General features: G+C 48.1%; 4 protein-coding genes across 6 annotated transcripts in view; 3 read left to right on the forward strand and 1 right to left on the reverse strand.

Annotated features, from left to right (window-relative positions):
- Positions 1-1,244: 1,244 nt before the first annotated feature.
- Positions 1,245-42,310, forward strand: SMARCAL1 (SNF2 related chromatin remodeling annealing helicase 1). Of its 3 annotated transcripts, none has more exons than XM_084892505.1 (18): positions 1,245-1,322; positions 2,334-2,370; positions 2,773-3,620; positions 4,351-4,401; positions 4,724-4,930; positions 6,195-6,245; positions 10,727-10,913; positions 12,634-12,784; positions 14,249-14,407; positions 17,185-17,250; positions 23,275-23,415; positions 26,481-26,699; positions 33,852-33,922; positions 37,431-37,533; positions 38,282-38,464; positions 39,509-39,609; positions 40,430-40,526; positions 41,840-42,310. In XM_084892505.1, exons 3-18 carry the CDS (start codon positions 2,831-2,833, stop codon positions 42,077-42,079), a joined length of 2,817 nt encoding a protein of 938 aa, XP_084748631.1. In that variant the 5' UTR covers positions 1,245-1,322; positions 2,334-2,370; positions 2,773-2,830; the 3' UTR covers positions 42,080-42,310. The 3 variants fall into 3 exon arrangements, with proteins under 3 accessions (XP_084748631.1, XP_084748632.1, XP_084748633.1); XM_084892506.1 differs by having other exon boundaries at positions 1,256-1,384; XM_084892507.1 differs by lacking the exon at positions 1,245-1,322 and adding an exon at positions 1,655-1,938.
- A 4,855-nt stretch (positions 42,311-47,165) lies between these two features.
- Positions 47,166-50,027, forward strand: RPL37A (ribosomal protein L37a). The gene is made up of 4 exons (XM_084892513.1): positions 47,166-47,289; positions 47,982-48,110; positions 48,635-48,717; positions 49,903-50,027. The coding sequence occupies exons 1-4, from the start codon at positions 47,287-47,289 to the stop codon at positions 49,964-49,966; spliced, it is 279 nt and encodes a 92-aa protein (XP_084748639.1). The 5' UTR covers positions 47,166-47,286; the 3' UTR covers positions 49,967-50,027.
- A 70,084-nt stretch (positions 50,028-120,111) lies between these two features.
- IGFBP2 (insulin like growth factor binding protein 2) lies at positions 120,112-135,837 on the forward strand. Its single transcript, XM_084892511.1, has 4 exons — positions 120,112-120,600; positions 133,761-133,960; positions 134,710-134,850; positions 135,388-135,837. The coding sequence occupies exons 1-4, from the start codon at positions 120,228-120,230 to the stop codon at positions 135,520-135,522; spliced, it is 849 nt and encodes a 282-aa protein (XP_084748637.1). The 5' UTR covers positions 120,112-120,227; the 3' UTR covers positions 135,523-135,837.
- Positions 135,838-140,919: 5,082 nt separating this feature from the next.
- IGFBP5 (insulin like growth factor binding protein 5) overlaps positions 140,920-141,875 on the reverse strand; it is a 20,477-nt gene continuing 19,521 nt past the window's right edge. Inside the window, exon 4 of the mRNA XM_084892512.1 lies at positions 140,920-141,875. This exon is cut by the window's right edge and continues 3,691 nt beyond it. The gene's annotated coding sequence lies outside the window, so the exon portion shown is untranslated.

Consider the following 141,875-nt stretch of genomic DNA (forward strand, 5'->3'; position numbering starts at 1 on the left):
TGGAATAACAGTCACTGTGTTTATGTGGCCAATAAAAGGGGCAGAACTGGGATTTGAACGTTTCTAATAGTAAATGTCACTCAAGTCCAGCAAGACAGACCAATAGCTTTGTCATTTAAAAAAAACCAAAACAACTTATTTACTGTTTCAAAATTCACACAAGGTGTATATGATTATTACAAGAAAATTAAAGACTTCAGAAAAATGTAAATTAAAACATAGAAGAGTGTATCTCATCCTACTTCGGGGTCCTGAAGTGTTTGGTGAAGTTTTTAATTTATTTTTTTCTATGAGTTTCCATGTATTCATAGATTAAAAAAAATTTTTTAATGGCTCAAACTACATACATTGCTGTGCTTTGCTTTTTCTTAAAAATAGGTCTTGGCCACTTTCCAAAATTCTGAAGTAGAGATCTACCTCTTTGTTTTAAGATGAGCCATATTTGAAAACAGAATAGCATCACTCATGTGTGTATTGACAGAATACTGTATTTGCTACCAATGTGTAAAGTGGAGTTGATTGTGTTGTGTAAGGGAAAGGGTGCTGGTGCTGAGAAATGGAGTAAACTGACGCTGATAGCGTCAGCTGACCAATTTTCCCTCAAAAGTGGGGGTGTCAGTCAGGACCACAAATAGCCTTAAAAAACCTCTGAAAAAGTTATTGAATAGCTGCCTCAGATTTCCCACCTGTAAAATGGGAATACAAATAATATATGTTCCATACGGGTAGGATGAGAATTAAAAAGTTCACATGAACTGTTCAGCACAATGCCTCATGATGACGACAGTGATGACGATGATGACAACGATGGTGATGCTAATTTCCCAGCGAAGATGGAACCGTGAGCGGGGCTTTGGTTGAAAGGTGATCAATGCCAGGAAGAATGAATGCTCCAGGGGATACTTTTTATTAAGAGCTTCCAAATAGTTCCGCCTGGGATGCCCTCTGGAGGCCACTCTGGGGGGGGGGGGGGGGGGGGGGGGGCGAGGACTACAACTCCCAGGGTGCACCACTTCAGCGCCGCCTCGCCCACGAGCCTGCGTCTCCTCGGGTCCCCTGCCCAAACTACAAATCCCAGAAGACCCTGCGGCACGGCTCCGGCCCCTGGGTTCGCCACGCCCACTTTGGAAGCGTAAGTGCGCCCGTGCTGCCCGCTGGGAAATGTGGCAAACACCCTGCCCGCGCCAGGCCCGGCGCTGCCATCGGCGCGCGGGCGGGCAGCGCGGATGCCGCTCCCCAGCCGTCCGCTCGGCGGCGCCGTCAGGCTCGGGAGGCCGGGTGCGCGGGAGGCGGCCGTGCTCCGGGCCTCGCCGGGCTGGAAGGTAGACGGGGAGGCGGGCGAGACCAAGTGCCAGCCCGGAGCGGGGAGGGGGCCGCGGGGAGGGTGAGTCCAAGCGGCGGTGGTAGGGGTGGGCATGGGGCGTGGTCTCCGCTAACGGGCCGGCGGGAAGCGCTCCCCGAAAGTGAGAATTTCAGAGGTCCCCTCCGGGAGAGGAGGGGGCGTCCGGTATAGTTGGATGATGGCTTATGATCCCCATGGCCTGGCCTTCCCTGGTCGGCACCCCGGGCCGCGGGCGCGGGGAGTGCGGGTGCCGGAGGCCCCGGGGGAAAGTTGGGATGTTGTTGGGAAGTTCCCCAGGGCTCCTGAGGCTCCAGCTCTGTCCCGGAAGGGAGCCTTCCCCAGCCCCTTCCTGACTCTGGGCGATGGGGGTGGACGGTCTCTGGGGAGGGCTGGGGTCCTGAGCCACGGGCACCCCAGCAGGAAGGAAACCTTTTAACCTCGGAGGCCTAAACAGTGCTGCCCCCTGTGTCATTATAAGCATCACATCCTGTTACATGGGGTGGGGGCTGTTGAGTCTGAACCAATCCAGAGAGATGGGCGTCCAGCTCTCTGGCTGTAGAATGCTGTAAAAGTGGCTCTGCTCACAGGAAAATGATGTAAGTTAATTAAAAAAAAAAATAAGGTACAAAACAGTGTATATATTGTCCCTATAATCATGTGTCTATGGCAATAGATAGGAAAAGAATCAGAACTATGCTGTACTTCACACTCTGAAGAGTGGTTATTGGAGGGTGGTGACACTGCAGATTAATTTTACTTTCTGCATCTTGAGTCTGTACAATGAGCACGCACTACTTTTTATTCCCCCTTATTTTCCCAAAAAAGGTACCGGCTTGCTCCAAGGGGGTGCATTTGGGAAGGCAGACACTGCTCCGTGGCTTGCATCTGTCGGGGCCGTGCAGGCTGACTTGCCAAGAAGGATAAGAGAATTGAACTGGCGGGGTGAATGTAGTGTGCAGTCTATGCGAGGCTAATGCTCTTCTTCTTCTAGGTTGGAAAGAGTCTGTGTTGGCACGTCTCACACCATGGTATGTGGTTGTCTTGATCTCTGTCTGTCTGATCCACTATCCTTCCTGGTTTGAAATGGTCTTCTCATCATCTGGTGGATTTGGTTTGCACCGCCTAACTTCCTTGGGATCTGATACCTCAGTTGGCCAGGGGATGAGAGAGAGAAAAATATTGCATCTGGAATGCCTCGTCAGCTTTGGATTTGACCTTCTTTTTCCTCTTTTGTCAGGGTGTTGTACTAGCCTATGCTCCCTAGTATTTCTGTGTGTGTATGTCAGAGGGGAAGGGGTAATTATAAAAGAAACTTTAATATACCCACTGTTGTGCTTCTTGTGCATTTCCTGGAACAAAAGCTTGTTAAACTCAAGGTAGGCACATGATAAATATATACATCTCATGTTTCAAATTTTTTCTTCCCCCAGCTTTTACCACATGTCTGATTAAAGATTGACGTTCCCGCATAAGCATTTTGCTATTAAAATGTCCTTGCCTCTCACAGAGGAGCAAAGGAAAAAGATTGAAGAGAATCGACAGAAGGCTCTGGCCCGCAGAGCCGAGAAACTAGCAGGACAGCGGCAGAGTGCGGGACCGGGCTCCTCCATTGCGGCCCTTCCTCCCCAGGCCAAGCAGGGTCCTCACAGTCTCCCCGGAGGTTCTTCTAAGCCAGCGAGCCATGGCGTCGTTTTCAAGCAACAGAGAACCAGTGGTTCATCTCACAATCCGCACAATGTTCAGCCCGGCACTCTGGAGCAGGCCAAGGGGACATGGAAGAGGCCAGAAGAGGCCACAGCCTGCCCACACCACAGCCCACCAGATCGAGTGACTCTCACCGGGATCTCCCCTCCCCTGGCACAAAGTCCTCCAGAGGTTTCCGACCAGCAGCTCTTGGGTCAAGGTCATCCTCAGGTTTCCCACGGGACCAAATCCACACCCTTTGCTAACACGACTCATGAGCCTTTGGCCAACGCCAAGAGTTCCCAGGATGCGCCAGCTTCTTCCTCCGGACAGCTCCCCGGGGAAGCCCACTTAGAGGCCAGGGCGGCCAGACCCTCCACCTCGGGGCAGAACATCTCTGACGTCCTCTGTGGCCCCGGGAGTGTGGTGCCCAGGACCGAAGGGAGACCCCCACCGACGCTGGGGGCCTCGCCTCACACAGCAGTGAGCTCCCGGGAGGGAGTGTGTGTGAGGGACGGAGACCGTTTCCAGGTGAAGATTGGCTACAACGCAGAGCTCATTGCTGTGTTCAAGCGTCTGCCCAGCAGGAATTTTGGTAATGCGTCTTCATTCAGTCTAGTGTTTCAGATGTGTTTTTTTTTTTTTTCTTTTTTCTATTTCTAGAATCCCTTTTAATCTAGCAGTTTCTCATAAATATGAAGAGGGTGCATTGGCACATTCTGTCTAACCAGTTGTTAACATTTTTCTATTTTAGTCCGTGATTTCTTTTGTCATAGACGGTCCTTCAAGCAGCTGCCAAAATTAGTGGCTGCCACGCGGCCATAAGGAGGATGCATGCGTGTTTACTGAGAGGCCAGCTCCTCTGCCAGGTGCTTCTGATGCCCTGTAGCTCTTACGCCTTTTTAGTTTTTTGGGATAACTAGATGTTATTTTGGAGGAGATGGGACTGGCTCAGCACGGTCAAGTTACATGCTCAGGTTGGCTAGCTCTCCCTTGCCTCAGTGCACGTCCCTTCTCATACCTGAGCTTTGCTGGTCTACACAGGGTCCCACCTCTGCCCTCAGCCGTCTGAGGTGAGGCCCATAACATGTCAGAGCCTGGCTTAAATTTTTTGATATTGAATATTAAGCATTATTCTTATTTATATTTCCTATCCATCCTGTACAAGGATTTTGTAAATCAGTGGGGGCTTGTTTAGCCAACTTTTTAAATTTAGCATTCATTCATTCATTCATTGAACAAGCTTTTATTGAGTGTCCAAGTACAGATTATAACAAGTCATCAACCTCACCGTGGACAGACCAAGTGTTTGTGTTTCCTTTTAGATCCTGACACCAAGCTGTGGAACTTCAGCATGTCCGACTACAGCACCCTGAGTAAGTAGGTGTGTGGTCACCCTCGTGCAGGGCACACTGGCATGGAGAAGTTTCTCTGGAGGAGCAGGTGTAGTCTGGCTGGTGGTTCGGAAGGCTTCCAGGCTCTTCTTCCTTCTCCAATTTGAAAACTTAAGGAGCAGAAGAGTAATGTTCCATAAATAGTGAATTTTCCAAAGCCTCAATTAAAGCATGCTTGCAAAGCTTCCCAATCCAGCAGTGCTTGCCATGTGTAATTCCCTGTGACCTTTGCCTGCCTGAGTGTCCAGGGGCCGTGTCCAAGTCATCCACCTTGTCACATCTGTTCTCCTCTTCTCCTTCGCAGTGAAAGCGGCCCAGCGCCTCCACACGGTCACCCTGCGGCCTCTGGAAGGGGCCAGCAGCATGGCGCAGACCGGCTTGCCTTCGGCTCCCTCTCTCACCTTTGTCAAAGGGCAGTGCATGCTCATCTCCCGGGCCCGCTTTGAAGCAGACATTGGTTATTCACAAGAACTGATTGCACTGTTTAAACAGATGGATTCTAGAAATTACGGCAAGTAATTGGCCCCTGCCTGCCTGCTTCCCAGGGTGGGTAGTGGTCTGTGGTCTCAGAGTAGTGAACACTCAAAAATGGCTTTCTTGTAGAGCCTTCCCGATCTGCGCCTCTTGTAGAGAGGCGATGCCTGCATTGTTCAGATAGTGAACAGTTGGCCTGTTTTGTCCGCAGAGGCCTCCCAAAGAGAGAACCCCTCCAAGCCCCCAATTTCCCCCAGTCGCTTGGTCAGTGTTTTCTTGGTAGAAGCAGATAAATTCCTGCTTCAGCCATTTAAACCTACCTGTTTAGATTTCGTAGCAGAGCTAGAAAAACAGATGGTTGTCATAAAAGTAAATGTCTTTCTGTTGACCAAGACCATAGTTCTCAAACTTGAGCATCACCAGAACCACCTGGAGGGCCTGGTAAGCCCAGACTGCCGGGCCCAGCCCCCAGAGTCAGTGTGGATGCCTACTTCCCAACCAGAGACACTGAGTTCACTGGTTTGAGGTGGGGCACTAACAGTTTTAAAAATCTCCAGGGGGGTCTAATAATCAGCCAGGATTGACAACCACAGGCCCAAACCAAACAATTTTGCTTTATTTTTGTGAGGTTCTTCCAAAGCTGACCCATCTGAGTAAAGGGCAGAAATCAGCTTCAGAATTCTGAACTCCTGGAGTTCATACTTAACGTGGGCCATGTGGTTTTATAAAATGGTGTGGCTCATATGGATTAACTAGAGGCCTGGTGCACAGATTTGTGCACTGGTGGGGATCCCTTGGCATGGCCTGCAGGGATTGGGCCAAAACTGACAGTGCAACACCGCCTGCTGCTCCTGCCTGTTGCTCCCACTCATCCCGGCCCCCCTGCGCCTGCCACAGGCTCGCACCCAGTCAGTCCCGATCAGGAGAGGCTCACACTGCTGCAGCCACACTCCCCAGCCATCAGCCCTGCGTCTGGCTCCATTCAGCAAGCTGAGCTGGGCTCTGGCTGTGGAAGCACACTGACCACCAAGGGGCAGCTCCTGTGTTGAGCGTTTGTCAAACAGACCTTTGGTCAACTGGTCGCTTAGCGTTTTATATATATAGATATTCACATTCTTGAAATGGTTTAGCCTTTCCCTGGGCAAGTTGAAAGCAGGGTCTTAAAACCTCTTGCCTTTGAGACATCATGGTCACCACACCATGTGAACTCTCTGGAGGTTTAGGAAACCAGAGACTGAGTGTGAGGATGCAGCAGAGGCAGGCTGGCACATTTGCTTATTTTGTTTCTTCTCTCGTTGCAGATGTCAAGACCAGGAAGTGGAACTTTCTCTTGGAAGAGCACAATAAACTAAGTGAGATGCCCACCTTGCCTGTTTTATATCATGCTGTGGTTAAGCTTTAATTACCTGCCTTAAATTGCTTTAAGAGATCCTCCTCCTTCCCCCGTGATGACTGCGCATGCTGTGTACGGGACCAGGGAAGGTGGGGATGTTCTCAGGCAGCCCAGCCCCATGAGAGAGTGGCTTTACAACAGCCCAACGAGCAGGGGCCTCTGCCTCCATCAGTGAGGCGGTGCTGGTTCTGGGCCAGGAAACCTCCCTCCGCCCATCAGGAAGTGTGGGGGGCAGCGGTGTGCGAGGGTCGCCTCGCTTAGATGGAAGTTGCTTTGGACGCCCTCTGAGGACAGGCTCTCAGATTCCTTCTAGAACCAGATGACTGAGGAAGGTGGGAGGGTCTCAGCAATACGGGGCTCCAGGAGGGCTGAGGTCTGCCAGGGTGTGGCCTGGGCCAGGGCGCACAGCTTTAATGAGCACTTGGGAGATGGACCCAGATGATTGAGGAAGGTGGGAGGGTCTCAGCAATACGGGGCTCCAGGAGGGCTGAGGTCTGCCAGGGGTGTGGCCTGGGCCAGGGCGCACAGCTTTAATGAGCACTTGGGAGATGGACCGAAGGCAGGGATGTGGGTACAGATGTAACTACAGGAAGGAGAAGCCAGTTTGGACTTAACATTTTTCTTCTCTGCCTGCTTGGGGAGGGGGAGAGGGGGGATAATGCAATATGTCTGAGGAAGGGGGCCATGGTCTTTTCTCAGCCTGTCCTGAATGGTAGCCTAACACCCATCTGCCATGCTGTCACAGCTCCACATTCCTCCTGTTTGACCCCGATGACCTGTGGGCCTCCCAGCCAGTACTGGTCAGGCCGGGGAGGCTGGGACAACGGCCCTCTTGCCCATCCAGCTGGGGCTCGAACTAAGGAAATCTGGTTTCTTTCTCTGTCTCCTCCGTATGTGACTTACTGAGGGACATCAGGCGGGGTATTGGACATTCTGGGTCCCATTTGTCCTTTTAGTTTAAAAAAAAAAAAAAGTGTGTGTGTGGGGGGGGTTTTAATGCATACCTACCCTTCTGCCAGAAATTAAATATAAGAGAAGGGCTTTGATCCTTGAGGAAAGGCTTGTGGCAAACTCAAGGCTAAGTTTGAATATGATGAGGTACTTAGTATCAGGGAACACTGGCTGAAGCAGAAAGGATCTGAGACCCCATGGCTGCTGTGTCTGAAGCTTGTGATTCAGGGCGAACTCTGCCAAAGCCAAATTTTTGGTGAGCAATAAGAGTGATTTTTTCCCTCTCATCCCTTTGTCTTTCAACCACAGAAAGACAGAAATGTGTTAGCTATAAAGGCTTGACTTTCATGGAAGGATAAAAAGCAGGATACTTAGAGCATTCGCAGGTGAATGTAACATTGAGAACCACAACTCTAGACTCACAATATAATATAATGGTTCCACATAGTCTTTAGAATATCTGATGAAATAACAATTCTTCATCCAGAAAAACACACACAATGGCCAGACATACAGTTTGTGTTTGTCATCAGTAATCCCTTTGATCTGAGTTAAGAATTCTGGATTCGGAGTTCACGTTACTTTTTTCCATGCTGCTGGTCATTCCAATGTCTTGTGGAAGCTAAGACTGATTCTCTCCATTTCATAGATTGGAAAGAGCTTAGGCCCAGAGACAGGAAACGTTGTTTTCCCTTTGGGGAGCACTGCAGGTCATGATAAACTCAGACTCAGACTAAACTTTGAGATCTTGAGTCTGTACCATGACCTGGATGGAAATTCGGAAGCCAGCCCCACGCACTGCGAGGCTGAGGGGATGGCCCTGCAGTGTCGCAGGTCCCGGTGAGCTCTGGTTCCATCACTCTCAGGCAGGACACCTGTGGCTGGTGCCTCTGTGGCACTTAGATGACTGACCCTGAGTTAGTGAGCACGTGCATGGAAAACCAATTAAAAATGGCAGTAGGCCTTTGAGTAGTTGAATGCTCGTTGATGACCCCGTGATAATTATTCTCTCTAGATTAGGTGACTAAGCTTTCCTCTCTCTTTTCTAAGAGACTTGAGGCCTTTGCCCACAGTGAAATTGGCCTAAGGCCCTTTGTTTCCCCAGCTGGCACAGTCCAGAAGGACTCTGCATCCCCTCAGCGATCCTGTCTTGTCAGCTGCTATTTGAAAGCATTCCCATCTCTCTGCTGTGTGGCTCAGTGGTGTCTGCCAAAGCGCTTTCACAGAAATGACTTCTCGATGGCTTCTGAAGCCAGGCACGCTCCTGCCGCCTCCCAGCACAGGACGGGACACAGCCACCGGCGACAGTGCGCGGGGCGTTCTCAGGAACACACCCCGGCGGCCCCGGCGGCAGCACGGGGGATTGGAGACAGTGGCTGGTAGGAAGCAGAGCGGAGTTTTTTTCCTCTTGAGTGGCTGAAAGAACGTAACGCTTAACAAAGCGCCGTATTTCACAGCGGCCGGATCATCAGCCGTGTCTCGGTTTCCGTCAGGTGTCTGAGTTCTGAAGGTCACTGGGATTGTAATGAAAATGGTTTTTGAAAGTACGTGGAGCGCTCCGTCTCCTGATGTGTGGCGAAATCAGCATGCTCAGATTTAATTTGGAGGCTTAGAATGTACTTCTGCATCAAGACGGACAGCCTCTATGATGAAGCCGCCAGCCGTACCTAATTTCCCGTCCTGGTGATTCTGTTCTGCCAGCCGTTCCCAGAAACAACTGGTACATATATTTAGTGAAGGACGGAATGAATTTCAATGTATTGAAAATACAAAGCTATTTAAGGCAGTGGGGTGGCTCCGTCCTCCAAATTCACATCGATATTTGCAATTGTAAGCCAATTGGTTGTGTGGCAAAACACCTCGTAATAATTTGTGACAATATTAAGGAAAAGCATGACCATATGGAATAGAGAACCAGCAGCCTTAGGATTTCAGACGATATTGGGTAGAAATGAAACATGCCCAGTTTCTCGTTATGGGTTCCTGAGCACAGTAAGCCCCTTGGTTCTATGTGACTCTCCCAGGGTGCCCCTGGAAAGGAAAAGGGTACAGAGCAAATGAGGCCCTGTGAGCAGTGGGCACTCTTCTAACCGGGTTTTCCAAAGGACAGCGCTGAAAGGGAGGAACGTTAGAAAGCTACAGCCCAGAGGACGGCGGGCTGTGATGGGTGTGTTAATGATTCTTCTGCCATTAGCGATCTCTAAGTCTGTCATTTTTTCCCTCTAACTTGGATTTTTAATCTTCCCCTGCCTATTCCCCCCAAATTGTATGTTTCATTTGTATCCTGGTTTATTCTTTTTCCTTTTCTCTGTTGAAGAAAATTTTCCACTCTTAGTTTTAAAATCAGGTGAGGCTTAAATTCTTTCAAAGAGTAAGATCAGTGAAATTAATTTGCTACCATTTTCGTATAGATCTCAGGTAATTTATTTTTCCCACTTGGGTTAATGGATTTTGACTAGAAAAAGAGATTTTTTTTTTTTTTTGTATGGAGGTCTGGTTCCTCACACTTGAAAATAGAGACCCCTAAAGATGAACTGTAATGGGACATCAGACTGAACTTACCAGGGTTGGTAAATGCTCTTTTGCAAAGGGCCGGAGGAAATATTTTAGGCTTTGTGGGCCATTCGGTATTTGTCCCAACTGCACAACTCCGTAGCATGAAAGCAGCCGTGATAATCCATAAACAAACTGGCACAACTGTGTCCAGTAAACCTTCATTTACAGAAACAGGCCGATCTGGCCCACGGGCCTTTGCTTGCTAGCACCTGCTTTGGAGGCTGGGTAGGGAGCTACCGGCTGCCTCAGGACGAATGGGTTTTCTGGCTGCCTCATCACCGAGATCTACTATACAACTTAGCTCTCCAGGGGAGGTCATTCTCTTGCTGAAAGGGTCAAGAGTGTGCAGGGCCACATGCATTGTTCTCAGTGGACTTGGCCCTTTGTTGTTGTTTGGAAGTAAGCACCATCTTACTGTCTTTCTCAGAAATGCCTAGCATCTTCTCTGTGTGGAGCTCAGTGCTTCCTTGCCTGTTGACAGCAGGTAACTTAGAGTTCTCTGGCTTCTCAGATGTCGGAACCAAAATAAACATGAGGAGAATGGAAAGGAGACAAGATTTTTTCATTTTAATTCTTGCTTTTTCTAGGCTGATTTTTTTCCTTATTTGAATGGGAATACTAAGACATTTTTTTCACATTATTTTAGGTTAAAAAAAAAGATCAGTCACAAAATCACTTTGTATTACTTTCTAGTGTTTGTGTAGTATAGAAAATCAATTTTGTGTGACCGATTGCCCTCCTATTTGCAGAAATTAAGAACTAGAGAGGGAAGACTTGTTCTCTAGCACGCGTCTGTCAGCTCTGATGTTCTGTCCGGTTGATTTTTTAAGTTGGCATGCAGCAGAATTCCAGCCATTGAGCTTTGTGTTTCGTAACCTCTGGATCGCTTGGACATAACACCCCCATTCATACGCCTCTCTCCTTCCCTTCTAGTTGAAAGGGTGCGCTGCCTCCCGCAAGTGCAGCTGAATCCGCTGCCCAAGACCCTCACCCTGGCCTTTGCTGCTCAGCTGGAGAAGACATCTCTTCGTCCCACCGTGGACGTCCCTGAGGCCGACCTCTCTGGAGTGGACCCCAAGCTCGTGTCCAGTCTGCTGCCCTTCCAGAGAACTGGAGTCAAGTAGGTGCCTGGTCTGCCTCTTGCTCCCTTTCCCTCGCGTTTCATCCCTCCCCACCAGCTGTGTCCAGATGCTCCTTCTTTGGTGAATGCTCATCTTTCACAGACACCTGGGAGCCATTGGGCATTGAACAGCCAGGTGTGCTGGTACCAGAGCCTCAGTGTAACCACTGATTTCACATTCTGTGAGTGAGCAGGGCTCTGCGTTTCAGGTGTGCAGAAAGCTACTCACACTCGTTGAAGAAAGGGATCTCTCAGTGCATGTAATAGAAAACCCAGAATCTAAAAGGATCTCTTCAGACCCTGTCTCTCTCTCAGCTCTGCTTTCCTCTTAGTTGGCTTTATTCTCAGCCTGATGCTACTCAGGTGTGGCAGCTGGGGCTGCCAGGGACTTCCAGCTCACATCCATCAGCCCAGCATCCCAAAGCAGCCGCTGATTAAAAGAGATTACGTTCTCTCTTTACTGTGTGAGAAGGAAAGAAAAAGTTAGTCATCTTGCTTATCACCAGGTTTCTGAGCAGATGATAGTTTTTCAGAATCATCTGAACGGGGACGGGTGTGTGGAGCAGGAGACCAGACAGCTGGCACTCGGGATCCCCTCAGCGTTTCACTGAGTCATCAGAGGACTCGAGCGAGTCATTCTTACGATTGTGCCTTTTTGTCAAATAGTAGCTATAAGCGAACATGCCTCTGATCCTGTTTTAAGTGCTTTACTTATTAACTTCATGAATCCTCGAAGCAGTCTCTGGGTAGAACCTGTCGTTACTCCCATCTATGGCTGAGGCACCAGGAGGCTAGATAACTTTCCTCTGAGTGGTGGAATGGGGATTCCAGCCCGGCAAATTGGGCTCCAAAAGAGTGGACTTCAGCCGGGACCGGTTTGGCTCAATGGATAGAGCATCGGCTTGGGGACTGAAAGGTCCCTGGTTCGATTCCGGTCAAGGGCATGTACCTTGGTTGCGGGCATATCCCCAGTAGGGGGTGTGCAAGAGGCAGCTGATCGATGACTCTCTCTCATTGATGTTTCTCACTCTCTATCTCTCTCCCTTTCTCTCTGTACAAAACCAATAAAATATATTTAAAAAAAAAAAAAAAAAAAAAAAAGAGTGGACTTCACCCTTATTTACAAACCGTTAGCAAGAGTTGATGCACAGGAAGGCTTGGGGCCTGGAGGCTGCTGACTAGTGAGCATCTTTGCTGAGGCTGCTGTTCCCTGTTAAACTCCCTGTTCCACCCTGTCCTCTGGCTGCCCTCCTCTGCAGCATGTTGTCTTTGCTGGTTCCTTCCCTTTGCCCTTTGCACACAGCATCCTCTGATCTTCATCTCTAAGTTCTCCCCTCCGCTCTAGGCAGATCTCTTGTGTGAACAAGGGTACCCCGCCCAGCCCCTTATTAGAGACCGTTTTCCACTGTCCTTCACACCCTCGGCCTTGCCTACGTGGGCTGAGGGTGACTGCAGACTCTATGACCTGATTATCTTACAGGCTTCTCCCTACCTGTGACCACCATTTCACATCTTCCCCCGTTTGAGTCCTTCTTAAATTATAATTCTGCTCCACGATTATTCCCTCTTTGGGGAGCAGATCTCTTCTCGTGAGCAGGCCCATGCTGACTGCGCACAGCCTACACCGAGCCATGCACACGTGTCACTTTACGTGGTGGCAGGTACACTCGTGCCCCTGGGGAACAGGTTGTGTTACTGTCCTCACCTTGTCTGCTTCCAGCTTTGCCATCGCCAAAGGAGGCCGCCTGCTGCTTGCCGACGACATGGGCCTGGGGAAGACCATCCAGGCCATCTGCATCGCCGCCTTCTACCGGAAGGAGTGGCCGCTCCTGGTGGTGGTGCCCTCCTCCGTGCGCTTCACCTGGGAGCAGGTCTGTGCTCGTTGTGTTCGGCGTTTAACAAAGACGCTTTTCTTCGGGGTTAGAGGAATCAGGTAGCAGCTTGGGGACAGGGCCTGGGATCTCTGAAGTCCTGCTTCAGCTGCAGGCAGAATGGAGAGGAGATGCCCCCTGAGCCTGGCTCATGGGCTCCAAAGTAGATCTCGTTCTACCTTCAGGGAAGGAAGCCACAGAGCTCAGACTCACCTCCTTCTGTTGGCAGACACTTGCTGTTAGCAGCACCTTTCGTCTGTACTGCACTTAACGTTCAAAATGTTATTCTTCCTTTAGTTCCCATAATCCCACAATAGCCATGTGCAGCAGGTGCAAGAGCTATTAGCCCATTGACAGATGAGAACCCTGACCTCAGAGAGGGTAAGCGCCACACTCCCTGCTGACGCGGAGCCGTGCAGAGCCGGACTTCCTGGCTCAGGGCTTCTGCTCTCTGTGGCAAGGGGTGAGGGCAGGAAGTTCCCTGTCCACCAGGTACTACCTTTATGGCTAAAAAATCTGACATGAACTTAGCGTTATCATCAGTCAGCCTTGAGCTTCGTCTGCCTTACATCCGGGGATCAGAGTGGTTCTGTGACATGAATAAAAATCCAGATAAGCCAGCTTGATAAAGAAGGAAGCCCCATGCCTTATGCTGCCTGTGGCGTCTGGCGGCTTCGTCACACCTTGGCTTCATCCTAAGCCCCAGGAGCTGCCGTGGGGAAAGACGGCTCCGCCTGCAGCTGCTCAGCCTGGTGCCCAGAGGTGCCCAACAAAACTCTAACATGGTGCCTTGACACAGTCCCACATTCTTTTCCTGTCTGGTCTGAATTCTGTCAGAACCTCCAGAAACTCAACGCATGTATTTTGTGTGTGAGATTCTCACGGCACCCTCAGAAATTGTAGGGAAGGCTCAGGTGCTCAGATGAGGCTGGGGAAAAACCGGCACTCCCTGTATCAGAATCACGTCAGCCCAGGCATGGCAGAGAGCACCCGACACCGCCACGGAGGCACTGGGTGGCCTCTGCTGACCCTAGGCACTGGCTTTGGCTCGAGATGGCAACATTTCCGGAGAGAGAGGCGGTTTGTAGAAAATACCACCATTAGTGCCTTCAGTGTACCAAGCTTTGCCGAAAATTCCTCTTAGAAGAGGCACGTTCTTCTCTGCAGAAACTTGCCGTCTAGTTAGGGGGTCACAGAAGTGAAGTTCGCAGACTCCACAGAGTAGCTGCTTGACTAGCTACGCAGGAAGGAAGTGTTCTGCTAGGGAGAGCGAGGGGAATGAGTGGGTGAGAGGAAGACGGAGATGGTAGCCATTTGGGGGACGGTTACAGCCACTGCGGGAGGACGCGGAGGGGCCGTGCCATTGGTCCACAGCAAGAGTGCGGTGGTGGGTCGGCTGTGGTCACAGCCGGTAGCTGCCGGCCAGGTCGTCATTTTGGGTTTCTTCTCTGCTGTCATCCCCAGGCCTTCCTTCAGTGGCTGCCGTCTCTGAAGCCAGAGCAAATCAATGTTGTGGTGACCGGCAAGGACCGCCTGACAACTGGTTTGGTCAACATTGTCAGTTTTGACCTCCTGAGCAAGTTGGAAAAGCAGCTGAAAACCCCCTTCAAAGTTGTCATCATTGTAAGTGACTGGGAAAAGCCTTTAAGTACTTGATCTCAGTGGAAACTTTCTTCTTTCATACCTGTACTCTCATGAGTCCGACTCCATCCCTAGGAGAACAGAAATCATGGTCTCATTTTGTGGTGAACCATCATTTCATTTCTCTCAGTTAGCAGTTCTCAGCCCTGACTACGTATTATTGTAGAATTCCAGGGGGTCTTTTTGAAAAATGCTATTTACTGTGTCTGCACTGGGTTCCAAGCCCGTCTCTCCCCATGTGAGGTCGGCTGTGGAGGCCTGTGTGTGGACTCTGGCCTGCCTAAGTCCAGATGCGACGGCATGCCTCTCAGGGACTGGCTTTCCTTTTGGTCTCTAGAGAGACTTGGTCCATGCCCCCTGTCAGCACTCACTGGATGCCGTGGCTCAGGAAAAACAAGTTTTGGGGGGTGTGCAGCTTCCTGTGCCCCCGCTCCCACTTCAGGAACCACTAACCGGCATTCAAAGGCAGAGCCTGTGGTGGGTGATTTCCAGTGGACGTTTACCCTCCGTGTTCCTGTTGGTGAAACAGCGAAACCCAGTGCCTCCAGAAGATATGCAAGGTTCTTTTTTACTCAGATGTGTGAATTTTAAAAGCTAGTGGTGTTTTCCTTCTCTTAAAAATAGAACTCTCTCCTGATTGTGGCTTCTCAATCAGGATTAGAGTGCGTGTGTCATGTAGAAGGAGAGGAAGGAAAGAGTTTTCGGAGGCCCAGGAAGTGGGGTCTGGGTCGCACAGGTAAACAAGGGACCTGCACTTTGAGCAGCAGGGACTCCGTGCTTCGGACACGGGGCTGGCTGCTGTGGGTTGGGAAGCACATTCACCCGTGTGTTCATCCCACTAGCAGTTGTGCACCAGCTTCGAGCCCCACACTGCGCTGTGCACTAGGACAGTCCAGGAGGACAGACGGACACATGCACGGGTCATTAGAATACATCTTAGTGCTTTCATAGGCTTGTGAACCAAGTACTGTGGCAATCAGAGAAGGATCTGTTATTATAATTTTGACATGAGAATCATACTGTGTTGATAGCTTAAGCAAACTTAAATGTTCATATTTTTATAAGCTAAAAAGATAACAAATCTTTGGGGGATTCATTTCTGGTTTTGCACAAATTCAAGTGTGGTGAAAAAAACTGTCAGCAGTCATGTGAAATACAAACATTGAAAGAAGTACCCCAGGATGATGGTGATGCTTCTACAATGTGTAGGAAGACCAAAGCCGCCATTCTCATGTGTGTTCCTCTATCAGGTACTTGATGTATAATCGCTGATCTTACAATGGCCCCTGGGCAGAGACTGTCCCATTTCTCAGCTGATGAAAACTGACAGTGAGAGAGGTTACATAATTTGCCCGGAGGCACGAAGCTGGCAAAGTGGAGTCACTGATCACAGCTGGATTGCGTCTGGCTGCAGAATTCCTGTGTTTCTGTTTCTGACTCAACACTTAATCAGCCATGTGATTTTTAGCAAAGGACTTACCACCATGGATGGTTTTTAGGGTGAAACAGTGAATTAAGATCCCTATCCTCCTCCTACCCCAGAGGAATGTTGAAGGAGGGAATAAAGTGACGGTCCTGAGATGTCACTTTTATATATAAAGGAGGAGCCACTCCTTGTGGTTAGTTATAACAGTGGTTCGTTGTTACCCAGTGATAAAAGGGTCCATTTCCTTCCATATCTCTGGACTTTTTGCTACTTTCTCTATAAAACCCTTTTTCTTGGCTATCAGTATGGGCTTATCCTCACACAGGAGTACAAACGTTATACCCCAGGTTTGTGGGAATAGATGCAGTGACATTTGGAGATTCATCTCACATTCCCATATATTGGTGTTTTTGAGCTCATTTTTTTGGTTTATCTTAGCTGAAATAGAACTGAGGGATGGGTCTTACATGTCATTGTTAGAGCTAAGATCTTCCTGGTAGCCGCTGCTTGCTTATTAAGTGGCAGGACTGTTCTAAAGACTCTATGTGTCTTAGCTTGTTTAAGACAACCCAGTTCATTGGGTGCTGGTATTATACCCATTTTACAGATGGAGAAACTGGCACTGTAGAGAGGTCAAATAGTTGCTCAGAGTCACATAGCAAGTAATTTGACTGTGACCAAAATAGAAAAACTTTCCCCAGATACTAAGAATGTGTTAGTTCTTCATTGAGCTTTAGAAAACATGATCTTTTTTAGTTTGCTTATGCACAGAATGCAGAGCTATAAATAACCAGGCTCCATGTTCTTCTAAGACTGGCAGGAATCCTATCTTCCTCCTTAGTCCAAGTTCCCACAGTACTTTGTCACGCCTGACTCAGTGACCACACTCATAATATCATCTGATCAGTAGTCAGTGTAGCTGACATCCTGCCAGCCGCTAGGGGGCGAGGCCTGGGCCCCACTGTTGGGCACATAGTGAGTCTGCAGGGCACCCAGTGGGTCTTAAGCACATTTTGCTTTAGTGCCAGGCAGATGTTTGGTGTGTGTCTTACAGAGAAGAAGCCACCTTTCGGCTGTTTGTTCAACGCAGCCTGTGAGGCGGATAGGACAGAAGAGTCACTAACTCCTCCGTATAGGTGGAAAACTCTCAAAGACAGAAAGCGACTTGCCCACCATGTGGTGGAGCAACTTTCCCAGGCCCACAGCTGCCTGAATGAGAAAGGGCTGAGGGAAGAGTCCTCAACATGACACTTGCTAGGGTCAAGCTTAACCTGGGCTGTTTCCTTCTCCACAGGATGTGACCTTGTTCACCTGTGTGACTGTTTCTTTTCAGGATGAGTCTCACTTCCTCAAGAACATGAAGACGGCCCGCTGTCGCGCGGCTATGCCCCTCCTCAAGGTGAGTCCTGCCGAGAGTGGACTAGAGTCTGAGCCCACTCGGCCTGGAGATCCCGTTGTGGTGTGCTCTGGCTGGCAAAGGGTCCAAGGAGAGCAGGGGCTGCAGGGTGGGGACGGTGGGCCATGGATGAGGCTTAGGGCATCTCTGCTCGAGGCTGTGGTGCTCGATTCCACTTCCTTCCTACCGTCCTGCTAAAGAACCTGTGGTCGGTGCCGTGGTCTGGGCCACTTAGAGAAGAAGACCTGCTGATGGTCAGGACTGCACTGCAGAGCCTCCGGGGCTCCTGGGCAGTGCAGAGGGGGCATCCCCAGCAGCGTGTCCTGGGCAGCTCAGCGGAGACTGCCTGTCTTCTGAGTGGCTGTGGGGCAGAGCTCTCGGTACTTTGAACCGAGGGAGATGAGTTATGCAGACAGGCCAGTGGGTACCAGCAAGAAGCGCAGGCAAAGCTGGACATGCCCTGTAAGCCGATGCCCTTTTCTCAGGCTGCCCTAAGCACTCTGTTAACAAGGGAGGGTCAGCATCCACATCCCTTTCTGGGGTGGTCTGCGCTTGCGCCTGAGCGCTTTGGCTGGTTGAGTCCTGGCTGTGAGCAGGTGTGTGTGTGTGTATGTGCACTTCAGCGTAGCTTCAGATCTTCATGTGAAATTATTCTGACGAGCAGTGTGAGCGCCCTGACTCATCCCACACACTTCTGTGCCCAGGTTTTGTGTCCCGACAGAGGGAAGGCTCCTCAAAATTTCCTTCCATCTCTTTGCAGTGAGCTTTTTCCTAATATTGGGAGGAAGTAGTGCAGGTGGAAAAGTAGCTGTTTCTCATACCAAGGCAGAGATCTCAGAGGGGATGTCGGGGAAGTCCACTGCTGTTTGTGTAGATTGGGAAAACAGGAGCGTGTGTTTAACAGACTATTTCACCAGCTTTTGTTGCTTAAAAGAAGCTTCGAGTTATACTGAAACCAGGGAAAGCTAGTTTGTCAAATGTTGGGGGAGCTTAGTAGCATTTGAAAAATAACTTAATTCTTCCACCTCCCCACAAAACACACACAAGTGTCTAGTCATTTCAAGTTTTGTTTTAGGAGTAGCAAGTTATATGATAATTACCAAGTAATTTGCTACATTTTCCAAAGGAGGATTATGTCATTTGCTCCAACTTAAAAATAAAAGTCCTTTACTTAAAAACCTTGATCCTATGCTCATAGTACCCATAAATATGAGAGCCACTGTGGACACACTTAAGTGAAATGTCTTTCCCGTACTGCTGACCCTTGTTTCCTTTTGAAAAATGTTAATAGACCTCAGTACTGTGGTTCCAATATCACAGCCATAACTAAAATTAAATCTGTACCCCGGATTGTTTAGACAAAAACTGCACATGGATAGATTATATCATTAACGGTATAATGGGAAAGCTTCTTAGCGACTGTCTTGTTAGTATTTCATTGCCTGGTCAGGCACTCTTGGCCACACACTGGGCCCCGTACTGCGTCTGAAGTATGTGTTTCTGAGCCAGACCTCTTAAAGCTGCATTTACATCTTTAAAGTGACATATTCAAAGCAGATCTTTTAACTGTTAACTAGTATATATTACTCTGCATTTGCTGTAGAACTTGGATGAATTAATGGTAAAATAGGAGCCACGGGTCCAGTCTGCTGCTTATGAAGGTGTGTGAAAGCCACTCTCTTCCGTAACATTGACTTCACACGATGCTGGCCTGCTGTCAGGATTGGGCGGAGAGGGGAGAGGCAGTTTGTGTTATCCTGTTAACCAAACCTTTCTCTCTCTGCCATATTTTCATCTAGGTTGGAATTTCTCAATCTTGGCACTACTGACTCTTTGGGCTAGGTAATTCTTTGTTGTGCAGAGCTGTCCTGTGCATTGAGGGATGTGTAGCAGCATCCTACCCTTTACCACTGAATGCCACTTGTGCCCCCATGTTGGGACAGCCAGAATTGTCTCCAGATGTTGCCAAACATCCCCTTGGTGGCAAATCACTTCTTCCCAACTCGGTTGAGAACCACTGATCTAGATACTCTAAGGAAGTGACTGAATATTTTTGGAACAAGGAGAGTGTTAGGAAGAAGTAAAATGTGCCTTGGAAAAGCCATATAGAAAGGGGTGAAGGCAGTCAGTTATGTGGTAGAGGAGCAATTAGACTTTTGGGGATGATCTCTTTGTAGTGCATATAGATGTCAAATTATCAAGTTGTACACCTAAAACTTTCTAAGGACCTAATTTAGGAGGACCTGACTAAATACCACTTGACCCTCTAACGCATGCATCTCTTAGCACTATATTCTGGTAACATATTTCAAGACTTAATAGTTCAAGATGTTTCAGCAAATGTGCATGAAGGGGTGATGAGTTTATATCATACAGTCTGTGAAGTAGCCGGGCCAGATGGTATCGAGAAAAAGCTGGTTTGTAAATGACAACAGCAGGCTCAGGTTGTAAAAAACTGTGTCACTGTCCCCCAGGAAGTGTGATTCTGTTCTCCACGGCACTATTTGCCTGGGCTACTGAGCAGGGTTCTATTTTTATATATAAACTAGAGGCCCAGATCCCTTGACCTGGCCTGTGGGGATTTGGCCAAAACCGGCTCTCTGACATCCCTTGAGGAGTCCCGAATTACGAGAGGGCAGTTCTCTGGTGATGCACCTCAGAATCAGGCGCCCTCCTTTCTGGTTCTGGGTGTGTCACCTGAGAATTACAGCTGCCAAGTCACCGCAGCTCTGCAGCTCCTGCGTTGAGTGTCTGCCCCCTAGTGGTCATAGCTACCAATCAAATGGTCAACCAGTCGCTTAGGCTTTTATACATAGAGACTAGAGGCCCAGTGCATGAAATTCATGCACAGGCAAGGTCCTTGGGCCTGGTCAGTGATCAGGGCCAATTGGGGCCTTTCGGCTGCCAGCCGGGGCTCCCCCTCCCTGGCTGCTTGCTACCAGCTGGGGCCTTCCTTTGTTCCACTCTGCCCCCTGATTGTCAGCGCACATAGTAGCAAGCAAACTCCCAGTCTCACAGTTGAACTTCCAAGGGGGTACTTTGCATATTAGCTTTTTATATATATATATATATAGATGTGGTAGGCAAGATAAAGCTATAAAGAACATTTTAATAATCATCTTTAAACCCTCCAACAGTGAAAACCGTTATGAACAGTTTGTTTATTTTTCTAGGTCATAGGGCAAGGACATACTTTTAGTGGCTTGTGAGCATTAGTGCCATAGACACTCTTCATAATTTAACCCTTAGTGTTGGACATTGTGATGCTATTATAAATAGTTCTGCAAATGCACATCATCTATATATTCGTAGCTTTAATACTTTAAGACAAATTCCCCTACACAGAATTGCTGGCTCATAATTTTACCTTTCGGTAGATGCCCCTGAGGTCCAGGCTGACCAGGCATAACCGTCTCCACTCCCACTCAGCCCGAATCGCAGGGTCTTTTTTACTACTGACTCCAGCACTGAAGGTGTCTTAGCAGTATCTTCTCTTTTTGAGCAGTGAGGTGTGTTTGGGTTTTCTTTAGCAGAGTGTTATTTACATTGCTTTGTATTGTTGTAAAAGTATTATAACATTGTTAACAGCATCCAATAATCCTTTTTTAGAGGGAGAAAGACCCTCAGAGTCCCACCATCCTTTCCTAATAAATAATAGTTTCTCTTTTGTGTGAGTACAGTCTACTTCTACTTGTATGACCTTAAAACAACTAAAGCTCTTTTCTCTACAATGGAACATTCTCCTTGCTCATTAAAAAAAAAATCTGGGTGTAGGTTATCTGCTTCGAGTTGCTTCTTTGGATTCTCCTTCGTAAATTATATCGATATATTCCTATTTGTCCTGCTATTCACCTGCAGGGCTGCCCCGTCTCAAGACCCACGAGGAAACTAAACCTGATCTTTAGGTCGTCTGACAGTGTGTGCTTATGTGAATCCCATAATTTCTATCAGAGCAAATATATAAATTATTTTTTATATTGTTCCTGTGTAGGTTTCGTGGGTGTTACTTTCTTTCATTAGAGGAGTGAATTATAAAGTGTTCAATTTAGTGTTGATTTATGAGTTTTGTGCATTTATATTTTCCTAGAATGCAAGTTCTCAGAGGTGGAGGGTGACACATGAATCATGGCGGCTGGGCACAGTTGAAGGCACTCTGGGTGACAGCGGTGACAGTGCGAACAAGTTGGGGCTGAGCAGGGAGCAGGCTAAGCCATTTCATAACAGATGCGACTCCGTTATGGTTTCTATTCAAAGCTCGTTTCTGTTTCCAAAATGCTGCCTCTGCTTCCTAACACCCGCAAACATCCATTAGCAACGGTTCCGTTGCCCCTGGACTGGGCAGTGTATGGGGGAAGCGAGTCAGTGTTGATCTGTTCTGTAAATACCGGGTGGAGGACCCTGGAGGGGATTTCCACCCTGAGCTGAGAGCTGCTGCCCAGGCTCCATCCCCGGCCACAGCAGAAGCAGTGACCTGGGGAACAGGTTCAGCTGATGGGCTGATTTTCTCTTATTGATAAGACTTTTCATTTTCCCGGGTTCATTAAAATGATGTTGAACTAAGGCAAGCAGTGCTGCAGACGCCATTCGAGAAGCTCATTGTTATTTTAATGAGTCTGCATTAAATGCGCAGGAAATTAGAGGTCCTGGATAATTGAACTGTGGAAAATTATAGCTGGAGAGGCTCACAGCTCTCCTGTCATAATGGAATTCCATAGAGGTGGCTGCTGAGAGGGCAAAGGTGCATCCTGAGAATTGTATATGCTGTATATTTATAAGGATCATTCTCTTCCCTCGGTTGCACCTTTATTTATTTATTTTTAGGAGGCAAGTGTATTCATTTGAAAACCTAATTTCCTCCCTGGGTGACTTATCGCACACAGTTGCCTTATACTCTTTCCACTACTGAGGTTTCGGTGGTTAACAAGCTGTTTCTGGACAACCGAGCTCCACAGTAGGGTCCCTTCCCAGAGCTGAAATGAATTTTACCTCCCGTAATCTTTGGTGATTACTTGTTCTAATACAATGGAACGCGCTTTTTTTTCTTTTCTTTCTTTCTCACCCTCTTTTCCATCTTAATAATAAGAGGTGGGATGTTTGGGTCTAATCCCCTTGGACCAGGTTGGTGTCAGGGTAGTGAGAAACCTGAAGTTCATCAATCAACTGTGTATTCCCCCTCTGCCCTCTGGTGAGCGGTGGCAGACCCGGACTGGGGAAGGTAAATGGCCCCGGGTCCCACCTTTAAGGTCCTCAGTTCCTGCAGCTTCGGTCAGGGACTCCAGCTCAGAGTACTGTGCTGCTGAGTTAGGGAGGGCCTTTTTTCCCCTCCAAAGAAATCAAATCATGGCTTACACACTTCGTCCTTGGAGTGAGGTAGGGCTGGTGTCGTTATCTACTCCCAGGTTCAACATGGATGTCAGGGCCCTGGTGCAGTGCAGGCCTGCGGCTGTCCCCTGCTGCTGCTGCCTCTCCCAGTGCAGGGCTCTTTGGGCTTACTCCACGGTCCCCAGGGCACCAAACAGCCTCCTTCTGAATAGTTTTCAACGTACGGTGAACGTTTGTTAGCTACTTACTCTGTGCCGGGCATGTGCTGCAGAAATGAAGGAGCACAGCCTAGCCCTTGCTGTCAGAAAGCTTGAGGCTAGTGAGGGAGACAGAAGATACAGAATTCGACGTCACATGCTAAGTGGCAACGTGGAGATGGCAGAGGGTGCTACAAAGGCTGCTTAGGAGATGACATCCAGCTGCTTACCCAGGCCATGCCCTGAGGCTCCGGGCACACATGTGCTCTGTTCCTCTCATCACAGTGCCTTCACTTAGAGACCTCAGAGCAAGGCTGGTCGTTACAGTCTGTGGAATCTGGACCCACCTTAGGTCTGCGATGATCAGACTTGAGAACCCCAGCAGTCAGGGTGCCCGAAGTGGAAGACGTTTGTGCTGGCTTCTGGGCATTGTGCTGTCCCCGGGCTCTTACCTCACTGGGGCATTTGGGAAATTCTATTCTCATCACCTTGTCTGTTGGTTTCCTAGATGGCCAAGCGCGTGATCTTACTGTCGGGCACACCGGCCATGTCTCGGCCTGCGGAGCTGTACACGCAGATCATCGCCGTCAAGCCCACGTTCTTCCCTCAGTTCCACGCCTTCGGACTGCGCTACTGTGATGCCAAGCGGGTACCTACTCTCCCCTTCCTCACAGCCCCCATCTGTCACCTGATTCTGACCCCTACCTTTCTGTTTCTTCTCTTTGGCCATGGTATGGTCAGAAGAGCACCGACAGAGAGCTGAATTAAGATTTTAGCTCTGCCCTGCCCCTAATTCTGGCCCAGGAGTGTCCTTGGAGTAAGATGAGAACAATCCCTCCTACTTTTAATGCTTATGGTGGTTCTAGCTTAGTGTTTTCCAACAGGGACCATGGCTAGCGCGTAGGTGCATGGAGCTCAGAACTAGCAGCTCCTGCCGGAGAGAATGGCTCCGAAGCGAGCTGGGGGTGGGCCGAGGTGGGACAGAGGGAAGACCAGATGAGGCTGGTGAAGGTCACTCAGCATGGGGAGGAGTATGAAAAGCCCTCTGAAAAGGTGAACACATGTGCAGGGAAGGCAGAGGAGGCCTTTGGGCAGGTGGCATGGGAGCAAGACCCCGTGCCTCAGGCGGGCTCTCAGTAGACCCTGCGCCTCCACGGGGAGCACTGCCTCTGGCCTGACACTCAGGAGCTGCTCCGTGCAGCCCCGTCCTCCAGAGTGGCAGAGGGAGCCTGTAACCACAGCAATCTTTGCAAGGAAAATCTCATTTTCTAGAACTCAGTTTTTTCGCGTGGTTTTTTTTTTTTTTTTTTTTTTTTTTTTTTTTAGTGAAAAAAAAAAAGTATATTTAATAACATGGGGAAATACAAGAGTGAAAAAAATAGGAATCAAAATGTTCCCTCCCTTCTGTCCTACCTTCCTCACTAACTCCCTTCCTCTCTCTCTCCCCTTTATTCTTTCATATCTGACTGGAAGATAATGTACACCAACATGATTATTTTTACAAGCAGAGAAAATCAACATTTTAAAAATGTTTAAATTACATTATTCACAAGTCCCAGATTCCTCCAGCTGCGCCATTGCGTTCTTTCGTGGTCATTAACCTGATCGAGCCGCTGAGCGTGGGACACTGTCCTCCTCACAGGCTCCTCTGCGTCTCTCCAGAAGCCCCAATTCAGAACGCCGACTCCTTGTTTCCAGTCCGTCTGCTGTGACTTTGTAAACTTTGAGCCACACCCTGAGCTTCATCTGCCTCTTTCTTGTGGGCAGTGGCCCTGCCATAGACTGGCTGGACTCCAAAACCTTATTAATCAGACCTTAAAGATTCCCACTTTGTGATCCAGTCACAAATATACCCAGCCACTGTCTGCATCAAAGACGCTGCCTGGAGAACTGGCTGGGGCTCACTCATTGCCTGTTGCCCGTGCCATTCCTGGGGGAGGAGCCTTGCCCTGCAAGTTCATGATGGAAATCAGACTGCCGGCCTTATTGTTAAATACTTTTTTAAAGAAAATAAAACTTTTCAAGTACTTTAAAAATATCCACTTACATTCAAACTAAGTATTTATAATTAAATTGTAGTGCTTTGTAAAGTTAGTTGCAAACTATTTTTAGCCTGCTACTGAGACAGGAAATTTCTGTTATTAAACATACTTCTTTAACACTTTAATACATTTGTGATGCATTCTTCCCTAGAATCAATCCAGATTGTATATACTTCTCGTGTTTCCTCAAAACCCTTCATGTGTGATTTGTACCTTAGTCCTCTTTGCAAATAATCCACTTTCTGAAAAGGATCTTCTTCTCTTTCTTGACTGTCTGGGCCATGGGATACAGTTCAGCCAGTGACTGAAGGGGCTGAAGATGGAAATCATTGCCTTTACTCCCCAAGCTGTGTCCTCCTGTGTCCCTAGTCTCCTCCCTCTGCAGTTTCTCGTGCCATCCTCAAACTCGCCCTTTCCCTCCGTGCTGCTGCTTCCTGACACACCCAATAGGACAGTCAGGGGCAGTACCTTCCTCATCTCTCTGTTCTTTCTCCCACCTAGCCTGGGGCCTGGGGCCTGGGGCCTGTACATTTTCAGTAAAAGCTTGTTGGATTGTGATTATTCCGAAGTCCAGTTTAAAATCTTTGGTATGGGTTTTAACCTGCAAGATGAAGAGCCGATAATATTAGAACTTAGGAGCATGATATCCAGATTACTTATATCCTCTTGTTCCCAGCATGATTTTTATTCTGTGCAGCCGGTAGCCCGGGGCTCCCATTTTGTGTGTGTGGCCAGCTTCTCGCATTAATAGAAGCCACTGAAGAGAGTGCCCCATGCCCAGCTCATTTTCAACCCCACAGCGTGAAGACATTGTCTGACCTTCCAGTGGATTTCAGAGTATTTTTTTTTTTTAAATAAGCAATTTTTTATTATTTTATTTCTCTACCTTTGACTTTCTCTTTGTAGTCTCAATTCTGCAAAGGTTTCTTGGATACCTACCATGTCTCCACAATTATAATTGGCCCAAATTAAGGAAGCAGACACCCCAGCTCCCTGACTGTTAGTCAGTCCTGTTTCCAGAAAGATTGCTAGTGAAAGATGGGGTTATTTTAACTGTAACATCTCTAGCAGTGCCCCCCCACCCCCACCCTCCTATGAAATGAGGGAGCCAGGTTTATGCAGGACTCCTCTGGTTTCAGCCAGCTGGGCAAAAAATCTGTGTTCCGGCTCCTCCCCTCAACCCTGCCACCAGCATCACTGCCGCTGTGTTTATGACATTGCTCTTGAATGTGTTGGTGTGACCATGCTGAGAACAACAGGTGTTTACATCCCTGTAAATCTCACCCAATAAGATCGCCGACATTAGGTGTTAGGTTGTACAATGGACCCTGCAGGATGAGCCCCAGGAATGTTATTTCTGTATTTGGTGTACAGGAAAGTGTGACAAGGGTCTTGTTTGTTTTTAAATGTAATGGACGCCAAACCGCTGACACCTTGCATTTGCTGCTAGGAAGCAAATTAGTGCCAGATTGTAGAACGCCATGACAGGTGATTTCTGTCTGCCCCATTCTTGGCTCCCCTTTCCCTCTTCCTTCCTGTTTCTCACATGGTGTTGTATTCATCCTGTAAAGCCACTTGACGTTCGCTGCACAAAGCCGGGGAAGAGGAGGTTGTGAGAGGCGGGGACAGCCCCATCCTGGGCCCTGGGTCTCACATTGTGTCTCCTCCACAGCACGCCTGGGGCTGGGATTACTCCGGCTCCTCCAACCTGGGGGAGCTGAAGCTGCTGCTGGAGGAGGCGGTCATGCTGCGGCGCCTCAAGTCCGACGTGCTCGCCCAGCTCCCGGCCAAGCAGCGCAAGATGGTGGTGGTGGCCCCGGGCCGGCTCAGCGCCAAGGCCAGAGCGTCCCTGGACGCCGCAGCCAAGGAGATGACCACCAAGGACAAGTCTGTGAGTCTGGGCTGGAGACCAGGATGGGGAAGCTGTGTTCACAGGTGTTTCTTCCCGTGGGGGTTCTGTGGAGGTCACCCCGAGCTCTCCGAACCACCTCTCCGGCGCCCTCCCTGGGCAACGACAGTGCCTGCTTCACTTCTCAGCCGGACTAGTCTACTTTGCAAATCTTTTAATTTGCAGGTTTATGCTTGTGGAGATCACTGTTGATGGGTGGTCATCGGGGCAATCTGCAGGATGATGATATGTATTTTGAATCTCTCAGAGAAAGTCAGAATTTATGCTTAGTGTATTTTGAGATTGCCTCAGTATGGGCACAACTACTAGAATTAGTTCTATGTGTATTTGATATACATATTAACCCTCTAACCATCCCATGTCATTTGCTTTATTTTTTTAAAATTTCTATATTGATTAAGGTATCACATTTGTCCTCAACCCCCCATTCCAATCCCCCACCCCTCCCCACTCATGCCCCCACCTCCCTATTGTCCTTGACCACTGGTTAGGCTCATATGTGTGCACATAAGTCTTTGGTTGATCTCTCCCTTTTATCCCCGCCCTCCGTTTGAGGTCCAACAGTCTGACCCATGGCTCCCTATCTCTGGGTCTGTTCTTGTTCATCAGTCTATGTTGTTCACCATTTCCCCTAGATGAGTGAGATCATGTCCTACTGGAAATACACTTATAAGAATCAAAAATGAGACAAACAATAATCGTTTTTGCTGAAAGGCATATGAATATGCTGTAGTCATTTGCTTTAGTCATAGAATTTGCTCTAACAAATTAATGGTTATTTAACAAAATCGAGTTTTCAAACCTTTTCAGTCCTTTGTCTCCTTATTACAGTCATTTATGGTTGGCAGGACCCTCATTTTACAGACAGGGAAACTGAGGCTCATAAAGGCTATGGTTTGCCTAAGAGACTGCTGTGCAGCAGAGCTGAGGCTGTATCCAAGCCTGTTACCCTTCTATTTTAGGGCTGTTTCCACTATGGTGGTTTTATCATTTCAAAGCTTCCATTTCATATCTGTTGTTAGTGTCTTACTATGCTAAGTACCACAAGATAACCCACACCAGCTCTATTTCTGACTTTGTGGGATGAAACCTAGCAATTTTCATTGCCAAGAAAATGACATTGGCATTTTTGACATTATCATAAAGCATTATCTGGGCCTGGTATTACCCTGCATGAGGAGACTTAGATCTAGATGAGCGCTCAGTCTTCTGGAAGATTACAAAACAGATAAGAATGATGGGACAGAATGTGTGGTGTGTGTGTTTTGTTAATGTCATTTTACCATGTGATTGAGCAGACTAACTGGTAAGAAACAGAGGAGGCTGGTGGGTGTGGCTCTGTTGGCTAAGCTTTGTCCCATACACAGAGAAGTCACTGGTTTGATTCCTGGTCAGTGCACATGGACAGGTTTTGGGCTCAGTCTACAATAGAAATAGTGCAGGAGGCAGCCAATTGATGTTTCTCTCCCTTTCCCTTCCTCTCCCTAAAATCAATAAAAACATATTTTTTAAAAAGGCAATATTAAAAAAAGAAACATAAGGTAGGCTAGAGGATACATGGATCAATTATCAAGCTGTATTAATTTTTGCCATATTACGTATAGTTATCTGGATGGCCTAGAGTTTTCAGAGTTCACAAGTTGATGTGGATGTACAGACCGATGGTTCTGAAGTTGTATTTCAGTGAAACCACAAGTAGAACCAGAGCAGTCTGTTGCTAAAATCAGTCTTGGTGATCTTTTCTGGTTTCTACAAATGAAAATTCAATGAATGGAAACGTTTTCTCAATTTTAAGGTTTTTCTTATAACTGTCTTAAACCATTAAGGCCTAACTTCTGTCTACTGTGAACTCTGCCAGATAGAAAGTCATTGAGTAAGTATAGCAAATAGAACATGAACGGAAAAAATGCAGAAGTGTGATAATTTTAGATGCGAATTTGTCAAATGCGATGTTTTAGTTCCTTGCGTGTGTGATGGGAATAAGTCCGTCTGCATTCCATGGGCTTTCCTGGAGAACACCCTTGCCTGCACCTGGTCCACCTTCTGAACCAGGTTGAGAGCCAACATAAACAACTGCAAAGGCAGCCAGTGGGCCTTAGAACTGAGGATGAAAGTCCCATTAACTGGCCAAGAGGCAGCTATACATTGTGCCGTGTGGCCAACAAGAAAGAGGGGTGTGGGAATTCTGTACTTAGTGCAGCAAGGTTTGAAAGCATTTTTTTTTTAAACTTTCCACCACCTTGCATCATTCCTCAGGTTAGGTGAGTGCTCTACCAGTGGTTTCACATGTAACCTGAGAGTTTGATTTCCTGAGTTTGCAGGCTGTGCTGTGAAATTCATTAGGCTGAGCCCTGAGAATCAAGAATGTTGGGTGTTTTATAACTCTGGTAGCTGTGCAAGTCCCTCAGATTATTTGGCATATTTTGATGTTTTTCTTACCTAAAAAAGGAAGCCCATGGCCTGCCTCATGGGCTTGGTGCTGGAAAAATGTATCAGGAGAATGCCGACTGCTCAGAATCCCACCTGTAGGGTAATTATCATCCTGCTTCTTCAGCATCCCAGAGTCTTAATGGTGTTTTGCAGATTATGAAAATGAAGACTAATTTGCGGTGTAATTCTTAAATAATCCAGCAGAGAAAGAGCCCGCAGCTCTCCCCAGGCCCATGCTTGAGAGTTGCTGTCTGCCTCCATGGGGTCCTAGGAAAATGAAGAGTTTGTCCCTGAAAGAGAAATTGAGTTGATGCAGATTACCTTCATTGTGATGCTGAAACCAGATACTACATTCTCTCCGATAATAAGTCCTTGAAAGTGTGGTTCTCCTTTGTGTTCTTGAATGTAAATTCATTCTTATAGTGGAAAATCCACGGAGAAAACAAGTTTCTGAGCATTGCGGATTGGACCATCAAAACCTTTCCTCTCTAAGGCCACCGATTTGGCACTACCCTAACCTAACTCAGAAGGGGAGCCAGTGTCAGCTGGGGGTTGGACTAGATGGCCGTGGACACCCTTCCACACCTTGACCAGCCATGAAATCCTGATCCAGAGAGTTCAATGGGGATCATGCTTTCTTGGTTTTGGTCAAATAAGGAGGCCCTGTGGATCTATAGGAAGTCCCGCCCTCTAACACCCTGTGGATCTATAGGAAGTCCCCCTCTCTAACACCCTGTGGATCTATAGGAAGTCCCGCCCTCTAACACCCTCTCCCTCCCATTATTATAGTTACTCTTTAGGCCCAGGTTTCCCTGCAGTTTTGTTCAATTTCATGGCTCCAGCAAAGCACAGCTGACCCGTCAAGAAGCGGGTTTTCCTTTGTTTCCTCACACCTTCCCATCTGGAGGAAGACATTTTTTAAAAAGCTTTAAGTCACGGAAGCCAAGGTGAAACAGCCAATTTATTAAATGTAATGTGAGCTAAAGCCTTTTCTCATTTTCAGCTGAAATGATAGCTGTTCTCCACCGGCTAAGAAAAGCCGGCTCTAATCATCTTTTGTCTAAAGCCAGTTTTTGATCAGCAAGACCAGGAACAGAAACACGGAGCCAGTCCGCGTAGACTTCCTGGTGACAGCATCCGTTCACCTTCCGCTGCTTGACAGTCTGTTCCGATTTCCAACATAGAAAAAGAAATTGGAAACCCCAGTGGGTCTAATTTAATAAAAGTCCAGCGGACAGGGACAAAAAAATGCAGGTAATTTAAAATTTCCTGGCCCATGGCTAGCAAAAGAAATGATATCATTAATGGACTAGTATTCCGTCTACCCAGTTTGGGGGAGTTCTTTTTTAAAGATGAAACTATTGATTTCTCCCACATTTAAATTTTAATAGATGCCTATTATATAAAATCTGAAAAATAAAGTACTTAAATAAGTAATATTTATTAAACATGTTTTATAATTACACTATAAGATTGATTCACTCATCTCTTATATCACCTAATTTCAGCATTTATTATTATTTGTATTTTTTAATGTATGTATCTGTTGCTTTAAAATACATATTATTTATATATACATTTATACTAATAAAAGGGTAATATGCTAATTAGACCAGATTGACTGGATGTCCAGTGTCCTTCCAGACAAAGCCATGGTCGGGGGGGGGCCAAGGCAGAGGCAGTTAGGGGCAATCAATCCGGCAGAGGAGAGCAGTTTGAGGTGAGATCAGGTTGGCAAGCAGTTAGGGGGTGAGATCAGGCCAGCGTGGGGGAGCAAGTAGTTAGGTGAGAAATCAGGTGGCAGGCAGAGGTGGTTAGGGGCTATCAGGCCGGCAGGCAGGGGTGGTTTGGGGTGATCAGGTAGGCAAGCAGAGTGGTAAGGGGTGATCAGGCAGGCAGGCAGGCAAGTGGTTAGGAGCCAGCGGTCCTGGATTGCAAGAAGTGCAGGCTGGGCTAAGGGACCCCTCCCGCGCCCCCCCCCTCCCCCCACACACACACACAAATTTCATGCACCGGGCCTCTACCTCTAGTTTATATATAAATATCCATATAACTAAAAAAAAAAAAAAAAAAAAATACTTATATGTGTGTCATAAGCATATATACACTGCTTATGACACACATATAACTTATGTATGTCATAAGCAGTGTATATATATTTAAAGCAGAATTGGAATCATGTAAACATACATTAAGGTTCCAAAACCATATCATGAATACTTTTCCATGTTGTTAAATGTTCTTTTAAAACAGGGGTGGGGAATATCTAACCCAAGGGCCAAATAAGGCCCGAGAAATCATTTTGTCTGGCCCTGCCAACGCATTAGGAGTGAGTTAATTAAATGTTTGACCAAATACAGCAGGCTAATTTTTAAGTTGATAATTTTGTATGGCCCATGAATGATGTTATAAATATCCAAATAGCCCTTGGCTGAAAAAAAGATTCCCCACCACTGTTTTTAAAACATAATATTTAAACATAGCTTAGTATTTTCTCACATGGTTATATTAAAATTTTGCCACCCATTTTCAGTTGTATATGTAAGTTAATTTAACTCTTCACTATTCTAAGTATACTACACTGGAAAAGTTGCTTACATGTAAACTTATACACATCAGATAATATCATGAGAATAAATTTTAAGGAGTAAGTTGCTGGGTCTCAGGTTAGCATGGTTTTGTGTGTGTGTGTGTGTGTGTGTGTGTGTGTGTGTGTGTGCTTTATTTTATTTATTTATTTTTTAAATATATTTTATTGATTTTTTTACAGAGAGGAAGAGAGAGAGATAGAGAGCCAGAAAAGTCGATGAGAGAGAAACATCGACAAGCCGCCTCCTGCACACCCCCCACTGGGAATGTGCCCACAACCAACCTACATGCCCTTAACCGGAATCGAACTCTGGACCTTTCAGTTTGCAGACCGATGCTCTACCACTGAGCCAAACCGGTTTCGGCTTTGTTTGTTTTTTAATTGATTTTACAGAGAGAGGAAGGGAGAGAAGCACTGGTGTGAGAGAGAAACATTGATTGGTTGCATACCGACCAGGGATCAAACCTACCACCTTTTGGTGTGAGGGACAACGCTCCAACTAAGCCACACTAGCTAGGGCGCGTTGGACATTTTTGGAGGCTTTGGTGCAGGTGCACATCGACACATCATTCCCAAAAGGTCAGCCAGTGTGCCATCCCACCAAGCCATACCCACCTCCTGATAAATCTTAGGGCACAGTTTCTGAAAGTGCCCTTTGCCATTTATTATGCCCTCTCCCTTTCTTATTAGCAGGTGCGGAGTGAGTGAGTGTGGGTGGGAGGAGTTTTGACAGTCCCCAAAGGACACAGGAGAACTGTAGACTGTGGGTGCCTGGGGCACGGGCTGCAGACACTGCGGTGTGACCCTCCTCGGGAGCCTGGCGCTGTCCCGCTACCAGGGACCACAGCAGGTCAGAGGGCCTGACTCGCTGCAAGGGACCCTTTGCGGGTATATGAACGGACTTCATGGGCTCATTGGCCACAGGCAAAGGTTGCCATGTGTCCGGAGACTCATCAGGGTAAACTGGGCCTCTAGCTGAGAAACAAGGTCAGGTGCATCTTCCGCAGGAGTTCCCGGGACGTTTGAGCTGTCGGGTTGGACTACAGCACCAACAGGAGGGACAGCGCCCGCACTGCCAGGACACACATAGTGAGATGGGTGCATCTGCCATGCCCCCACGAACTCCTGTTGTTCCTGGGATCTTTCTCCTTGCCAAGACCGAGAGGAGAGACTGCTTAAAGCAAGAAGCCCTTTGACAGACAGCATTTTCGCTAGTGGGGGGAGACAGCTGCCCTGCGGCTCTGGGAGTGCAGTGTGATCGTGAATGTTTCCTTGTCTTCCGATGGAACTGCGTGAGCCTCTCCTGTGCTCACACTCCTCGTTAGGATTTACTTAGGTGCAAACTCTAGAGCACATGTGTCAAACACAAGGCCCGCGGGCCAAATCCAGCCGCCAGGCCTTGCAATGTGGCCCGCACCGCGCTGTCATCACTGCACTACGCTGTCAGTTTATGACATTGTCAGTTTATGACTGTTCAGTAAACCATTCGGCCCGCGATTTAGGCTGGATTTTAGATTTTGGCCCCTTCTCTGATTGAGTTCGACACCCCTACTCTAGAGAAAGTGTGTTTTGTTTTTCTCCTGGGAAGTCATGTACCTTGTGTGGGAGACATATCAGAAACACTCGACTGATGGTTTGAGATGATGCAAGAATAAGCTAGTCGCGGTCCATTGGAATTGATTTAGCAAGTCTTGGACGGAGGCTTATCAGCTGGGTATGGACACAGCTTGGCAGAGGAGGGGGAGCACAGAACGTGGGCGGTGCCATGCCATGTGTAAGTGGTCCCCAGGCCATGGTGAATAGCTGTGCTCAGCAAGGCTGCACGTCTGCCTTCCACGCGAGCATGGCGAGCGAGGTGCAGCCTGCCCTGGAAAGCTCCCCCCTGGGGCGCTCACACCAGTCCCCGGAGGGTGACGGGGTGCCTGCCATGTGTCCGAGGCCAGAACGGAGCTCAGGTAGTTCTGCGGCCGGACTGAGTGGTAAGTCAGGGTCTCGGCTCTGTAACTGGTGTTAGAGCTGTAGGATTTGTAAAGCTCATAGTGGCGATAAGCATGTCAGCTTAGTCCAGGGTCCTCAGAGCGGGAGACCTAAACCCTCGCCTTCTCTTCCCACAGAAAGGACAGCAGAGAGAAGCCCTCATTCTCTTCTTCCACAGAACAGCCGAAGCCAAAATCCCGTGTGTCATGTAAGTGGTCACCGAGTGTGGACTTCTCTGTCGTCTTTAAAAAGAAACCCCTGTTACCTCAGTCCGCCAGAACGGCGGTGCTCTCTGCGAGAAGGGAGCAGAGACGCCACTCGCTGCCACCGTGAGGGTGGGGGTTCGGGCCCCACAGCCTCCTCACCCACAGGCACGGGCAGGTCTGCCTCAGGCGCTGCCCACTCACAGGTGGGTCCCGGTGAGATCTGCCTGAACCCACGGGAGCTGGATGGAGCTGCTGTCACTCACGAGGAGCGTGGGTGACCCAGACACTCGGGAGTTTTCTCTCGCTGAAAGTACTGCTCACTGGCCGGGGTTCTGTGAGAGAGAAGCTGCCTTACCAGAACGTGATTCTCTGTTCTTCTCCAAAGACATGGCTTTCAGTCATTCTTACCCTCGGGAAAGCGGAATCTCAGGTTGTTCAAGTGGCCTTTGCCACACTGAGTTCTCCTTCCGCCTTATAGCTAAGTCTGAAGTAATTTCTATTCTTAAGCGTATCCACTGACTTAAAAACTCAATTGTCTGCCCTTCTTAAGAAAGAAACACCCACTCGTGTTCGCTATCACCAGGCTGGAAGCTTGAGGCAGTTCTAATGATGTGCAGTTTGCCTCGTTTTTCATTGTTTAACGTTCATGTGAGACTCTGGCAGGATAATGATCCGAGTGATTAAATTTCAATGAAATGAATTTGGTGTAGGCTGAGCAGAGCCAGGTTGGCCGCAGGGACCAAGGTCTGTGGGTGAATTGAGACCCACAGCCTCCCCTCCTCACTCAGCCACCAGCCCTCTGGCCGCACCAGCCTCTCCCTCCGCACCCGTCAGTGCAGTGAGTGAGTTCACCGTGGTGCTCAGATCTAAGACTCCCCACAAAGCCGCGGAGTGCTGCCAGCTCTCCATCACCCTCGGGCATGGCCCTTGCGTTTATAACACTGTGTTTTATGGCCCGCAAACATCTCACAGAAACAATCCGAACTGCCCCACCCACCAGTCCATTTATCCACGTGCTGCCAAATAGCAGATGGCAAGGGTGTCAGTCCCCTCCCTCAGCTCGTGAACTACAAAATCCAGGGTTGGTGGAGTGCTGAGCTTAGATGCAACCATTTTCCTTAGAAATTATAAATCTAATCATTTGCCACCTTATAAATAAACTTGGTAATACCTGGTCTTAGTCCATTCAGGCTGCCATAAAAAAAATACTATGGACTGATAAACTATGGTGGCTTAAACAACAAATATTTCTCACAGCTCTGGAGGCTAGGAAATCCAAGTTCAAGGAGCGGCAGACTCAGAGTCTGGCTTGCAGATAGCCGTCTCCTCATGTGTCCTCACATGGTGAAGGGGCCAGCGTGACCTCTGGGATCTCTTTGGTAAGAGCCCTAACTCCATCACCTCCCAGAGGCCCTACTTTTGGTACCGTCACACTTATGCGTTTGGGGAGGGAGCACAGACATTCAGTCCATAGCATACCTTGAACATACTTTTTCAAAATTCCATTTGAATTATATGGTGCATTATCGTTCCCAACAATTTTGATTCCTGTTAACCCATTTCACATTTACAGCCTCTTTGTGATATCAGTAGGATAAGTCATATTAACCCCAATCCTTAAATGCAGAAACTGAGTACATCTTATAGGACTCTCTGGACCTGAGAGTCAGTCACATAACTAGTAAGTAGAAATTAGATTGTAAATCTTAGCCCTGGCCAGGTAGCTCAGTTGGTTAGAGCACTGTCCTGATATGTCCAGGTTGTGGGTTTGATCCCGGGTCAGGGCACATAGAAGAAGCAACCAATGAATGGTTGGAGCAGCAGGTTGTTATTGTCTTTCTCTCAAATCAATAGAGTTACAAAAGGAGAAATAGTTAAGATGGTAAGTTTTTAAAAAATCTCAAAGCTCTAATTTTCTCTGCTAGTTGTTTGGGTTTTTTAATTTTTTGTTTGTTTTTGCTGTTGTCTGTTTTCGTTGTAATGGGCATCTTTCAGTACAGAAGCCAAGGTTATTGTGGTAGGTGAATATTTCCAGCCTGGTGACTGAGGGGTGTGGAAGGGCAGAGCAGAAGCGTGTCTGTGGTGTAGAGAGGAGAGAGGCACTCGGCACTGAGGGGCTTGTGGTGATTATAAGCTGGCCGAGTTAATTTTATGGCCTTGTGACTTTTTAATACTATAGCAATAAACATTTTTGCTTATATCATGGCAAATTTTATGTCTCTCAAACTAATTAGATTCTGTGTGGTACCAATGATCCACAAATGGAACTCAAATCCGTACCCTGGCTGGCCATAGTGATATTTGAAAATACATCTTAGATGTTAAGGGACAGCCCACTTGCCTTTCTACCACCTGCTGATAACGGGAAACCTTAGGTCTGTCCTGCTCTGGGGCGGACAGTGTCTGTTCTCTGCGCCTCCTGCCTGTGAGGTGGCCTCAGGCAGCGGAGGGCTCCTCTGTCCCGGGAGCTCACCACCCTGCTGCCCCGCAGGAGCCACTGGGAGCAGCACGGGAGTGTGAATCCTCTCCGGGTGCTGCCGGTAACCTCCCTGCCTGTAAGGCCCTGCTGACCATAAGCCTGGGAAGTCAGAAACAGTGCACCCCGGCCCTTGTGGCTCAGGTGGCTGGAGTGTTGTCCCGTACACCAACAGGTGGTGGGTTCTATTCCTGGTCAGAACACATATCCAGGTTTCTCTCCCATATCAGTGTTTCTCTCTCTCTCTCTCAACTCCCTCCCTTCATTCTTCCTTATTTCCCTCTTCAACAAAAATTTCAGAAAATTACACGAAACAACAACAAAACTATTTTTAAAAAGGGGGGGGGGGGGAACACAGTGCACAGAGGAGAGAAGTAAATTAAAGGGAGAATAAAGACCAAGCAAATCGGTCCTTCCCCTCTTTGCTTTGCCTCAGGAGAGAATTCCCTTTACCACGGACTGACCGCTGGCCCTGCAGTGGGTGGCCTAATGCAGGAGGGAGCGGAGCGCTCTCCCTGACTGTCTCTTCAGGGTTAGTACTTAGATCTCAACGGCGCACGTCCCGAAATTCGATTACTGACAAGAGCCCCTAATCCCCTGCCTAGGCATTGTTCAGATCTATAGGCACCACTTTAATTTGTATTGAAAACACATCATAATGATGTTAGCAGCCAAAGTGCAAACTGTTAATTACCTTCTTGAGCCCAGGTAATAAGAATGTTGCAGTAGCATATCAGAGATACATAAAACGTAAGGCTTCAGTGTCCTTGTGTATGGGAGGTGTCCAAAAAGTATGGAAGCGCTCACGCTGCACATGGAGCAGGCGGCTGGCTTCCCGCCGCTCCTAATCGCTCTTCTATTCAGGTGACCTGGCGTGAGGGAAACGGGGGGAGGTGAGCTGTCGGGGAAGGGAGAGAATGGGCCAGGCAAGGCAGGTACCCTAAAGGCGTCTGATGCAGGAACAGTCATTTTTCAGTAATTAACCTCAGCGGGATGAGCAGATGTTTGATTTGTGTTGTCTTTGTCAAATGCAGTGAATATATCCTGGACCTGCTGGAAAGTGGGAGAGAGAAGTTTCTAGTGTTTGCACACCACAAGGTGGTTCTGGATGCGATTACTGAAGAGCTTGAGAGAAAGGTAAGCTTCCTTGGAAAGTCCACACCAGCTGCTTTTATTGTTTGTGGCGGCTGCTGAGCTGTTCTGAGCAGGTGGAGGTCAGCTCAGCGAAGAAGTGAGAGGGTGGTTTCTGGAAGCATTGCTGAATGTTTCTGAAGAATCATTCTTGCTTGTAGAACACGGGGCAGGGCAGAATATGCCAGCAGTGCATTTAACTTCCTCCATACTCTGCAGATGCCCGAGAATCTTGTTGGGAACATGTCCCAGGGGGTCTCCCGTCATTCCGTGTAAATAATTGGAACATTGACAAGAGATGAGGTAGCAGAAATCGTCTTTCTGTGTGGAGACAAGTTCCTCCTTATCATATGGAGGTGGCTTTGTTGATTGCACACGGCCGTGCGTAGACTTCAGTACAGTTATGTGGCCCTCAGGAAATTGGGTGAAAATCTTCCTAGAAGATTTCCTAGGAAAACTTCACACATATTTTCACCCCTTTTTCATTTTTTGTGAAATTTGAGATCATAGATTACCTTATGTCCTCCTTCATCTTTTACATTTATGTACTATTTTAAATATATGAAAAAGTATAGAGAAATATACAACAAACTCCTGTTTCCCCACCCAGATTGAATAAATGGGAAGTTTTGCTGTATTTATTTCAAAGTTTATATTTCAGGCAATAAAATACCTCAGTCGCCCCCTGTTCCGTTCCCCTCTCTGCCTCCCCACCCATGACCTCCGTCTGTCGCCTCCCCTGCCTCTCCCGCAGAAGGTGCCGCACATCCGCATCGACGGCGCCACCTCCTCCGCGGACCGGGACCAGCTGTGCCAGCACTTCCAGCTGTCCGAGAGGCACGCCGTGGCCGTGCTGTCCATCACTGCCGCCAACATGGGCCTCACCTTCTCCTCGGCCGACCTGGTGGTGTTCGCCGAGCTGTTTTGGAACCCAGGGGTAAGGGGCATGCTCATGGCTGCGGGAGGGAAGAGCTAGGATCGGTGGGTAAGGCAAGGTGCTCCTAGGGCCAATGACCTTCCATCCACCTCCGTTAGCCCTCAGGAGCATTTACTTTCCACATGTCAGTCTTCACTGAAGACTCGCACATCTATCTGCTAGCTCTTAGATCTTCGTAGCCCCCTATGTGGTAGTATGGACTCTGTCTTATCAATGGGGGAACTGAAGTTTTAGAAGGCTAGAAGGATGCCTAGCTGGGTGCATAGCTGTCACCAAAGAGCCGAGCTCACAACAGCACCAGGCGGCTCGCTGCCCGGGCCTCTGGCTTTCCACGATGTCCCTTTTATTAGCCATGGCTGTCAGCTGCTCTAGCCGGTGTGGCCACAACAGGGCGCCGGCTGTGGGTGTCCCTGAACACGGTCACCAGCCCTGTCTGCTCAGCCAAGGGCTGTGACAGCAGACAGAAGCTTTGTTTGGACTCAAAAAATCTCCTCCTGAGCTCCAGAAAGTGTTTCTCCTCGCATGTCCTCACATACTGCGCTCTCCCTGGCCGCACAGGGCACCTGCTCTAACGATGGGTGGGCTTCGGGTGGAGGGCATTTCATAATGGAAACAGGCTCCTGGTTTTCATGATTCCTTCTGGGCTACTCCATGTCAGTGCCTCCCTATTTACTAGGAGATGACTGTTCTTATTCACGGAGAGAAGACTGGAATGTGCCGGTTTCCTTCGTTTGCCCTTCACCCAGCCTGACGGCAGAGCCAAAACTAGCTCCCCCTTCACAGCGCTGAGCACCGGGCCCAACAGGAGAGGCCACCACAGCTCTCCAGCTGCGGTTCAGTTCCCCGCCAGTGCTCTGTTTGGCTCTGTCTTTGTCAGATGGCAGGCCGTTTGTAGGTAGAGGCAGGCAGGTCCTCCGCCGCGAGGCATGGCAGTGACATCCTTTGAGGAAGAAGCGTGGGGCTGGGGCTGGGGGCCGGGGCTGCTTGTATGGTGGGCTGGGCCGCGCAGGCCTTGCCCTGCATACTGACCCCTGGGCCCTGCAGGTGCTGATGCAGGCCGAGGACCGGGTGCACCGCATCGGACAGGCCAGCTCCGTGGGCATCCACTACCTGGTGGCGAGAGGCACGGCTGACGACTACCTCTGGTACGGCTGGCCACTGGCCCGGCAGTTGGGCGTGAACAAGGGTGGTCACCGAGGATGTGTTTCCTTTCCTCCCGAAGGGCTTCTGCTTTTGCTGAGGGCTTCCTCCCACTGTCACCATGAGCACGCCCGGCTCCCCCCAGCATTCACTGGGGACCTGCAGGCACAGGAGGAAATCCTACAGGAATAAGGGCTGTGGCTCCTTCCCTCTGGCCTGAGACAAGGGAGGAGACTGATTGTGAGGCGGCACTTGCTGAGCCAGGGTGCAGCCCCTGGCCCCTTTATGACGAGGCTGGGACGGCTGCTGGGCCATCGGGAGGAAGTGGCTCCCCCCGGGCCAGGGGCTGCTTCATCGGCACAGCTGGGCTCATGTCTGGTACTGAGCAAAACTCCCAGCATGCCCTTCCATTTCCTCCTTCCTCATAGTAAGTTTCCTGATTGTCTCCGTTTCCACTGCTCATCTGTTCCCAGCCTCGTGCCTGAGGGGGCTTACCTCTGCAGCATGCGTGGCTCATGCCAACTGCCTTCTCCTGGTTCAGTGGGTGTGTTAACTGGGCAGCTCATAACAGCACCAGGTTCAGAATGCTGCATTTATTTCCTACACACCTTCTGGCAGAGAGAATTGTGAACCTGATAATCCGAGTACGACATCGGGTGGTTCCCAGTTGAGAGGAGGCAGGTACTTCAGGAGGGCGTCTGTGCCTTGAGAGATACGATGATGTGAGGCAGCAGGCACGTCACTGCCCTGAGGACGAGGAGGGTGGTCGCTTTCCCCTGCGTTCTGTGCAGGGTGGCTTCACTGCAGCTCGTTTCTTCCCAACAGGCCTCTGATCCAAGAGAAGATTAAAGTTCTGGGTGAAGCCGGCGTTTCTGAGGCCAATTTTTCAGAAATGACAGAAGCCACTGATTACATCTACAAGGTAAAGCCGGCCCGGCTCCTCACCGCCGGGGCCAAAGGAGGCACTGAGCTGCCTGCCAGCCCCTGGGGCCTGAACTGGAAGGCGTGATCACTCCTGGGGCCGCCCCAGCCCGGGAGCTGGAAATGACGGTCTGCAGTCAGTCTCAGGCCAGTCCACGTGTGCCTCCTCCATGGACAAGTGGTGACACTGACTCCTGCTTTGGACCTTCCCTCAGAGTCTCATAACACCAGGGCTTCCACACGCTGCCCCTCCCATCAGACCGTCTCAGACTGGCAGAAAATTTCCTGTGCGGCCGTTGATTTATTGCACAAAGTACATAGCAAACCCTAGCAGGGCTGCCTCGGACCACGTCCTCAGCACAGAATGAGGCATGTTCAAAGTCAGGTACCGCTTTTATGCCACTTACTGCGGCTCAGCCATTGCATTTTGTTCTCAGTGTCCCCCATTTTACAGAGGGGTAAACTGAGGCATGCAGAACCTTGTGATTTGCCCATAGCCACAGGCCTTGTTTTGCCAGCCGCTCTGATGACCTGGGAGAGAAAGAGGCCAGTGCCTCCTTCCATGGCCAGAGGGGCCTTGTCAGAGTGCTCAGAGGAGGCTTGTTGGCCTCTGGAGAGGACAGCTGGGGCCCAGCAAGCCTGCCCGGGCCCAGCGCTCCAGCCCAAGGGCTGCCACGGTCTCTCCCTCCTGTTTCGGAGTTTCAGCGAAACTCATGGGGAGGAGCAAGGAGCACTCCCAGAGGCTTGCGTGTCCACTCAGGTGGTTGACATGGGAGTGAGGACGCAGGCAGTACTGCCTGCTGGGTGGCGACTGCTGAGAGAATTGTTTGTCACGAGAGCTTAGCCCAACGCAGGGACGCGGCCTTGCAGTTTCCGGTCAGGAAACGGAGGTGCCCTCCTTTTCTTGTGGAAATACCAGTCTGACGTTGGCATTTGCCTGCTCCGAGTTATGGTGCCATCACCATAACGAATGCCTGTTAACAGTTATTTCTCCCTGGAACAGGCTGCCTGCATGTGGCACTTCCGTGGCCTTGCTGTTCAGATGGAGGGCGATGAGAGCCCAGCACAGCGAGGGGCTGGCCTTAGTGGCCTTTCCCATCACTTCCCATCTGAAAGGACAGCGTGTCTTTTTTTCTTTATCGAATGAGCAGGAGAGAAGATGTCAGACACTTGGCAGCAAGGCTGGTCAGTGATGAGCGGCCTGTGCTCAGACACCAGGAGATGTGCGGCCTCCCTGTGCGCCCCCACCAGACACTGCGGGGAGTCAGGGTGCCGCTGGGTCCTTTCATCTTTCCTTTTCTTCCTCCGATGAAGGACCCAAAGCAGCAGACGATCTACGACCTATTCCAGAAGTCCTTTGAGGAGGAAGGAAGTGACAAGGAGCTCCTGGAGGCGGTGGAGGCCTTTGACCCGGGAAGTGCTTCGGGAACGTCTGGGAGTGGCTCCCAGGACCTGGGAGACTGGCCGGATGGGGGCACAGAGACGGGCAGTCCAGAGAAGAAAAGGAGATTTGAATTTTTTGATAACTGGGACAGCTTTACCTTTCCCCTATAAGAGGGGCAAAAAAAGCATTAAAAATCATGGAATTCATTAATAAAATGTAACTTGTTTTTAACACCTGTGCTCCCTTTATCATCGTACGAGTGCTGGTGCTGGTCTCCAGTCGCAGCAAGTTTCCAGGTCAAGGGTCAGGGTTTCCTTTCCGGCCTCACAACATGTGGGTTTGTTTGGGTCTTAATTAACCTCAGATTTCATGGTTGAGAAATAAAGACAGTATGTTGAGTAGTGGTTATTCGTGTTGTTTAAATAATGAAGTGTTTCCTCCACATCCCCAAAATGTGAAATTTTAAAATTGACCAAAAAAATATTTATACAGCACCTACTATGTGCCAGGCGCTGGCAGTAGTTCGCCGAACACGTGAGAAAGTGTGAACATCTTTGCAGAGGCAATCATATCAAGGGAGAGGCAATAGTTATATATCCCAGGAAGAGAAAGAAGGAACTATGGGTAGAGCAGGCATTGGTAAGTTTTTTCTGTACATAACCAGGTAGTATTTTTGGCTTAATAGGCCAGGACATTTCTGCAGTAAGAGTGCGAAAATAACCATACATAATCTGAAACAAATGATTATGGCTCTTTTCCAAAAAACCTCTGGTATGGACACTGAAACTTGAATTTCATATAATTTTCATGGGTCACAAATGATTATTTTCAACCACTTAAAAATGTAAAAACCATACGTAGCTCACAGGGCTTGCAAAAGCAGGCAGTGGAGAGGGTTTGGCTTACAGACCATAGTTTGTTAACCCTGGTCTAGAGCAGCACCGTCCAGTAGAATATAAGCCACATGTGTGATTTTAATATTCTAAATATTAAATAGTGTTTCAGAAAATAAAGGACCAGGTCATTTGATTTAACCCAATATTGACATTTCAACATAAAATCACTAAAATTATCTCTCCCTCCCACGCTCCCCTGTCTCATCCCCAAGGTGCTCCAAAGCAAATTTTATTTATACCCTGTAGCCTATATATTTTCAGGTAAACCATCTGAAATGTACTTCCGAAATTCATTGAGAGCCGTCGGCCATCTCTGTGTGATTTAGTAAAAGACACTTGGATTTAGTTATATGGAGACCGAATACCTTTGGTTTAAGGAAGGGTTTCCACACTAACTCCTTTTCCTTCTGTACTTCGCATCTCAGCCCAGACACATATACCCCAAAAGCCGCTGTGCTTTCTGGAAATGTCAATTAATGAAGAAAATATGGGCTCATCTCATCCCACTCCTGTCCCTGCCATCCATTGTCCCCTTAAAGGCTTTTACTAGAGCCCCCAAACTCCCCTCCCCTCTGCCCCAATCACTGGCCCTGTCTCTGCCTCTCTCCTCAGGGTCATTAAGTGGAGTCTTGTTCCCTGAGTGACTGTGGTTAATTTCTGCCTCTAGGGCCTGGCGTCTCGAAGATCCTGTTAGCCTCGATCCACTTGTGCTTGAATCAATCCTGTCCTGTCCTCCTTGGCTCCACACAGCCTTTTTCTAGGTCAGAGGGAGAGCTGGGAACCGGAGCTGGAGGGGCTGTTCCCTCGCTGCTGGCTCTCGGGTTTTGCCTGATCTGTGCATTCTTGACTGTTGGAGCCTTGATGCTTTATGAAGCTCTTTTTAGGTGAAGTTAAGTTGAAAGGATAAAAAGAAGTCTAACCATATTTTTTACCCATCCTCTTGCTTTTTATCAAGTTCAGGATGACGAGGTAAAAAATGGCTTGGAAGTTTAAAAGGGTTTCATGGGAGCAGTCTCTCATACTTACATTTTACTTGGGTTTTGCGTTTTCCTCTGGGGTCTCAGTGAAGGAAATGGATTCCTCATCGTAGCAGAAAGCATTGAGAAGCCTGTGAGTCAGTCTTTTGGGTCTTATGACAGCCAACAGTTACTTGATTTTGCAACACCTTACATTCATCCCCAGCCCAGTGGTTCTCAACCTTTCTAATGCCGCGACCCTTTAATACAGCTCCTCATGATGTGGTAACCCCCAACCAAACATTATTTTCTTTGCTACTTCATAACTGTAATTTTCCTACTGTTAATGAATCATAATGTAAATATCTGTGTTTTCTGATGGTCTTAGGCCACCCTGCTAGCGGTTCTCAACCTGTGGGTCACAGAACCTATTGCCATTAAGTGAGGATGTACTGTATGTAGAATTTGTTCTTATAAAAACTGTATCAAACTCTTTTTATTGAAAATGGCTCATTTCACATAATGTATTTGGCCATCTATATATATATATATATATATATATATATATATATATATATATATATATATAAAAGCCTAAGCAACTAAATGACTGGACAACCAGCTGGTAGCTAAGACGCTCAACACAGGAGCTGCCCCCTGGTGGTCAGTGGAAGCACCGCTCAGTGGCACAAGACTCTCCCATGGACACTCCCCTTGCACCCCTAGCTATGGCGGCAGCAGGTGCAGTGGGGCCGGGATGAGCAGGAAAGGCCCGGTGCCCAGCCCGAGCTCTTCCCTAGCCACACATTACTTTATGCTGTGCGGGATCGACACAGACAGCAGGCTGGAGCCCAGCGAGCTGTTGGGTAAGGCCGGGCTGCGGTGGCATGGAGGTTTACTGATCCCCGCAGGCCAGGCCGAGGGACCCCACTGGTGCATGAATCTGTGCACCGGGCCTTGAGTTGTTTCATATTGACCTATCTGATCTCTTTTAAGCATTGCAGAATAACTCCATTCCTGATGTACGTGTTGCCCGGGTCAGCGCTCTGTGCAACCTCCATTAAAACAACCAGAATGCATTTATAGTGAATCTGTGGAGGGAAGAAAGGAAAGAATCCATGCACTGAATGTGTTTCAGACACTGGGTTTCTTTCTCAGTGTCCAAGACTCGGCCTTGGCAAACTTTGGCCCCTTCTTACTGAGTTGGCCCTTCCCTGCAGAGCTTGGGCCACAGGTTCTTAACAATTATGTGCAGACTCTGCTCATGTCGGTGGCCACCAGACACTTCAGGGAAGGGTAAGCAAGAGTTCTTCCGGCAGGAAGTGAAGGAACAACATGGAGTCTGGATCTCCAGATAAACCTTTGGTTGGCAAACTCATTAGTCAACAGAGCGGCAAACCGCGGCTCACGAGACACATGTGGCTCGTGAGCCGCAGTTTGCCAACCACTGAGATAAACCATCTCTGAATCCAGCATGAGATGAGTTCGGGATGATACTTGGACCTCAGATTTCTCTGAAGGATAAAATGTTCCATATGCCCCCAAGAGAACTGGTTGACTCAATAGCTTAAAGAATTCTTCTCTGGAGGTGTCCTTGATTTATTTTTTAAAGGTAAAAGTAAATTTTTAGTGCTTCTGGAGAGCAGGATGGTTCACCTGAGATTTTTACTGGGACTTTTATGGATATGCATTACCGTTAACAATCTGTACACCTGATGGTCCCCTAATGGGGACGGAGATTTATTAGCCAACAGATAAGACAAATTGAGATTTTATGAGAGGCACAATTCTCGGAAGCCACTGAGAAGTGATTTCATGAGAGTGCTATTTGTGCATCCTCAGGCTGGCTATTTGAAAAGAATCGTTCAGTTGTGCCAAAATTGCTCTGAACATGAACAATTTCCTCCCACTATGGAGTGTCTCGTTTTCAGCCATTCTATTGCATTCTTACACAGGCAAGGGGCGGGGATGAGGCAATGGTAAATGCTCTACATGACGATCTTAACTAGACTCCGGAGCCAACCCAGGAGAGTATGTGAGGCTGGCCTTGCTCACGCACTCACCCAGGATAGGTGAGCTCACTGCTTGGCCTGAACATTAGCTGCTCGTGTTTGAATGTGCCTGCTCTGAGTCCGTTTTTGCACTGATGTGAATACATTTTCTTTTTTTAATTTATAGTTTTCTGAGAGCAGGGCATAGTTTTGGTGAAATTCCCAGAAACATCCCCCATTTGCAGTGTGTTCTCTATTGAAGGAGGGACTTGCTCCTGGGCCCCTTGCTATTCTTTACCCTAAAGAGGAAAAGGGTACGTGAAGCCTGTGATGGCACTGAGAGAACTTGGGCACATCCTGCTCCCTTGAGGGACATCCGGTGGCTGTGACTAGTAGGTTTATTTTGTTAAAGGTAAAGAGATGAAGGAGAAAGGCAATGGCATATTTTTAAGGGAAAGTAGAAAGCAGATCTGTTATAATCTCCTGGGTATGGCAGAAGAGGAAATAGCATTGAGTAAGCATCAGGAGATACTGAAATCAAGTTTTATCATCATCTTAACAGTAATAACCACCATTTAGAAATGCCCACTAGGCACTTCATAAAAGTTATTTCATCTTCCAAAGAACCTTACCAGGGTATGGAATACTCACTTTGCAGCCGAGGAAATCATGTGGTCTAGCAGAAAGAGAACTGGTAAGTCGTTTATTGGCTGTGTGACCTCGGGCAAGTCATTTTGACCTCCACGGGCCCCAGTTTCCAGTATGGGTTAATTATACCTAAAGCCTTTTTTAGTTCTGATGTCAGTGGGTTGACCCGGACAAATTAAACCTTTACCAGGCAAGATACCATTCTCCCATTCAACAGGTATCCATTACCACAGACATGCCATGCTCCCTGCTCAGTCCTGGGATGCAGAGGTGGACAGACACATAGGCCTTACCTTGTGGAATTGACTTGCAGTGACCTGGTGTTGTGGGTTTTGTTGTTGTTAGTTTTTTTTACAAATGGATTTTATGTTTCAGGAGAGTTTTAGATTTATAGACAATTTGAGGAGATACTCCCACCGTGCTCGTGTTATTAACACCTTACATTGTATGGTACATTGGAGTGGAGCCTTGGTTTTTTAGTCACCACTGTGCCGGCCTCCTGCACAGGGCCTGCTGCTTTTAGGCGATACGATGTAGAAAAAAAATGCGATCTGGAGTCATAAGATTTAAGCACTTCTGTAACCCACGAGCCAGTGAGCAGATCCCTTAACATTTTCCTTGCCCATAAAATGGGGGAAATGGCTCCCGCACTGCGGGACGGGGTGTAAGAGCACGCGGATATGTGCCACCGTCTGCGAACCACCGGACACCGGGCTGCAGGACTGCTCGCCACACTTCCCAGGAGGCCGCGCGCGCGCGGAGGCCTCCGGACCATAGAGCTCAGGTCCTAGCGAGGCCGCACGCGCGCCACTTCCGCTCGTCCGCCTAAAACCGCGCCTGCGCGCTGCGCTGCTTCCTCTCGGCGTCCGGCCTGGTTCGCGGCGACATGGTGAGTGTGGGGCCCGGTGAGGTCCCGGCGTCTATCCGCCCGCATCGGCCCTTCTGTCCGCCTCTTCGCCCTCACCCGCCGCTGCTCGCCTGCCCCGCGCCCCCGGCCGCTGTGCCCGCGCCGCTCCCCCGGGCGCCGGCGGCGGAGGGCGGAGGGCGGGGGCCGGGCCGGGCCGGGCCGGGGCGGAGGGAGCCCCAGCGCCGGCCTCTCCGGGCCCCGGCCGCCCGGGGGGCGCAGGGAGCCGGCTCCCAGGCAGGGATCTGGGGGAGGAAGGGCAGGTTTCCGTTCCTGTGTGTGTGTGTGTTTTTAGTGTTTGAACAGTATTTATTAAAGAATTTAAATATGCAAACATAACATTAATTTTAATTCTTACTTTGATGGCACACTTTTAAAAGATGACCTAATAATTTCCTTCAGTATTTAAGATATGAACCCCTAAATAAAATGACAAAGTTAACATCTACATTTAATAATAAGCTATTGTGTTTTTTAATTTTATTAATTTCTTTGTTGATTAAGGTATCACATATTTGTCCTCAGTCCCCTATTCCAATCCCCCACCCCTCCCCACTCATGCCCCCACCCCCCTGTTGTCCTTGACCACTGGTTAGGCTCATCTGTGTGCACACAAGTCCTTTGGTTGATCTCTCCCTTTTATCCTAATATCCCTGGTTTCTTCACACTCTCAACAGGCTAAACGCACCAAGAAGGTCGGAATCGTCGGTAAATACGGGACCCGTTATGGCGCCTCCCTCCGGAAAATGGTGAAGAAGATTGAGATCAGCCAGCACGCCAAGTACACCTGCTCCTTCTGTGGCAAAGTACGATGTTCCCTGGGTTCGGGGCCGGGAGCGTCCTTCCTGTTGGGCCTGAGGTCCCTGGCTGTTGCCCAGTGAGAGTTGTGCGCATTACGGGTGACCAGTCCTAAGAGGGTAGAGTGTTGCTGCTAATGCATAGTTTGTAAAGCGTTTTCCACTTGGAGTTAACCACTTGGGAACTAAAGGGGCAAAAATCAGTGACAGCCCCAGCCTAATTGGTGGGAATGACCTGCTTGGTGGGAGTGATCTTGTTGGTCTCGTCAGCTGGAGTTGTGGAGGCTTTCATGTAGTATGTTCATGTCCACAAAAGAACTTGGTGACAGCAGTCCTTGGGGGGGGGGGGGGGGGCCTTTCACGTCTGGCAGTATCACCAGGATGAATGCACATGTTGCATGAGGGAACTTACAGATACTGGAAGCATGTCCTCACTAAACGCGCAGATTTGTTTCCCGGTGTGAGTTAGGCCCCTGGTGTTTGTAAGACAAACGTTTATTTGGCTCACGGGGGAAACGGGTTGTCTCTCACAGACCAAGATGAAGAGGCGAGCTGTGGGGATCTGGCACTGTGGATCCTGCATGAAGACAGTCGCTGGCGGTGCCTGGACCTACAAGTGAGTCCGTTTCCTTGTGGTGTTGGACAGTGTGGGCCAGTCCTAGTCCCCGCTGAACGCTGTGGGCTGCTTTTAACTTGGCACTTCTGAGTTCTGGTTTGCTTTGAGTTATTTAAAGAATAGGAAGAAAACGAGGGAAAAAATCAAATCTGGTTCACATTATTTAAGAACTTTAAAGTCTTAAGGGTCATTGTTATGAGCACTATCACTGTACCAGATCCATTAGTGGGACCATTAAGGAGTCACCTCATTACTGTGTGTGGGAACTTGGGTATCTGGACCACCACGCTATGTGTTGGTTGGCCTTTGTGATGCTGACAAGGGCCAGGTGATTTTGCTGAGATTAACTCGCATTTTATTGTGTGGGCTCTTAAGTTGATTCATTTCTTGGGTGACTGAAGGCATCTAAACTTGGAATTCTTTGCTGACCCCGAAGGCTGGGTGTTCTTAGCCACTGTCTTGACTTGCGCTGTAAATGATTTGGCTAGTGTGTATGAAAATTGAATTTTTAAGTTTAAAACAGAAGCGCTGTAAAATGGAAAAGGTTAATTACAATGAATATGCCTGTAAGCGTCTTGTGGGGTTTTATGATGACGGAAGGGAGAGGGGTGTGCTCTTGGTAAAATGAATTAGCATTCACGTACCTGTGACAGGCGGGGATACTCACCACTATACTAACGAGGAACTGCACATAGCATTCATGTACCTGTGTTAGGGGTAGAAGTATGTGTTTTTTAACAGCTGTCTTTCCAAAATGTAAATTTAATTTGTTTTCTTTCTTCTTTGTTTTATTTTTAATCCTCATCTGAGGATATTTCTCCACTAATTTTTAGAGAGAGTTAAACATGTGAGAGAGAGACATCAGTTGGTTGCCTCCTTGCACGGGCCTTGACCAATATTGAACCTGCCACCCTTCAGTCCACAGGCCAAAGCTCTAACCATCGGGAATACCAGTTAGGGCAAACATTTTCTTATTTGTTGTGCCATTTTTATGAGTTTAGGCCAGTTTCCATGTTAATCTTTTTATGCTCTGTTGCCTGTCTCATTCTGCAAGAACCTGGAGACATGACTTTTAAAGAATGCCATCCATCAAGATTGTACTATAAAAATGAGGCAGGACTACTCATCAGCCATTTCACGTTAACATAGTTCCTTATGGTGGACCAAATTTGTTTTTCTTTCCAGCACTACTTCTGCCGTCACAGTAAAGTCAGCCATCAGAAGACTGAAGGAATTGAAAGACCAGTAGAAGCTCCACAGTTGGAAACATTGAGAGCCTATAATAAATGGGTTAATTTATATAACAAGTACTTTGGTTGTTCATTTTATTAATTAAACATTCTGGTTTGTATTAATTTTGCTATCTCAAAAAAAAAGGACTTGGAAATTAAAATCCATCTAATTTTTCAGTAGTCAGTGATATATAACAACAATATAAGACTTATTTTTAAGTCACTTAAATTTTTATTTTAAATCTTTCTAAAGGTATGGACACATACTTCCTCCTTTAGTGATTTGTCTGACCATTGTATCAGCATCTTCAGAAAATGGGGAAGCAATTAGAATATCACAACAAATTTTGTAAATAATGTATACCATTCTCCATCTTTCAATTTGCACACAAGGATTTCCAGGAATGAATTATTCAATTTGCTGTAGATGGTCACACTAATAAAGAAAAAGTTGCTTGTAAGTTTTTCAAAGTTGTGAATAGTTATTCATTCCACCTCTTAAATGCTCTGTAAGGCCTACACACAGATTTATCCCCTCATTTAGCACTAACTGGGCATAGACTCAACACCCTGTGCCAAGCTTATTAGACCGTGAAGAGAGAAGGCTTGATGTATTGATTGAGTTGCTCATTTGTGGGCAGTGGTTAAAGGGTTAGGCAACTAGTTGCAAAGTACAATAAACCTTTTGACAAGAATATTGCAGAAATAGGTGGTTGGAATTCTTAGTACAGAGTTGATGTCCCCCAGAAAGTATACTTCAGATATTGCTGTCCCTAACCAGATAAGATAACCGATTCAGTTGGTGCCCACTATCTTACCCAGCCACTATAATAGGCCCGTGAATAAAATAGTAATTGCAGAGATTGAGCCTGTGCATGAGAGAAAAAGATGGACTTTTATCCTGGGTGACCTGGCTTTTTCCTCTGTAGAGTGGCAAACCTCAATGAGTCCAGTGTGAGCTCTGATAGGACACCATTTCCTATAGGTACCACTTAGCGAAAAGATTAAACCAGATGCCTTCTATCATGCAAAGGAAAACAGTTGTCTTAGGGATAGACATGTCTTGTGGTTGTGGACTGGCCTAGAATATGTCTGCCGGTATTGTCACTCAGGGACTTAACGTATCTTGCCCAATCCTGTGCTATCCCATACAGTACAGTCAAGTGAAAGAATTGCAGCAGTTGACTCAAATTTTTTTTTACCATGTGTGCCCCATCTAGCCATAGCTTGCTTACTAGACTTAATGATTTGCTAAAGGTTGTGTCAGCTGGGAGCTGCTAACTCACTATTAGGTTATATACTATCCTACAAGATACATTATGTGCCTTAATCCTATCAGTACTTGGTGCTTTCTCCATCATAGCCAGGATTCATGGGTTAATAGAGATGGAAGTGGACTCACACAACTAAGCATTATCCCGGTTGACTCATTGAAGGCATTCTTGCTTCCCTTGCTTGTGACCTTGAGTAAGGTGAGTTTGGAGAACTTTGTCTAAGGATCCAATGTTTCTTCAGGGAACACAACCTTGGTTATATTGAAACCTTGAGATCATTTTACGGTTATATTGAAACCTTGAGATCATTTTACGCTCTATTGATTTGAGAGAGTGACCTGCTCCACCCTTCCATGCATTCATTAACTCCTATATGTGTCCTGACTAGGGACCAAACTCAAAGCCTTGGGGCATTGGGATAACCCTCCACACAACTGAGCTGCCTGGGCAGGGCCATTTGAGTGTTTCATGCCACTGAACCAAAACAGAAAAGGGAGTCTCCAGACACCTCACCTTTAACATCCAGCTATGTGCTCCAGGAGATTCCCTGCCCTGTATGGGCTGTAGCAATGGTTCCCTTATTCTCTGGCTACTGGTTAGGTTCTGTAATTGGAAGGCACCAGTAGAAGACTTGGCAGATGAGAAGAAAATTATATTTATTTCCCCTGCTTATCCTTGCAGCCTTGCTGCAGGTGGACTATTCTACATAAGAACAGAGCTGTGAGGCAGCTCTTTCCTGTATCCATAGCTACCCTTGAGATTTAGTAACTACTCCCTCCCTTTACTCCTGTAGGCCTAGGATGGTAACGGCTTCCTGATGTTACTAATCCTGTCAGACTCCATCCAGTATTGATCACCCTTAACCTGACCACACTTGACCTTAGTCCCTTAATTCAACTTCCTTAATTACACCATTTGAGTGTCCTATCTGTTTTCTGCCAGGACCCTGAACAAACCAGTTGTTTCATAGTAACCTGTTTTGACATTTCTAAAGCAGAAATATTCTGCATATTTTTTCCTATTCTATCTCATTATTCCTTTTCCTTGTGTCCTATAGTAAGACTTTTTTGTCTCCCCAATTCTCTTTCTTTGAGTGAGTTATCTCCATTCTATTTGGTTATAGTGGGGTGGCCAATAACAGGAACCCTTTCTTTTGCTTGGACACAAAAGGATGGTCACGTGATTTAATTGCTGTAACTGGTCAAACAAATTCTAGAAATTTACAAATAGGGTAGAGTCACACCCACACAGGCAGCTCCTTGAGTCTTAGAGGAAGTACCCTGAGAGTCCATGAATATTTGCCTCTATATGCAGTTACCCTGGTTCCTGCTCAGATTAAGAGAGTATCAGTGACTAGAAAAATAAGTTTAAAAAAATTCAGAAGCACAATAAATAATGGGAAGGAATGAATTAAGTATAAGAGACATAGGAGATGCAATGAAGAGTTCTAATAATGGGTAAGGAGAGGAGGGATGATAATGAGGGATGATAATAGCTCAGTTTTCCAAAACAAATAAAAAAAATTCATTATAAATATCACAACAAATTCAAGAATTCCTGTAAGCCCAAGAATAGCATAGTATGAAGACCAAACACAAAAAGAGTATTTGAAAAGCAACTAGTAGAAAAATGAGCAGCATTAAGTCGACTGGTTAAGAATAAATTCTACAAAATAATAGGTTTATATCTTCAAAGTTCTTAAAATTCTGTGATCAGGAAACATTTAACCAATATAAAGGTGAAATAAAATAACTCAGTTTTGGGTCGTGCACTGGGCCCCTCATATATATCTATATATATCTATATATCTATAGATATATATGTATATATATATATGTGTATGTGTATATATATATATGGCTAAGTGACCAACTATACATCTGGCTGACTGCCCAGTACATATGCTACACACTGGCATTTAAAAACAAATGTTGACTTGTGCATGCATGATACATATAAGCTCTTGCTGGCACCAATTGCACACGATGTCAGAATGTATCTGAAGACCAACTATTGGCACAATATACCTCTGAAGCCAAAAGAAAGCAACGTCATCCTATATAATAAAGAGCTAATATGCTAATTAGACTGGATAGTGTATCAACCTTCCAGGATGACCTTCTGGAACAAAATGACCTGTGAGCCGGGGTGGGGGGCTGCAAGGGGGAAGAAAAGTGTATTGATACTTTGGTAGTTATTAATTCCAATGGGCAAGGCAGCCGAGGCTGGGAGGGCAAAGCAGCTGGACTGTGAAGACCTACCCTTGCCCGAATTTCATGCATCGAGCCTCTAGTTACATAATATTACTTATTAATTTACATATTTTTAAATATATTTTACTAACTTTCTTTCACCTCTGACACTTATAAAGAGCGAATAGCGATGTTAAAGTATTTTGTATTTTAATTTCATAATGCTATATTATTTTGACATGTACTTTTTTGCAGTAATGTAATTACTGCATAAATCTTCTAATTAATTTCCTTTCAATGTGCATGAATCAGGGCACTGGGCTATTATTATAGTAAATAATAAAACATAAGGATGCAGACATATTAAAAATAAAGACACATGAAGGTTTAAAGTAAAAGGATGAAAACCATGAGGCAAGAGCTGTACTGATATTTGACAAGTGGACTTTAAGGCAGAAAACATTGTTAAAGCGGGATAGGACATTTACATTGTTAAACATATCGGGAAAAGGCGTAGATGGATTTTCAGCATTTTTGAGCCATTGATGAAGATATGAAACACTAGGTAAGTAGGTGGTGATGGTTCTGAAGATGTTCTTGAGGAGCAAATTGAAGAATTAATTGAAAAATGTATAGAAACACTGATTAGAGAAAATCAAGGAGAACCGATAAATTCTGCAAAGTCAGTGGGAAGTCCAAGAAGACCCAGCCAGCTGAATGATAAACTGGAAAACGCGAATTCATTAATTTTAAAATAATAGATATTTCTATGAAGCAAAAATTTTAAAGAAATGTTTTGGCAGCTCAAGATATAATAGTAATGGAAATCGTTTTTTTAAAAACTAACCTTTCAAGCTGAACTGGAGCCACCTTCTTGTCTGTGGTTTGCTCTCTGTACTGAAGCCTGCCAAACTTTTGTGTCTTGGATTGACATTAAACATGGATATATCCTGCCCTAGCCAGTTTAACTCAGTGGATAGAATGACGGCCTGTAGACAAAGGGTTCTGGTTTGATTCTAGTGAGGGCCCTGGTCAGGGCTCATGCAGGAGGCAACCAATTGATGTGTTTCTCTCACATCGATGTTTCTCCGTCTTTCCCTCTCTCTTCCACTCTCCCTAAAAATCAATGGAAAAATATCCTTGGGTGAGGATTAACAACAACAAAAACCAACAGGGGAAAATAATAATCCTTGTGTATGTCACTATAGAGAGTTCATTACTGACTCTGTGTGCTGACTTTGGAAACAACCTTCATAGGATGCCACAGTACAGTCACGAGTTCTCTAGGTATTTCTGAAGGTTTACATAGTGCACTTGGGCCTTGGAACCCAATGGATATACATATGTTCTTTGGGAAACTAGTCTGTCAATCAGGAAAGTACTTACCATCCCTTCAACAAACAAAGCAGAGAAACTGGTCCACATTACTGGCTGCAGCCATCCTATGTAACGCTAGGGGGCGATACACTATAACTATTGGGTCGGCAACTAAGTAATTGCGGATTTTAAAAAAAATCAAAGACAATTTTTTCATGGAACTAAATAACTTTATTCTGTAATGTATTGCCCATTTTGATCAATGACCTTTTGCCATCTTTCAGGCAGCATCATAATCCCACGTTCAAAAAACTTCTGGTTTTTATTAGCAAAAAACTGAATCAGGTACGATTTGACATCATCATCATTATTGAAATTTTTACCATTCAAGGAGTTTTGTAAAGATCGAAACAAAAAGTAATCAGATGGTGCAAGGTCAGGACTATATGGTGGATGTGGCAAAACATCCCAACCAAGCTCCATTAATTTTTGCCGAGTGACCAAAGATGTGTGTGGCCTTGCATTGTCATGATGGAATACAACACCTTTTCGATTTGTCAATTCGGGCCGCTTTTCTTCAACTGCATTGTTTAATTTTGTTAGTTGTTCAATGTAGACATCAGAATTGATCATTCGGTTGGGTGGTAAGAGTTCAAAGTAGACAATTCCTTTGTAATCCCACCAAACTGATAACAAATCCTTCTTTTGATGAATATCAGCTTTTGATGTTGTTTGAGTTGGTTCACCTGGCCTGCTCCACGATCTTTTCCGCTTGATATTGTTGTAAACAACCCATTTTTCATCGCCAGTTATCAGTCGTTTTAAAAATGGATCATTTTCATTACGTTTCTTTAGCAAATCGCAGCTGCTAATGCGTTGTGTTAACTGTGATTCTTTCAGTTCGTGAGGAACCCATGTATCGAGTTTTTGAACATAGCCAAGTTGTTTTAAGTGATTTTCAATGCATGTATGTGATACATGAAGCTTCTCTGCAATCTCACGTGTTGTACTGTGACAGTCTGAATTGATTATTGCTTTGATTAGGGCGTCATCAACTTCAACTGGAAGACCAGAGCGTTTTTTATCTTTGAGTGAAAAATCACCAGAACGAAATTTGGCAAACCAATTTTGACACTGCCATTCTTTTAAGGCTTTGTCACCATAAACAGCACATAACTTTTTATGAGCTTGCGATGCGTTTTCCCTTTGCGGAAATAAAAAAGCAAAATATGACGAAAATGTTCCTTTTGATTTTCCATTTTTCAACGAACGCCAAACGAAAACTACAAAACAGATCAAAAAACTTTTTTTTACTGATTAACAGCTGAATAGCCAACTATCAAATAACAAAATATGTTTTACATTTGTACTACGTCTGCAAACCTAAAAATTCAACTGAAGCCATATATGTGTGAAACCCGCAATTACTTAGCTGCCGACCCAATATATAGAAAAAGGAACATAGCCTAAGTGTAAGGTCAAGTTTCTGTGTCATAATGTGACCAAGCAAACTGAAGTAAAGAAAAAAGAAGGCCAAAATGAGTTCAGTTTAGGACAGATAACCTACTAATAAATAATTAAGATGAACTTGGGAGTATTTTCTAGGGTCTGCTAGTTTGAAGAGAAAACTTGAATATAGTATTTTCATTTTAATAATATTAAGAACTATTTTTACCAGTTGTAAAAAGAAAACTCTTCAGCAGTGGTAATACATCATTAAAATGTAGGGTATCCCCCCAAAAAATGTATTGATACTTTTGTAGTTATTAATTCCAATGGGTTAAACCTGAAAAGAAAGAAACATCACTTGAGCTATCAACTGTTAAGTGTGTATACATTTTTGGGAGGGGGAAACCTATACATTTAATTAAATAAAATTTAATTACTTGAATGCACCATGCTTTAAGATCAAAGCTAGTATTGGTGATAAAGAAGTTATATGTTATGTATTGGTTTTGAAAAATGTTAATTGGTATGTGTACGGTCACACACTTCAGAGAGAGATGATAATGTGGGCAAAGGATGAGCTTTGGAGGCATAATTAATATATCACCCAACTTCCACTCTGTCATTTACTGACTTCAGAGAACGTTCATTCGCTTTTTACAGTTAGAGTCAGAGGTTCTCTGAGAGGCATATTGTGAAGGGTTTTGATGGTGGGAGTGCCATCCTAGTCAAGATACAAAGACAAAAAAAAATAGAGTAGAAACAACAGAATGGGAAGGAAAAATGTTTTCAGGGCATCATGGTAACAAGTACAAACAGGACCCTACTGGTTAAATTAGGGCAAGTGCACATTCTGACTAAAGAATCTGAGCCTATTTTCTATAGGGAAGATGAGTGCAGAAAATGGACAGCAGGGGGAGCCCTTGATACGTTTTGCTTCTCAAGTCTGTACTCAAAAGAATGAGAAAGTGTCCCTTTCCTCATGCTCCCAGCACCAGCTCGTTTCCCTCTCTACTGGTATTCTCATCTTTATTCATCTCATTTATGATTATGCCACTTCCCTAAAGAAGCGCCTATGACGTGCTAGCAGCCGTGCCTCTTCTTACAGGGCCCTGTGAGGCTGTTGCTTTACTCTTCAGTAGATCAGGAAACCACGCCTGAGAGGAACTGAAAAGCTGCCCCCATTTAGTTCCACAACTGATAAGCGGCTCATTCCGGATCCAGATCTTAGGGCTCTGGGATTCTGAAGGGCAGCCCCTTCAGCCCAAAGTCACTCCTCTGTGTCCCTGGGCCCGGATTCCTCCTCTAAAATGCAATCCCGGGGACAAATGGAGTTAAAAACAATCTCTCGGAGTAGCTTAGTTGGTTCACTTTAGGAGGGGCAATTTAAAAACAATGCTTTAACTCAAAGGAAGTGCCCACACCCATAAGCCAGTAGGAAAGAAATGCAGGGGCTCGTGGCAATGGTAGTACCAGGGATGCAATTTAAATTTTAACCCCCCCCCCATAATTTCCATTTCCCTCCCCTCTCTCATAAATTGATATTATCTTAGGTTTATGTCCAAAGCTTTGCACATATAGCTTCAAAATCCTTCCCTGGCTGCCCCATCCCACCTCCCCTGAACTCCACTGTGGCAGCCACTTGTGTCAGTACTCAAATTCCCTCCTATGAGTGAGGCTGAGTCAGCACATTTGGGGACCCACCTCCCCCCCCCCCCGCAAACCTAAGAGCTCTAACTTTACATCTTTAGTTGCTACTAAATAAAGACTCCCGTCTTCTCTCCTTCTGGGAACCCACCATGCAGCTCAGCCTGGGACTAAGTCCTCGGGGGGCTCAGGAAAGACTTGATGACAGGATGACTGATGGGCTCCCACCTCTGCCTGCCCGCCGGTCCACTCCTGCAGGCTCTGGCCCAGGTCCGCCGTTAGGCTGCCTGAGGGTCTGCTTCTTCTGTTGAGTCAGCACCAATGAGTTTGGGCCAAGATCAGTGGGGTTAGGGGTAGTACTGCAGGACCCTGGGAAGGGAGGAAGAACTTCATGGCCCAAAGGAAGACTTGGTGAGGAACATCTGAATGGAGGGCACTTGGGGTTGTGGTCAGAGGAGCCTGAGCTGGGAGCTGACCTGTTGGTATCACTGACCGTTGGCTATTGGTAGAATGCTATATTGTAGAAAAACATAAGGGGCTGCTCATTCATGCTGCTTAGGAGCCTAAAAAGTCCAATCTCATCCCATCTCATGCTTCAACTCTACACCTCTAAGACATGCCAAAATGGATCCAAGTCTCTATGAACTCTATGAATGTAAGTTGAGGAGAAGGCAGATGAGTGAAATTCTCAGATACACCCCAGCAGCACGTAAGCCATCCTTTTGCCAGAGCTGCTGAGGATCAAAATAAAGTGACTGATTACATTTGGTAGCAGATAGGTAGAGTGACAGAAGTTTAGAGAAACAGGGAGGAGGAAGTAGATGGGAAGAGGAAACCAATAATGCTGTTCTTGCCAACCATCAGACAAGGCAGTTATGCCAATGTTGTCCCCAGAACCACAAACCTCATAGCATCCTGGAGTCATATCACTGGAAGTGTGCTTAGAGGTTCTCTCATCCATCCCCATCATTTTAGAGAAGGCAGTACAGATCCAGATAGTGAAGTGACCTGCCCACAGTCCTCCTAGGTGGCTTCAGAGCCAGAGCCTCGTTCAGGGCTTTTTCCATGATAGCGCAGGCTCACACCTGCCAAGGTTTGGGGAAGAGTTCGGGCTTGTTTGGACACAATTCCGCCCTGTCCAAGGTCTGAGAGACTCTGGAGGCCCTTGGTGATATCTCTGTTCCTCTGGGAACCAGTGTCTTTTCTGGTCAGTTGGACTCTTGAGCTTTTCTTTAATATTTTTATTGATTTCAGCGAGGAAGAGAGAGATAAAAACATCAATGATGAGAATCATTGATTGGCTTTCCCTTGCATGCCCCCTACTGGGGATCCAGCCTGCAACCTGGGCATGTGCCCTTGACCAGAATCGAACCTGGGACGCTTCAGTTCACAGGCCAACATTCTATCCACTGAGCCAAACTGCTAGGCTAGCAAGCATCTTTTTTGAGTATTGAATATTGGTGATGTATCAGGCAGTTAAATGATGCTTTGTGTGCAACAGCTGATTAGGGACTTAACTAGCCTGAAGCCAAGGCTCTGAAAGAATGGGTCGGGGGTCATGTGTAGGTGCAGACTTGTGGGGCCCACCCCAGAGTCTCTAGGTGTGGAACCCAGAAACTAGCATTTAAAACAAATGCCCATCATAATTTTGTTATACTCAAAATTTGGGGATTGTTGCATAAAAAGCAGTAATAATATTGATACATATGGAAAGGACCCATGGAAAATGGGATGAGTATGTTAAACAAAGAAGTACATTAGAGTAAAAAATATTTGTGTTACCTGCGAGTCCGGGGCCAAGGCCCTTTGGAGTGTGGTGCAGAGGTTGGGGAAGTTGGCATTTAGGTGTCCCGGCTGCTGTTGACCAGTTCAGGACTGTCTTTCAAGCTCTATGTCCACTGTGCTCTTATGCTAGCAAGGTTGTTGTCATTTTATTTTATTTTTTATTTGTGTTGCCTTTTCTCTCTTCTAATAAAACAATTTTATGGTAGAATCTGGTACTCACTTTGTGTGCAACAGCTAATTAGGGTAAAGTGATTAGTGAATAAGGAACAATGACATCTCTCTGTTGGCTTAGAATTGACAAAAAAACTTTAAAATGTTTTATCTTCAGCCAATCCTGTGGAGGTAAGTTTCTTACATGCCTCATTTTGCAGTTGAGGAAACTGAGTTTGGAGAGGAGGAGCAATCTGCCCAAGGTCATATAAGATAAGCTAGCTGTGCTTGTCTATGGATTTCTTTGAGAATTTAGTCTTTGGTATTATTTCTTTAAAATAAGCACTAGCTTGGTCTGGAAGTTGTGGAATCACTTAATCTATCCTGGCAGTGTCAGAAAAGTTCACAAGGGAAAGCTGTTGGTGCTGAAGTCTCACTCTTAACAAGGGGTGGGAATTATGCAGTTGGTTGAAGTTGTGAAATGATATTGAGCAAGTACTGTATAGGAATTAATTAAGTGGAAAATGGGTACAATCAATGAATAAGGCATTGAGACTTGTGCATACCAAGGACTGGTCAGTGCGTGTCTAGTTGGGTGGCTGTGTCTCCTGCACGTGCTCTCTGGGGTGTAGGAGTAAGAGAGTCACACAGCAGTCCCTTTGCTTCCACATCCTGTACATCAGACAGTTGGCCTTGCCTAGCAGAACCCCCTTGGGCCCCCAAAAGGAAAGAGAAATTGTGACTCTAAGACAGAGAAGCTTTTCATCCTGGCCATCTGGCTGCTTTTCCAGACTCGCCTCACCTTCATCTGTATGTTTATTCACAGCACTACCGCGCCCCCCCCCCCCCCCCCGTGGTCTTCTTTCTCCGCCCCCACCCTCAAATAGAAATGAAAAGGAAGCAGCCAGAGAGCAGTGTGCTCTGTAACGGAAAACAAAGGCCCTGGTGGCAACTGCTTCTGCCTGGATCAGCCTTCAAGAAGCACCACCCTCCTTCCCCCATTTGTTTTACTTAATAGTAATTCTTTTTGGGAAACCTGGGAAGGGGTTTTGCACCAGCCTTGGTGATTCGTGGAGTTGCCAGACGGGATGATGGGAGGCGCCAAAAGAGGGAGGGGCAACCCCCCTCCCCCCAACACACACACACACACACACACACACACACACACAGCAGGTTGTTTCAGGAATGGTGTTGGAGAGGGGATGAGGGGAAGAGACAGATCAGAACTCCTGGCTTCCATCACCTGCTGCATCAGCATCATCTGTGGAGTGAGAATGGGCAGGAGGCAATGAGGAACACACCTTCGTTCCCTTAGGACGGTGTTCGGAGAGTGAGTTGGTTTGAGAAGTAGTGGGGTGAGCTCCTACCTCTGTGTCTCTAGATGGCTGGTGCTCACTACTCTGAGCTCTGCAGGCATTAGGAGACTGTTAAGTCCCCAAAAAGAAGATGCCGAAAGGAAATTGCAAGATCAAAATTAATATACGTTTAACTAAATTTCTTTTAAAAAATACATTTTATTAATTTTTTTACAGAGAGGAAGAGAGAGGGATAGAGAGATAGAAACATCAATGAGAGAGAATCATCGATCAGCTGCCTCTTGCACCCCCCCCACTGGGGATGTGCCCGCAACCAAAGTACATGCCCTTGACCGGAATCGAACCTGGGACCTTTCAGTCCCCAGGCCGACGCTCTATCCACTGAGCCAAACCGGTTTCAGCTAATTAAACTTCTTATGTCACCTTCATTAATTATGAAATCTAGCAATTAAAAACTTCCCATGAAAACAACTTTAGTTGAGTTTTTTGTATTTTGCAGGAATACTAGCGAACACAGTTATTAAAATACCAGGGAACCATAAGCAACCATAAATTTAATAAGTTACTGATAGTCAAGAGCAGTTGGGAACTTGTATCTCCCTTCTGATTGAAAAAACAAACAGTGCACCCAGTTGCCAGCCCGTTTCGCACGCCTCTATACCTCTGCTCTCTGCGCCTCTGCACCTCCTACCCAGTCTCAATGCGCCTTTTTCTTTCCTTCTGCTTGTAGAACTTCTGCTCAGCCAGCTTTCCCATGATTCTGGGTGAGAGTTGTTTTGTCTTTTAGTTGTAGTTTTGGTGTGGTTATGGGAAGCAGCATGTACAGGTGTATACCTTATGCCACCATCTTGGTTTCTTAGACATCATATTCTTACCCTCTAGAGGTGTCGAACTCAATCAGAGAAGGGGCCAAAATCTAAAATCCAGCCTAAATCGCGGGCTGAATGGTTTACTGAACAGTCACAAACTGACAATGTCATAAACTGACAGCGGAGTGCAGTGATGACAGCGCGGTGCGGGCCACATTGCAAGGCCTGGCGGGCTGGATTTGGCCCGCGGGCCTTGTGTTTGACACAAGTGCCTAGGCTATCATGCCCTGGAGCCAGAAAGTATCCGCTACTCTTTTTTTTTTTTTTTTTTTTTTTTTAAATAAGCACTTACTCAGCACCATGATAGGTACTGGGATGAGCAGGAATACAAGGTCATGCCCTGAAAAGATTCCAACAGGGATACAAATAAGCATGTAGACCATTGCACTATAGTGGGGTTAAAAATTTTTTTCCTCTCTAAGGAATATTTTAAAAATCCCCGTCCTGCACCTACGCAGGCACCCAACTGCACTCTGACTGGGAGAGGCTAGAGGGTCCATTGTTTTGAAGATGCACAGATTTTAGAGCCACTGAGACCTGCACTGAAAGCCTGCCTTCACCTCTTAACAGCCTTTTGATCTCAAGCAAGCTTGGAGTCTCGGTTTCCACATCCTTAAATGTGTCTAAGGATGCCTGGGACACAGGAAGTGTTGTGGCTTCAATAAAAGCATGGCTGGCCTGGCCTGCGTTGCTCAGTTGTTGAATGTTGACCTATGAACCAGGAGGTCACTGTTTGATTCCCAGTCAGGACACATGTCTGGGTTGTGGGCTCGATCCCCAGTGTGGAATGTGTAGGAGGCAGCCAATCAATGATTCTCTTTCATCATTGATGTATCTCTCTCTCTTTCCCTCTCCCTTGCTCTCTGAAGTCAATAAAAAATATATATATATTAAAAAAAATAAAAGCATGGCTGCAAACACACCAGGAGTATTCCCAGCAGACAGCCGGCACTCAGCATTGTCGAAGGAATCTGCATTGGCTGGGGCGGTTCTGTAGCTTGCCATCTGGTACAGCTTGTATCCTGGGACACACTGAAAGCTCCCCTGCTACTTTTACTTCCTTTATGTTTCTACAGAGCTGGACACACAGCTAGTGCTCACAATTTTTTGCTGAATGAAGGAATGCCACAAAGAGCAAGATCTGTTCTTTGGAACTCACCCCACAGGGAGGGTGAAGGCTGCTGTAGAAACCTGGAGTGTGTATGCAACCCGAGGGGGAGGCCTGCTCTCTGCAGGAGTCTGAGCAGGTGGGGGCTCGAGCAGCCAGGCCAGCCTCTCATTCCAGACAGCAGGAGCTGAGGCTGGTACAAGAGAGAATTGCCTGAGGCCCTCTGCTGCCACCTCCCCTCCCCAGGGCTCCGTGGAGCCAGGCTCCTGCAGGCTGCCAGGTGGAGGCTGGACAAAGCCTCCGGGGACTTGAGGCCCCTGCACTTTCATCAGTCCCAGCCTGCCTGTCCCTGTGAGGGGCCCAGGCACGTTCACAGCTGAACAAGATGGGGCAGGAAACCATGAATCGAGGGATGAAGGTGTTAACGCAGCCGAGCTGACTTCTGGGTCTAAATCCTTTGCCTCTCCTTCCAGGCGTGCTCGGGCCTGTCCCTGCCCACAGAGTCTGCCCTCAGTTCTGCCTTGCAAATCTCTGTGGGAGCTGGTGACAGCTATGATTGCCCAGGCTGGCTCAGGTGAAGGAGAAGTTGGAATCTGACTGAAGTCGAGGCTGCAGAGATGGGACAGCGCCCTTTGTAGCAGAATTTATAGAAGTGTAAAAACCGATCTTAACTTGACAACCGTACAAAAACCTGTGGTGGGAAGGAGTTTCAGACACCTGAAACTTCTCGGGGTCAGATCCCAGCTCATTTGGTGTCTGACCTTTGTCAGGTTAACTAACCTCTCTGAGCCTCCATATCTGTGTCCACAAATAGTCATAATGAAGTCTAGCTCATGGGATTTTAGTAAACATTAAGTGAGTTGAGAGCACACAGACCCTGACCTGGACTGTGCAAGCCACGTCTTGTGTGGTTCAGGATTTGGGATCTGGAGAAGGGTCGTGTGCAAATGATAGAAACAAGACAAGAAATAATAATTTGGAAATATTGGGGTCCAGGCAGAAAAGCCCAATGTAAGAGAAAGGATTTCCACTGGTGCTCAGACCTTGTCAACCTTTTATTCAATTCTGGATACACATCTAGCCCGTAAGCAGGTAATTGCGGTAACAGACAGACTATCCTAAAGGTCAGTAAACATTTGAAAGATTTACTCTGACACTATTTGGTCAGTAAATTGCCTGAGCTACCATTGTCTGGACAAAACCATCAGTGCATAGCTCTGGCCCTTGCCAGGGGCTCAAGGTTCACCAGCTTTCTGGGCTCCTTGCTTATACTTCTCTGTTAGTGAAGACAATGGGTGGCTTTCCACATTGGACTATCTGGCATCCTCAGCAGTGGAGGGGTTAGTACTCTTGCTTTATCATCCAGAAGGAAACTAGCAATGGGAGCTGAGAGTGATCTCCACTCCCCATTTCCACCCAGAGCCTCAGAAGCCTATTTAGAAGAGACAGTTACGTAGGCTTTTTACAAGGGCTGACCCCTTGCTCTTGGCTCCAGGGAACTCACCCTGTTTGTGTCCGGGTCGATGGGACACTCTTGCACTGAGTGCCGACTTAGTGTGGGGCTCAGTGCAGCAGGAGTGGGGAGAGGGAAGACTTCCCAGTTCCTGACAAGGTAGTTATCTCCAATTTCGCTTCTCAAGCCAGGTGGAAGCATTGGCCTGCCCCTCAAACCTCACCTCTCATGGAGGGTTGGTGTATACAAGTCTATAGAGTAGGAAAAGTAGGTTTAAGGTCTTGTATTTTAATCTCTTTAAATTTTTTTATCCCATTAATTTCAAGTCCTGGTCTTGTCAAGGATGAAACCATCCTTGGACTGGGTGGCACAAACAACAGAAGCTTGACCATCTCACAGTTCTGGAAGCTGGAGTCCAAGATCAAAGTGTTGACACGGTTGGTTCCTTCTGTGGTCTCTCTCCTGGGCTTCCTCCTGTGTCTTCATATGGTCCTCCCTCTGTATCTGTCTGTGTCCAAATTTTCTTCTTTTTAGGACATTAGTCATGTTGGATTAGGGCCCACCCTTATGACCTTGTTTTAACTTAATTTCTTCTGTCTCCAAATAGTCACATTTTGTGGTACTAAATATTAATTCTGAGAAGGTTGCAACTTAGTCCTGAACACTTTCTTCTTTTTAAATATATGCTGCCTGGTTTTAGGGCATCTTGGACCCTCGTTTGGAAGACATTTTTGTAAAATGGGGTTAATAAGATATGATCTCTTGAGGTTGCTGTGAAGATTAAGTGCCTATGAGGCTTACCATACCCTGGTTCATAGTAAATAGATGCTTAATAAATGTTAGAACCATTTCAATAAATAAATAAATAAATATGATGATGATGATGATGATGGCACCACTGTTATTAGCAGATGTCTTGGCAATAACAGATTTCCTGTTTTATACACCCGATGATCAGCTTGCTCATGCTACTTTCATTTTGCACATATCTTTCTAAAAGGCTTCCCTGTGGCTGCCCACTCCGCAAAGCTCAGTTCAGAGCTGCTCTTCACTGTGCTGGGAGGCCTTCGAAGTGCTCTGGCAGGAGGAGGCAGTGAGCCTGCCCCACCTCGTCCATCTCCTGGTAACCAGGGCCCGGAGGCTCCCTTCGTCACAGCTCACTCCCTCAGGCAACTGCTTTTGACCTTGGCACCTTCCCCTGCACTATGCCAGGTGCCAGGGGGCTGCCAGCTCTCCCAGCTGCCAAGCCGACTCTCTTCCATCATGCAAGTGATCTGGGAAATCCATCTCCCCTCCACAGGGGATCAGTCTCCTTTAACTCATCAGAGGAGGGCACTATTGTGGACACACAGGCCTGCTACCCTCCCCTCCACACCCTTGGTTCACCTCAAAGCCCCTTTTGTTACAGGCTTTCTGCTCCAGGCTTTCTGTCTTCTTGCATTCAAGTGTCCGTCTCTGCCAGCATTTGTTAAAATGTGAACGTGTAAGGTGGGTCTCATTCCATTCTCTGTTCTGTGCGTTACATGTGCATAAACATGCCCAGGGGAGGGGCTGGGCCTCACAGTTGACAAAGCTGTTCCGCGTGAGCGCTTTCCCTCCCCTCCGCCCTGTCTCAGGCGCCTGTGCTTTTGTGGCTGCTATTCCCCCTCCTTAGAAGCACGTCTCCTGCCTTATACCCGACAAGCGCCTGTCCTAAGGCAGGCCTGGGCACAGATAGGCTTTGTGAGGGGCTTGTTGACTCCCTCGGGTTGAGTTGGTAAGCCCCTCGTTGGGGGCTCTAGGGTACCTTGGAAGGCATCTTCTCTGAATTTCCCATCCTGCACCGTGACTGGCTGTGCAGCTTTCCTGACTGGCTTCTTGAGGGCAGGCATTATGAGTCATTTAACCTTGCCTCCTGATGCCCGGCACAATGTCTGGCTACAGATGAATGAAGCCCGTGAGGAGGGCTCTGGGCACTAACTCTGCTGGGCAGTGCCTCCCATGGCATTTTCTCTTCAGCCTCACCTCTCCCTTTGTCCTGCTTTTAGCTCTAATTCCTTCCAAGGCTCTGGCATGAGTCTCTGAACTCATTTTCATGATTGCTTTAAATATTTGGGGCTGTTGGCATGCCAACAGGGGGACCACACTAAGGAGGGAGAGAATTCTCTAGCTGCCTGGGTCCTGCCCAAACACAGAAATGTGCCAGAGGCAGGGGAGCGTCTGAGAAAGTGCCAGATTGGGTTGAACTAAATCACTTTTCTACCTGGCTCAGGGAGCAGGAATTTTGGCAGGAGTCAGAAAGTGAGAGGTCACAGAGGCCTGGGGCGATGGTGTGTGTGTGTGTGTGTGTGTGTGTGTGTGTGTGTGTGTGTGTGTGTGTAGGGGGTGGTGGGGAGGGGTGGCATTCCGGGAAACCCAGGAGGAACCGTGATGGAAGTGAAAGGGCAGCAGTGGCAGGTCTGGAGGTGCAGTGACTGTGCCTGAACCAGTGATGAGCCTCCTGGATGCAGACAGTCTTGGGAGCCAATACTGAAAACCAGGTAGACAGGAAGACAGGAGGAGACTGAAAATCTTGTCATGGAGAAACTTGGGGGCCACAATAAAAACAAACACAAACACACATGAGCATCTCTGTAAGGAGAGGCCTCACAGTTCACCATGCAGCCCTGCTACTTGAGAGATCAGGAGACAGAAGTTCAGAGAGGAATGGGGTGACCAAGTTTGAGGGTTCATGTTGGTAGGACCTGGACTTGAACCCAGCTCTCCTTGTTCCCTTCCCACAGCTTCTACCTGCTCAAGGGCTGGAGGGGAGCTAAAATGATGTCCTGCAAATCTCCCCAGCAGGTGTTATAAATACAATAGTAAGTCCGGCTTTGCTTGGTGAGTTCTTGCTGCATGCTAGGCACAATGCTAAGAGGTTTATCTCAGAGCAGCCGTCTGAGGTTATAGCCTCATTTCAGAGATGGGGAAACAGAATCAGAGGCTACATGATTTGCATAGATCAACCAGCTACTGAACACTGAGGTCCAGATTCTAACTCAGAGACTGCCTGATGCTAGAGCTCATGCTTTTAACAGCCACTTTCTGAAATCTTTCTTGCCTGACCTTTTCAGAGCTCTGGAGCCTGGATCAAAGAAGGATGGTCTGGAAGTTTTAGATACAAATACAACAGACCAGCCCTCCTGACAGGGAAGCTTGAGGCAGATAGATATGGGTGTCTGTGAGGGGCAAGCCTGTTTTCTTCCCTAAAGACTTTTCAGTGCAGGAGGGGCCTGTGGCTAGGAGAGCGGAGATGGACAGATGACCTGTGGTAGGCTGCTGATTCAAGAGTGGGCTCTGAGATGATGCAGCCCCAAAGAGCAGGAGAGGAAGGAGACAGAGATTCCTTACTCATTTCCTGAATTGGCCACTGGCTTTAGAGCTCTGCTGTCTAAATAAACTTTTAAAGGAGGACAACAACCTTAAAATTCACACATTTCACATTTACAGAGAAACTCCAAGCTCACAAAATGCTGTTTCACATATTCTCATTGATGCTTACAACAAGGCTGGGATACTATTCCCACTTTGAAGTTAAGCACACTTAACTCAGAGAAGTTGAGTGACTTGCTCAAAGTCATCCAGCTAATGTGCAGCAGTGCCAGGACCAGAACCCTACGTGGAAATCCTTCGTCTTGACGTCACTTCCACTGGGCAATGGAGCTGGTGGAGATGTTGCTGGAAGCTTCATTGTTTTCTCAGAAGCTGATGATCCTACTCCCAGTTCTAGGCTTGCCCTGATTGGACTACAGAATGTCAGTCCAGTTTTCTTCTCCGTTAGTTGGTTCAAGAAAGACCATATGACACAGTTCAAGCCATGAGAACTGTAGTATGGGGGTGGAGGGTGGCAGGGCATTTAGAGAGATCCATCCTAAAGTTGATCAAAGGAAGGTGAGTGCAGAGGAGAAAGCTGGTTGGCAAGAGGATCTACCTTATGATAAAAGTTTGAGTAAGGATGATAGAGTTGGAAATGGAAAGGGAGAGACACTCCAGGAGATATTGAGAAAAAATGTCGTATTGATCTGATGATTGCTTATGGAGGATGAGGAATCCAAGATGCCTTTGAAGTTTCAAGCTTTGGTGACAAGAAGATGGAAACCAGGCGAGTGCCTGAGGGAGGTGCAAGGGAGGGAGCCAGGATATGGTGAATTTGGTGTTAGACTTGGGGATTGGAGATGGTGGGATATGCATGTGAAGATGTAGAATTGGGACCTTAGTGTTGAGTGAAAACTAGAGGTGTCAATTGGAAAGCTGAGGGGATGATTGGAGTGGAGGAGATCTCCAAGAAAGAAACGTGGAGAAAAAAGAGGAGACTGCTGAGGCTTGGCGCTGAAAAAACAACTCATATTATATGGTCCCAGGAAAGGGCATGCAACAAAAGAAATGGAGGAAATATCAGATATCAAAGGAGAACCCAGGAAATGGAGAGAACCAGGGAATTAAGGATTTCAAGAAAGAGGGGTCAATATTGCTAAATCCTACTACTGCAGAGAAATCTAGGTTGGTGAAAGCAAATATCTTGGGTATTTTAGAAGAGATCAGGAAGACAATGGACAACCCAGTGTCTTTATAAATTGCTCATAGGAATGTAAATTGGAATAATCCTTCAGAAGGTCAATCTGGCAATATGTTTCAAAGGCTTAGAAATGTGTAAAATCGCTAATCCAGAAATTCTTCTTCAAGGAATACATTAACCCCAAAGACAATAATTAAAGTTTATTGAGTACTTTCTCAACCAATGACAGGATAGCACTGTTAAGCACTTTATATTTAATAATTTATTTTATCCTCAGGACAACTATATAAGTACATTTAGATTGTTTCATGTAAAAGAATACTTTTTACAAGTAAGTTTTCATTTTGCAAATAAATAAAATAAGTCCTAGAGAGGTTATATCACTTGAGAAAGATCTAGTGACAAAAGCATCTGACATTGGGATTGAGATTTAGTGAGAACAGCTGCAAGGCCATTATTCTTAACTATCAGGACATCTTGCTTCTTGAAATGATTAGAAGTGAACACAAGGCTGCGCTCGGAGGGTGTTCATTTTAGCATTATAATAACAGGAAACAATCTAAATGCTTAACAGCTGGAGGTTGGATAAATAAAACCTGACTTCTAAATGAGAGCATGCTATATAGATGTTCAAAATCACGTTGTAAAAGAATATGCAATGACAGGAGAAAATGTCAGTGATACATTTTTAAATGAGAATAGCTGTTTTAAAAGCAGTATGATTCAAAATATGAAGTAAGAAAGATATTTGTTATTGTTCACATGTGTGTGTGCGCTGGCAGACAGATCTGGCTTCTGTACCGGATTGCCATGCCACCACCAGTACCACTTTTCATCCCCACCCTGCTTGGCATGACAACCCATTCTCACACCCCAATCCATTTGGGGTAATTATCCATATGAATGAAGTGCACCATGTTTTAACAATGATAAGCAGGATGAGTGGCAGAGTTCCATTCCCAAAATGTCATTGTTTCCACTCAGGTCATTCTGAGAACACTTTCTCCATGAGGGAAGATCCTGGGGAGTGTTGACTAATGGAAATATTTGGGTGAAGATTATGGGATACTTTAGATTCATGGTGGCATTTAAGAATAGGCTTGGATGGGTCTCTCCAATGGAGGGGATTCTGAAAAGTGCCTAAAAAGTGCCTGGATCATGGAAAGTAGGCCATCAGTTTTATGTTGCAAACAGCTGAGCCCGAAGATGAGTCAAAAGCCCCACTAATCCTCTTGGCTTTCTGTCCTATGCTTCACCCCAGCTCTATCTCCATGTTCAGGCAAAGCCCCGAGCTGACTGCTTAGAGAAGTATCTAATTGAGATTCCTCCTGCAGTGCTTATTTCTGTGTCAATAAGGCCTTTGCTTGCCATGGGTAGCTGAATATATTGGCTGTTTCCTTTCCAATGCCAACTTAGTTTTTTTTAAAAAAGTATTCCCAAGCACATATTCCTAGCTTTCCCCTTAGGGAGAATTTACAGCCTTCGCCCTCTGTAACCCAGAGGGAAAAAAAGTGGAGGGATCAGGAGGCTGTGCTTGTGCAGATGCAGTCATCTGATAGCACCTTGCTCTGGTTTCATTTACTCGCATAGTCCTCTCGGAGAGGGCCTGGGTGGAAGGTCTTTCCAACATGTCAAGGTCTTCAGTGTCTCCTATAGGCTTTACTCTGTGTGATATCAACAAGGCAAGTCAGAGAATGGGCTCTTCATTTTATAGACGAGGAGACGTAGGCCCAGTGTAGTTGTCTGTTCCACAAAAGGACACTGAGACTCACTTCTGAGAGAACAGTTGGTATCTCACATCCTTTCAGACTCTAGAGTTCTTTCTGTTCTCTAACTTTTATTTATTTTTTATGTCTTAAATATATTTTTATTGATTCCAGAGAGGAAGGAAGAGGAAGAGAGAAATAGAAACATTAATGATGGGAGAGAATTATTGATTTTATTGATTGGCTGTCTCCTTCACGCTCCATACTGGGGATTGATCAAGCCCACAACCCAGGCATGTGCCCTGACTGGAAATCGAACCATGACCTCCTGGTTCATAGGTCAACACTCACCCACTGAGCCACACCGGCCAGGCTCTGCTCTCTAACTTTTACCCATTTCAATGATGTAAATCATTGCCTCTCCATTTATATTTTTTTCTTTCTGGATGTCTAGGAAAATCTGAAGTTGGATTTCCTATTCTTCTTGCCACTGCATAGCAGACAATAGAAGTATTAGGGCGCTTTGAATGAATGATCTGTAGGAGTTGTGGCATACTTCCATCTCTGTTCAGGAAATATTGCCTTGGTCATCTGGGCAGGAAGCTGAGGTAGACATGGGAATCTTCGGGTGAGCAGATTTCAATCCTGGGGAGTCTATTGTTCTCCAAATCTTATTAACATAGGTGCTGAATACCACTTGTTCCATTTGTTCTGCGTGTGGATGCTCTCAACCTTTCTGAGCAGCCTTTCTCCACTGGTCTGGAACCTTTTGGGGCATTCCAAGCCCCCACATCCTTCCCCCGGTCCAGGGCTGGCCTGCAGTCAAGCATCTTCACATTCTGCCGCTTCCATCTGTAATTCCTTTCCTACCATCTGTAACTCCTTTCCTCGATTCCTGCCACTGGCTGCTGCTGGGCCTGCTGGCTATGCTGATGCCCAGAATCCCACACAACTCTGCCAACCGGCGCCCTGGTAAACTGCAGCAGATAAGGGTGGGCTTTCTGGAGGCAGAATACACAGGCAAGAGAATCTTTCCCAGGCACCTCTGCCCACTCATCAAAGGGCACCTTAAAGAAAAAGACCTCACCAGCTTGGAGGAGAGATTTGTCAGAGGCATAATTGAGGACAGATACTTTCAATAGCTCAAAAAGAACATCCCTAGTTACCTTAGAATTCTAAGATTCTCTATGGCCATGACTGTCCCTAAGACATGAGACAGCCTGGTATGGAGTCATATTCTTTCCAGAAACTCTTATTTTTCTTCTGTAAAAAGGTGAGGGAGTCCATCACAATGTTTGGGAGACTGGGAGCTGACCATTTCAGGGACCAGACTAGGACTTAGGGAGCACAGGTTATCCTAAGAGCTGGGTATTTTTTTCCTCTGTTTTGTAGATGAGGAAACCGGACTTCTGAGAAGTATTTTTACGTGTACAGCTGGTCAGTGGGTTTGTCAGGATTCAAAACCCAAGTCTGCTTGATAGCAAAGCAATTTTCACTCCTCCATGTCTCTATCCAAGGTGGGGTGTAGGGTGCTCAGAAATGCATTGAATAAGAAAACAGTTTGGCACATGAAGCTGATGTGTGTTGGAATTGTTGTTAGCAATGGACTCGTGTGTTTTTTTTAATCCCACCCTAAAAGCTTGAATCCCAGATTGGTCTACTCCAGCACTTTTTATTTTTATTTTTTCCAAAGAAGCTAAGAACAAATTTTATTATTGGTGTCCATTTTAAATGTTCAAGTTATTTTCCTGGGAGCATGGTTCTCCTAAAATTTTTGCTTAGTAAGAAGTGGCCTGGCATTTTGATGTTGCCTCTGAATGAAGAGCCAGGGAAGGGGCTGTGATACTGCTGTATGTTCCTCTCAAGGCTGGTGGGACAGCAGGAAGTGCTTCCGCCCTCATGGGATTAGATTGCAGTCAAAGGAACAGGGCAATGAAGCAAATTCTTGAGATGGAACTCAAATATAGATACACTAGAGGCCCAATGCATGAAATGGGGCTTGGATCTCGCAGCCCAGCTGCCTTGTGGCCATGCAGCCCCACCCGCTGGTCGTTCCAGGTCGTTCTGCTGTCTGGTCTGATTAGCATATTAGTTCTTCATTATATAGGACACTAGAGGCCTGGTGCACAAAAATTCATGCACTGGGGAGGGAGGTCCTCAGCCTGGCCTGCGCCCTCTCGCAATCTGGGACCCCTCGGGGAATGTCCATCTGCCAGCTTAGGCCCATTCCCTGGGAGAATGGGCCTAAGCTGGCAGTCAGACATCCCTCTGGCAGCCTGGGAACTGCAGTCGGACATCCTAAGCACTGCCAAGAAGGTGGGAGAGGCTCCTGCCACCATCCCTGCGCTCGCAGCTGTCAACCTCTCTTGTGGCTGAGTGGAGCTTCCCCTGTGGGAGCGCAATGACCACTAGGGGGCAGCTCCTGTGTTGAGTGCCTGCCCCATGGTGGTCAGTGCATGTCACAGTGACCAGTTGTTCCTGGTCATTCAGCCAATAGGGTCAATTTGCAGATTACCCTTTTATTATATAGGATGATACCTCAGTCAGCTTCCCAGATGTCAGGAATTCCCTCCTGAGCCCCAAAGAAAACTATTCATTTGCACTGTATTGTGAATAATAGGGATAGGTGAGGAGAGCCCCAGAGTGTGAGTGCTCAAACACAAATTAGGACGAAAAGAAAAAAGAAAACAAAGAATTGAGGAAAATGAAAAAGGAACCTTGTAGAATGTTTTCTCTGTTAAGGGGATAGAAAATACATCTTAAATCTTCAGAATTGGAAGGGAAGCAATTTTGTCTTAAGCAATGACCCTCTCCAAGTTCTTTTTAATATTCGAACATCATGAATGCAAAGCCTGGTAGTTTAAAATTTATGCTGAGTTAAAGAAATTAGCTTCAACCTGTCCTTGCTGCCCACCATTCTGGAACTTTCTAAGTAAATGGTTAAGGCTGGCAATGCTCCTGGACTTTGGTCCTTCTACAGCAGGGGGAAGAGGAGGATTGGTTGACTAACTTCATCTCAGTCAGCCAGTGGTTTCTTGACCTTGATTCTCAAGGACCTTCACTCTAAAAAACACAGGTTTCTGGGGCTAATATTACATAGAATTAGCACAGAGCTCTCTGCACTTCTCAAAACACGTGGCTTCTCTGGCTCTGCCTCTGGGTAGCTCTTCATTTCCTCCTCAGTCTTCCTTTGGTTCCAAGAAAGAGGGAATGCAAAGGCCTGGTAACCTGGAGGAGGGGACATTGTAGCAGCCCCATTCCTCTCTGTTCTGGCATCTGGGTATCTCACAGCCACACAGACCACAGCCCTGCTGGAGCCTTGGGAAGGAGGCTTGTCTCTGCTGTCTGCACTTGTCAAGGTTGAAGGTGGAGGGCAGGCATTTGCCATAGTTATGTCCAGACAACACGTCAGTGTGCCCCAGTTCCCTAAGAGAAAAAGCCTGTCTCCCAGAAGGCGGCTCGCCATAGTGGAAACAAAATGGGTTGTGAAATCATATCTTCCTGGGTTCAAGTCCCAATGTCACTGCTGAATATTGTGTAACCGGTAGTCTTTCTGAGCCTACGTGTGTAAACCTAGGGTTGTTTGGAGAAGCGAATAAGATAGGTGCCTGATACAGATGCCTGGTTGTCACCAAACAAATGCCAGGCACATTGTCCTCCTTTGGTTCTACCTCAGTGTCGAGAGCGCAGGAGCCCTTGGTTATTTCTCCAGGTTCATTCGCTACTACTGTCCTTTTACCGAAACACCAAGACCCTCCCCACTTAGGGCAGTGACACTGATGCCTCCTCTGCTTGGGTCTTGCTGTCACTGGGCCTCCTCGTGGCTCCTGTACTCCATTCAGGTCTCTCCTCAGGCATCACCTCCTCAGAGAGATTTTCCAGACCAGGGTGGCTAAAGCAGCCCCCAAGCACTCGCCACGCCTTGGCCACTTTACTGGTCTTAGTAGCATAGCTCTCACCACCCCTGGCATTCTGTTGTCTCCTCCAAGAGGTCATCAGCTTCCCTGGGCAGGGATTTTGTTTGCCTGGTTTTTCACTTTACTTCCAGTGTCTGTGACAGTTCCAGGCACACACTGTGCGGTTGTCCCTCCGTATCCACAGGGGATTGGGTCCAGGATCCCCCACAGATACTAAAAATCTGCAGATGATCAAGTCCTTTATATAAAACGGTGTAATATTTGCATGTAATCTATGTACATCTTCCCGTTTACTTTATATCATGTCTAGCTTACTTATAATATCTAATTCAGTGTAAATACAATGTAAATGGCTGCTGTGCTGTATTGTTTGTGTAATAATGACAAGAAAAATAGTCTGAACAGCCGAAACCGGTTTGGCTCAGTGGTGGAGCGTCGGTCTGTGGACTGAAAGGTCCCGGGTTCGATTCCGGTCAAGGGCATGTACATTGGTTGCGGGCACATCCCCGGTGGGGGATGTGCAAGAGGCAGCTGGTTGATGTTTCTCTCTCATCGACGTTTCTAGCTCTCTATCTCTCTCCCTTCCTCTCTGTAAAAAGTCAATAAAAAATATATTAAAAAAAAGAAAAGAAAGAAAAATAGTCTGAACATATTCAGTCCAGACACAACCATCATAGGCCTAACTATAATGGTACATGTTACAAGAACACATCTCCTCCTCCCCCTGAATATTTTCCATCCATGATGGATTGAATCCACAGGTGCAAAACCCATGGATATGGAAGGTCAATTGTAGTATATTTCAATAAATGTCTATTTTTTAAATGATCTTAAGCCAGAAATATTAGGAGAGTAAATCCTGTTGCTGGGCAAGGGACACGGTCCCTGCTGCCTGAGGGGCGTGTCTGGGCAAGTCAGGCCAAGCAGAGTTTATCCTCTGGCCCTTCCTCTGGGTGCCTGGGGCAGGTCACAACTTGTACAGCCAGCGGGGTGGCCAGGGGGGGATGAGCTGTACGGCTGTAGAGGAACTCGAACACTTTTGGCTTTTGTGCCCAGACACCTGGATTCAGATGCCAATCATCCTGCCACTGTTCGGGCCACAAGACTCAAGTGAGCTTACACCTTCCCCTGCCCGGAGCCATGCTTCTTCTCCTGGCCATGGGGCACATGGGTGTGTGGGTGTGTGTGTGTGAGGAGAGGACACGAGTGACTTCCCTGTAACCATGTCACAGCTTCCCACATTGTCCTTTCCACCTAATGGGAGCTTGTTAGTGCGGCGTGTCCGCCTGGCCATGCCACGTCACAGGAAGCACAGTTCCCACCTTCACCAAAGCGGTGCTGGGGCCTGGGGGAAGGTCCGATTTTTGTGGGGGTGGGGGGGATGCTGAGCTCAGAGCGGGACCGGATTACCTTGGCTCTGCAGGTGTCTCCCAGCTCCTGGCTGCTTTAGGGGACCGGTTGTAGATGCCCTATCGGGTTCTGTGGAGGAGCTGGACTGGAACTATTTTCTCATCAAAGACGAGCTTGAATTTGAGTACCTCACTGACCAGTGGGCCTGAGGGGCACTGGCTTGGAGTCAGGAGAACTGGGGTTTAGTCTCAGCTTTTTCAGGCCAGCCTCTTTCTGCTCTGAGCTTCAGGGTCCCTGAGTCTGAGGGGCTGGACTTCCAGTGGTGGGGCCCTTCTCAGAAAGTCATGGGCCTGCCAGTCCCCTGAGAAGACCAGGCCCACGGGACGGCACTGATTCAACAAGCAGGACTAGCTCCCTCCTCCCTTTGTGTGCAGGTGTGTGCAGAGGACAGTGCTGCAAACATTGGAGTGGGCAGCAGGCAGTAGAGCAGCTGAGGATCGTGACTGCTGATGTTTTTGGTGGGTCCGTTGGAAGCCAACTGTTTTTCTTTTAAGAGATTTTAAAGTTAAAACCAGCCCTTTCTGGTTATACCACCCTGCATTTTTCAAATTTTCTACAGTGGATTACTTTTGTAATGAAGAAAATAAAACTCACTTCCAATTCCAACACACAGAACTGACCAGAATTCACATTTTATTGGATGTTTGAGATCCTGCCATAAGCATGGCTCTGTCTTGGCTTTTCACTGTGCTATATATTTTAAGAGTCTCTTTTTCTCAATGTTTTCCCAAACCTAATTTTAATGGCTTAATAGTGTTCTAGAATTAAAAAAATTACTTAACTTGTTTATCATAATTTATTTAACACATCATATACATTTATCACAACCCAAATGTCAAATAACTATGTACACAGATCACATATCCTTGCACATAAATCTTTACATCTTCAAACCTTTTCTTTTCTTTTTTTTTTTTTTCAAACCTTTTCATCTTGGAATGTTTTCACTTCGATTCCTGGCCAGGTAAAACACTGGACATTTGGGAAGCTCCTGACGGGAGTACAGAACGGCAGAAACCACCCCTTCCGACACGTCTGGTTGGCCTCAGGAACCATCTCCTGACTGTCTGGGCACCACTCACCCTTTCATCTCAGCAGGGATCGGAGGTGAGGGCATAAGGGGAGAAAAGATATGGCAGGAAGAATGTGGCTGCTTACTCTGTACATATTTGAATGGCTAGGGAGATACTTGTTGTTTTCTTGCCCAACTTAATATGATGGAGAGAGGGAACTAACTGGGTAGAAACCTTCCATCCATCACCTCATTGAATCCTTACGAGGCCTCTGAGTTCTTACTGTTCCTGTTTTGAGAGGAGGAAACTGGGCTCCGAGGGGTTAGATAGCCTGTCCAGAGTGAGAGCTGGTACAGGGAGAGCCCCACGTGGACCCAGGACAGTCCCGTATCAGTGCCGCGCAGCGAGTGGCCATCTGATGGCAATACAGGGGACTGTGAATGGGCTTTGTCTTTCCCTCCCCCGTCCTTCCTGCCCCAGTTTTCTCTTTCTCCCTTTGAATAGGAGGGACTGAGATGAAGACCAAGGAACCCTTTTCCAACTGTCACAGGATGTGGGACGCCATCCCCTAGAAGTTGCTGAATTTCTTTCTCTGCAACCCTGACCTCTGGAGGACCCTGGAGGGCAGAGGATTTCACGGGTTGCTGGGAGCCCTTTGTGGCCGGTCTGACCTGCATTCTTCCAGCACATGTTGTCTAGGAGCATAAGCCCTGAGCATGAGGGACGAGGGGAGGGAGGGCGTGGCTGGCAGGGAAGCCACAGGGAGTTGAGCAGATCAAGGAGCAGTAATCATGTGGCCGCTGGCTGTTAGGCCTGCCCTCAGAGTCCGCCTTGTGGAGGGCCCAGAGGGCAGCCAAGAGCAGGAGGACATGCCTGAGCCCTGTGTTTGGAACCCAGCATGCTGCAAGAAGACTGGCCTTCATCACAGCTTTGGTCCACACCCTCCCTCTCCTGGCCAGTGCACTGCATCTCTTACCCCTTCAGACTTCCTTTGCAAGATTTCTCCTGGGGATAGGGGGTCATCCCAGATGGACCCCATGTGGCTCTGTTTAGATGCCTCATTCCATTTGGGTCACTTCATCTGGAGGTGACTAACATTCCATCTGTTTAAAAACAGTAAAAATGACTTTAGTCTTAGACCCATCTGAGCAAACAGCCAACGCTGAAGGCAAGAGCAGGCTTCCAAAGGCCCTCTGCTGGGCCATGTGTTAACCCTCTAGCTGCTGGACTGGGTAAGGCCTGCAGGTGCCAGGAGAGAGAGAGGGGTGTCCAGGGGCAGGACTGAGGCCCAAGGCAGTGGGTAGTGGCCATTTATCAAGCGGTGCAGATATTTTGCAACATTTTAAGAATGGGTATGGGTGTGGCCGGGCTCTGCCTGGAATGGAAAAATGAAGCCCTGCCCACGAGCTCTTAGGGTCCTTGCAAATGAATCTTTCCCGACTCCTCAGGAGACTGGCCACAGGTCCTCCTCCTTCCTGCCTCTGCACCTCCATACGGAGCCTAACTCTGGTTTCTGGAGTCATGTTTCTGCTGTCGCCACATTCCCTCATGGCCGATACCCAATCAAAGGTAGTTACAAATATTTTTTTGGGGGGTGGGTGGGTTAAATTCCCACTTGGAATTTAAGTCCTGTGGTTCTCAAAATCAGTGCGGTTGACCAGCAGACTCTTTGCCCAGTGGATTTGAGGATTCCTCTCATTCGTGGTGGCAGAATATCGACCTGAAAATCCTGAAGCCGGGCTTCTAGTCCCGGTTGCACCATCACCACCTACATGGCCTTGAGTGAGAATTCCCCCTCCCTGGGTTTCATTTGCCTCCTTCACAAACTGAGGTCTAGAAAAGTTGATCTCTCAAGCCTGTTCAGCTTTTAGACTCACTCTGTGTTTCCCTTTCACTGCTGCAGGGATGGAATAGTCATCATGGCTAAGAAGTAGGTTGGGGAACCAGATGGTTGGGTTCAAATGTTTGTTCAACTACTCTACCCCTATTAGCTTTGGAATAATAGTAGCATAGTTGTATGGGTCAAATAGCACCAGTAAAGTGTTTAGAATGCTTATTCTTAAAAAAATTTCAATAATTATAATCTGTTTTTGCTGCTTCTGGTGAAGTGTAGGTTTCATGAAGGCTGGGTCTTATTCTAACTTATTAATTGATACCCAAAGCCACTATATCATGAGCCTTCGTTCAGTACCCCTGTGAACAGGTTACCTCCAGGGTTTCCATCCTGTATGAAAAGGAACAGAACTAACACCCATTGAGATTTTGTCTGGAACAGACCTTGTACCAGATACTTAGTATACAGTTTTTATTTCATCCTCACAAACATGACCTCATTTTATTCCTAAGGAAATGGAGGCTCAAAGAGATAAAAGCCACACTACTAACAGGTCCGTGTGTGTGTGTGTGTGTGTGTGTGTGTGTTTTGGGGAGGGGGGCGAGGAACGAAAGCCCATGCCAGGGCCAACAGAAGGAATTCTTTTGGAAAGACAGTTCCATATCAGTCCAGGCTTTTCCCAGGACAGAAAGCTGATACCTGCACGTAAAGAAGGAAGCCGTCCTGTGGGCAGAGGGCGCACCATTTTCCCTAAAGCCATTTCCCTCTCCTTTCAAGCCAGGCTCAGAGATCCAAACCACAGAGGAAGATGAAAGACCTTGTGGATTAAGTCCTCTACCCTGGGAAAAGGAAGATGAAAACGAGAAGAGGAAGAAAGGCACAGAAAGGGGTGGGGGGAGAGGAAACAATCTCGGACAAATATTTTCTGTTAATAAATTCCACTTTGCTTCTAAAATGTTTGCCAACTATCTAAGTAGGAAACATTTTTCACATACCATGGCAGACCATTGTCGAAATGCCTCTCCAGCCCGCCTGCCCACAGCCTCTGTTTCCATAACCTCCCAGGAGGCAGCTTCTTGTGGACTCTTGTCTTCCTCTAGGAAGACATGCCTTTTCCATGAAAACATTTGGGGAGAGGGGGTGGGCTACACATACTTCCTTCCCAGCTTGGGGAGAAGATGTCCTGGAAGCCTTGTAGGTCTTCATGTGTCCTCTACTCCCTTCTTCTTTTCCTTTCCCGCCCATTCCCCTTTCCTCCCCTTATCTCTGTCTGTCCCCAACCCAGAGGGTAGAAAATTCTGCCTCAGTCCAGATTTAACCACCTCTTTCCAGTCAGAAGCAACTCTCTCTTACCTCTCCCCCTTCGTTCTTCTTCTTCCTCCTCCTCCCAAACTTCGTTTTGTTGAGCTGGGAGGAAAGAAGTTCTCAAACCCTCAGAGTAATCTTCCTACACATCTGACACTTTGTCTTCATGCATTTCTGGATTCAACACATTCTACTGAGGGCCTGTGAATGGCTTCCATTTTTGAAAAGTGGATCAGGCCTCAATGTTGGGTTTGGAGAAAAATCTAGCTAATGTCAGTTTGTTTTATTGCATTTGCTTAAGGATAAGACATCTTGAAGTTCCTATGGGTAAATCTGTATCCAAACACAGAAGCCATCTGGGGAATATCTGGATGAAAAGGAAATGCATTTGTCAACATCATTTTTGCCAAGCTGGAGAGTGAATGTGGGTCTTGTGAAGCCAGAAGTGAGGCCAGAGGGTTGACTCTCTTTTCCCCTGATGGATTCCCTGGCTTCCACAGTATTGTTCTCACTCAAGCCAACTAGGAGAGCAGCATCTGACACAGCTCCTTGTCTCAGAGGGAAGCATGCTCGCTCTCCTATGGCCTGACCTTGGTATTGCATTCTCCTATTTTTTCCCCCTCTGATATACTTTGGAGACTTTTTAGAGAGCCTAGTGATTTCTTAATCTATTAGGTCACAGAATCAGGGCCTTTGGGTGAGCAGGACATCTCCATCATGGTACCCAAGCACTAGCCTCTATTGACAATAACCCATCTTTTCTCTTTCCCTTTAGCAATTGTTTATTGACATGAGGTTCTAGGTATGGTGCTAGGTGCCATGTATGCAGTAATGAACAAGACATATTTTTGTCTTGCTGGACCTTATTTTCTGGTGAAAGCTAGATTCAAGTCATCAATATGGGTCAGTTGGTACAGTGTAGCAAGAACCATCTTTAACCTTTCTGCTACCATGTTTTGCCCCTTGCAATTTAAAGCTTTATTTTAGGGTCTGATCTTTGACCCTGCAATTCTACTTATTTATTCTAGAATTCATTCTTATTTATGTGTGAGTGGCACCTGCATACAATTATTTGGTATACTAATGTTTATAATAAGAAATGCTTAGAAATACAATACAGCAAGCAGTGTGTGTCTCTCCTCCCCCCACCCCCACCCCCCTACACACTTATCTGCAGTTTTGCTTTCCAAGGTTTCAGTTACCCACAGCCAACTGTGTCCAAAAAAATTAAATGGAAATTTCCAGAAATAAACAATTCATAAGTTTTAAATTGCATGCTATTCTGAATAGTGTGATGGAATATCATGCTGGGATATGAATCATCCCTTGGTCCAGTGTCTCCATGCTATATATGCTACCAGCCCCTTAGTCATTTGGAAGCTATCTTGGTTATAAAATAGACTGTCATGGTATCACAGTGCTTGTGTTCAGTTGACCCTTCTTTTACTCAATAATGCTGCATTCACATAGTGTTTATTACTGTTCAGTATATTGTTATAATTGTCCTATTTTATTATTGTTGTTGTTGATCACCTACCATGCCTAATTTATAATTTAAACTTTCATAGGGCCGAAACCGGTTTGGCTCAGTGGACAGGGCGTTGACCTGCAGACTGAAAGGTCCCAGGTTTGATTCTGGTCAAGGGCATGTACCTTGGTTGTGGGGACATCCCCAGTGGGGGTGTGCAGGAGGCAGCTGACCCATGTCTCTCTCTCTTTTGTTTCTAACTCTCTATCCCTTTCTCTTCCTCTCTGTAAAAAAATCAATAAAATATATTTAAAAAAAAAACTTTCATAGGTATGTATGTGTAGGAAAAAACATAGTGTTAGTAGGATTGGGTACTATCCAAGGTCTCAGGCATCCACTTGGAGTTTTGGATAAGGGAAGTCTACTACAGTATATCCCAAAAGCCCATCAGTAGAATATTGAGGAAATACACTTGGATATATCCATATAATGGAATTCTATCCAGCTGTTAAAATGAAAAAAGAAAACCAACTAGGAAGCTTTTTTTGTACAGATATGAACTAATCTTTGTGACATATTATTAAGAGAAAACAACAAGGTAAAGAGCAGGGAATTTAGTGTGATGACCATTTTTGTAAAAAACAAAGAACAAATAATGTGAATATATTTGGTTATTAATGTATAAAATATCTTAGAAGACTATAACAGAGAGGAACTATTTAATTGTGGGATGTCATTGAAAAGAGACTGTTCACTGTATCCCTTTTATAGCTTCTGACTTTTCAACCTGTGGATATAGTACTTATTCAAATACTCCCATTTTTCTTTTAAAAAGACAGCAAAGGGAGGTGGGTAGAGTGGGAATCCAAAGCATGGATGCCCCTTTTAAGGCTGTCAGCAGCTATGCAGTTTTATCCGTTATCAGTTTGGGGAGATGCAGGTTTAATATTATCAGACCTTCCCATTTTATAAGAGAAGCTGGAATTAGTATGTTTGAGGAAACTTCCAATTTTGAAATGTTGGCTAAATGAAGCAGATTATGAGTTTTGTTCAATCTGGGTCCATTAATGTGGGATCCTGTGGTAGGGACTCTAGAATCCCTGATTTATGATTTAATTGTTTGGGGAGAAACACTGTGAAATTGCAGGATCGAGTCTAAAAAGTTTTCCATTGCAAAAACATCCAAATGCCTAAATAAGAAAGCACTATGTGGTATTAATTAAGAGCACAGGCAGTGAAGTTAATTTGCCCAAGTTTCTATCTGAGTTTTCTCAGTTACTAGCAATGAGACCTCAAGCAAATTACTTTATCTCTCTGTGCCTTAATTTCTTCATTAAAAAAAATGAGACTGATAATAATAGCACTACTCAAGGTATAGCACAGGAGTTAAATGAATTAATGTGTATGCACCTCAGCATGGTGCATAGTTCTTCCAAACAAGGGATGCTACCTGTTACTAACAAACCTGAGTGTACAAAACCTCCTTGAGAAAACCGGAAGTGAGTGCGTGGCTACCCTTTGCAGTTACCATGGGTGCGGAGGAGTGGGGTCGGTGTCAAAGCCAGTCTTATTTGCATGCAGGTTTGGGTTTTAATCCTGTTCAGGGACAGAAACAAGATTTTGCGCCTCTGGAAGATGGAGTGTTGGCACTGAGATTTCCACATAAAGCCAAGACCATGGAAGGGCAACCTCCTTTGAACGATCATAGACCAATCTCTAGCAGAGAAAAATTGTTTTTCTTGAACTGAGCTCAAGGTCAGAAGGGGACGTGTCTCCCTTAAGAATTTCAAACCATTGGCATGAGTCCTCAGGGGGTTTGGAGTTTTAATTGTTAGTTCCTGTACAACCTAGAAACCCCTAGGCTAAGAAATAACCTTTGCTAAAAATTTTGTCTGGGCCAATGGTGCTCTATTAGAAGCAAACACTTAGATTACACTGGTTTCTCTAGATGAAAGCCTTGCTGAGGATGAGTTCGCAGTCTGAAATTACACATCACACAAGGAAAAACCATGAGCAAGAGTCCACAGATCCATCAAACAATAGGACCAGACCCCTCAGAACCTTAAATTATAAATCCATCAGAGGAGACCATAAACTAGGCTTGTCCAAATACTACCAGCATGAAATAAAGCTTCAAAAATATAATATCTGGGTAGTGAACAAAAGTGAGACAAATTTTAAAAATAAATTTTAAAAAGCTAAAAATTAAAAAAAATACTTATTAAAATTTAAAACTTGCGCTGGCCGGTGTGACTCAGCAGTTAGAGTATCAGCCACTGCCGGGGTTCTTTTCCCAGCCTTACAAAGCGTTCAGCATTCTGGAGAAAGGGGCTGCATGTACATGATTAAAGAGTCCAGAGATGAAAGATAATTTTGAAAGGCATGAGGGTTAGAGGAGCTTCAGCTAAAAGGAGCTAAAAGACTCCTCCTAGTCTCAGGACCCTGCTTTTATTAATACAATTTGTCCTAAGGCAAGGTGGAGACATACACTTCAAAGGGTAGGGTTACAGAAGCATTGTCAGTTTGGGTAATAGCCTAGAGCTGTTCAGGTGTTTGGCCAACAGGAGGCAGTAAAATGCCCTGAGCTGTCTGGCAGCCGATAGTCCTATTCAGGCTTGGAGGAAATGCCATTTAGCCAGTTTCCAACAGATAAACTACCTATGTGGCTCACCCTTGTTGAGCCCCCCAAGTCCTATCAACCGTTTAAAAATATATATATATTTTTATTGATTTTTTACAGAGAGGAAGGGAGAGGGAGAGTCAGAAACATCAATGAGAGAGAAACATCAATCAACTTTCTCCTGCACATCTCCTACTAGGGATGTGCCTGAAACCAAGGTACATGCTCTTGACCGGAATAGAACCTGGGACCCTTGAGTCCGCAGGCCAACGCTCCATCCACTGAGCCAAACCAGTAAGCACCCCACCAACCTTTTGATGGAACTCTTATAATTATTACATGCTGGAATTGGTTCCCGGCAAGCCAGCACACTAAAGTGTTCAATTTCTAGTCAAGGGCACACACTTGGGTTGCAGGTTTGATTCCCGGCCCTGATTGGGGCCCATGTGGGAGGCAACAAATCAATGTGTCTCTCTCCCATCGATGTTTCCCTTCCTCTCTCTCTCTCTCTCTCTCTCTCTCTCTCTCTCTCTCTCTCTCTCTCTCTCTCTCCCTCTCTCTTTCTCTCTCCCTCCCTCCCCCCCGCCCCCACCTCCTTCTCTTCCACTCTCTAAAAATCAATGCAAAAAATATCCTCAGGTGAGGATTAATAAAAAAATAATTTTTTTTAACACAAACAATAGTAAATTAGACATAACTGAAGGAAGGGTTATTGAACTTGGAGGGAAACCTAGGAAATTATCCAGGTGGAGCCCAGAGATGGAAACTATGAAAAATATCTTAGAATATATGGAGATAAAATGAAAATGTCTAACGTATATCTAATGGGAGTTCCAGAAGAAAAACTAGAGAGAATGCGAAGAAGCAGTGTTTGAAGGGAAAACGCCTAAGAATTGATGAGAGATAAGAATGTTTAGATTCAGGAATCACAACAAACCCCAATGTAAAGGAAAAAAAAAAAAAGCCAAATATTCATTTAAATACCATAGGGAAACTGCAAAATACCCAAGGCAAAGAGAAACTTTACAGAGGAAACCAGAGAGAAAAGACTGAGCTCATTACAGTGGGGAATGCCCTGGGAGAAGTCACGAAGACCACGTGGGCTCCTGGGAGTGGAGCCTGCATACTCTGGGACCCTCGGATGTGTGAGAGAGGGGCTGAGGCTGAGTCCAGGACAACTGCAAAAGCAGACAGGGAAATTGGACTTGCTGTGGAAGGCTGCAAGGAACTTCTGCATCATTGTAGTAACCCAACAAGACACATAAGAAGGCTTGTTAGCGAAAAAGCATTTTCCAAAGGTTTGTTTTGTAGTGACTGTGGTGTGGAAATGAAACTATTCTGGGACTTTTTGTTCCCAACTCCAAACTGCTGTACTTTTGTTTTTCCCTGTCTTTTCTTTTAAAATAGCACAGAAATGTTTTGCAACAATTGCAGTTGCTTTGAGAAAAGAGTTAAATCATTTTGAGCAAATGGTGGCTCTTTCATTCTGAGTAACTGTTCTGTGGTCAATATTGATGTTTGTTTGTTTTTTGACGGAAATCACAAAGGTCACCTTACCTCCTTTTCCTTCTCTATTATTTCCTCAGGTTAGGCAGACCATGCTTAGGAAAACGAGAGTATGCATTGGGCCAAACAAGAGTATGTTCTAGGCTAAGGGGATGTACCTGAAAATCTTGATTTCACATACAGGTTGGTCTTAGTGGTTTCCAGCAGCCTGGGTTGTTGCTGATAAATGGGAAGTTACTAAACATTTGCTTAGAAAATGAAGGATAAAGAATTAGGCACATAAAGAATAAGGCACAGCCTCATAAGGAGCTCTCAAGGCATGAAAAAACATAGAGGAAGCTTAAGTGCATATTGTTAAATGAAAGAAGATAAATTGAAAAGATTACATACCAGGCATACCAGTTAATAATGCAGATTTTGTAATCAAAGAAAACATGATCATTTTAAGAGAAACATCAAAAGTGCTTTATTCAAAGTAATGTCCATTGCTAGCTACACATTTCCCCCATCTTTCAGGTAATTTGTGGATAACGTCCCAATAGAACTTTTCTTGTTTTGAGGCAAACGATTCAGAGGCCCAATTTTCCACTTCTTCATATGTTTTGAAGTGCTGCTCAGAAAGTGTGTGTGCCATCAATCGGAATGAGTGGTCATCTAAAGGAGCAAGGGCTGTTGAATATGGCAGGTGGGTTAATACTTCCCAGGCAAGATCTTTTAACATGTCTTTAACTGGTTTTGAAGTGTGTGATGGTGCGTTTTCATGAAGCAAAATTACTTTGCCATGTCTTCTGGCCCATTCTGGTCGTTTTACAATCAAAGCCTGGTTCAAATGGATTATTTGTTGTCAGTAATGATCAGTATTAATGGTTTTACCAGGTTTTAGAAGCTTATGATACACCATACCTTCCTGATCCCACCAAACACAGCGCATTGTCTTCTTTCAGAAGCCATTTAGCCTTGCAGTCAATGTTGATGGTTGACCTGGATCAACTCATGATTTTGTGCATTTGGGATTCTCAAAATAAATCCACTTTTCATCACCAGTCAAATTCGATGCAAAAAAGTCTTTATTTTGTGCTGTTGAAGCAAGATTTTACTGGTGAATTTTTGGTTTTCCATTTGTCTTTTGTTCAGTTGATGTGGTACCCATTTTCCTTCCTTTAAAATCTTTCCCATTGTTTGTAAACAATTGGAAATTTAATCTTTCTGCAAGTTGTTTTTGACACATATCTTCATCTAATAATGCTTGTAATTGTTGGTCTTCAAACTTTTTAAGTTGACCTGGATGTTATTTGTCTTTCACATCAAAATAATCACTTTTAAAGCATTTAAACCAGTGTTTACAGTATCTTGAGATGGGTATGTTCACCATAAGCTTCCTGAACTATTCAATAACTTTCAGCAGCACTTTTTTTCAAAATAAAGTAATGAATTAAAATTTCCCGCAAATGCTTTTTTGGGCATGGAATTCGATATTTTTAAGTGTAAAAATATCTATGATGTTAACACCTTCAGCAAATTTGACATATGAAGTTTTGAAGCTTGCTGTCAATACAAAAAAACAGCATACATATAAAATTGCATATATATCAACATATGTGTAACTCTCTCTATTGAAAAAAATCTGCATTATTAATTGGTATACCTGGCACTATATGATCCCAACTATGTGACATTCTGGAAAAGGAGAAACTACAGTCAGTAAAAATGTCAGTGGTTGCCAGGAGTTTGGGAGTAGGACCAGAGATTAACTCCCCAACCTTGGCTTATGGGGATGTCACTCTAACCAAACTATCTGGCCAGGGTAGAGTTCACTCTTGTGTTGTACATTTTATGAATTTTGACAAACATGTGATGTCATGTAGTCATCATTACAGTATCATACAGAATGGTTTTATTGCCCTACAAGTCCCCTGTGCTCCACCATTCATCCCTACTCCCTGCCCTATCTTCAGCTTGCCGCCTTTACAGAACTTAGGAGCCATATATGCTCCAAATCAACAGTAGATGGTGAGCAGCATTTCTTGCTGGATAACCAAATAATTGTCAGCATTATCAGAAAAGAGACTTTAGTATCATCTCTGTCACTCATTGGGTAACCTTGACCAAGTGCCTTCACCTCTCTTGGACTCAGCTGACCTATATATAAAAGGAACATGGTGGAGGGAGACAAGAGATCATTTTCCAAGAAAGCTACCATAGAACCTCATGTGTAAAAAGATATAAACGGGGCTTCTCTGATTGAAGACAGGGAAGGATAAGAGAGGGATAACTTAGAGTCTCAAACCACTACTCACCTGTCCTTCTGACCCACTGATGCCCTTGAGGCTCCAGAATGTCTAGAAACCTCAGGATACCATGGAACACAATTCAGAAATCCCTATCTGGTCTATCTCTCTTATAAATAGAAGAGCAAGGGGCTTATTCAAGGTCATACAAAGAGTCAGTGGTCATGATGGAATTTGGACCCAGGTCCCCTGACCTCTAGTTCAGTGCTTTTTCCTTTCACTGTTTTGCCCCAATCCTGCTGTGGCCACTTTGTGTTTATTGAGTGGAAAACACCCTACCAGCCCAAACATGAGCTCTGCCCTCTGGAAATGGAAACAGCAACCCACACACAAATCGTTGCCATCTCCTGTCAATGGCACCCACACAGGGTGCCAGCAAGATGATCTTGACCCTCGCAGGTTATTTGTGTTTATAACTAAGTATAAGATTCCTGGTAAAGATTTGTCAGGGATTTCAATGAGCCATTAGTTGAGTCTAAAGCAGTGTTAGCATTTGTCCTCTGTAACAGCACAGAGCTGAGTTATGCTGTCTTGAATTCTTATGGCCTAGTTCTTTGATGAGTATTGGTCATATCTCTTCAACTAGCTGCTCTACTCCATAATTAGGCCATTCCCCCAGACCTGGTTTGGTGTTCTGTACACAGTTGGTGCATTCAGTCAATTATGCTTCTTCTCAAGGCCATTGTACCTTTTTCTGCTCACAAAATGGAAAGAGGAAGAATGTCAGATGTTTCCTGAGGTAGCGAATTTTGAATCTATCAGAAAGGAGAGAGCTCCACTTCACCCAGCATGGCATCAGTGAGAAGAAGGGAAGTTGGCAGTCAATCAGGGTGTACTACAAACATTCCAGCCACCTGTTTGCTACATTTACTGTGTGACAGGCACCATGCTGAACCCTGCAGATGCATGGTCTCCGGGAGTGCGGAAAAACAAGCTTGGGTGAACTCCTCCCCGCATCATTGTACAGAGGAGGGATCTGAGGCTCAGAGAGGGGAAATAACGTGGACAAGGATTCAGAATTACCACTAAGATCCAGGTCTAGCTGACACCAAAGCTCAAGTTCATAATCTCCATATCAAGATGGCCAAGGAAAATCTAATTGGGTTTTGAAAGATTTTACTGATAGAAAAAAACAGTTGTATATCAGAAAAAACAGCTATGTGCCTGATCTTTGCCCTTCAGCCCACCTTTCTGTCTCCCTCTCCTGCAGCCTCTTATTAAAGAACTTAAACAGGACACCAAATGAAAGGTCTAGAGAGTGTGGAGCCAGCAAATTTGTAAGCCAGACATATTAACATGATCCAGAGACCTTGGGGAATAAGGGAAGCTAGGGGTGGTGTGTGTGGGGGCGGGGGAGGGAGGGGGAAGAGGGGGGTGCGGGTGCTGGCTGATACATTAGTATGTCCCAAGATGGGATAATAAATACATAAAATCTGCAAAGTTTATCCCAAAGGTCTTTAAAACGGGAACATTGTGATCCTGCTGAACAGTCCCTCAGAGGCAGACAAGATGAACTAAAGCTTTTCCAAAGTCCCCCACGGCTCTGAAACTGTCTCAGGAATCTCTTGGAGTCAGACGGACATAGGATTCAGTCTGAGACCCATATCCTTAATAGCTGAAGGGTTAGGGGCAAGTTACTTAAGCCCTTAAACTTCAGTTTGCCATCATATCTGAAGAATACTAATAATACCTACCTTGGAGGGCTATAAAGATTAAACAATAATCTTGCTGTTTAGCATAGTACCTGACATATTGCAAGCATTCAATAAAGTGTTTAAATGATTGAATTATATATTTAATATTCCCCAGTTCAGTTCCTCATCAAGTTTAATATAATTCTTTAGATAGCTGAAGTGACTAAACTGGTCCCTTTTGGGCTCAGACTCCAGTGCACAACTTTGCTCTTGCTCTCTGATTCACACTTGCTTTGTCGTGTTTGTGTATTTGGAGGCTTACCTGAAGGCCCTGGTGGAAAGATGTAGTGTGGGCTCTTTCCAAGGACAGTCCGGGTGGTAGCCCAGAAGGAAAATTACTCAGATTCCAGAATCTTTAACTTCCTTAAAAGTGACTGAAGCTGCCAGAATATCCCAAACCATAAAATCAGCTCTAAATTCGCACCAGCCTTCCTACAATTATAGACTCAAAATGTCTGAGCTAGAGCATTTTATGGAGCTTAGAAGTCATCCAGTTCAACTTTTCTGTGTCACAGATCAAAACACTGAGTCCTAGACAGCAGGTGGAACTTTGACTTATAATAGAATTATAAGGCAATCAGTAGCACCATGAAAGGCTGAGAATGAGACCAAGTCCAGATATTCTCTGGATCTGGTGACCTTTAGATACCGCCCCCCCCCCCCCCCCCCCGCCCCCCGCCATGTCTTCAGACCTGTGGCATTCTGCTCTGGGCTCTCAATATTTTTTTATCTGTTTCTCTTAGTGGAGGATATGGGGAAGAAAGGAGAAGGGGTAGGGACCACATCTGCATTGTCCACTGTGGTATCTACAGTGATTACACCTGATGCTCTGTAAATATACGCAGAAGAAAGGAAAGAAGGAAGGAAGGAAGGAAGGAAGGAAGGGAGGGAGGGAGGGAGGGAGGGAGGGAGGGAGGGAGGGAGGGAGGGAGGGAAAGATATGCAGCCTATTAGATCACTTGGAGAACCAGACCTGGAGAGGTAATCTGGTCAAAAGGCCATTTAGGCATGTCTGAGTGTGAGGAAAGTAACTAACATACATGGTGCCTCCAATGTGGACCAGTTCCTGTGCTTGGCCCTTCCATGTGGTGTATCACAGATTTCTCATTACTACCCTATGCCACAGGCATTGCCCATTTCACAGTAAATTACCCATTTACTGAGACTCTGAAAAGCTTTAGGATTTAGAAAGAGGGAAAGACTTCTTAGAAAGAGTTTACATAGATGAACTCACCTTCTATAGATACCTTGTGTGCTGATTATTCTCCACCAATCTCCACTGCCCACCAGAGTCATTGTATGCCCCTCTCTTCTGCTCCATGATCTGGGATGCTGACTTCTACAGAGTACATCACTCGGACTTCCTGGTCCTGGCATTCTGTTGGAAGACACTGGTTAGAAAGCAAGAGAGAGAAAGTCAAAGCATTTATTTTCCTGCTTCCTTTTATGCCTTGCAATTCTCTGTGCCTATAGCTCTTGTTAGACAACCCCTCTTGGTACTGTTTCCAGCAAGCAAAGATATCAGGCTAGATTTTCATACCCTTGTCATTTTCCACAAATTTATTTTTGTGATCACCTTTTATTTAAGGTAAATGATATTGGTCTTTCATTTATTACACTAAGATCGAGTTATCCCATAAAATAAATGTAAGTGTAAAAAAATAGATTTGAAATAAAAATACGAAGCAAGCATAAGGACATAAATAGAAAATTAGTGAAGTGTGTTCATGAGTAGGATTTTGGGAAAAGCCAGGTACACCAATGGACGTGCTGAGATATCTCATTTATGGAACACTCAGACGATGGAATGAGCTCTATACACTCTTTGTTGTAATGCCACCACCCTCAAGAAGAGATGATTAGCTCCCTTTTACAAATTAGGAAACTGAGGCCCAGCACCTATTTGAGCTAACTCCAGAACTCTTGTGCTTCAGCTAGGCCTTCTGCCTGGGAGGCTCGTCTTTGCCTATGAAATAGAGCTTCAGGACACCGAATCTGATGAATCCAAAGGGCTACTGAGAGGTCAGAAGAAAGGCTGGGATGTGATGTGCTTTGAAACCTGTGAAGTGATGTCCAGGTGCTTCATGGGCTTGTAGCTGGTGCAGAAGGACCCACACGTGGTTTGATGCTCTCCTGCTGCCATCTTGAAGTTCTTACTACTTTCAGCTGTGATTGTGTCTGTACAGGGGGACAGTGGAGTGTGCACAGGAAGCCTGGAGCCTCTGCTCACGTGAGGTCTGCTTTCCACACTCCAAGTCCCAGTTCCTGGGCCTTGTCTGCCCCCTCTCCTCCATTTCAAACCCAGAATGGCTGCTGCTCTCTGCCTAGCATATTGGTGGGCCATGCTCTGCTGTTAACCTGCCCCGCCTGGGTGCAGGTAGGGAGGGTTGGAGTAGGAGCAACTGCAGTAGGGACAGCTGGAGACAGCCTTGTGGTGTCATCTAGGGGCCCAGGGCCCACCCTGGCACCAAGGCCACAATTCCTGGGACAGCTGGCCCAAAGAAAGGGGAGATGGACTTCCCAGCCCCTGTGGGGCCCCACACATTATGTAGCCAGCCTTGAGTTCTGAATACGTGTAAGGGAGCACTTGATGTGTGTGACCATGTGGAGAAGCAAGGACCTCTAAGGAAATCCAGGAGGGAGGAACAGTTTGTTTCGGGAAGCATCAAGGGGCAGAGAAATCCACACAGATATGGCAGAGTGCCCGTGAGAGAGGCCCAAGCCTAACTCCTCCCCGAAGCCATCAGCTCTCTGTGGGGCAGTGTTGCTGCATTTGTGAAATGAGGAGTCTGGGCCAGAGGAGGGGCCTGGGCCACAGCCTGGTCTCTGGGAATAGAATCTCGGGACCCTCTTCCCAGAAAACTGCCCAGACTCTCAGTGTTCTGTGTGAAACTAGGGCACTACAGCTTGTGCAGAACCCCGTGAATGGACCACAGGGACTCTGGGTGAGGAAGTCCTGGGCTGGAGTTCTCTGACGCACCATCAGCAGGAAGGAGGGAGCACCTGCCTGAGAAGGCTCAGGGCATGGGAGGCTGGCTGCTGTCAAGCACCGAGAGAGACTGAGAAGAAACATCCTTAAAAAGTGGGCAAAAGGTCTGTGAGGAGGTGAGAGTGAAGAAGATGGCAGAGTATGTGGGGGTTATCCACATTTCCTGGGAAACCAGGCAGGGAGCTATGAAGAAAAGAAAAAGAAACAGGAAAGAAAACAAAGAGAGTCCTTACTCCTAGAGGAGAATGGATGACTTAGTGGGGAAAGACGTGGACAGGCTGCAGGAGGCTGCAGGAAACAGAATTCTGTGAAACGGAGCTGACTCATGAAGTGTTTGCACTAATGGCCCCCGGGGGCTTACCTAAATTCCGCCTGGGAGTGGGAGTGACAGCAGCGGCCGGGGGTCTGATGGGCCATTGATTGGATTGTGGGGCCAGCTGGCCAGAGCTCTGGAAAGAGTGGGTACATGCTGTCTCCAAAGACAGCAGCTCCAGGGCCTCCGGGAGGAGCAAAGAGGGAGGAGGAGGACATTGGAAGTGAGTGAAGCAGCAAATGGCAGATCAGCTACACTCCAACTCAAGAAGGAATAATCAGTGCCCAGGAGAGGAGCTGAGGAATGACGGTTACGGTGGGGAACTGGCGGTGATGGTGGGAAAAATAAAAATGGTCGTTTCTGATGCTCACGGGAGATGTGGTAAGTCAAGAGTTTGTTTGTGGGAGAAGACACCAATGCTTGAGTTACACACTTCACAATCTAATCGCCAACTAATGTACAAATGCACACAAAACAAGACCCAGTGCTATTTTAGGCTCCTGGGTCCAAGAAGAAGGCTCTTCGAGAGGATGACCAGGCTGTGCCCTGAGCGGAAGGCTTTTTCTGGAGTGTGCCCCCCTGGGAGCGAGAACCATGGGGCAGAAAGAGCACTTAGAATCAGCTCTGGGTTTGAGTTTATACTCTGCCGCTATTAGCTCTGCGATGGTAGTTATTTAAATTCCAGTTTCATTATCTGTTAAAGAAAGAAACGTTTGTCATGCCTGTGTGCCGGGTGGTTACAGGCTCCATGGAAAAAATGTGTGCATAATAGCTTTGTACACTGTAAGGCAGCCTTCTCTACTGCTTTGCTCATTTATTTGTTTATTATGCATCCAAAGACCTTCATTATCCCAGCAAAAAAAATTAAGTGTTTGCACAAAGTTAAGGCCAAAATACTATAATCATTCAGGCCACTTTGTCCTTCCCTTTATTACTATGTTCGGTGCAATGAGGGCTGGAATGGGGCCTCCACCAGTCATTCTTCCACTTCCTTATTCTTTCATTGGACCCAGCATTCATTCTGCACAAGGCAGGACCCCGCTGAGGACCAGACATCTTGCAAGTCACCAGGGGATTGAATGGGACATTTCTGTCTCCAGGAAGCTCAACAATGGAAGGAGAAGAAACTTTCCCCACCTCTCTTTACCTCCATTCACACTGGAGCTCATTGAAGTTTCATTTTGACCAGCCAAAGCAGGTTCTAGAGATTAATTAGACTTCTGCCTGGGCCACTGCTGGCTTTCCTCATTTCCATTTCCCAAGACTCTTCTCTTTTCTGCTTAGGGTGGAAATTAACCCCATCCTTGGAAAGATCAGTGGTTTGTGTTTTTTTTTTTGTTTTTTTCCCTAGCTGGTTTGGCTCAGTGGATAGAGCATCAGTCTCTGGACTGAAAAGGTCCCTGGTTCGATTCCAGTCAAGGGCACATATCCAGGTTGTGAGCTCAATCCCCAGTAAGGAGTGTTTAGGAGGCAGCCGATCAACAGTGATTCTCTATTATCATTGATGATTCTATCTTCCTCTGCCCTCCTCTCTGAAATCAATAATATCTATCTATATATCTATATCTATCTATATATCTATATCTATATATCAGTATATCAATATATCAATATATCAATATATCAACATATCTATCTATCTATATTTATATCTGTATCTGTATCTATATCTATATCTATATAATCTATATCTATATCTCTATATATCTATATGTATATAATTTGTCACAGTTTTAATATAACTGCCTTGAATCTGTCCCATAACTGATTGACTTTCCCTTCCCTCTAAGCTTCTCACTAGAATTATAACACTCCTCGTTTTCATTTGGGTACTTCCTACCTTTTCCTTTCTCTTTTGTGACCTGGTTTCCACTAGTTGGCTCTTGGAGTGCCATTTCAAGGTCATTGACAGTGACCTTCTTTTCCAAACCTATGGATCTTTACTTGTTCGTGTCATATTTTCCTAACTATTCATCTTTTCTCAGCTTTAACCTGTTTGTCAGACTTAGCTCCAGGTACTATTGCAAAGCCCTACTGTGATCACATTACTGTCCTGCTCAAAATTCTTGAAGAATAAAAGATAAAAACATTTTTCTAACTCTTATATTTCAAGTCCACGATGACTGCCCTCTAACTTTCAACTTCTCTTGCAAAGCCTGCACTACAGGCAATGATCTATTTACTACTAGCTTCAAAATAGGCCCATTCATGTCCATTGTTGCCTTCCAGAATTGGCTCAGTTCAAGACACCTCATTTCCTCTTCTTTCTTATATGAGCCATTCCTTGGGTTCCCAGAAAGGCCATTCCATCCTCATGTATAGAGTCTTTCTCATTTTCTCCCAGCCCCACTTCTTTATCTAAAGCCCCATGGGAATTGGTCTGTGCTTCCTTACTTGGCTCTTTTTTTCATGTGTATGCCTATCATCTCACAATGAGGCAAACACTATGTATAACCATAGAGCCCGATAAATGGCATTCCATGAATGTTTGCTGATGTTGACAAAGATGAGCTAGAATGTCTGGGTCAGTCCAGAAGACGTTATCTATTTGCCATCCTGCGCCTCCCTCTTTGGCAGATGGAAGACCAGAGACCCTTTCCCATAGAGAGGGCTGGCATGCAGTTGTGGGACCTCCTCCCTCTTCACTCCTTGGGTGCCACCCCAGGCTCCCAGCCTAGGTTTATTCCAGCAGGGTCTGGTCTCATCTGATTTCCTATGACATTCGTCTGGGGACACTGGAAAGTGCAAGCTCTATATTATCCCATTCCATATAAGGACAGGAAGGCCTCCAGAGGAGAAGTAATGAGTCCAGGCTACCGTGCTGGTAAATGGCGGAGTCGGGTTGAGAATTCATGTCTCTTACATCCTAATTCAGGATGCTCCATTTCAGGGGCCTGGGTGAAAGCTCAACTTTAACTCACCCAGGAGGAAATGGGAGACCACACGGTATAAAGGAAAAGACCACAGCTTTGGAGGCACCTAGGTCTGCGGCTTCCTAACTCTTTGACCTTGGACAAATTACTCAATTTTAAAAATATATATTTTTATTGATTTCAGAGAGGAAGGAAGAGAAAGGAAGAGATAGAAACATCAATGAGAGAGAATCACTTATCGGCTGCCTCCTGCTTGCTGCACACTGGGGACCAAGCTTGCAATCTGAGCATGTGCCCTGACTGGGAATTAAACCGTAACCTCCTGATTCATAGGTCGATGCTCAACCATGAGCCACAACAGCCAGGCAATGAATCAACTTTTTAAGCATAAGTTTTCTCATATATAAGACTCAATAGCATCTCCCTCAAAGAGTTACAATGAGAATTAAATTAATTGATATATAGAATATGACATAGCTTGATTTTTGAATTCTGACTGTAATTTCTTGGCTGAAAATTGAGGGGTCTGGGGAGAGTTACTTGACCTCTTAACTAAGAACCCTACCTATAAAACAAGGATAATAACTTGCTTCAAAAGATTAAAGGAAGATATGGTGCTCAGTGCAGCGTCTGACACGTGGTGACCTTTCTGCTATTATAGACAGTCTCCCTCTGTCTGGCACACACCAAACATCCAAAGAATGTTATTTCCTTCACAAGCAAATACTGTAAACATGATAATGGGAACCACATTTTAAGAAAGAGAGAGAGAGAGAGAGAGAGAGAGAGAGAGAGAGAGAGAGAGAGAGAGAGAAAGAGAGAGAGAGAGAGAGAGAGAGGGGTGCTTTCTGGGACTTCAGAACATTTTAGGTAACCACTCCAGCCCTCTTCCATTACTGATGTTTGTGTTTCTCTCCTGCAGGAACCTATGAGTAGGTCCAGGGTGGAATCCTGTGTTTTTCCAAAACAGAGGACAGTATTGGGCACACAGTAGGAGATCAAAAAAATATTTGCTGAATCATTGATTGGCTCTTTAGAAAGAAAAAAAAAAATGAAGCGTTGCTTGGAAAAGGCAACACAAAGTAGGATGAACATTTACGGTATTTGGTGGGATAGAAATCTACAATAATAAAATCCTAGAGTATGTTCAGTGTCAGGTACTGCGACGATGTATTTAGCAGTTGCCACAGACCTCATGAGGTGTGTACTGTTCTTACATTCATTTTATGGAGGAAGAAACTGAGGCACAGAAAGGCTAAAAAGCTTGCCGAAACTGGTTTGGCTCAGTGGTAGTGCATCAGTCTGTGGACTGAAGGGTCCCAGGTTCGATTCCAGTCAAGGGCATGTACATCGGTTGCGGGCACATCCCCGGTAGGGGGTGTGCAAGAGGCAGCTGGTAGATGTTTCTCTCTCATCGACGTTTCTAGCTCTCTATTTCTCTCCCTTTCTCTCTGTAAGAAATCAATAAAATATATATTTTTTTAAAGAAAGGCTAAAAAAGTTGCTAGAAGTTATCTAACTGTCATATCAGTAATAGCCCTGGGATTAGAACTTGGGCAGCTTGGCTCTAGAGCACATGTGTCAAACACAAGGCCCGCGGGCCAAATCCAGCCCGCCAGGCCTTGCAATGTGGCCCGCACCGCGCTGTCATCACTGCACTCCACTGTCAGTTTATGACATTGTCAGTTTATGACTGTTCAGTAAACCATTCGGCCCGCGATTTAGGCTGGATTTTAGATTTTGGCCCCTTCTCTGATTGAGTTCGACACCCCTACTCTAGAGTTTAGTCTTTCATCAGCTCTTCTCCCTGTCCCCTCACGATATGCCTGGGGCAGCAGGATAGATTCAATGAGCAGAAAGATCGCTGCCCCACACACAGCAGATGCCCATGAACTCTTAGCTCCTCAACACGTCCCACCCACTCACACAGCTTAGGCCACCAGAACTCTGTACTTGGCATGTTAGTAAAACAAGAGCAATTACTTTTGTCAGAAGTGTTGCAATAATAATAGAAATTCTTTTTTTTTTAAAGGCATTTTTTTTTTTTTTTTTTTTTGCTGACTAATTAACTGAACTTCCTTGTACCTTCTATTTCCATTTTTTCCACCGAGATCTACATGGTGTGGCTTTGTTCTTTGCATCCACATCTGTTTCCCTGGCTGGTAGAATGAGCTACTTGAGAAAAGAGACCTGATCTGCCTCCACTTACTGCCGTGCCTACAAATGTTCCATAAATAGTGTGGAATTTTTAAACTAAATTAAGTTTTCAGAGTGGAAAAACAAGAATAAAATAGCCTATGAAAAAAAAAAAAACAGAAAGTAATCTGTACCATCATAATGCCAATGATTTGTAAGATTTTATGCCTCCTTTCCATTAGGCAAAAAATACATTCCCTGGTGGAAAATGAAATTATAGATAAGCAAATAGCAAAATGTTGAAATCACCTATGATTCCATGATTAACATTGTAATTTATTGCTTTCACTTTCCTTTGGCGTTGTTCAGACCCATTCCTAATCTTACATACAGACAATTTGTGACCTATTCTCTAGCCATTTTTACTCCTTAACTCATTTTTATATAGGTTTTACTTTGTACCTATTTGTTTAATGGAGCATCTTTATTATTAATATTCATTGTAGAAAGTTTGGAAAATAATAAAGCTGGTAATAAGAAAGAAAAAAAAAACAATCTCAGCACCAGAGTTAATGTCTGGGTCCCTCTATCTCTCTCTCTCTCTCTCTCTCACACACACACACACACACACACACACACACACACAATTGGAATTATATACATGGCTTTGTGTGCTTTTTTTTAAAAAAACAAAACAAAACAAAACAACAACAACAAAACTATCACAATTAACCAGTGGCTATTTATTTTCTGATGGTTTCCAGTGTTCTTCAAAAACAGGAATCTTCATTGATGGTTATTCTATTAGTTGGATGTTACCATTTTAAGCAACTTTATTGAAATAAGGTAGCATTATGTTCACTCCCTAGTAAATTCTATGACTTTTAGTAAATATATGAAGTTGTGCAACCATCACCACAATCCAGTTTTCAAATATTCCCATCAGCCCTGAAACACCTAAGGATGAGAGCTGGCTTTGGAAGAACCTACCAAGTGATTCAAGAATTGGAACTTCGTATCCCACCCCACATACACCTGGGGGAAAAGGGGAGAAGGGCTAGAGATTGAATCAATTGCCAAAGGCCAATGATTTCATTGATCATGTCCATGTCATGTGTCCTCCATAAAAACGCAAGAGGATGGGACTTAGAGTTTCTGGGTGAGTGAACACGTGGAGGTGCTGGAAGAGTGGGTGCCTGGAGAGGGCCTGAAGCGCACCCCCCTCTGGCATACCCTCTCTGTGCGTCTCCTCCGTCTACCTGTTCCTGAGTTACATCCTTTCACAGTACTCCAGTAACCCAGTAGGTAACACTTTTCCCTGACTTCTGTGAGCCATTATGGCAAATTAATCAAGCCCCAGAAAGGGGTTGTAGGACCCTCTATTGGTAGCCAGTTGATAAGAAGTACAGGCAACAACCGGACTTGTGACTGGCACTCTAAGTTGGAGGGGGGTATTGGAACCTCCAATCTATATTCTGAAGCAGGTCAAAGTCTGGGCTTGCAGCTGGCAACGTAAGTGTGTCTGTTTGGCAGGGCGGGGTGGGGTGGCAGGAGGATTTTAGTTGAAGACTCTGGTGCTATCTCCAGAATTGTGCTGAAGTGTGTCAGAATTGAGGTGAATGCTTGGGTATCTTGCTGATGTCCTAGAATTGCTTGTTCGTACGGGGGGGGGAGGGGGGGCACACGTTGGAATTGGGTACAAGGAACAATTTCTAAATGCATACTATTATACCTATTACAGTGATTTCGTAACTCACTAATTATTCCTAGCCCATAGATTGAAAAGCAAACACCTGAAGGTAGGCAGTGAGAGCACATTTATTATTGGTTTCTGAATCTGTGAAGGGCGGTTAATAAATAATTATAATGATAGCTAACAGGCACAGTTCTAAACACTTTTATAGGCAATATCTTATTCAGCCTTACAAATCCATATGGTACTATTCCAGCATTTCCGTTTTACAAATGAGGAAACGGACATACTGTGAGTTTGTATAACTCTGTTCAAGCTGGTCGTTGGCAGAGCCAGCATTCAGCCCCCGGCAGCCTGACGCCAGAGCCACGGTCCAACTTTCTGTACAGGAGTCATTCGTTTGTCGCTTTGAACTTGGTGTTCCAGGGACATAAATGGCTGGATGCAGTTCCTGCCACTTCTCGGGAGATGGTCAGCGATAAGCAGACTTGAAGCAGAGAAGTACCAACCTGGCAGGACAGGAGGAAGCACCAAGTAGAGGCAGCAATCACCGAGTCCAGACCCTCATCCTCTACGGGCCCCTGAGGCCTCAGGACCCACAGAGCCACAGACAGAGCTTGGCAGGAACCCAGGGGCTCTGGGCAATGAAATGTGCTCTCTTCTTCCAACAGCCTCCCTGCGGGGGTGTAAGAAGCCAAGACAAATGGGCAAATATTTGTGGTTGTCTCTGGGGATTCTTGTGGGCAACTTCATGAGTTCCTGGAGAAGGGGGCATGTGTCCAACTCCATTCTGCTGTCCCCCAGCACCTAGCAGTGGCTGGGCACACATATATCTACATTAAGCATCCCCTGGACCACCCATGTCTTTTTATTGTGAGCCGCCTCGCCATTTCTCTGCTAATCTTTATACGAATTTGTCACTCACATCTTGTGTTTTAGTTAATTTTCATTGCATTTTATATCCCCCCAACCAACTCGAATCTCAAGCACCTTGAGAATATGGAATGTGACTGTTTAACTTACTCCCGTACACTCACTTGCCTGTGTTATAAGTAGACGCTGGGTAAGGACAGGAGCAGACTGTGCAGGAGGCGGGGTCACCTGCCAGTTGGGGACCGCATCCTTCACTTACTGAGCACCACTTCTTGATTCCTCTGTTGCCTTAGCAGCAGGCAGGGACTCCTCACCCCAGGGGTCAGGAGAGTGAGAGTAGGGGTTCAGAACAGGCTCCCCAAGATGTGCCACTTTGGCATGTGGATTATTTTGAGCTAAAGGCAGTGGAGACCCTGAGGGCTCAAGAAACTTTTACCTCTCCCTTAAATAATTTGATTTGGGGGTGAAGGCAAGGAACATATTTTCCTCAAGTTTCTTCTGGCTGGTCTACTAATCAAACAGACATGAGACAGGTCAGCAAAGTAAAATAACCAAGTTTAATACATGACGTACACATTGTTGGACAGGCATGAGCACGGCAAGGGCGAGGTACAGAAACTCACCGGGGCAGAGAGCCCTGGATGCCTACCCAGGGGCAAAACGGGAAAATAAGGACCATGTCCCCAGGGCAACTACCCTCCCCTAGCATATCACTGGTCATGTGGCTTAAACTCTCTGACCTAAAGAGAGCATCTAGGCCTCAATTGCATTTCAGCTCCAGGCCCATAAAAGCAGCAAACCCAGACAGGTGACACTGTGGTTGACTAGTGGCGGCACGGACCATCAGTGGAGAGGAGACCCTGAAAAAGCACCCTGGGAAAGCTGATGAATATTCTAATGAGACCCTTCCTGAGGCCTCCCTTAAGATTTCCACCTGCAAGAGAGAGATACTAGTAAATGCCCTCAGGATGAAGAATCCAGGGCTTGCTTTCCCCAAGGAAGCACTCCAGCGCCATTCCCTTCCCCCTTCTTCCCTCTGAGGGACCCAGGAGACTGGCAACCAGGGAACCATGGGCAGTGGCAGCTCGCTCTGGGCTCATCCCCTGAACCTGTCTTCAAGGCCTCCTTTCCTCTGACTTCTCCGCGAGCCAACGCAGCCCAGTCTGGGCTCTCCTACTACTTCTTCTATGCACCTTCCTTGTTTCACCGTCCTAAGCATATTTTTGTTGCCGTCATCAACCCAGTAGACTCTGGCTCAGTGCTGTGCAGCCCTGCCCTTTGGATATCACCATCCGCCATTACCTTTTCTTGAAATAAATTCAAATTTTCTTTATTCACTCTCTGAGATCGCTATTTAGCCTGCCCATGCACCATAGGTTTTGACCTTTCACATATGCATGAAAACCCTGCCTACATGAGCGTTAGAGACCCCACATACATAAGAGGTTCAAAGACAGGAAGGGGACATGGGCATATAGACATCCTGAGCTAGGAATGAGGTCTGGTGCCTTGGGGGCATCAAAGCGTCATTGCAGGATGTAAGTATAGCAGACCTTGGTAAAGAGAAGTTTTCTCTGCCATATAGGGGGTTGAAAAAGGTTATCACTGATAATCTTTTACGGGCAAGGCTTCTACTAGTTATTCACATTCTTCTAGGCCAGTGGTCTACAAACTCATTAGCCAACAGCCAAATATCAACCGTACAACGATTGAAATTTCCTTTGAGAGCCGAAAACAGACTTCTGCGCATGGGCCACAAAGTTTTAATCACACTGTATGTGTACGCCTACACGTGTGGGAGAGACACACTCAATGGGCCAAAGAGCTGCATGTGGCTCACGAGCCGCAGTTTGCCAACCACTATTCTAGGCAGTTAAGGATAGCAGGCAGAAGTGTCTCCTGAGCCTGCAGCTAAAGTTGCCTTTAGTTCAAAACAATCTGTATACCAGAGGCACATCCTGGGGTGACTGTTCTGGATCCCACAGGGGCTTTGCCCATAATAATAGTTATTACCCAAAAGTAACATTTTATGACCTCTCTTTGCAAGGCAAACATCTGATTACTGAGCATCTGCTCTTCTCATCCTAAAAACGACCCTCCTCTCTTCTGAAGTCCGGGATGCCTTACCTCATCCCATAGATACCTCATTTTACCTTTCTGTCTCAACCTATCACGCATGTGGGGATCCAGTACCTATATATACTGTGTAAGGTTTGAGGCGCAGGAAACCAAGGCATTTTAAAGTAAAGTTTATTCCCCAGTAATGAGCGGGACTCATTACGGAGGTAGAGAAATCAGAATTGAAGGAGTGGGAAAGGGGGATGGACCCAGCCAGGCTGCCGCCTGGACATGGAGGATCAGCAGCATGTGGCTGGTCTGGGGGTCCTTTTTTAAGGTGAGGAACACGAGAAGGTTGGACCCAGGGCGGAACAGGAAGGGGTGGGCTCCAGAACACTTTGGCACACACTGATTGGTGGCTCAATGTCTTGGGATGTCTCTGAGACAGATGCCAGCAATGTCATAACTCCACCCACCAGTTGGGAGGAGGGAGAACCTTATATACTGTAATCAAACCTGGTAGCTTTCTCTTGTTAATATCGCATGTAGACTTAATTTTTGGCCAAGCAAAGGAACCCACAAGGGAGAGAAACATTTCTTCCTCCACAACAAGAGCAAGGACCTCAGCGGGGTGGTCATTTGATTGAAACTTGGGGCTTCCGGTCAGCTTGTGGGTAAAATAAAATCGGGGTCATTTGGCCTGGCAAGTCTGGCCATCCTGTGTCATTTAAAATAACTGCACACGCTTGTTCTTGGATCCTTTCCCTGTGCCTGTATTTCCGAGGTTCCTTTGCCTTCTGGCTTTTGGAAGCTCGAGCTGATGGGAGGAACGGTGGGTCTTTGGAGAGCGGGGAGCCAGACCCTTCCCCTCCTTCCCTTCACATCTCAGCTGTCACCTCTGGGCTGCCCCCGATGTTATTCTAGCTCCTGCTGGGTGTAGGGTGGCCAGATTTAACAAATGACACACAGAGCACTAGTTAAACTTTCCAATAGACAAAAGAAAATGGCATATTCCATTCTTATTATGGTAATATGCGTGTAACAGAATTTATCACTTTAATCACTTAAAAAAGTATAATTAATTCTGTGGCATTTAGCACATTATATACTAATTTCTTTATACCGAAAACTATGCATTTATCTGAAATTCAAATTTAACCAGGGCCTTGTATTTTACGTGGCAGCCCTTGTGGAGAATCTTTGCTCCTAGGCATCTTGAGGTCCCTCTAACTAACCCAAGGGAGCTTTCCCTGCCCTCTGCACCAGTGTCCTCCTTTCTGAATGAAAGGCCCAGAGGGCGTCCAGCCTGGGCCTGAGAAACACCCCATTCAAATCAAATCAGGGCCCCGACTGAGTGCACTGAGATGTTCTGCATCTCACTCAGCCCTGCTCTGTCCTCAGCCTCATTTTCCTCTGCCGCTCTTCATCCTCTTCTGTCCCAGACACTGCCAGGTGCTCTCTATTCTCAGGCGCACCCACCCCATCGCTTGGGCTAATTGGTTCCCTGTGTCTATCTGCCTGTGTCACACGGTCCCCTCGGTCCCCTCCGCCCCTCCTCCCCGCCCCCCAGGCGCCGCCTGTCGCCGCCCACCTGCCTCCCTGCCTCCTGGCCAGCCTTCCGGTGGCACGTCTGGCACGTCCCCAGCGTCTGCAGGCTGCCCCGCGCCCTCCCCGCCCCCTTCAGGCCCACAAAGGACAGAAAGGGCCGGCTATTGTTGCATTCACTCCTCTTATTAATGAGGGCAGGAAGAAAACCAGCTGGCCCGCAGACACTGCTGCTGAGCCTGGTGTTGCCAAAGGAGCCGGAATCCTAGTGTTTAGCTTTGAAGGAACCTTTGGAGCTAATGAATCTCGTTTTTGTACAACACGGGGCCCCTCTCCCCAAGTCACCCACACCAGCAGCACGGTGGGAGCCTCTCTCAGGAATCCTTACTGTGGGGGCGAGCCCTGGAGGTGAGCACTGAAGCCTTTGGAATCCAGACAAGTGACTTTTTTTTTTTTCCAACCCACCCCCAACTCAGTCCTTCATGTTCTCAGGTGAGGTGAGCCGGTGTGGGGCCCCCTGCTGCTCGGCTCAGGAACCAGGTCCTTGTAGAAACTGAGTAAGCATTCAGAAACTTTCCCAGCAATTTCCATTCCCATGCCATCCAAGCACACGATCATGTTTCCAGTAATTGATTTTATGACTATATTTTACAGAGAGGGCGTCTGCGATGAGTTGGGGTGAGCCTGGCTTTAGTAGGGTGGTTTGAGAAGCCTCTTTTGGAGTACCCACTCTGGAGCCCGGTCAGGGCTGGAAAAGGTTAGTGTCCTTACGCACCTGGCCTCACCTCTCCAGGTATCTCTCGCTCTGTAAATGGGGGTGATGATGGCTCCTGCCTCCTGGGGTTGCTGGGAGAAATCTGAAGTTCAGGATAGTGGGACCAGGGAGTGCCTGGCACAGTGAGGGGCAGGTGTAGCGATTGTCCTTATTCTTGGGTGCTTATTGCTCTGAGTTGTCTAAACCACCAAGATCCCTGTCCGCTGACCCTCTTTCTGGAGATCTCTAAGGACATGCCTTCTATTCCTTCTCTTCGCTGTCATAGTAATTACTGATCTGAAATTTCTCTCCCTGAATGTGGAAACATTTCTATCCCCACCCCCATATCTTAAGTTCCAGGGGTTGCAGAGTCAGACTCAGTAGGGGGTCTACCATGGGAAAGGTCTAAAATGATTCCCTTAAGGATTGTTGGGACATTTTCATTTGTACTCTATACTCCACCCCCTACTTCATTCCTCACCCCTACTCTCAGCATATTGACATTAACATCTGCACAGCATTTCTAAGATATCCAGATCCTACATGGGGGGTCTGAGGGCCTCCAAACGTTCACTCACTTGGCCCCCTACTTACTTGGATAAATATTAAAATTTACTGTTATGTACTAATATAACAAGCTATCCAGAGAGTCTGGCATGTAGAAGGAGTTCAGAAAATAGAAAGTCTTATTTCTGCTTTTGTCTTATTCTAGCTCTCTGGGTGCAGACTCTTAAACCTTTCTTGAGCCCTTCCTCCTTTTGCCACGCCTACAACTCAAGATCATGACCATACTCTTGTCTTTTTTCTATAGATATGGCCACAGCTTTCTAACTGGCTTCTCTGTTCTTCCCTTGTCCCTTTCAAACACCTTTTCCCCACATCAGGATCTACCTAAAATGCAAATTTTCCATGTTGCTCTTCTGATTAAAACCTTCAATGCGCCCTAACCAGTTTGGTTCAGTAGATAGAGCGTCAGCCTATGGACTCAAGGGTCCCAGGTTCGATTCTGGTCAAAGGCATGTACCTTGGTTGCAGGCACATACCCAGTAGGGAGTGTGCAAGAGGCAGCTGATCAGTGTTTCTCTCTATTCCTCTCCCTTTCTTTCTCTTCCTTCCTTTTCTTCCTCCTCTCTTGTTGTTATGAATATTAGCTGGCCAACCACCCTGGTGTCTCTTCAGAAAGCCATTAACCTGTTTAAATGAGTCACTCCCTGCTTCTACTCTCTTATAATTACACAGGGTTGCCCACATGTGAAACATCAGGATCGCAATTCTTTCTGCAGGTCCTCATGCCCTTGGTTTGGGGCTTTATTAGAAGCATGTCTGTTTTCTCTGTCTTTGGTGACTTCCTGGTGCCTCGCGTCCTCCTGCCTCCCCTTCGCATCCCATGTGCAGCTGCACGGGAGAATGGCGGCCAACCCAGCCCTTGGGTGCCTTCCCCTCCAGGCCACTTCAAAGGAAAGTTTGCATCCTCAAAACCTATATTTTAAGCCAAATCCTTTGAAATAAGCCCGCCAGACTGGATGGAAAATCTGTCCAGGCATTTTTATGTAAAGTGGAAACAGGAAATCTTATTTTTATAAAAAAAAGATCATTCCAGAATCGTACACTCTGATGGAGAAGGCTGGGGTCAGCCTGGGGTGCGTGTTACAGAGAAGGCCTGGAGGGGAGGACTGAAGGCTGCCCGCTTCCTTCCTGGAAGGTCACCTTAAGTTCTCACCTCGCACTCCTGTCCGAGTGGCTGAGCACACCTTTGGGAACTCGTGAGGTCTGACTCCAGCCCCTCTCCACGTCCTTGCCGGGGCAGTTTGGGTGAGTGAAATGGCCAACTGCCTGAAATGCACCCCCTCACCTCACCCTGTGGCCCAGGAGGGACTGGAACCCAATGGGATGAGGCAGAGTCATGAACAGCTCTACTGGCTGCGTGACACTGTGCTTATCTCCACAAATATTGACTCTGGAGGATCAAACAGGTGGCCCCACAAACAATAATATTTTCCATCAGAGAGCAGGCCCCATGCCAGACAGCAGAACCAAGCAGGCAGACAGGCAGCGGTGGGCACGCACGTGCAAGGTGGAGGTCTCGCGGGGCACACTCTGCCTCAGCGGGTCCCTCAGCCAGGGAGAGTTGGGGCTCAGATGCAGACAGATGTTCCTGAAGAATCTCAGGCACCTCACAATCTGGATCAGAGTTTTCAAAGTCAGAGGCAAGAGTCCCACAGGAAGTCCCAGCTCGGGTTCGGTGGGCATGGAGTTATCCCTGCTTTGGACTAGACATCCCTCTGGAGACCTTTGTGCGCAATTCCAACAGATCTTTCCAGAAGCCTCCTGAGCTAGGTTTTCTAACCTCATCTTGCAGATGAGGAAACTGAAGCTCCAAGCAGTCTGGTGACTTGTCAGAATCACCCTCTGGGTTAGCTGGCATTGGGACCCCCAAATAATTGCCTTGAAATATGTTGTGTTCCTGTTGGTTGATTTGAGCTATGAAGTCCTTGGTATTATCCATTCAGACACCCCTTTACACACTGAGGATCCAGAGGCCAGGATTCTGGACAAAGAGCAGGTGCTGAGGTCATGGTCTTGGCTGAGCCTCTGGGTTGTTTACTATTATAAATATAATCGTCATAATAATTATTATTTTACATTTTTATTTTTTTAATAATAGTTTACATTTAATATTATTTTGCATTAGTTTCAGGTGTACAGCATAGTGGTTAGACAATCATATGCTTTCCAAAGTGTTCCCCCTGATGTTTCCTGTACCCACCTGGCACCATGCCTAGTGCTTACAGTATTATTCACTCTATTCCCCATGCTTTCCTTATATTTCTATGACTATTTTGTAACTACCAGTCTATACTTCTCAACCCTTTCACCTTTTTAACCCACTCCCACACTGCCCTCCCCTCTGGCAACTATCAGTCTGTTCTTTGTATCTGTGAGCCTGTTTTTGTTTGTTTGTTTATATTGTTTCTTTAGATTCCACATATAAGAGAAATCACATGGTACTTATTTTTCTGTGGTTGACTTATTTCATTTAGCCTAATACGCTCCAGTTCCATCCACTGTCACAAATGACAAGGTTTCATTCTTGCTATGGCCAAGTAATAGTCCAGTGTACATATGTACCACAGCTTTTTTTTTTATTGGATGGGAATAATTATTGGTTTGACATTCTGGCTTGTGGGCAGGAGTTACATTTGGAAATTATTGACTAGATGCCCAATGCTGCTGCACCCCACTCATGTGTGTGTGTGTGTGTGTGTGTGTGTGTGTGTGTGTGTGTGTGTGTGTTGTGTAATGGTGGTAGGGGATTCATTGTGATTCTAAACATGCCCTTCTGCCCAAGCCCCAGACAGTGATACCTTAGGGACTCATGGCCACTGGTTGTCATTACAATGCAGCAGAGTCCCCAGGACTCTTTTCTAAAGAGGGAAGAGTTGGGTCAAAGAAAGAGGCTTCTAGTAGTGGGTGGGCTGAACATTAAAAAAAAAAATCCTTACCTTGCTGAAACCGGTTTGGCTCAGTGGATAGAGCATAGGTCTGCAGACTCAAGGGTCCCGGGTTCGATCCCGGTCAAGGGCATGTACCTTGGTTGCGGGCACATCCCCAGTGGGAGGGGGTGCAGGAGGAAGCTGATTGATGTTTCTCTCTCATCAATGTTTCTAACTAGCTATCCCTCTCACTTCCTCTCTGTAAAAAATCAATAAAATATATTTTTAAAAATCCTTACCTGGCCAGTGTGGCTCAGTGTTTGAGCGTTGACCTGTGAACCAGGAGGTCATGGTTCAATTTCCAGTCAGGGCATATACTGTACCTGGGTTGCAGGCTCAATCAGTGTAGGGCATCGGGAGGCAGCCGATTTATGATTCTCTTTCATCATTTATGTTTCTATCTCTCCCTTTTCCCTTCCTTTCTGAAATCAATAAAAATATATATTTAAAAGAAATCCTTCATGAAGGTAACAATAGTGGATAAAAATAGGCAGAGGAAAAAAGAAAAGAGAGAGAGAGAGAGAGAGAGAGAGAGAGAGAGAGAGAGAGAGAGAGAGAGATCAACCCAAATAAGCTACAAAGTGACGGAGAGGAACAACAAAATGGAAGCTAGAAGTAGTTGCACTGTGACAAGTTGCAGAGAGGAGAGAGAAACACTCTGCAGAGGGTGAGGAGGATATGTTTCTGGGAGATGGCAGCCAGAAGGATCTCCAGTGGGGAGCAGGTGCACCAGGATGCAGTGGGTCTTAAGTAGGGCCTGTGAGGGGCTGTGGAAAGGAGTCAGAGCAGCCTCGGGGGCTGAACGCTGGGAGACACCCCAGGGACAGGGATGCTGCTACTTCTAATGGTCTGGATGTTCCTCTCACCACTAGCCCCAGAAAAGCACTTTGCACCAGGCACCTGCTGTCCACGGCCAAAACCCAAGGAGAGTGTGGCGTTGAGATGTGGGAGTGGAAAAAGGATTCCAGGAACACCCTCAGAACCAAGAGCCAGGCCTCTGACTTCTAACACCACCTCTAGGATGCCTTCCCAGTCCACCATAGACTCGCCAACAACTTTAGGCTGCAGAGCCCACCCACCCCCAGGAGTCCTTCAGAGGCTCACTGTCCCCTTGCTTTGCATTTATAGCTCAATAGAATTATAATAAGAATGATAATTCCCAAGGCTCTTTTATTTGTGAGTTCCATGTGGGTGGGCATTGTTTCTCTTAATAGACTGCACATTTCTCTACTATTTCTGTTCCATCTTTGCAGTATCCGGTGCAGGGCTCTCATTCTTTTGAATTCTATTCCTTCATCTTTTAGCCATTTATACTTTTCATGAAAAAATGTCCATGCTTATTAAACTTATGCCATTCTCCTGGGTAGGTCATCTATGAAACATTCCCTTTCTACTTGATCGCTCTTTATGCTGCCCGTTGCCCTTCGTGGGCTTTCTATCATCTCATGAAGGCAGAGCAGGCATCTCATCCCCATTTTGTAGATGAAGGAACTGAACCTCAGAGACTTGCCTACAATACTTAACTCGCAAAAAAATGAAAAGCCTCACGCATTTTGTAATGACACGCAAACTGATTTTAGGTGGCATACCAAAGGTCATCTTTTACTTGACAAGTTATGTGTTTTGTTTTCATGTGTAAAGAAAACGTAGCATATGAAACAGGTGGTTTCAGACGCATTGCTTGCAGAATTTTATTTAAGGAAAATGAGTGAGCTGGCTTCATGATAAATCTGAAGGAAATAATTCCAGGTGGTGCACACATCAGAGGCAGGTTCCCAAGTGACTGTGAGAGGGCAGGGCGGGGCGAGGATGAGGTCCCAACTCCGCCCCGCAGGGCGGAGTTATCCCTAGCCCTCAAAACCCCTGGACTGGGAGAAATTTGCTCTCTTCTGCCATGCTGCCGGCATGAGTTGGGGGGCCCATGCTAGCATGGAGAAGGCTCTTTTGTTTATTGCATTGGACTCGGCTCCCTGGTGGTCCTTGGGGATCACGAAGTCTGGGCGTAACAACTGATGTTTGGGAAACGCTGCTCAGTGCTGTACCCAAGGGCACTCCGTCTGTGTCCAGTTACCTTGAGCAAGGAGGAGCTTCATTTCTACAGGTCGAAGTTCTTCCATACATGCAAAGAGGACTCCCTGAGGCTGTCCACACACAGGCACATAGGGAGAGTGGGTGAGCTCCATGTGCTGTAGGCAAAGCCGGGCAGAGCGGGGTATACAGGGAGAGGGGTGCACCCAGCTCTCAGTACCCTGGGGAAGTGAAGGAGAAAAGAAACAAATAATATACATGCAGACCTTGAACAGTCTGCACAGAGCTCATTCCTGAGGAGCCATCAGTGGGGACAGAGGCAGTGACCCACCACCAGGAAGGTGCTCTCCCAGGAGAGGAGCAAGAATGACATGAGAAGAGAGTCCTGCTTCCTTCCTCGCACGCTGGCCTGTAGACAATCTCCAAGCTCAGGGTCACCCTCTTCCTCTAGGGAAGGACTCTTTGCTACCCCCTCACCCCAAGTGACTTAGTTTCCAACCTGGGTGATGATTTCATCATTTCCTCCCAATCTTGTCTCTCTCCCTTCCTCCTCAACCTTGATCCACTGATGGGAGGAGGGAGGTTGAATAACTCCGAGCCAAGGCGGAACAGGACTGCTGTGTGGTTGTATGTGCCGTCCACACAGCCTTCCCCAGGTGGGAAAGAGGTGGGGAGGCAGAAGGGTGCCATGCAAAACCATTTAAATTTTTTTTTGCCACCAACACCAGGCAGCAATTTTGAACCAGGCCAAACTGCCTACGTGCAGACAGCAACTTCTTGCTCTCCCTGACTCTCTGCTGAGACAATGCATTTCCTGGGAAGGGGAGTTAGGGCCATAAAGGATGTGGGACTTGAAAGGAATGAGGGCCTGGGGAACGGGGAGATCTGTGTGCTCAGCTGGACACACAGACTCTGGAGCCTGCATAGCAACACGCCTTCGCAGTGGGCTTGGGTTTCACGTGCAGGAAGGTTCCGGGTTTTTTTTGTTCTTGGGACTCTGGGGGAGGCTGTTGCCTGCGGGGAGTGAGAGGCAGCTGAGCCAGCGCCTGGCGAGGCTGGCCGGGTCTCCTCCCATCCTTTATTTGTTTGTCTTTGCCTGCTTCTCAGGGGCCTCCAGGGGGTGAGGGGAGGGGGGGCGGTATGGGGAGATGAGATAATTGTGAGGCCTGAGCAAGTTTGCTCAGACTGTATTGTGTGGCTGAGGTCCACTGAGCAAGCAAGAGAGAGACCCCCTGGGAGGAGCAGGGAGAGGGAGGAAAACCAAGGACAACAATTCTAAAGTGAACTGAAAGTTACTAAAAGGAAACGCGAAGACTCAAAACCAGGAATCTGTAGAGAGGGGTTGGGGGCGGCAAGTATGAGAAGTCTTTCCCCTAGTGGAGGGCCAGGGAGGGGGGGCAGCAGGGAATTAGGGAGGGGGGGGGGGTAAGGGGCAGGTGCAGGGGACGCCTGCAGACAGATTTAGAATTAAGAAGTCCATTGTTTCAGGAGATCCCCAGTTGGAGTTGGAATAAGATGGCGGTTATTTGCCCAGTGGGGGCAGGGGGAAGAGGGTGCTGCTGACAGGTTTCTTAAGATTCCAGATAGAGCACCGCATAACAGTTGTAGTCTTGTTCCTAGAAAGAAAAGCTGCCGCTGGAAGGGGTGGAGACAGACCCCACTAAGGGAGGCAACTCTCTGCTTGAAAGCTTTTTAAGGAGAAGCCAGTTCTCTGGCTCTGATTTGCAGCATCTGCCCGGCCTCCTCTCCCCCTTCCGTGTCCCCCTTGCTCTGTGTCCTGTCCTCGATGACCAGAAGGGTGTGCCGGGACCTGGCCAGGTGCACACCTGAGACTCTCTCCTGATGACAGTGGGGGCCCAGACACCTCACTGTGGGGCTTTGGGAGAGAGTGGGGACCCTGAGAGTGGGGACCAAGAGGGTAGCTGTGGGAACTGGGTCACTGGTTTGTGGCTGGTCTTTGCAACAGACATCCTGTTGCTCCCTTTTGGTCACATGTGGGGACGATGCAATGAGTGGTGAGTGGGATGCAGGCTAGGAAACAATACTCGAGGGTCTATATTCTCTCCTGGGCCTGACAGTGTTTGAAAGAAAGCGTCCTGCTCTCTGTAAGTATGGACGCCCTAGTGCAGGGATGGGGGCATTGCAAACCCGGGGTCCATCTGGCCTCTGTGTGTTTTCATGAATAAAATGTTACTGGAACCTAGCCATGCTCACGTGTGTGAATGTCATTCTGGTTGCTTTGGGGCCACAATGCAGAGTTGAGTAGGTGTGGCAGAGACCATACGAAGCTCGCTACACCTAAAATAGTCACTGCAGGGCCTTTTACAAAGAGCGTTTGTTGACCCTGAGCTAGAGGATTCTAGTGGAGGGATTCTTCCTTCACATGCAGTGGGTCCCACAGTCCTGAACCATCAAGGATTTCCACAGCATCTTGACCTCAACAACCTTTCAAAAGAGGAGGATGAATGTGTGACTTTTTTGACGGGTAGCCCCTCTGCCCAAAGCGTCAAGCTCTTGGTAAAACTCAGCCTCTGGGGCAGGGAAGGATGAGTGGCCCAATGGAGGGGGATAGGTTAATTCCTTTCATTCCTCTCAGCCTCCTCAGGAGATCCTCAGACGCCCCTCCACAGGGAAGGACCAGCAGTTGGAGAAGTGACAGCCTGGCCTATGAGAGGGCAGGGTGGGGCAGGGCCAGCTCCGGACTCCATTTTGTGTAACTGGACCCTAGCCCTAACCCAACCAATCAGGTCAACCAAGATAGTGGCAGCCCCCCCCCCCGCCCCCCCCCCCCCGCCATAAAACCCATTGATATGATAAATTCTTTCTCTCTCCCACCGTGCCCTGGCGCTGCTGGTGTAAGTGGGACCAAGCTCAGACTAGTCCCGAAATAAATACAGGCTTTCTGCAATTGCATCGGATTCGGCTCCCCGGTAGTCTTTGGGGTTCATGACACTTGGGCACAACAGCCTACATACAGATGTTCTAACCAAGGAGGAGGATGGAGGTCGTGCCTGCTGTGCTTTCCAGAGGTGGCCTCCACATGATCTTTGGTTGGCATTTGGAGCTTCCTCCTGGCCTCCTGGTCTCCCTCTCCCAACCTACCACTGTGCTCTAAGAAGCCAAATCGCATGGTGGAACCACAGGTAGGGGCTGCTGTTGACACAGCTCAGCTGCCAGCCAGCAGCCAGCCTCCACGGTTGGCCGAGTGAGTGACCAACACTCTGAATGCTGAGCTCAGTCAGGCCTTCAGATGACCCAAGTCCTGCTACTGTGACCAGGTGAAAGAGCCCATGTGAAAATTACCCAGTTGAGCCCAGTCAATAGAATCACAAAAGATGATACAAATGGCTGTTTTCAGATACAAGCTTTGGGGTAGTGGCCACACACCTGGGAGTTAGCAGCAGATCTCGAATCAGGGTTCTGCTTGCTCGGCTCCTCTGGGAACATCTGGCTCTGTAATATTTTTCTGGGTTTCTGTGGACAGGTCACTTGACCTCTCTAGCTTTATTTGACACGAATGAGAATTAAAGGAAAAAACGCTCATGAATGTGTTTGCATAGACTTACTGCTCTTATCGCTGTTCCTCTTTTCTCTTGTCATTGCCCTTGAGACTGCCTGTTACTATGGCCATCAGATCAGCCAGACCTCCTTATGGCAGGGAGAGGTTCCGGACCCCCACGGCCAGTTCTGTGCCTTCTTCCAGGCCTCCGAGGGCCACTGTGCTCTGATGTTTTCTCCTATTTCTTTCTTGATTCCCTTCAGGGCACTTCCTGGAGCTCTATGTACCCAGGTGTCCCCTTCCTGCTTCACTACACACCAGGGACATTGATGTTTTTATCTCTCTCACCCCTTCCCATCTAGCGTGGTGAGGTCCTCCTGCAACCATTTCCCCTGCAACCATTTCCCTTGCAACCATTTCCAGAGGGAGGGATGTCCCTGGCGGTTTCCTGTCCTCACACCAAGGAACTCAGCCTCCTATGCCAGGCCTGCATGGTGCCAGGGGACATGGTCCCTCCTCATCACCACGAGATAAGAACAGCAGCATGGCTGCCTATTGTTGAGGCCACATGCTGGGCAGAGTGCTAAGAACTTACTTGGATGATTTCATTTACTCTCTCCAGCAACGTTCTAAACTGGGCACCATTATTATCACTCCCTTATTAACAATGAGGAAACAGAGGCTGGGAGAGGTGAAGTAACTTGACCCAAATGGCGCAGCCAGTAAGTGGAGGAGGAGCTGGACATCCCCCTGACAGCTGGCCTGGGTGCCCTTTCTCTTGAGTCCTCCACCAGCCACCAGTGCTCACATTCTCACATTCTCATCAAAAGGATCACTTTTTGGTGTCCTCTCCATTTGAAATATATTTATATTGAATTCAGAGAGGAAGGGAAAAGGGGAGAGAGATAAAAACATCAATGATGAAAAAGAATCATTGATTGGCTATCTCCTGCATGACTTCCACTGGTGATGTAGCCTGAAACCCACCACAATAAGATACAACTACATATCCACTAGAATGGGTGCATTGCAAAAGAACGGAACATGCCAAGGGTTGGCAGGAATGGGGAGCAAGCAAAACCCTCTGTAGCAATTCAGAATTAGTCTTTCCAAGACGTGCCTCTGTGACACATGAATTATTTTGAGCTAAACCTTCGGGCTGAAGAGAAATTCCTGCCCATGCCCATCTCCTTTTCTTTAACTACTTGGAAGAATTTAAATTACGGACCTTGTCCATAATAAGAGTTATTACCAGAAATAACTTCTCATGAACTATTTATAGGGCAGGGCAAACATCTAATTACTGAATGTCTGCTCTTCTGCAGATTACCTCATTTTAATTATTCAATCAGTCAAAAGAACCAAAGGAGGGAAGGGGGACATTTCCTCATATATTGTGATAAGTGTATAGATGTACACATCTATTGGGCAAAACTTTCTGGCTGTATCTACTAAACTGGACACATGCATACCCCATGACTCAGAACTTCTTCGTCTAGATATAGACCCAACAAATGTGCACACATGCTCAAAGAGGACAGCATCTGTGTTCCTAAGACTCCACCACTGGAAACTATCCAAAGGCCCATCAACAGTGGAACAGATGCATGCATTGTGGCAGAGACCTACCCTGGAACACTACCCAACAGTGACAAGTACCCAACCGCTACATGCAAGAATACACCCGAATTTCACAAGCATGATGCTGAGCAAAAAAAAAAAAAAAAAAGCCAGAGAGGAAAAGACTACATATGTATGTGTTCGTGTATATGAAATGCAAAAACAGGCAAAACTCATTGGTTCGGTAGAAGTCAGGATCACGGCTGCCCACAGAGCAGGGAGGTAATGACCGGAGGAAGCATGAAGGGGGCTCCTGAGCGCGGTTACTCTTCTCTTTCAGCGGGGATGGCCAATTTTGAATATTTATCAAGTTGATGATATGTGTACTTGTATGCACATATGTTGTATTTCAATAAGATGTTTTGAAAAACACTCCTCTCCTTCTGATTGCTTAATGGAAAAAAGTCTCAGCTGGGCTCTGGCTTGCCTTAGACTGGCTTATCTTTTGTTAACCAGGCAGAGGGAGTGCGCAGGCTCAGAGGCCTCAGTAAACAGCACTATCCAGCTCGAACTGAACGACTTCTGTCTCCTTGTGTTTGTTTTTGTGGTTGCTATCTATATATGGCCATCAATGCAGCATTTCCATTTATGGTAGTGATATAAACTTTATTTTTAAAAATAGCTTTAAGTAAAAAAGAAAAGAGTGAATTGACTGACATTAAAAATAGTGTGTAAATAATAGCACAAGTAGTTCTCAGTCACAGTAAACCTTGCAAGGGTGGAGTTGGTGAAATACTTTTCATATGGAAAAAGGCGGGGGTCAGAGGGAGGGGAGGAAACCAGTTTCAGCCTGTGTCCGTCTCTCAAGGAGTCCTCACTGCACAGCACAGACAGACTCAGGCCTGAGGACCTACATAACCCTCGCAGAGGACTCGTGAGGAATGCAGAGCAAGGGATGCTCCAGGAATAGCAGGCAAAGCAGGGACTAGGAGTGGAGGACCTGGTTCACTCAAGTAGTGACGGAGCCTCTGGGGTCCAGGCACTGTTCTGGGCCAGCCCATGTAACCTGGCGTGGGGCCTTGGCTAAGCCCATGAAGGAGGTTCTGTGATTGGCGCCTTTCTGGAGAAGAGCTCTGAATCTCATGGCGGTTAGAAAAGGACTTAAAAAGACCAGGCTGCTGCTGCTGCTGCTGCTGGTGTGTCTGTGTGACTGTTAACCAGAGAACCAGGAGGAAAGAACTGGGGAGTAGTCTTCAGACTCATTGGCAAGAGAAAGCTCATTGAAACGTTGCATTGGTCTCATTAGCCTCGCTTTGCCTGCTCACCTCCAGGGTTCTTGGCTAGGAGACTGAGAAATTTTGACAGAGGTGGAAGGAGAATCGCAAAAGGAAAGTGAGTAGCCGAATGAACAAATAAATGCCTCCTCTGTCCTCTCAGTGCATCCATCACCATCTTTCATCCCCCGCTGCTGGGTATTGCAGTGGAGACTGAGGATGAAAAGCCCTGCCCGGAGTATTTTTAGAGATGGTGTCACTCACCACATTTAGTGAATGTGTAGTAGGTGCCAGGCACTATATTTTAGATCCATGCCCCATCCAACATGGTAGTCCCTCCACATGTGACCATTGGGCATTTTAACTTTGACTAGTTCAAATTGAAATGTGTTGTAAGCATAAAATACACATCAGAGCTTGAGGATTTAGCATATTTTTTTAAAAAGGGAATGTTAAAACTCTCAGTAATAATTTTTAATGTTGATTCTACATTGAAATAAAAATTTGCATATGTTGGATTGGATAAAGTATATTATTAAAATGGGTTCCATCTATTTCTTTTTTTTTTTTTTTTTTACTATATTTTAACGTGTGGTTTGCATTAGATTTCCATTGAAGAGTCATGCTAGACACTGTCCTACTTTGAAGGCACTCAGACTCCAAGCATGTTAGCAACAGAAACAAATGTTACCAGGCAGACGAAAGACGCCGGGGCACACCAGAGGCATGGACAACAGCCGCCCCAAGCCTGTCCCTTTTTACTGCTTTCAGATCTGGACACCATTCTAGTGATTTCCAGAAGTCCCGCTCTGTGTATGCCACTCCTATACTCACACATGGATGCTGTGCCCCTCTGCCCACCAAATGAAGCCAAACCTCCGCACAAGGAGCTGGATTCAGCTTCCTTCTTCCAGCCTCACTTTCCCATTCCCACGTCCTGGCTGTGGCCGATCTCCCTGCTCCGGGTGCCCTCGCTATCCCTACGTTTCTCCCAAGCTTCAGTTCCAAAGCTGATGTACCCACGAAATCCCCATCACATCTCCATCTAAACATGTCTCCTCCGCAAAGCCTCTGGCAACGGGATATTTGTCCTCTTACAAAGTCTCTCCCATAACATGGCTAGTTTCTTAAGATTGGGAACTTGCCTTGCTGAGCACCTGCCTCATCGTCAGGGCCAGGTCGCCGCTTGGCAAATGGCTGTTGAGTTGCATCAACTGGCTCTGAGTCCTAAAGTTAGAAAGGGCTGGAGTGGAGGTCTGGGGTGGGGGGTGGGGGGGTGGAGGGAGGGAGTGGGGGATTGTGGCACAGAAGTACAGTCACTCACTGCTTCACAACAGGGGCGCATTCTGAGGAATGTGTCATTGGGTGATTTCTTCATTGTGGGGGCATCATGGAGGGCACTTAACCTATAGTTCCAGGCTACAGACCTGTACAGCGTGTCGGCATGTCGCTGTATACAGCAACGCAAGATATAATCAAGCACAAGAGAAAGTAATGCGGTCAGGATACTCAACCCGACCAGCATGGCTCAGCGTTTGAGTGTCGACCTATGAACCAGGAGGTCACGATTTGATTCCTGGTCAGGGCACATGTCAGAGTTTTGGGCTCCATCCCAGTGTGGGGCGTGCAGAAGGCAACTGGTTAATGATTCTCTCTCATCATTGATGTTTCTTTCTCTCTCTCCCTTCCTCTCTGAAATCAATAAAAACGGCCGAAACTGGTTTGGCTCAGTGGATAGAGCGTTGGCCTGTGGACTGAAGGGTCCCGGGTTCGATTCTGGTCAAGGGCATGTACCTTGGTTGCGGGCACATCCCCACTACGGGGTGTGCAAGAGGCAGCTGATCGATGATTCTCTCTCATTGATGTTTCTAACTATCCCTCTCTCTTCCTCTCTGTAAAAAAATCAATAAAAAAATATATTAAAAAAAACTTGTTGAAATCAATAAAAACAATTTAAAAATAATAGTATATAGTATTGTGTACTGTGCAGAATTGTACCTACTCTACTTTTGCACAGGTTTGTGTCAGAATCACCACAAACACACGAGTAATGCGTTGGGCAAGGACATTACAATGGCTGTGACGTCCCTGAGCGTTAGCATGTTTCAGTTCCATCATAATCTCATGGTACCCCCTTCGTACATGCGGTCTCTCGTTGACAGTACAGTCCTTCTGCGGTGCATGACAGTACTGAGAAATTAAACATGGCTGGGGCAGCGTAATGGTCCATGCTGTACCAAGAGAGTCCATCACATAACAAGGGTCTCTGTTAGGTCCCAGCCTGGGAGATGGCAGGGCCAGCTGGAATGCTGCAGGGTTGGAGACAACGTGGATGGATGGATGGCTCAGTAAGTCAAACAGGACACTGAAGGGAGGCCATCCTACTCCATCCATCTGCATTACTGGAGAGAGCTATAGACACTCAGGTGTTCTCTCACACCCTCCCAACACCTGGGACTCTCCTGTAGCAAATGCCTCCAGATCTGTGGGGTAGGGGTCCAGGTGACTAAGGTATCACTTTTTCCTCCCCCTCCCCTCCCCTCCCCTCCCCCTCCCTTTCCCTCCCCTCCCCCCTTCTCCACCCCTCCCCTCCCCCATCCCCTCCCCCCATCTCCCCTCCCCTCCCCTCCCTTCTCCTCTTCTCCTCTTCTCTCTCTCTCTCTCTCTCTCTCTCTCTCTCTCTCTCTCTCTCTCGTGCAGAGTAGGCAGTGAGGCAGGGAGCAGGTTTCTCAGTGTCCAGAACTTACACCACACCAGGTGCTCCCAGGCCGGGGGAACTGCTGTGGTCACGAAGTGGGGCTGTCAGGGGCTAAGCTGGTCTAGAGGATGCGCGAACCTCCCTCCCGACTCAACACCAAAACCATTGTCCCGAGCGCACCTCAGCGGTCCGTGAACACCCGGGACAGAGGGAGTCATTGGGGCTGGGAGCGAAATCTACTTAAGGTCCAGACCCTGCCTTTTGTCCTGGGCATTTCCCCAGCCCTCAGCCCAGTGCCGGCCGCGCGGGGAGCGTGCAGACTAACTGGGGAACCGGACCGAAGAGAGGAGACAGAAGCGCCCACTCTCCGCTGTTCCCGCGCTAATGCCCACGGGGTCCCTCCTCTCCGGGAGGGAGTGGAGCCCGGGGCGGGAGGGTGCGGAGGGACCGAGGCCGCGGAGCGGGGCCGGGCGGGGCCAGGGGGTGGTCTCCCAAAGGGGAGGGGAGAGCAGGGGGCGGGGAGAAGCGGGCCCTTTAGGACGGGGCGGCGGCTGCGCCCCGACAGAAGCCCCGGAGGCGGTCCCCGTGCTCCCGGCCACCTGCCCGCCGTCCGCGCCCTCGCCGCCGCCCCGGGCCACCATGAAGCCGGCCGGGCCCGCGCTGCTCCTGCCGCCGCCGCTGCCGCTGCTGCTGCTGCTGCTGGGCGCCGGCGGGCGCGCCGACGTGCTGTTCAGCTGCCCGCCCTGCTCGCCCGAGAGCCTGGCCGCCTGCCCGCCGCCTTCGCCCGACAACGCGCGGCCCTGCGTGGAGCTGGCCCGCGAGCCGGGCTGCGGCTGCTGCGCCAAGTGCGCCCTCCTGGAGGGCGAGGCCTGCGGCGTGTACACCCAGCGCTGCGCCCACGGGCTGCAGTGCTACCCGCGCCCGGGCGCCGACCTGCCGCTGCAGGCGCTGTTGCAGGGCGCCGCCACCTGCGAGAAGGTGCGCGACTCGGAGGACTCCGAACCGGGCCGAGGTAACGGGGAGCACCCGCCGGGAGCAGCGGCCGGGAGGAACGTGGGGGCTGCTGGGACAGGGGTGGGGGGGGGGGTGGTGGCCGCTCTGCAGGGAGGGGCTCGGAGACCTTGGGAGCGGAGGCAGAGGGAGCCCGTCCCCAGCTTCGGGGACTGCGGGGAGGGGGACCCGAAAGTCCAGCCCGCGAGGGGCCTGGGGTTGGAGGGCAGGGAGGAGCCTGGCTGGTGATCTGGGGGGAGGACGGGCACCCCGGGCGGAACGTACCCCGACTTCTGTTTTGGAGAGAGGGTGGGGGTTCCTGGGATGGAGGGGGCTGGTCAGGTCCGTGGGAGCAGGACCTCGGGGTCCTGGGAAGGTCCCGGTGGAGGGCGCTGCAGGGGTGGGGTGGGGGGAGGTGGTGGGTGCCGGTGAAAGAGGGGATCTCACGTGAAAGGGGGGACCTCTCCTGAAAGGGGGGGCCTCTGTGAAAGGGGCGCAGGGAGAAGGCAGCGCGCGTGGACGCCTGCCCTGGGACTGGTTGGTACTTGGCAAAGCGGGTTTCTTAGAGGGAAAACCCCGGACGCCGCTGTTTTCTCACGCAGAGAACGAAAAGGCTCTTATACTACTTACTATGTTGGGTGGAAAAATAAAAGAGGGCAGGCATTTGCGGGGGGGGGCGAGGAAGAGACCCCAGCGTCTGAGTCCCTGGAGCTGAAGCCAGAGCGCCAGGGCGCCAGGTGCAGTCCCGGGCGGTGGGGGCACCGTCCTGCCAGCTCAGCACCCGGGCCGCTGGGGGCTGGAGGGCGCGGGCCTGGGGGTGGGGGTGGGGGGTGGGCGCTGCTACTCTAACGGGAGGGATGTGTATCCATTGCCGCCCCCCCCCCCCCTTTCTACTTTGAGAAAACTTCCTATCGGACAGAACGGGAGCCCTGAGATTCTCTGTGAGGGGCCCTCGTGTTTTTTAGGGACACAACCAAACTCTAAGGACCGCGCTTGTCTTTTGTGCGTTTTTAACGTCACAAAGCCTCCTGCCTCAGTGGACTGGAGGGAGCTGTGCTTCTTTTCTTTCCTCCTGAAGACACTGGGGAAGGGCGTCAGCTGCCTGTTGTTTGAAAAGCAGGGGAGTCTGAGCAAGTTTCTGCAACTTGAAAAAGAGAAAAGAAAAAGTGGAAACATTCTTTCTTGCTTCTCAGTTTCTGGTCATTGAACTGCCCCCCCCTCCGCCAGATTCTACCCCCTCCCCTGTCCCTCAAGCCTACTGTGGTTTGCCCCCTTCTCCTTGAGAATGGACTTAGGGGTCAGAGTGGAAATCTTTTCCTCGTTCTTGGGCGCCTTTTGTCCTTGAGTGCAGAGCAAGCCCGGTCTCCCTCTGTGAGGACTCCAAAGGAAACACCGTCTCGGTCCCTTCCTCCTGCCTCTGGCTCCGGTCCCTCAGCCTCCGAGTGAGCCCTCCGTCCGCTTCCCTTAGAGAGTCACACCGAGAGGGGAGAGGCCAGGCGAGGCTCCCTCACCGCTGCGCCCACCCCTCAGGCCTGCGTCTCTCCCCATCACCCCCTCATACTCCCCCCCCACCCTTCAGGCCTGCGTCTCTCCCCGTCACCCCCTCACACACACCCCCCTTCACCCCGAGCCCCGTCTCTCCCCATCATTCCCTCACCCCCCCCCCGCACCCCTCAGGCCTGCGTCTCTCCCCGTCACCCCTTCACACCCCCTGTCCCCCCCCCCCCCCGCGCCCCCGAGCCCACCGGGGAGACACCTACCGCGGCGTCTGACCGGCTCAGGCCAACTGACATCTTTCTCGCAGGGGCAGCTTTGCAGAAGGCCCGCGCGCGAGCTTACAGAAGCTTTTGGATCCTGACTGTTTTTAATAAAGTGCGTGGCACCTGTTCTTCCTACACTATTACTCTGACCTCTCACCCTCGGCCTGGAAGCCGGCTCTCCCGCTCCCCACCCCCCAGCGGCAGGCCAGGCTCTCCTGTCCGCCTCCCGGAGCCGGAGGGAGGGGGCATTGTCAGAGGAGCCCGGGGACAGTGGGGTGAGGTCATGGGAAGAATGCCCCCCTGGGTGTTCGCCCTGGATCTGCTACTCCCCCCCCCCCCCCCAAGCTGGCCCCAGCTGCTCCTCAGCACTGCTCCCAGCCGGCGGTGAGAGGGGACAGAGCCAGCGTGGGGAGAAGCCCAGTGGGCACCCGGGAAGCAGGTGCCTGAGGCATGGGGGTGATGGGGTGATGGGGGCCTGCGGGGAGAAGCCTGGGCCTGCAGGGATGGCAGGAGGAGGGAGCGCTGGGGTCCGGCTTGGAGCTCGGCCCAGAAGAGAGAAACCTGAACTCTGAAGGCTGCCGCCTCCTCCTCTCCCCCACCCCTTCTCCCCCCCCCCACCCCATCTGAAGAGTGAGCCTCCCCCGCCCCCACCCCCAGCCCGCATTCCTCTGTGAGCAGGTTGCTTGAGAGAATTTTAAACACACCCTCTGGTTCTGAGGCAACAAACCCCAGCAGTTCCGGCTTCTCTCTCAGCTCTTTTGTCTTTGTTCCCCGGGCTCAGGGGCCGTGTCTCGGGCTTCCTGGGAGTGGGAGGGCTGCAGGGGGGCTGGTGGGGGGAGAGGCATTGAGCTTTAAAATAAAGATTCCTGACAAACTAGGTCTTTGGATCGGGTTGTGTGTGTGTGGGGGGGTGTCGGAGGGGGGACAACATGGAAATTAGTCAACCAGGAGCATAATCAGTGTCACACATTTGAGGGCTCACTCTGAGAGAATCACTGCTCTCTCGACCAATTGTCAGGTCCAATTCCAGTTGGTCCTCAGATTAGCTGTCCTCTGCCATAGCAAATGGGACACACACCTGTTAAGTTTTGATACGAGGGCGTTCAGAAAATCCTTGGCTCTAATGGAATGCAGAATAGGAGCTTTATTCGCAACCTGCAGGGGCGAAGTGGTGGTGGTGGTGGGAGGACAGGCCAGGGGCTGCTAAAAGAAAAGAGCAGAAAATAAACAGATGATGCCCACATTGGGTTTTGTTTTTGGCTCTCTTCAGGTTCTATAACAAAAAAATTATTATTTTTAAAGAGACTCCATACCTAGGAGCTATGTTTAGTTTCAATCTCTCCTCTCTGTGTTCCCAGCTTTTTTTTTTTTTTCCTTCCGTTTTCTCCATCCTGTCTTCTCAACACCCTTCTCCCCTGTACCCCTCCCAACTGGGACCTGGTCTAAGCCACCTGCCTGAACCTGAGAAACAGCATGGAAAATACGGTGGCCCAGCCTGTCTCGGGATGCAATCAGAGGTGATTGGGGACTGGGATGTTTGAAACCAATCGAATCCTTCCATGAGGTGGGTGGGTGGCTGGCAGGGCAGGGCCAGGTTTTGTGGGTGCGGGGAGTGTTTCCAGTCTATTTGAAACATTTCCCAAGAGGGTTAGTTACCTCTAAGGCTGCTTCTGCTGGAGCCACGCACAGAGGAGTGAGGTTCGTTATCCGTTCAGTCCACCAGGGGCGCTGTCGATCAGTTGGCAGATGCCCCAGGCCCCTGGCTTCTCTTTGCAGTCTCTGGCCAGCTTTTTGCTGAGGTGGCAGGCAGCTGCCAGGAGATGGGTTATCCTCTCATCTGTTCTTATCTTGTTATGAACCGGCTTCTTTGCCTGCTTTCTTTGCCAACTTCTGTCTCTGGCATCCTTCCGAGGGAGGCTTTTTGCCCCTATTTCATACGTGTGGGGCTTGAGCTTCCTCAAGGGCATCTTAGCAGGTATTAGGATGAGAGACAAACCTGGCTAGATAGATACCTTTCCTCTGACTAAGGGGAACTGTTGGGAGGGGGGGGGGGGAAGGCAAAATAAAAGCCTTTCGCCCTGTCAGCGTCTCTCACCCTGTCCACCAAAAGGTTTGTTCCTGGACACCCGCACGAGTCTCGGTTCCTCATGGCCAGGTTCAGGTTCAGGCTCAGCTATTTGCATGCCCTTGCCTCCTTCACCAGGTCCGAGTCCTGGGGCTTGGGGACTTCAGAAATGGAAGCGGCCAGTGTACACGGTCAGGAGAGAACAGAGGGTCCAGGCTATGGAGTGCGGGAAGGACAGAGAGCTGAGGGTGGGAGCACCCTGGCCTGTGCAGGCCTGTCCCTGAGGACACGCGTGGGGATGGGGGAGGGCCTTCCCCGTGGGTGAGGTAGGCATGATTGCATGTCTTTTCTTTCCGTTTTAAAACCTAGTTGAAGCATTTACCCGGAGGTATATTTGTAGTACTTGCCTGCCCCATCTTTTTATTTTTTTAATTACAGTTTATATTCAACATTATTTTGTGTTGGTTCCAGATGTATAGCGGTTAGGCAGTCATAGACTTAACAAAGCTTTCCCCCCAATATTTCCAGGACTCAGCCGGCCCCGTGCATAGTTTTTACAGCATCATTGACTGTATTGTGTCTCCTGCACGGAGTGCATGTGAGGGCGGCTGTGCTGGAGGACAGTGTCTGGCGCACAGCTTCTCACAAACGTTGCTGCCTTGGTCTTTCTGATGCTCAGCGAGTGGGCCTGGAGCATGAAGGCCAACCGGCTGTGTAGGCAGCCACTCACTAAGGCTTTACCGTGACACGGAGGCGCCCAGCCAGAGATATATTTTCTCTGAGCTTCAGTTTCCCTATCTGTAAATCAGGAATTGATAGAACCAGCTCCATTGGGTCATGTCTACACACGAGTGTACACGTGTGCTTATATGTGGGTGTGTTTAAAGAGAGATCATACATAAAAAGCTTAAGCACTTGAGTTTTTAAATTTTCTTTTGTAATGAGTCACTTGATTTCTACTTTTTCACCTAGAAAACGGAACACCCATATCTCTGACCTACTTTCACAGGCGGCAGGGAAGCCCTTGGCAGAGAGGGTGAAGAAAGGATCCTTCCAATGCGGATAAGTCCAGTGGACAAGAAGCGTGGTTTGACAAGAAGCAGGCTTGCGCTCTTTAGGGGCCAGTTGGGCGATGCTCTTTGGGGCCCGAACGCTGATGTCCGGGATGGACCGTTCTTGGTCTGGGAGCTTCCCCCGGTGGTGCCTCGATGGGGTGGAGGGATCGTGGGGGGACAGAGGTGGCCCCAGAGTTGGGATCCTGGATACTTGAGCTGGCCTTGCTGCTCAGAAACGGGTGACAGAGGGCTGGGCCTTGCCTTCTCTGCCAGCCAACCTATAGGATCAGGCCCCCGCCCGCTGTGATCCGGGAACCAGAGGCCACATCTCGGGTGGGAAGCTGCCTTTTCCATGGGAAACCTGAGGAATAATGGGGTTATGCTCAGCTACCCCTAGCACACGCAGGATGTTGGGCATGCGTGAAGGGGACATTCTTTTGAGATGTCAGAACCAGCGAAGACCCGGCGCCCGTTTCCTGCTTCAGGAAAAGGGGCTTTCTGATCCATCCTGGCTGAGCTGAGGGTGCTGGAAAGTTGAACGTGATCCTGGCAAAGAAACTGGATGTTCCGTCCAAAAAAAAGTGACGTTTTCTTACTAGGAGCCTCCAAAGTTTACCTCACTCTCTGGGTGGGGGTTGGGGGGGGGGGGTTGGGGGTGGTAGACAGTCTTAGCGGGGCTGTTCAGAGCAGGAGTGCGTTTGGGATGCTGGCGTTGGTCCTCATGTCTGCTTCTTCTGTGGTCCCGGGAGCCCTGGGAGGGGCGGTCTGTCTGGGAACAGCGATGACTGCTCTCAGGCATCTGATGGAGGTGAGGCCTCAGGAAGCAGCGGAGATGGATGCTGAGCCTTCGTGGGCCAGCGTGTGCTTGTGAGGCCCAGCACAGGGGGACAAAGCACAGCATTGCCGCTAGGAATCGGGGGTGGCCGGTGCCCTTAGATTCTGGGTCCACAGGCGCGGAGTCCGTCCAGAGAAATGTCTTTGCTTTCAGGCTTTCAGGTTCCAGAGTAACTGCCCTCCCCTCTCCCGCCCCAGTGAGCAGAGTGTACGGACTCTAGGACACGTTTTTCCACGGACATCCCCCAGGCCTCTCCCCCACTTGGCTCCTGCCCATGGGCCCGGCCTGTTCCTGAACAAAGCCTGGCACCACTCCTGGTCCAGTCAGGACGCAGGGAGACCTTGCTTAGAAAGCTCTCCCCCGGAAAGAAGTACAGAGGGGACTGGAGTCCGGAATTGCTTCTCTTTGCTTTTTCTGTGGGAGGAGGGGGGCATTTGGCCATCCTTCAGCCCCTCTGGCCGCCAGCCCCACTCTCTTCCTGGCTGCTGGGAGGGAGCAGGAGAGAGATGGGGTGGGGGTGGGGGGGGCTGGCAGGCCGCCGCTGGGGCCAGGAGAGCTGGCCTGCAGACCCTGGCTAAGTTGGCTGGAGAAGGGCCTGGGGAGGTTTCTAAGTAGGTGAGGGCGTAGGTGTGTCAGCCTGTGTTCATTCAAGGAACTGCGCTCAGGGGGCCAGGAGGCTGGGGAGGAGAGGGGAGGGAGCCCAGCCCAGGAAGGCCTTAGTCATTGGGAGAGGTGGGGGTGGAGGCAAGGCAACAGGAGCTTGCTCAGGGTGTCCATTCTGATAGGAGTGAAGAGATGGGGACCTTCCAGCTGGAGGAATCTGAGTTGGGTTGTGAGGGTGCAGTGAGCACAAGGGCAACCTCGAAGGGTACACGGCAAAGCATGATAATTAAAATTTTTTTTTTCCTAGACAGGTCCATGTCTACCGAAGTGTCTGTAGGTCCTTTTTTTCTTTTTCTTTTTCATTTCTGTTTTAGCTTCAGGAATCTTCCCACTTGACAGATAAAGAACGTATGTCTGGCCGCATTCGGGTTCAAAGCCAAGGCAAGCACAGACCGTCACGTACGGACCAGAACGGAGTCCAGGTCTCCAGCTCCTCATGCCCGGGCTCCGTTCCATCAGGCACACAGGCAGCGAAGCAGCGGATTGTACACTGCTGCTGGGAAAAGCTCCCTTCCCCTGGGAGACGGTACTTAAGGCACAAGTTCTCAAAAATGTCCCTCTCCCAAGCTCCAGAGGGCATTGCTTGTAGGTCTACTGTGTTGATTTCTGGGTGGAGGTGCCAAGTTGCCTCTGGTTGGTGACCTTGCTTTCTGAGTGCCTGAGGCCAAGATAAAATGCAAACTACAATTCCCTGATACCCTGTCCCAGCCACTGCCTGATAAGGCTGGGCAGTTTCTATAGCAACAGTGCAGCAGTGGGAGGGGGTGTGTCAGGCAGATAACGCTGGGAGGGGGTGGGGTGGGTTTGCTGGAGGCTTTTGAGGGTGGGAGGGGCCAGCTGGTCCTTTGCTGGGAAGAGAGGTCCTGTGGAGGTGGTGAGAGGGCAAGGTGATGGGGAACAGAGGGAATGAAGTGCTGGGGCTAAAAGGTCAGGTTGAGAGTCTGTCTTTAGGTGATGCCTGGTGACCAGATGCCATTCTGGTTGGTGAAGAGCTATGACGCTAAACAGCCTGGGTTTGATTTTTGGCTCTGCCATTGCCTACGTGACTTTGTACAATTGACTTCAAACCGTATAACTTTTTTTTTTTTTTTTTTTCCCCAATCAAATGTGAGAGGGGATAGAAGTTATCGCCTCGTGCAATTGATAACACCAAGTTATGCACACAAACCACTTAACACAATAGAGGTGTTACAGGCTCAGGTGTGGTCCTGCAGGCTCTGATCCCTCCTTCCTTTCTCCTCTAGTCTCCACACACAGAGCAAAGGGAATGCACAGGCTGGTTTTGGATGCTTCCTGATCGGCCACGTTTATGAAGAAGAGATACTTAAGAATCCCGGTCCGCAGTGCAGCTTCTCCCACAGCTGAGCTTGCTTGGGTGCTGCCTTTTGCCTGGAAAACCCAGAATGGAGTCAGTGGTGGAGGGTTTTCCAGTGGGCAGTCTTGGCCTTCAAGGCCACTGTCACTCGTTACGGTTCCACCAGTGGCTGATGGCCGGCCATAGCCCACGTATGCCCCAGAAAGAGGAGTCTCACTTGGCTGTGCTGGTTGCCTCTGGTTCTGTTTGCTGCCCCGAAACTGGCAGAGCACAAACCAGGGAGACAGCTGATGTGATGCCGTCTTTTATCAGACAGTCAGTGAACGTGTGGCTGAAGGGACCGGAAAGCACGGTGACCTAGTTAAAGGTACTTATTGATATTCAGGACGCCTCTGGCGCTGGCTGGAGAGTGTGGCCGGACATCCTGGACATCTCTGCAGGTTTTTAGTTCCTTTTTGCATCCTCCGTCCGGCTTCCATTTGTCAGGCCTGGAGTGTCTGACAACAGCCTTATTGGGATGGAGAAGAGGCAGTCGGAAGGGGGAGAGTGGGAGTAGAGAGGTGAGTAGGAGCCAGTTTTTATTCCTCTAGGAGAGCGGTTCTGCCGGGTTACACCATTGGAACTGAGCACAGGGACGACTGTTTGATTGGGTCCTGGGAGAGGGAAGTCTCTTCCCTCCTCCATCTCCTGCTTCTCTTTGCTCTCCGCCTTTCTGTTCTCCTAGGACCTAGCCACTCCTGCTGCCCTGGGGCTAGATGGCTAGGGAGGGGCCCCGGTGGCACTCTAGGCGGGATAGTGGTACTCTAGCGAAGATGCTCAGTCAGCTTTCCTGTTGTTGAAACACTGATTGAGCACATACTGTGTGCAAATTCTGAGACCAACTGCACAAAAATGCAGCTGTCCTTGCACACGCCTCGCGATCCTGGAGGGCAGCAAGAAAAGCATTTGAAAAAGTTGAATGCCTTCTAAGAAGAAACCAAGTCAGTGGAGATGCACACGAAGCTAATGCAAGTAAACAGACATTCTTTTTGCCTTTGACCCAGGCCCTGCTCCCATAGCCTCCGGTCCAGGTTTGCACCAAAGCACCCTCTATGCTCACCTGGGCCTTCAGCAGGCAGGTCACCTTGCCAAGTCCTTGGGTGGCTTTGTTTGAACCAGAGGAGCAGTGTTTGGGAACCAGGGGAAGGAGTAAGCCGATAGTGCTGTTTGCCATCTTGCTATCCATTTCTCTGGCTCCTCAAGGACAGCCAGGCTCACAGAGTCCTGGAGGAACTTGGCTGAATGTGAGCTTGTTTTTGTTTTCTCAAACTGTCTGCCTCAACTGTCTGCCTTCGCCCTGACCCTCCTGGGGTCTTTGTGATTCCAGGAACAACCCTGGTGTTTATATAGCAGCCCTGGGGGAGTGCGTAGGCAGGGAGGCTCTGCAGAGGCTGCGCTATTTCTGCTCACTCAGGAGACGGCGCCGGGAGGGCGTGCTCCAGGAATCCCCATGATGCCTGGCCAAAAAGGGCTCCTTAGCGTGCATCCAAGCACACACGTGTGCCTGTTTATGAACCCGTGGGTGGGTGGAATGAGCTTACTTGACTGTGTCTTCGTAAAATGTGTATGTGGAGCCATGCCTCTGGAAAAGAAGAGGCATCTTTATCCCACCACCAAGAAGTTCTTCAGGAAACTGAGGCAGGAGAGAGAATCACAGGAATGGGGCCCTGCAAAGCCAGAGTTTGATCTCAGTCTAGGCTTCTGTCTGAAATGCTGAGGCTGGAGTCTAGGATGCCATTTTTACATAGCTCTTCAGTGGATTTCTGGTGAACAGCTGTGTTTGGGAACCAGTCAGCTCGTCGAGCGCCCTGAATTTGTAGATGAGCACACTGAAACCCACACATCTTACATTCCTTGTTAGCATCACTCAGAGCCCGGGCTGGGTAACATCACAAACAGAGCCAGCGCGGTTCTTCCTACCATTCTAGACCCGTTGGCCAAGGCTCTTGAGTTAGGATTATTATTCCCATTTTCAGACGTGAGAAGTCAGAGCTCAGGAAAGTTAAAGAGCCTGGCCAAAATGATGGTTGGGTCCTAAGTGGCAAAGTCAGGACTGGAATTCAGGGCTCTTGACTCCCAGAATTCTTTGCCTAGCTGGGCTTGTTAATGAATTATCCACTTCCATGGATGTTAATAGAGAGGTTTTTCAGGAGGGAGATGACAGTATTTATTCATTTGCCCAACATATGTTAAGGTTAAGTGTTTTTTTTTTTTGTTGTTGTTGAGAAATCATCAAAGAAGAATGGAAGTGGGGAGGCAGCCAGCATCCTCTTGGCCTGTGAGCCGGAATCCACTGGTGCAGGGCTATGACCTGCTGGAGGAGGTAAACCCATTGGGGGGAACAGCAGATTCCTGGCAGCATTAGATCATCTCTATGGTACCACCTGCTCTCAGATGTTCACGTAACCATGAGACACTCTAAGGAGACAGTTGGAAGATCACTAGGTTTTTTCAGAAGAAAGACAAGAAAAGAGACACCTGTGTGAAGATGTGTGACGGTTCTCCTTTTCTCACCACGCCTCACACTCGAAGCAGGAAGGACTAGGGTTGCTTGTAGCTCCTAAGGTCTCCCACAGATCTGGAGTTGCCGACTGTCCAATGGAGCGCTGAGGTCAGAGTGTTACCCTAGGGAAAATGAGGTTTCTGGGTGCAAGGACCTGCTGGACACAGCTGCTCATTCGTTGAGGAAGGCCACCAGCACTGTGAAACCAGGGTGTGAAGTCCTCAAAGCTCTTTCTCCTAGAGCCTCAGCTCCCAGCACCGTGCCTGGCTGGCTTAGTGAGGCTGGGTCAGGGGATGGTGTGTGGACCCCTGCCGATTGTGAAGCCCCTCTGATGACGGCAGAGAGGTTGAGCATGCTCCTATAGACCCAGATGGCAGTCCCCGGTGTTCTGTCTGTAAGATGGGACAACTCGTCCATCTCTTCCCATTCCAACGCCTTTCTCTTCTCCAGCTGTCCTCTCGGCACCTCAGGGGGAAAGGCGTGGCCACACACCTGAAGCAGGACAGGACCTCTCAGGCTCTGACAGCCCTCCCCGAACGAGACTGGGGCTCTCTGCTCTGCCTCTCTGTCTCCCCCACTTCTCTCTGGAAAAGCTTGACCTTCTGCATCTAATCAGCGTCCACCCATTTTCTTGGGAGTCTGTGTAGACAACAGCCAATGCTTACCAATCCTCAGGGGACAACCTCTGCTCGGGCCGTGGGGGGTCCCTCTCTGTCGTCTCCAAGCCCGAATCCTTTTCCAGTCGTACGATTCGGCTCACTAACTTTTTCTTGGAGTGACCTTTGCACTGTAGCCCGCGGAGCTGCATACATAAGTGGTTACTTAATAAATATTATTCCAAACCTAACTCTCTTAGGCAGAAAAAAAATGCAACTTGGTATTTTTGTGTTGAAAGCACATTCCATCTCTAGCTGGAGTCCTGCGTCTGGAATGTTTTCTGAGGACGGCTTCTGTCACCTGTGCACGTGCATGGGAAGAGCTTGGTGATGGGAGGCAATGGCCTTGTTTGTGTGTGGGAGGCGGTGTGGGCCTCCCTCCCTCAGGGTGGCAGGGGCGGTGTGTATGTGTGTGTGTGTGTGTGTGTGTGTGTGTGTGTGTGTGTGTTTGTGGTGGTGGTGGTGGAAGCAGCTCAGAGCTAGCCTCCAGCACGCTGTAAATGCGTGCAGAATCTCTTGGATGCCTCTTGGCCACGCACTAGAGGTGGCTGCTGTTGTGTCTGCGTTTTACTGATGAGGCACAGAGCGCGTAAGCAACTTCCCTGGGGCTGCACTGCCAAGTGATGAGACAGGGACTTGGGCGATGAGACTTGCAAGTCTGAATTCTTGAACTCTTTGGCTGGAGATAGTAACAGTCAAGGAAGGAGGCTCTCCCAGCCACAGTCCTTTCTGGTCTCCACCCAGTCAGTCCATTCGTTCCCCTTCCCAGGGGTTTATTTCAGATGTGGAGTGTCAGCACGTGCGGCAGCAAACCAGGCCCATGGATGTCCTTGTCTGACGGGCGTGTTCGTTGGCAGGGGTGAGAGCGGTACAGGGATGGAAGGAAGCATGTCTCCGGTGGCCTCCGCGCGGGGGGACAAGCTGGTCCTCACCGCAGAGAGGGGCGGCATCTCGGGACAGCTCCTCCGGAGAGAAGCGTGTTCCAGAGACCCTGTGTTCTGTCCCTGGACCAGAGCTTCCTTACTGACTCCGGTGGGCCGGACACACTTTTGCCTTTGGGGGCCCCTTCCTTAAGGTGACCAGACATCCCACTTTTGGCGGGACAGTCCCGATTTTTAACCATTTGCGGCGTTTTAAAAAAGTCCCGATTTTTGGAATTCTTTCCAAAAATTGGGACTTTTTTTTAAAACGCCAAGGGACACGGGACAAATTGTTAAAAATCAGGACTGTCCCTGCCAAAAGCCGGATGTCTGGTCACCTTACCCTTCCTCCATAAGAAATACTCTTAAAATCATATTTCATAACAGTGTCTTGTGACTGCAAACGTGTCCATGTTGTACGTATATGAGAACATTTTCTTGGAACTAAATGCTTATTTTTCTTTCTGATTTTAAAAGACATCGAAACCCTCGCTAGACCCCTGGGCACCGTGCCTGCTACGCCCTGTGAGTGAGCCGGCCCTGTCCAGAGGCGGCGTCACACACCGTGCCTCTCTCCATCCAGCTTGGTCCAGGCTCACACAGGGCCTGGCCTTCTCTTGAGCGCTGGCTTCTAGGGCTTGGCTGAGGGATGCGTCTTTGGTCCCGTCGGTGGTTCGAGCACCGGCGCTGGGCACACAATAGGAGCTTTTCTCTGTTGGTGACGGATTGGCGCTTTGAGAAAGTCCAAAGAGACTTAATCGATGTTCCTCGGACACAGTCAGGATGTGATACAATGAAACTTCAATGTGGAGCAGGTCGTCGTTCCTGTTCTCGGGGCTCGTGGTGTGATGGGGAACAAATCGGGGTACAGGGGTACGACTGTAGCAGCCTCAGGGGACCCACAGGAGGGGCAAACAAGCAAATGAAGAGTCAACACGACAATGAAGGTGTTGGAAACTGTAGGTTTTGGCAGTGATGGTTCCACCTCCATGTTTTAAAATCTCACCCAACCCATGCCCTTTCAGACCATAAATGATGAATCCCTTAAATGGGGGGTTAGTGACCGGTGACTCTGGGAGGTCTTTCTCCTGGAGAATGATGGACCCGGGAGGGACTCACACCCTTCCACAGGGCGGGCCTGGCAGACCTAGCGATCCTTCTGGGCTCCCCTTCCCGGGATGGAGGCAGAGCAGAGCAGGCGCTGAGGGAGGCTAGGGCCCATCGAGGAGTCGCTGTGACGCGGAAATGGGTCATCCATGAAATCACTCAGCTCATTGCTTAGCTGTTAGTACTCTGCGTCCTCCTTATTGTTAGGGCTCCAGACAGTCCCTGGAGGGCCCAACTCTCTGGAACTTCTCTGCTTCTCCGCAGACTATAACTACCCTACGTTTAGGGAAGCGACCATCATGGGAGGTGGAGGCAGCGCCGGCCGGAAGGCCTTCACCCCGGGCATGAAGGAGATGGCTGTGCTGCGGGAGAAGGTCAACGACCAGCATCGCCAGATGGGCAAGGGTGGCAAGCACCCCCCCGGCCCGGAGGACTCTAAGAAGCTCCGGCCTTCGTCTCCCAGGGTCAGAGGGGTCGGGTCTCCTTGGAGGGGTGGGGGGACATGGAGAGGGAGTCTCACGGTGGGGAGGGCACCCCGATAAGATCTTAACGTTCTGTGTTGCCAGCAGGCAAACAGGACTTTCCTTTTCTACCCTCGGTGACCTTGAGGGCCAACAGCAGATCAGCATCTCTTGGGAGGGGCCTCGGTGTCTGCGGCTGTGACATGGACAGGGCCTGTGGTTTCTGGAAACCCCTTCCTTCTGGAACTGCCACCTCTCTGGGTGGCTGTGGAACACAGGCAGGAGCAGGGGTGCCAGAGGTGGCGATGGAGCACCTGAGCTCGCTCTCTCGTGTTGCGATATGTGCTCCCCTCCCTCGGCTTCCCCTCCTCTCTCCAGCCCAGCTCTGCCGTCTTGGATCTTGGCCCCTGATGGTTTATGGAAAGGAATGGAGCTTGGGCCATTCCTACTGGGCTGGGGTAGGGAGATCCAGAGGCAACCACCTGAAGGCAGTGTTTGCAAGTAGATTCCATCCTGACCCCTGAGAACCATTGGCGCAGGAGGAGGAGAGGCGTGAAGGCTCACAGCCGTGCGGCTTTCTTCCAGGGGCGGATGGGCACAGATGGTAGTGAGCTCCCTGGGTCAGAATTCCCTCCTTTCACCAACTACCCGCGTGGCCTCGGGGAAGTCCCTTCCCAGGCGTGAGCTTCTCTCTGGGGCCACTCCCCGGGCCGTCTCTAAGCCCCCTCTGTGCCGCCCGCCCGCCCCCACAGACGCCGTGCCAGCAGGAACTGGACCAGGTGCTGGAGCGTATCTCCACCATGCGCCTCCCGGATGAGCGGGGCCCCCTGGAGCACCTCTACTCCCTGCACATCCCCAACTGCGACAAGGACGGCCTGTACAACCTCAAACAGGTGAGAGAGGACCGCCCGGGCCGCTGGGGGGCCTCAGCCCTGCCCCACACACCCGAAACCCGCTGAGGTCTGAGAGCTGAGCGCCTGAGAGCCAGGCTTCCTCCCCCGGGGGCTGTGAGGATTCCAGGATCACACGTGTCAGATGTAAACTGTAACGAGCAGCCTATAGGTGCTGACGTGGTGCCTGACCGTGTACGAGCATCGTCACCATTGTCACCGCACACTCTGATTCAGCTCCATCCTGGCCCCCTAGGCAGGACCTCCCTGCCCCCGGGGCAGAGTCCTTCCACCGTTGGGTGCCCCCAGCAGCCTTGCACGTCCAGTGCAGCCCCAGGGCCAGCAGCTCTAGTGTTAACTCTGCCCAAGGGGAGGCTCACCCCTGGCCCCCTGAACAGGCAGCTGCATTTTAGCACCCCCCTGGTGCAGTGAAGCAGAGACACACCACCCTGCAGCCCGGCTTGGGCACAGGCCGGAGCCACCTCATGGCAGCTGGCAGCTGCAGGCTGTCTTCCACGGTTTCCTCTCCTCTCTCTCCAGTGCAAGATGGCCGTGAACGGGCAGCGTGGGGAGTGCTGGTGCGTGGACCCCAACACCGGGAAGCCGCTGCCGGGATCCCCCACGGTCCGCGGGGACCCGGAGTGTCAGCGCTACTACACCGAGCGGATGCAGTAAACCGCAGCCAGCGGCGCCTGGCACCCCACGCCCCTCTCCAGACACGGGCGGAGAGGAGGATGCCTGGGTGGTGGGAGGGGAGGGCTTCCCGGGAGTGTGACACATGTATTTATACCGGGAAAGAGACCCGCACCGAGCCTGGCACACCGCTGCCTGCCCCTCCCGGCAGGAGAGGCTGCACCCACTCCTCAGATCCCTGCCGGGAGGGGTGCCTGCCGAGGCAGAGCTGGGGTCCAGGTTTGGGAGGGGGAAGAAGAAATCTTTATTTTTGAACCCCCGAGTCTCTTGCTTAAGAATAAAGAAAAGAAAAATAAATTGCGTGTCTTTCGCCTGAGTCTTTGGGGCCCCCAACTTCTAGGGAAGTGGGAAAGGCCCAGCCTGGGTTTCCCATATGAAACCGGAAGGAGGAGGATGGGGCATGAGGAAGGCAGATCTCCCTCCCATGGTCTCAGCCTGTGGGAACCAAGGTGTGGAGCCCTCACTGGTGACCCCAGGACCCAGTGTCTCTGCCTGGACCCCCAGCTGAGTCCCTGGCCCTCACCCCCATCCCGCTGTCCGTGTCCCACCCCCCCGTGGGCACAGGGCGAGGGGAGGCAGAGCAGGCCTGTCTTCCCTCTCGCACATTCAGATGATCCTCCAAAGGGAGAAACACTGGAACTGGGGGCCTCTGGCCCCTCCAATGAGAGCTCCCTTTTGCGCGGGGAGATGTCCATCCAGCCCCAGGGACAGGGAGCGGGCTGCTGTGGGCCAATGCATTCATGGACGCACAGCCTCCGAACCCAGGGCAGCTCTCTGAGGACCCAGTCACTAGACCCAGAGCAGCAAATATTAAAGAAGACCGAGGCACAGATGTGCGCCCCCTTTATGAAGCAGAATCCCACGCAGGCGCTCTACTCACTCCGTTCTGTTGGGCTCAGCCCCTGGTGAATTGCCGGGGGCTGCTGACGGCCCCGGGTCATGGGGGAAGGCAGACGCTGCCCAAGCCTCCCCCGCCCCCAGCACAGAGTGCAGAGCCCCACTTCCCTGTGACCCCCTCTTCTGGGCCAGGGTCTGAGTCCTTCCTGCCGCAGAGGACACCGGGGCCTCACCTGGGGGAGATGAGAAGGAAGCCAGGTCCCCCAGAGTGACACATCCCCGCCTACCTCTGGGCTCTTAGCCAGTGGCTGGCCACCCTGAAGTACATCCGTTCCGTTAATCTTCATGAATCCACAAATGAGGTGCTATCACTAGCTCCGCTTTATGGGCGAGAAAAAGGTCCCTAGAGGTGCCCAACTCCAGTCCCAGACTCGGAAGTCTCTGACTCGAGTGTGCAAGCTGCTCAGCCTGGAGTTATACCGCCCCCCTGTGGGATAATTGGGGGGCCTGCAGTGCTTTGGGCCCCTGGCTGGATCTTGGGGTCTGGTTTTCTTTTATTCACTGCTGGGTGCTGGCCACCCCTCCGCTGTCTACTCAGTTACAGCCAGCAGCTCCTGGCTGCTGTCTTGGGGTTGGGCACCCCCTGTTGGCTCTCTGGAGAAGTGCAGCGTGTAACCTTGGCTAACATTTGGATGACTGAGGGTGCCTCACCCCAAAGATTCTGATCTGATTGGTCTGAAGTGAAGCCCAGGCAGCAGGTGTTTTATTTTTATTTTTTAAAAAAGGTTTCCTGGGTGATTCTAATGCATAGCTGGGGGTGAGGCAAGAAAAATGCTGGAGTCAGGAGGCCTGGGTTGGAATCCAGTCACACTGCTCCCCATGCCACTGCTCTGGAGCTACGTCACTTGCCTTCTCTGAGCCTGTCTCCTTCATCTCTCTCATGGGGACGGTTTCTACCTCGAGTAACAGGCTGGAAACAAGGTGAGATGGCGGATGCGATCGTGCTTTGAGAACGATAGAACTGTATGAACTGGGAGGGATATCATGGGATTATTGCTGGGGTCAGCCCTCGTGTCAGCCCTCATGCCCCATGGTTGCCGGCTTGCTTGGGTCATTTCTGGAACATTTTTGTGACATGCTCCTGAGGATGCCACCGTCTTCTGCCAAGTTCCAAGTCACTTGCCACAGTCTCCTTATTTGTGCTCTAAATCCTCTGCAGAGGTGGACTTGTAGCTGGGGGGCTAGGGTGGGGGGTGAGCAGCAGCACTGTGGCTGTAGCTACCAGAACCACACTGATGTGTAAATGACCCAGAAACCTTTAAAGAGGGAAGGCACATGGATGAAGGTGGTGGGCTGGGCAGGGATCTTGGAGATGCCAAGCTATAGCTCACTTTCCAGAACCAGCCTCCCTGTTGAAGTTTAAAAACCTGGCAGTGGAGAGGCACTGGGGTTATACTGCCACCACGTGGAAGAACAGGAAGCTGCAGTTGACTTTACAGGGCCTCCAAGTGTGTTTTGCTTAAGAGGGCGGCGTCCCAGGAGTTCACTGGGAATGCTTGTGACACTTGGGGGATCAAAGAACTTATTCCAGAGCTAGAACCTTAGGAAGCGGCCCGACAATACGCATTAAGACATGCCTCTTGGGCCATTCTAGTTTGTAGAATCACCTGATTTCTGGGTGACCTGATTTGTAGGATTCAGGGTAAAATGAAAATACAGAGCACCTGCTGCAGGAATTGTTAAGAATGTCAAGGCAGCAGCAGCAGCAGAGCACTAAGCCAAGCACTGGGCCCTGCGTGATGACACAGGTTACACGCCCACAGAGCAGGCCCCAAGCTTGTGCCTCTGAATTGGAGAATTACCCTGCCGTGACCACGTCTGCCAGGTATGTCTTGAATACTAGCTACACGTGATGTGGTAGTTGAGAGCATGGGCTTGGAGGGAAGGCAGCCATTGAGCCAAATTTGAACTCTTCTACTTTATGGCTTATGTGACTGTTGACACCTTTCTGACCTCTGGACCTCATTTAGTTCATCTTTAAGTACACTTACAGGGTGCGTTCAATTTGGGCATGGTGAATTCAAGTTGCCTGGGGGGTTTTGGGTGGAGAAGACAGACACCCAAGACTTTCCCTCATCTTTATCTCAACATCCAATTCATGAACAAGTCCCATTGGTTCTAGCTCCAAGACATTTTCATATCCACCCTCATCTCACCCCCTCCTCCATCACCTGTAGAGAGAGAGAGAGGGAATGGTTGATGGAGGAGATGGAGGAGCAGCAGGTTTGGGGAGCAAAGGAAGGGGGCTCTCTTTGGAAACAGGGGGACTGATTGGGGAGGGAAGAAGAACATCATGGCGCTCTTGTGGATCACTCTGTAGGATTTGAGATGGGAAGCTGAGGACGGTCTCGTAAGCGGTGTTGGTTTTCTCGGACAGGGAGAAGGCAGTATGGGGAGAAGCGAGCCAGTGTGCTTAGACCTGAGGGGAATGGAACGTGGGAGGGAGATAACCCAGGTAGGAGTCCGTAATGGGTTCCCCGGCAGGATTGGGAGCTCACAGGATGGTGGGACTTTCTCCCTCAGGGCTCAGCGAGGCTGTGCAGGAGTGACGAGATTGGCTGGTGAGCTTTCTCAGGGCCGGGGAGACCTTTCCCCCCCACCCCCAAGTCGGAGCTGTCAGTGGAACCACAGACTCCAGGGTCCTCAGAGAAGGAAGCAGAGCCAGATGGTCAGTGGATCAAACAAACAAACAAACAAACACACACAGACCAGAGTTTCCATTGTCTTTAAGTAAAATGCTAACACTGCCTCCTTGCCCCCCACCACCCGTTCCTCTCACCCACCACCCATTCCTCTCACCGCAATAGTAGGGTATGATTGGAACGGAAGGGTGGGCTTTTTCAGATTTTCCATGTGGAACACTTTAGGTGTTGAGGCTCAGAGTGTGCTTTCAGTGGATGGAGGGGAGACCTGGTAGAGTTGAGGAGTGAAGTAGAACCATGTTTCTAGAAATGTTCTGTTGTAGACACGAGACTCCAGCCCAGTCCTACTGGATCATAGGACCCAGGTGGATGTGATCACCAGTGTGCTGTGTGGGTTGTCCAGGGTGGGGGTGGGAGAAGAGGTGGCAGCTGGGAGCCAGAACTCTAGGAATTCCTAGATGAGGGTGTAAGGGGAGGGAAGTGGCGGGTTGAGGTGGAGTGGGCGTGGGGGGAGGGCACGGAAACAGCAATTAAAGAAGAGCCTGCCCACGCCCCCTTCAGGCAGAATGTGGGTGACAGCACGGTGAGCAGCTCCTGGTGGAGAGGCCAGGAGACAGTCCCAGGGCAGGTTCTGTGGGGTGACCCAGTCCAGCATGGCCTTCCTGTACCTTTTCTTCCTGTCCCCACCATGGGTCAGCACCCATGCAAAGGAAAGTGGGCCGGGCACCTGCCCCTCTCTGCCTCCCAGCCCAGCTTTCACACTCTCAGCTTTGCTTTCCCTGCTGGGCCTTGGCTGAAGCCTGCACGCTTGCAAAGCTGTGTGGGGGTCAGAGGCCTCAGGGACATAGCGACCCTTGGGAAGGAGTGGGCCCAATGACCAGTAACACCCTGGTCAGGCAGGGGTGCTCCCTGTTAGTTCACTTGACATGTGATTCGCAAGGGGCAAGGCACAGGGTTCGGGTGGGGCAGAGTGGAGATGCCATGGATGGGGAGACTCCTGTAGGGGGTGGTCAGGGACACCCATAGATGTGTGCTGCTTTGGGCTCCACAAAGTCACCCCTAACTGCCCTTCCCTGCAGGCTTGGTCTCTCCCCCACAACTGCCTTCCCCTGCTGGCCATCTTGTGGTAGCCATCTTGTGTCCACATGGGGGCAGCCATCTTGTGTGTTGGAGTGATGGTCAATCTGCATATTACTCTTTGATTAGATAGGATAGAGGTCCTGTAGAGGGTGGTCAGAGACACCCACAGAAGTGTGCTGCTATGGGCTCCACAAAGGAAGAGGGGACCAGGGCTGGGAGAAGAGCCGGGAGGAGAGGGGTCTAGGGGAACCGCAGCAGGGTGCCTGTGGCAGCAGGACAGGTGGAAATGATGCTCGTTAAGCCCCTGAGAGACTGAAATCAGTCACCAGCCATTTCATAGCTTCCCTCTCCACTGGGCAGAAACAGCAATGGGCTGGGGAGGAGTGGGAGGTGAGATTTGCCTTGGACAGAAGTTCCCAGGAGTAAGTGACTGAGGAACGTTCTAGAAATGCCTTCCTTAAAATTCTCTCCAAAGAGAAGAGATTCATCATTTGCTTACAGATAGACTAAGGCCACTTTATTTAATAGCAGGGGCTGAGATTAAATGATAAGAATACCATAGTAACAACAGTAGCTGAACATGCGTTGATATTTGGTATGCAGGAACTCATTGAGACAGATTTGGAGGCATGGAGAAGGGGGCCCCCGAGTTCCGGATGGGCCTGAGGTCCCCTGGGTCCTGCCTCTGCCTGGTCGTTTGTCCTTCCCTCTGGATGTGGCCCGAGGAGAGTCCTGGGACCTGGAGGAAGCTGACGCAGGCTAACTGAATGCATCACTTTATTAAATAAGTGCTTTGTCACGTCAAACGACAGAGATCAGGAGTAACATAAGTTTTAAGATGAATAAATAGCATACAGCAATCTTCACCTTTTTAAGAAAACATGAGATCCTCTATTGTGTTTTTTTTTTCTTTTTTTCTCGTTTTTATTTCCTTAAGTACAAAATGCTAAACAGGAGGTGAGTTCTTCCACATTCAGGCAAATTATTTTTCCTGCATTTTATTTTTTTTCACCATGAACTGGTTTTGTTCGTTGGTTTGTTTATCCATCCTTTTCACCAGTAAAGATTACGAGCATTTGTTTTCTTTAAAAAAAGTTGAAGACAAAAAATAGAAGAAAATAGAGCTATGGTATGCATGTATGTATGTATGTATATGTATGTATGTATGTAAAACTATTGAGAACTACAGTAATATATGTTGTGGTTACTGCTGTCTAAAAGAAAAAACCAAAAAACCAAAAACACAAACTGGTAGGCAACTCGGAATCTGAAGGATCTTGTCTGACAACTGTCTATCCGTGTGGGCTACTGTGTGACGGTGCTGATGGCGGCAGGTGGGACTCAGGCTGGTGTCCGGGGACCAGAGGAGTGGGGGGAATTCGCCCTCCTAACCCCCTTCCCCATTCAGAAGGAGCTGGAGAGAGGAGGCCAGAGACCATGGAGATGGCTAAGCCATGTACTCCGCTAGGAAACCAAGGAAGCATGTTTCAAAAAAGACACAAAAAACCTACGAGAAAAACGAAGTGGAGAAAAGTGCAAAACATGCCTTGCACTTTAGTGGTTTCAAAAAATAAAGACAGTACAACGCCCAGGTTGCTGGCAGGTCAAACCCTGTTCCCTCAGTCCCACCACTTCTTAAAACGAAGCTTCCTTTCTCTGGGAAGCCACAAAAGTCCTCTCTGAGAGCAGAGGGTCCTGTCTCTCCTTGGCCCCCTC

This window comes from Pipistrellus hanaki, assembly GCF_964339955.1.
Source record: "Pipistrellus hanaki genome assembly, chromosome: 8".
Lineage (NCBI taxonomy): Eukaryota > Metazoa > Chordata > Mammalia > Chiroptera > Vespertilionidae > Pipistrellus > Pipistrellus hanaki.

Excerpts from the sequence above, each read along its gene's own strand:
- SMARCAL1 (XM_084892505.1), top strand. The coding sequence starts at position 2,831 with ATGTCCTTGCCTCTCACAGAGGAGCAAAGGAAAAAGATTGAAGAGAAT. Across the intron at positions 17,251-23,274 it reads CGGCTATGCCCCTCCTCAAG|ATGGCCAAGCGCGTGATCTT; the intron begins GTGAGTCCTGCC and ends TTGGTTTCCTAG. Across the intron at positions 33,923-37,430 it reads GCCAAAATCCCGTGTGTCAT|TGAATATATCCTGGACCTGC; the intron begins GTAAGTGGTCAC and ends TGTCAAATGCAG.
- IGFBP2 (XM_084892511.1), top strand. The coding sequence starts at position 120,228 with ATGAAGCCGGCCGGGCCCGCGCTGCTCCTGCCGCCGCCGCTGCCGCTG. Across the intron at positions 120,601-133,760 it reads GGACTCCGAACCGGGCCGAG|ACTATAACTACCCTACGTTT; the intron begins GTAACGGGGAGC and ends GCTTCTCCGCAG. Across the intron at positions 133,961-134,709 it reads TCCGGCCTTCGTCTCCCAGG|ACGCCGTGCCAGCAGGAACT; the intron begins GTCAGAGGGGTC and ends CCGCCCCCACAG.
- RPL37A (XM_084892513.1), top strand. Across the intron at positions 48,111-48,634 it reads CCTGCTCCTTCTGTGGCAAA|ACCAAGATGAAGAGGCGAGC; the intron begins GTACGATGTTCC and ends TGTCTCTCACAG. Across the intron at positions 48,718-49,902 it reads GGCGGTGCCTGGACCTACAA|CACTACTTCTGCCGTCACAG; the intron begins GTGAGTCCGTTT and ends TTTTCTTTCCAG.